We start from the raw sequence: 142,984 nt of genomic DNA, 5'->3' as shown, positions 1-142,984 counted from the left end.
GTCTTGGAAATTATCTCGAAAGCAGACTTGTCAGGATGTAAACTAGCTATTATACCAATCGAGTAGAATATCAAGTTGACAACACATGAATATGATATAGGGGATTCGTCACCTAAAGAAGATCCATTACTTAAAGATCCCTCAGGATATCAGCGACTCGTTGGAAAACTGATTTTTCTTACCATGACAAGACCTGATATATGTTATGTAGTGCAGATACTCAATCAATTCATGTATAATCCAAAACAGTCTCTTGAATGCAGCGCTAAAGGTGGTGAAATATTTAAAGGGGTGTCCAGGACTCGGTATACTTTTATCTCGAGATTGTGATATGAAGATGACAGCTTATTGTGATACGGATTATGCCACTTGTCCGATGACCAGAAGATCTATCACTGATTTTTGCATTAAAATAGGAAATTCATTGATTTCATGGAAGACAAAGAAACAATCAACTGTCTCTTTATCTTCTGCTTAATCAGAATATCGAGCTATGGCAAAAACTGTTTGCGAGATAGTTTGGTTACGAGGTCTACTCTCAGACCTTGGAGTATAAGTTAAAGGACCAAGTGAATTATTTTGTGATAATGATGCTGCACTCAAATTAGCAGTAAATCCTGTTTTTCACGAAAGAACGAAGCATATAGAGGTTGATTGTCACTTCATTCGAGATAAAATTCAAGAAGGGATAGTTGTCACAAGAGGAATTGGAACTATGGAACTACCTGCGGACATTTTCACCAAACCACTGTGTCAGAGACAACATTCATATCTATTGAGCAAGTTAGGTGTTTTTGACATATACAAACCGCCAACTTGAGGGGTAGTGTTGAAGATATGATTGAAGATTTGGAGGATATTGAGGATATTGATTACAATTAGATTACAGACTAATTGATTCAATCCTTGATTGTTTTTGTATTATAGGAAATTGTAATCTTACATATTTTCCTTCCTTTTTTTATCCTTCATCATTGTACTATAAATTGGAGAATATGTTTGTACAGAATACAATATAGAAGAAAATTCCTCCAATCTCTTCACTTTATTACAAAATCTTCCAGTTTCATCCCAAGTCTCTCTCTCCATTCATGGGTCACCGTCAGCGGTGGCAGCCCCCCTCTCCGGTCAACAGCAGAACCGATGATTTCACCACCCCCAAACGACGACCTAAAATGTACATATATCTGTATCTATATGTCTATGTACATGTTCTCAACCCCAAAGAAAAGCACAAAAAATCTTGTCATGGTCTCTTGAAGCCTTTTGTCATACCACATCCCATGATCTCCGAAGGCAACTTACCCACCTTTTCGACACCTTCTTCAAACACCACGCCCATGCCCAGATAAAAATGAGACTCTATATGGCAATGCAACGACCAAACGCCCGGATTATTTGCGACAAATCTGAGGGCGGTCCATCCATAAGGATGGATCGCCACTGTGTTCTTCATGATCGGGTTTGCCAAATTGTACTTCTTTGGGTCATTGTCGAGGTTGAATTTGCCCGTCCCATACCCAAGGACCCAGAAATCATGGCCGTGGAGGTGCCATGGGTGTGTCTCACTGTTGTTTGCGGTCATAGTGTTTGCATTTTGCAATATGATGTCCACTGTAGAGTTGAACTTTAGTCTATATATCGCGGTGCTGGAGGTGGAATTGGTGTTGTTTGCGATGCGGTAGATGTCATAGTTCGCAAAGTCGTGTAGACAGTCGGGAGGTGAGTGCTGATCGAACGTGTGGTGGAGATTCTCCTTTAGGGCAATCAGGTACGGCGTGTGCGGGAGTGTGAACGACATGTTGTTCACGGACCAACGGAAGTAACCGTCAATCTTGTTCTGTGTGTTGAGGAACACAATCACTCGGTCTGATTTGGGTGGTGGAGTATGGATGTATCCTTGGCGGGCTTTGATCGCCAAGCTTTGAGCCAATCGTGGCGTGACATCATTCCAAATCGGGCCGGCAGGCGGATCCGTGGGTGGGACCCGCTTCGGATGGTTTGGGTAATAATTAAGAACGGCTAGACCGGGAGGGGTCGTGGCCGTGGCGTTCCGGCCAACGATGTTGGTCATGATCCAGTAATTTCTTGACAGTTCTTGGTCGACTTTGATCAAGACGGAGTATGTCTCGCCCGAGTAGATGAACAGATTTCGGGCCACAATTGGCTCCACATAGTGCCCGTCTGCTTCAACTATAGTCATGTTGTGACCCTACAAAATAAAGTTTATTTAGTCATAAGATCCAAGTAGGAAATTCCAACGCACAAGCCGTTGCAAATGTTTTATATAAGAAGCATGTTACTTTGATTGTATATAGAAAGAAAATCAGATAATATCTAAAAAAAATGTGTATGTACGTAAATTGCGTTGAACGTTGTTCGACTTTTGTTGGTACAAGTGAATAATCTTATTTGCTCATCAAGTGGACACTTATTTAATAATTGGCCTACATCGAGATTGGCGTTTATGGCCTTTCCCTGTATCTGGACCAACTTCCTTCTGTTGACTCGAATCAATTTGCCGCCACGATTAAAAAATATTTCAACCGAAAAAATTAACTTATCAAGTGGAATCAAACTAACATCTGTGTAAGGTCATTTTAAGATTCTTGTATGCAACGTTCCAAGCTAAATTTAACACAATCTCTCGCATGTAATTCCGAAATGAAACGTCAAGTGAACATTTTTCATCTTTGAGACTTTGAAATCGGAATAGGTGATGAAAATTCACCTCAATTTGAAAGCTGAGAGCAGATAGAGCGGTCACACTTGAAATCCTAAGGCGATATGTTTTGTCGGGGATGACTGTTAGTACGTATGGCGAACATCCGGGATTAGTCGTGTTACAAGCCGTTGGATCTAAGGTCGGAGTGGCCAATTTGGAGCAATTGAACTTTCCCTTTCCTTGAATTAGCAGTGACTACAATTCAAGCAACAAAAGAGAATGAATAAAGTATGAGCAATGAGTGAAGATGGTCTTTTAAGTTTTGAAACTGGAAATCAAATTGACTTAAATCACCTGAGGCTCCCCAACCCAACCGAAGGGAATGGAGGATAAGCCAGCAGCTTGCTCAAAAGTGCTCTTGTGGTACCAGTCGTTGAGGATGATGCTCTTGTCGTAGTCGTGATCGAACGGCTCAGCCATGCCATCCGGCAACGAAACCCGGATCGACCCGTACAATCCAGCCTCTCTTTGCATCCCGTAATGCGCGTGGTACAAGTATGTTCCGGGCTACATAAGGAGAAAGTATAATGTCATCTAAAGCTGCCTTGCGAGATGAGAATTTAACCTGGCTAAATTTAAGTGACAAAGCATTGGGATTCACTCGATATATGTGAGTCTAATTCCCATGAACTATCAAATGAGGTGAATTCCACATCCAAAAGAACACGCAAGAAAGCATTTGATAATCTTTTTACTATATATATGGACTCACCCGGTCAACGACAAAACGATAGGTAAAAGTGTCTCCAGGTAAAACGGGACACTGAGTCACCCCCTCTGTTCCATCACTCCATGGACTTCCAATCTACAGTTTTAACCCAACCCAAAGTCATTGTCTCATAGTATTTGTATTACAATCTTCATCAAGCACTCGGTCAAGGCTTTCATGACATAGTTTCGATGTGTTTGCAATATACCTGCCGGATTCCGTGCCAATGGATCGCGAGATTCTCTGTCACCAACCCATTGGTAACTTCCACGATGACGATGTCTCCCTGTTGCGCAAGAATGGTCGGGCCCGGGGACCTTCCATTGATGGTGATGACCAGCTTCTTGAAACAGTCCGGCGACTTGAACTCATACTTCATGTCCCACTTGTAGTGACGAACTCTAGCCTCCGCCAATGCCAGCGCCATGAAAACACATAGAAAGAGTGCTATCAATTGAGTCATCTTTCGTGCTCACAAGAACCAAACAAACCACAACGTATTGAAAATTCGTTGAACGGACGGAGTTTGTGTGGCGACTGTCGACCACAACAACGAGGTCGAAAGAAGAAGAAGCAGTTGGTATCAGAATATGCCACAGTTTTAGGCATTTATAAGAAAAAAGATGGTCTTATTGGTATTTAAAATGTCCAAGGATACACAAGTTGATTATATTATATGTTATGTTACTTAGTCGTAAATTTTGAACATACTAGTCAACGCGTTTTGCTAGGGAATCTGGACCAGGGCCATATGCATGTGCATTTAATACTAAATATATATATCAGTCAACTAAAATACTTGGTAACTTCGACCGCCTTGAGAAATGAAATTGTTTAATCTTTCCAATGTTGATTTTTCTACTTGTTTTTTGTACTCAGAAAGGACGAATGTATTTACCAAATTGGCCTTGGTCAAACTGCAGAAGTTACGTCCTGTTCTGGTGCACGCTCCCAAATCTAGTAGAAGTGGAACTATTCATTGGACCCCAATTTAAAAAGACCTGGAGCAACGTCACTTCCAAAACAATAAAAATAAGAAAAAATCTCATGAAAATCCTAAACTTCGCGATACCTATACCTCAACATTTTCTTTCGTCTCACAAATATATCCCGGGACGTGTCATGGTGTTTCACAAATACTTTCCATCAAAATTCCGTGCATTATGATTGTTGAAAATCCGATGTGGCAATGATAAACCTATCAAAATGAGTCATAAACCCATTTCTTAACCTATATATTAGTAAATGGGTCATAAATAGGTATAAACATAATATGGATGTTAAACAGATCGTAAATAGATCATAAATGGGTTTACAACTTATTTAAACTCAACTCATCTCTCTCGCCTTACTCAATCTTGAGCTCACTCACTCCACACTCTCATCTCAATTTAGGTATGATTTTCTTAGATTGAGTTAAATATGTAAGTATTTTAGTACTATGGGTTAGGTCGGGTATGGGTCATTAGATTTTCATTACATGAAAATTGATCAAAACAGGTTTAATTGGTTTATTTGGGTCGGACCATTTTTGACCGGACCCAAACCCGACCCGACCAACTTGTTTGACAGGTCTAGGCAATGGGCATGCACAACGTCATGTCGGATTTTTAACAATCATGATGGACTAAAATCTAGTGAAAGATATTTTTGGGTCATTGGTACAAGTTTGGAGTATTGATGAGATGAAAAAAAGAGAGAAATTATCCAATCAGTCCTAAATCCATTATACGGGTCCCAAAACTTTTCAATTTTATCAATTTAATTTTAAATCTTTTTACGAAGTTTTAATATTGTCCTTTCGGCCAATTTTCATTGGAAATTGCTGTCGTGACAATTTTCCATGTAGGACGGCTGCCGATGACTATATAGCCGTGTTAGCGATTTTCAGCAAAAACTAGCCGGAAGGATTACATTGAAATTTCGTATAAATGTTTAGAACTAAATTGGTAAAATTGAAAAATTAGGTTTAGGACTGATTGGGTTATTTTTCCCGAAAAAAAGGTTTGGAGATATTGATGTCCAACAGGAAAAATATAGGAATTTTGACGAGACTATACCATAAAATAATTTGTCCTCCATATTTCCTCTCATCTTTTTAGTCTTCAACTTTATAAGGCATGTATTTATATTTCCTCTCATCTTTTTAGTCTAATTAATGACCTATGCTTTATCAGTTTGCTATCTTGTTTCAGTTCAAAGTTTTCCTTAATTCTTTCTTGAACCTAGCTTGAAGAGAACAACTTACATTTTTCTCTAAAAGAGCAAAAGCTTAACTCTTTAACAAGAAATTCAAATCCTCGAACAAAGAAGAAGAAGAAGAAGAATTTTATTATTGTTCAACTATGAAAAAAAGTTATCACTATGGCTATGAACCCTGTCCTCGAGGTTGTTTTTCTATGAATGAATATAAATTTGGATGTGAAGAAGTTGTGATTATGTTTTGACTTCCATCAAAATCATTTGAAACTTAGACAAAAAAGAATTAATGAATTTATCACATGGAAAGGAAAGATATTTTTCGACTTTGAAACATAGTTTTTTTTAGACTAAAGAAATCTTTTACTTTTAGTTAATTTCAAAACTATGCAAATAATAAGTTAACTACTTTATCTTTTGGAAACTTAGTACGAATAGGGTATGTGAACTAGAGAAACGATAAATAAATTTTATTGAGAGAGAGAGAGAGAGGGGGGGGGGGGGGGGCACTGCTAATTATAAATATTTAACCAAATTTTATGATTAAAGGGTAATTTGATCAGTTATTACAAAAAAAAGGTATGTATTATCCAAAAAAGTTGTGGAAATAGCGCCACCAAAAAAAAGAAAAAGAAGAAGAAGAAGCTATAACCGGGGCATAAGGAATCCTAGAAGTCTCCGTTGTTGGTCGATGCAAAAATAATATTGTGATACAAACAAAATTTTTATTAATGACCGTGCGTCTACGCCGCCCAGGCCTAAACTTTATTTGCCTAGCTCCCAATAAAAAATATGTGCTTCGACTAGTCTTCTTCCTTTTCTATTGCCAAGTCTTTTGCCCAAAAAAGTCAAGTCAACTCTGCTTGAAGTATGCCGAAATTGCCTCGCAAATCATGTCAAGATGAAATGTGAAAAAATTTATATTAAATCTAAGGCCATCCCAATAGTTGATCAAGCAAATAGAGCGATTTGCAGTTAGGAACCCGCAACAGTCAACTTTATTGATTATGGATAAGACATGTGCCGCAAAATTTTCGGCATGTCCGAACCATTTTGGCTCATTCTTGCATGATCCATTGGATTGTCTCATGATCTTGGAATGCATCCAAATAACTTAAATTGATTTCCTTTTTAAACGAAGAAAACCAAGAGATCAGCGATAATGATGATATAGATGTATGATTGAAACATTCAAATTTTGTCGATCGCGGTGAATCATGTCTAGATAAGAATTTTCCCCTTCAACACCGCCCCGAAGCTCTAAATTCGGGTAATTTGAGGTTATAGCCATTTTCCCCATTCTTTTCATGCCTTCAAATAACTTTCCACAACAATGTATACAATTAAATGATAATGAAGCATGTAGTGTGTGTTTATTTGATATCATGAGAAGAGAAAAGCATTGACCCAGTTTTCTTGTTTCTTCACCGTAAACTTCTTCCGTCTCGGGCTAGTCACGTCTCAGTCTCGAAGAGTCATGTTGACGTATATTTATGGATATTATAGAAATTCCTATAAGAGGATATTGTTAGATATATTATTAGATAGTAGAAATATTATTTGATATTTTGTTATTTTTTCATATAGTTAATTTTTTTATTATATTATTTCCTTTCATATGCATATTGTTCGGGTATAAATATGGTATGTGGTCAGTCGCCGGCCGTCGCCAAGGCCCAGCAACCGGTGGAGGAATAAGGAAAAAGAAAAGGAAAGAAAAGAAAGGAAAAGAAAAAATATAAAATTATTAAAAAAATTCGAAATTTTTTATGAAAAATTTGTTAAGATTATTGATGTCAGTGTCGGCTGTGTCACGTAGAATAGTCGACATTCAAGTCAACAATTTCTAGCCAAAAGTGGTTGGAATGGTTAAATTGGCAAATTGTCAAAAGTTTTAGGACTCAATTGGCACAATTTATGTTCAAAAAAATTGGCACAATTGAAAGGTTTATGACTGAATTGGTACGAATGCAATTGTTTAGGATAATTTTTAATTTATTTTTCCACCTCTTTTTTTTTTGTTTCTTTTTATTCCCTTCCATCACTCCTTAATAAAAATTTTATTAAATAATAAACTATACAATTATTATATACACACAAAATATATATTGTAGAGTAGAAAGAAATTCAAAAATATAAATAGAAATAGAAATAAATAAAAACGAAAATTTTTAATTTGATTTTTTAATTTTTATATTGGAATTTAAATATTATTCATATTATTTTAATTTTATTAATTTAATAAGTTTTTTATTTGAAAAAAATAGCTCTTACACCACAAATATAAGAAATCCTATCTATCTTTATGCCACCTCCCCATGGGATATATTTATTAGGGCTATATTCCATTATATCCGATTTTATCCTATCTTGGGCGAGAACCAAATAAGTTAGGATAAATTTTATCATATTATGACTTTTTATCGTGGCTACCAATCATAGTCAAAAAGTATATAGAACTTTCTAATTTAAAATCATGATAAGGAAATTAGTAAGAAAGATAACCTAATTTCTATCACGTAAGCTAATCAAATAACTTGTTTAAAATATAATTAAAAATCACCTGATTCGAAGATAATGTCCTAAAATTAACATATGAAAATGAAGAATCTCCTTCACAATTCTTTCACAATAGTTCAGTAAAGATTTTCTTATAGATTAAGCGAAACAAGTGATTAAACAAGACAATCACTCTCGCATCACACCCTCAAATTACACTCAACAAACTCACAGATTATCCCTCACAGGATTCTCATGAAACTAGGAACAGATCTCACAAAGGATCTTCCATAACTTTCTTTGCGGCTGATATGCTAATATCTTTATGAGGTAGAATCTAACACGTCCATCAAGAAGCCTAGAACACTCAAATATATGCCACGTTCAGCGAAATCCTATTTTGATCGTGTTCCAGGCGCCCACTTAAGATAAGAATCCGATGTGATCGCCAAAGCACATGGGATATGCGAGCCCAACTGGCCGAGCAACTCACCAGTGCATGGTCGAGCACCCAGCTTGATATGGGGTTGTTGCTAGGTATCCGTGGGGTGCCTGGATCCAATTTTCCTGATTCTCACTCAACGTCCTTACTTCGTATCTTACAATTCGACCGCCCATTTGAGTCGGATTTTCTTCAAATGATTTCAAATTCGAGACATATTTAAACTAAAAAGTGCCATCTTCAAGTAGTGTATATTTTCCTTATATGTTTCTCTCTAATATTATGGGTGGAGATATGTTGGGAGAGAAATCACGTTCACACTTAAGAGTGACGCATGATATGCCTCGAGTTGACTACTACTTCTTCCTAGCGCTAGGTGTTTGACCATTCAATGAACGAAAATTATTAGGATATAGGGTGTTTGCTTTCCCCTTCATTTGCATTAGTTCAAAACTCATAAGATTTTCCTATGGTACACGACTATGTGTTGGGTTTTTTATACAACCTATTTTCATCATCGTTGATTGGAAATTTTCTCGTCTTTTGTATTTCTCACTTTCTTAGCACTTCTTTTACGTAATTGTAGAGCACTTAATTAGATATACTTAGATATTCAAAATCCCGACACTATAGTATGATCACGCCATAGAAAATTATAAAACTAGGGTTTCTGTTAATCTTTTTTTCTCCGAAAGACATTTGTATTATGGACCACGCAATGAATTTTTCCAAGATGTCCCTGAAATGCTATTTAGAGGACAAGGCATAGCAGATTGTTGACTAGTTTTTTTAATGTTTCAATTGTATCGTTGATTCTTTCAAGAGAGCTTAATCCTACACACTAATGATCATGGAACTTGTTTTTCTCTTAGGGCATTGCAATATTCGGCATGATTTGACAACGGGGTTTCTACGCGCTATACATACAAGCGGTCTCTCTTTACCTATCGGTTTAAATTTTTGGGTTGAACATTTTAATAGTGAGCACGATTAACAACACTGGATCATGGGTACCCCCATCTCACCGCCTTTGAGTATGAGAGAGAGATATTTACTGCAACTAGTCATTTGATTAACAACTAATTAAAGCTCGTTGACAAAAAAATTTGCCATTCTTTTGAGTGCACATTGTAACTGGTTTGCTGACGACTTTCTCTCTGTCGCGTGCTTATATCCCACCTATTACCTGGACAAACAACGCAACTGCACATGCATGAGACCATGTCCAAAGCCAGGTCAAGACAACATTGTGAACATCATCTCCAATGACCACAATCATAAGGATGACGACTAAAGAAAGAACCAAATCAGCAAGGAGGCAACTCTTCCTTCCCACTCTCTGACCGATGGGTTACACGCTCCAATTACTTCTCATAGTGTGGTCAGCATAATTTAGAGTTAAGAAATGAAGAATGCTGACAACCTTCTTTATCCGTAAGTCCAAGATATGCAAAAAGATCGCTACATGATTATAACCAGGAACGAGAAGAAGTGACTCTATAATAGTAGTAACAAAAAGAAATAAACAGAAATTTATTCAAAGAAAGAGTGACTAGCCTTGGTACAATAAAGTGCATACATTTCTGTCCACAGAAAATTAATCAATTTACTGAATGTCAGAGTGTAAATCCAGTTCTGCGAAATCTTGTCCCACATCACCAATCTTTCATGCCGAGTAAAGTCAAGTTTGCTAGTATCTGCGTCTCAACTCGTCCGTGTCTTATCGATTTCGCAGATAAACGGAGGATCATCGTATGGATAATCTTGTTATGGTCTCTCGAAGCCTTTTGTCTCACCACAACCCATGATCTCCGAAGGCAACTTGCCCACCTTTTCGATACCTTCTTCAAACACCACGCCCATGCCCATATAAAAATGAGACTCTATATGGCAATGGAACAGCCAAGCGCCCGGATTATCCGCAATAAATCTGAGTGCGGTCCACCCGTAAGGATGGACCGGCACCGTGTTCTTCATGATCGGGTTTGCCAAATTGTACTTCTTTGGGTCGTTATCGATGTCAAATTTCCCCGTCCCATACCCAAGGACCCAGAAATCATGGCCGTGGAGGTGCCACGGGTGCGTCTCGCTGTTGTTCGCGTTCAAAGTGTTTGCATTTTGCAATATGATGTCCACTGTAGTGTTGAACTTTAGTCTATAGATTGCGTTGCTAGAGGTGGCATTGGTGTTGTTTGCGACGTGGTAGATATCGTAGTCTGCAAAGTTATATAGCTGGTCAGGCAGCGGGCGCTGATCAAACACGTGGTGGAGATTCTCCTTGAGGGCAATCAGGTATGGCGTGTGCGGGAGCGTGAGTGACACATTGTTCACGGACCAATGAACATATCCGTCGATCTCGTTCTGCATGTTGAGGAACACAATCACTCGGTCAGATTTGGGCGGTGGAGTGTGGATGTATCCTTGGCGGGCTTTGATAACCAAGCTTTGAGCCAATCGTGGCGTGACGTCATTCCAAATCGGGCCGGCAGGCGGATCCGTGGGTGGGACCCGCTTCGGATGGTTCGGGTAATAATTAAGGACAGCCAGACCAGGAGGGGTTGTGGCCGTGGCATCCCGGCCAACAATGTTGGTCGTGATCCAGTAATTTCTCGACGGTTCTTGGTCGATTTTGATCAAGATAGAGTACGTCTCGCCCGAGTAGATGAACAGATTTTGGACCACAATTGGCTCTACATAGTGCCCGTCTGCTTCAACTATAGTCATGTTGTGACCCTGCAAAATATAGTTATATTTGTCATATTATCCAAGTAGTTCATTCCAAAATACAAGTAGATACTTCACTTGATTCCAGAAAAAAAAAATCAAGTAATATCTCAAAATGTGGGTATGTAAAGTGCATAGAACGTTGTTTAACTTTTTTGGTACAAGTGGATATATATTTTTATTTGCTCAGCAAGTGGACACTATAACATTTCGTCACCGTTCCCCGACTTCTAAATTTGTGAAATTTCTTAAATATCCCAGCCAAAAAATTCAACTTATTAAGTGGAATGAAACTAAGGTGTGTATAAGGTCATTATAAAGATTCCTGTATGCAACATTACAAGATAATTTAACACATGATCTCATAATATGAAATGAAATGTTAATAGGGAAGGTCCTTCATCTTCTAGACTTTGAAATCGGTCTAGGAAGCGATGAAAAGGAAGAACCAAAAGAATAATTTATAAGTGATGAAAGTTTACCTCAATTTGAAAGCTGAGAGCAGATAGAGTGGTCAAACTTGAAATTCTGAGGCGATATGTTTTTCCGGGGACGACTGTTTGTATGTACGTTGAACATTCAGGATTGGTTGCATTACAAGCCGATGGATCTGAGCTTGGAGGGGCCAATTTGGAACAATCAAACTTTCCTTTCCCTTGGATTAGCAGTGACTACAATTCAAGCAACAAAAGAGAATGAAAAAGAATATGAGCAATGAGTGAAAATGGAGTTTTAAGTTTGGAATTGGGAATCAAAGAAACTTAATTACCTGAGGCTCCCCGACCCAAACAAAGTCAATGGAGGATAGACCAGAAGTTTGTTCATAAGTGCTCTGGTGGTACCAGTCGCTGAGGATGATGCTCTTGTCGTAGTCGTAAGTGAATGGTTTGACCATGCTGTCCGGCAGCGAAACTCGGATCGATCCATACAGTCCGGCCTCTCTTTGCATCCCATAATGAGCGTGGTACAAGTATGTTCCGGGCTACATAAGGTAAAAGTTTAATGTCATCTAGAGCCACCCTTGCAAGATGGGACTTTAATCATATGTGTGTTCATGCCCGTTGTGTGTTCATCTAGATATTCGATCTACATATGAACAAGTGTTGTTGGAAAAAATTTGGGTGACAACAACATTGAGCTGCACTTAACACATGAGAGCCCAATTTTCAAGAACTATCAATGAAGCTACATAGAAACCTCACATGATGTGACGGTTTAGAAAAGCTTGCGTGAATATGGGTGAACGATAATCTTTGTATTTTATATGGAAACTCACCCGATCAACAACAAAACGATAGGTAAAAGTGTCTCCTGGAAAAATGGGACACTGAGTCACACCCCCTGTTCCATCGCTCCATGGGGTTCCAATCTGCAATTTAGTCCAACTCGAAATCATCGTCTCATAAACTTCTTATCACAAATCTTCATCAAACACTTGACCGAGACCTTCTTAACATATTTTCAATTTGTTTGACTACATACTTGTCGGATTCCGTGCCAATGAATTGCGAGATTCTCTGTCACCAAGCCGTTGGTGACTTCCACAACGACGGTGTCTCCCTGTTGTGCCAGAATGGCCGGACCTGGGGTCTTTCCGTTGATGGTCATGGCCAGCTTCTTGTAGCAGTCCGGTGACTTGAACTCATACTTCACGTCCCACTTGTAGCGACGAACTCTAGCCTCCGCCAATGCCATCGTCGCGAAAACACATAGCAACAATGTCATTAATCGACTCATTTTTCGCGCTTACGGGAACCGAACTACACACAACGTATCGGAAATCAATCAACCGGACAGGGTCTGTGTGGCGACTGTCGACCACAACAACGAGGATGAAAGAAGAAGAAGAAGTGGTAGTAGTAGCTATTAAAATATGCCTAGGTTTTAGGCACTCTGTCGATGAGATAGAGGATGCTCTTCGTTGGTATTTATAACGTCAAGAGACACGAGTTGATTATGTTATATTATCATATGTTATGTTATTTAGTAGTAGGTATTGAATAATTTGAATATACTATTCAACGCGTTTTATGTGACGATTAACCCAAGATAAAAGTCAATCAATTAAAATGCTTGGCAACTTCGGTCACCTTGACGAACTAAATTGTCTAATGTTCTCTGGGGAAGAACAAAATTACATACGACTTGGCAAAAGATCAAAAACTGGGGGCGCCTCCATTAGAACTTTGTCGCGGTCCGACGTCTCGCCACTTTCTAATCTTGATTTTTATTTATTTATGTTTTTTGGAAAGAAGGAGTGCATTTACCGAATTGGCGTCGGTCAATGTGTAGAAGTCTAGAGGAGCGGAACGATTCATTGGACCTCAATTCAGTAAGGCTTGGAGCGCCGCAACTTATAAACGATAAAATAATTTTATCCACCATGTCCATTGCGCTTTTATTTTATTTTGGACTAATTTCCTCGCTAGAAATAAGGATGTTAAGGACAAGTAGTGGATATCTCGAAAAGATTATACATAGTATGGAATTGAAATTAATAGTATTATGATCATAAATTTCGAGTTGATTAACTGATCAAACACTTGGTTTTTTAGTCAAGTAGATTTTCCATTTAAAACCACTATATATCTCACTCAGAGTTGTTTTAGGGGCGGTGCTTGCCATACTATAGGAGAAGCTCACGATGTATCGATCGGGTCTGATGAAGGCACGGGAGTGATCGTCGGAGCCAAAATGCCTGGACTAGGAGTGACTCATGGCAGGTTTCTAATATGGCGAAGGGGGCAGAAACGAATTGAATTGTACACAGAACAAGGCGAGAGCATTCCAGGACTAAATGTGAAATTGGAATTAACTAACAAAATGCATCTTTTGACGTAACGGCGATGCTTAACATTGGAACTCCAATATTAAGTATGCTCTGGTGAGAGCACTACTAAAATGGGTGACAACCTGAGAAAATGCCTGCCTCTAGGCCGAAAGACAAAACCGCGAAACTCTCTATGAGACGAGCCAAAGCTAATAATATCTCAAATGAGTTAATTCAAGAATGTCATAATATCTATTAGAGTGGAATTTCCTCTAGTAAGTGTGTTATTCGGCGACGAGCCACGTGGAAGCTAGTGGGCCTATGATGATCCGATCTGATGAGAGCAGAAAGTGATCGCCAAGGTGAGAGGACCCGAACAAGGAGTGGATTCTAAAAAGCTTCTAGGATGGCATAGGGGCAAGAATAAATCGAATTGCACTCGGAATAGTGGGAGAGTGTTCTTTCGTCTATGCGAATAAGTTATGTAGCTACGACACTTATAACTAATATATAAAACGGGTCAGAGTTGTTGAGGTATCAATGGAGACACTAAACAAAGTAGAGGAACCTTGTTTGAAGTTAGTAACCCACAAAACGCAGTCGACTTTACCGATTATGGATTAGCATTTATGTTTTGCAAAATAATTTTTTTGGCAAATCTGAACCATGGACTACGTCTTGCATGATATAAGGAGATTAGTAGGCAATATCAAAATCTTGGAGCATATCTAAGGCTATATTTGTTTTGCGGAAAATGAATGATCCGGAAACTTTTCCTAAAAATGATCGTTTGTATTGATTGAAATAATTAGTTAATAGAAAATGTTCTCATTATCAATAATTATTATATAAACATTTTTGTGGATTTTGAAAATTTTTTCTGTTTATTCATTTTTATTGGTCGACCACCAAGCTTAATATAAGGTTGTTAGTAGGTATCCGTGGGGTGTATGGGTCCAATATTTCTTAGTCTCACTCCACGTCCTTACTTAGTATCTCACAATTCGACTGCCCATTTGAGTCGGGTTTTCTTCAAATGATTTCAATTTCGAGAGCTTATTTAAACAAGAAAGATCCATCTTTAAGACATGCATATTTTTCCTACACATTTCTCTCTAATATTATGAACCGATATATATAGGAGAGAAATCACGTTCACACTTTATAGTGACGCATGATATGCCTCGAGTTGACTATTACTTCTTCCTAGCGCTAGGCATTTGACCATTCAATGAACGAAAATTATTAGGATATAGGCTGTTCGTTTTTCTCCTTCATCTGCATTAGTTTGAAACTCATAAGATTTTCCTATGGTATGCAACTTATGTGCTCCGTTTATTATACGACCCATTTTCATCACTATCGATTGGAATTTTCTCATCTTTTGTATTTCTCACTTTCTTAGCACTTCTTTTACGTAATTATAGAGTAATTAATTAGATATACTCAAATATTGAAAATTCCGGACACTACAGTATGATCACGCCAATAGAAAATTATAAAACTAGGGATTTTGCTAATCTTCTCCCAGAAAGACGTATATGTTATGGATCACGCGGTGAAGTTTTCCAAGATGTCCATGTAATTCAATTTAGATGACAAAGCGGACTAGTTCTTTTTATGTTTGACTTGTGTAGTTGATTCTTACTAGAGCGCTTAATCTTACGCACTAATAATTACCAAACTTGTTTTTCTTTTAAGGTGCAGAAATATCTTATGTCGCTTAATAATGGGATTTATATGCTCTTTATATACATGTGATTTTCCTTTATCCGTTAGCTTAAACTTTTGCATTGAATTTTCTAATAGTATCGAGTATTCAGCCATCTCAGAGAGCATGATTGATGTCATTGGATCATGGGGTCACCGCCTTTTAAGTATGAGAGAGAGAGAGAGAGAGAGAGAGAGAGAGAGAGAGAGAGAGAGAGTAAAGAACTGGTCATTTGATTGACCACTCTTAAAGCTCGTTGAGTAATGAAATTTACCATTTCTTCGAGTGCACATTGTACGGGGTTTGCTGAGAACTTTCTCTCCGGTGCGTGCTCATATCCCACCTTTTACCTGGGCAAACCACGCAACTCACATGCACGAGACCATGACCAAAGCCAGGTCAAGACAACATTGTGAACATCATCTCCATTGACTTTAATCAGAAGATCACGGCTAAAGAAAGGACCGAATGAGCAATGAGGCAACTCCTATAGGTCGAACATGTATGTGAATTTAAATCCCATAATTTCTCTAGGGTGATCCCCTTGATTTTGAACTAGAGTGAATTAGCAAAATGCTGAAAACCTTCTTAATCCAGAAGTCCCAAGATACGCAAAGAGACTGTTGCATGATTATAAGCAGGAGCGAGGACCAGTGACTCCACTATAGCAGTAACCAAAAGAAGTAAAAGAGAAAATAATAATTAAAGAAAAGGGCAAAAACAATCAAAAACCCTAAATTATGCTCATTGTGACACATTTACTTTAAACCTTTTTCAGTGACACAAAAAATTCACAAACTCGTACCTTTTTGTGACACATTTACCTTTGATCAAAATTCTGTCAATGTAAACCGTTAGAAATCTCCTACATGGACACCATAAAGTAAACAATGTTGACATGGGCACAAGCAAAATAAAAACGACCTTATTTTAACTCAAAAATTATCTCAAAGAACCTTGACATATGGTAAATGTGTAACATAGGTAAAAGTATGGAGATTTTTATGTCACAAGAAAAAGTTTAGGGTAAATATGTTCCAGTAGACATAGTTTTGGGTTTTTAATGTCGCATAAAAAAGTTCAGAGTAGTTGTGTTACAGTGGGCATAATTTGAGGATTTTTTTGTGGCTTTTTCCTTATTAAAGATTACTCATGAAAAGCTGAGTGACTAGCCTCGGTAAGAATAAATTGCACGCATTTTCTAATTAATAAATCAATTTACTGAATTTCTAAATGTAAATCCAGTTTTGCAGCACAAGTAGAGGTTTATTTATTCATTTATTTTTTACTATAGTCAAACCCAAGTTTATTTTTTGCCAGGTTTTATCTTATCCTATTTCTATTTTACAAGCCAAAGTACCCTCACTCACGTGTCCCCATCCCCAGTCGCCCTAAAAAGTGGGGAATCGAACTCCCAACCTCCTCATTCTCAAGTGAGAAGGATGGCCAATGAGGCAACCCCCAGTAGTTGTCAAACCCAAGTTGACATTAACCATTTTACATTTTCTATTTACTAGTCTATGCCCTCATTGCTATCGTTCACACTACGAGATTATACACTCACATCACATGCATATTAGCTAATCAACAAACCTTTAACGTGGAAATAAATGGAGTTATGTCGGCAATGGTGAGTAAGAAAAAGTGGATGTACCCTGGGTCAATGCGGTTTATTGGGGCATCAAAATATTCTAGCTCAGGAATTGTAAGTCACTTATTTGAATCTCACAAACTGCATAAAAACTATTCTGGATAAGGCCCACATACACCGATCGAAGCCTGTGACTTGACCGGGTCATGGGACTCGCAGGAAATTCCATGAACCTCACCACCTCACCATGTCTTTGTGGTCGTGCCCCTGAGTTATAAAAAAAATCTACTTTGCATAAGATGAAAAATAGCAAAAATATTCTCATCCTGTCCTAGGCTCATATGAGAAACGGCTTCCTTTTGGAGATATCTCGGTTTTTAAAAAAAAAATCAAATTTTATCACTTAAACAGCCTTGGCCTCCATGGAATCTCTTCTTCTTTAACTAAGCAAATAGAAGATTATGTCAATATATCATACAAGTCATAGAGGGTAACATACAAGAATCACAAATTGGGGCCAAAGCAACTAAGCTTCAGCCCATGGGCCGAGGCTAGAACAGCAAAAATGATATAAAAAACGGCCCACAAAAAATTACGGAGAGAAAAATTGTCACAAGTATACCAGTTTGGAGTTTTTGGTGACTAAAAAATTAGTCTGTGGTAAATTTGTCACATGTATACCAATTTTGGATTTTTCATGATATTAACCCAAATTAAATAGATGAAGTCGTGTATTTTTTTTCTTTCTTTTCTGAAAATATAATCAATTTTCTCAAGGTCAAATGTGTTTGTCATCTATACATGTGCAAATGAAGACTTACACAAACTATGTCTTGTATCCAAATGGAAAAACTAGAGTTCATGCGTTGATTCTGCATTTCACGAGCTTACATGAAGCGGTGCAATAATAAGATCTATTGAATGTACGTTCATCAACAAGCTCTAACTTGTGATGGACACGAGATATTACACATAAAGTCCTTGATACAGGTAGAGTTCCTACGCTAAACTTTTAGTCTAGTGAAAATCTTGATATCCATGTATTGGCCTTTTCAAGACGTTGAAATCCTAAACCTTACAATTTATTCATGCGACTCATTAAATCGTTTGCTCTTAAGTAGCACGACTTTGTCAATTGCTATACAAGTTTCCAATGCCAATGCCAATGACCATACTACAAATTTCATTCTCATGCCTCAAGATTAGGCAGTTTTGGGGGTATCTCAAACTTGTATGGGTAGTCCACATTCTAGATCTAGTCCCAAGGAAATGTCACGTCACCAAATAGACGCCGAGAGTTGAGATCTTAAAAAAAGGGTCCGCTTCACCAGAAAACTGATGTATGAGCTTAGATTTGAAATGATTTCATAATTGGAAGCAAGAGACTAATGTCTAATTAAGAAGAACATAAAATATTCATATAGCTTTAGTACTCTTAAATATTCGTAAAACATATTCAGTTTTATTTTTTTAAAGTGATAACTTCTCCATTAAATTTACCATATAGAGCACACAAATCGTTATTTTGGATGATTGATATTTTTTTGGGATAAGTGTATTGAAAGTCCTAAAATTTGTCACAAAAGTACAATAAAGTCTTAAAACTTTTGAAAAGGGCAATAAAGTTCTAGAACTTATTACGAAAGCGCAATCGAGTCATAAAACTTTACAAATGTATAATCAACGGAATGACTTGATTGAATCAATTTGACAAGTTTTAGGACTTGATTGCACTTTTTGAAAGTTTTATGACTCAATTGCACTTTCGTAATAAGTCATAGGACTTAATTACTCTTTTTGAAAGTTTTATGATTTAATTATATTTTCATGACAAGTTTTAGAATTTCTAATGCACTTATCCATATTTTTTTGTCTAGTCCAATGGGCAAACTACTATTTGGAATAATCCATGTTTTTAATGTTTGGCCATTGGATAATCTTATCGAACCCATGCTCCGACTACTCGAAATATTGATAGACATGTATAATCATATATAATTTTTTTTAGAAATCTTAAAACTTAAATAGATGGAAGTCATAAATAGAAATAGCTAATAAGTACAGTCAAACATGTCCAATGACAATTATTTCACGCCGGTTAGCGAGAAAAATACAAAGCCAGCGAAGTTTACTAACTTGTCATTATGAACTGGAGATAAGTGCGACAACTCATACAGATTACTTTTCCAGCACATAAAATTAATTCATGATAAATTATGAAGTTGACTATTGTAACGTCCTTAAAAGACTTCCTAAGGTGATGATACGAGGTTTTGGACTCATTCACTCGCGGGATTGTCCGCTTTTATCCATGTCTCTTACTAGGCTTATAATTTTATTCTTTAGTATAATTAGATGAAGCTAGGTAAGCACTTTCTCACGAGAATTATCCACTTAAACGAATAAATTCAAGAAGTAATTTGCCATCATAAATTTAAAGCATTACTGCCCATTTTCGTGATTAATAAATAGACAAAATGCATGCTAAAAAATTATTATTTTTTATCCTTGTGGAAGGCCATACTTAATAAGGCTTAGGTGTTACCTTAATCTGAGGGCAAAATTCAGTGTATAAATATGAATGCAACCAAACAGGTTCGACATCTGTGTTTTCACTAGCTATAGCTTTGGGGAAAATTACCAAAAAAGTCCTAAACCTTTTGTAATTGTGTCAATTCAGTTCTAAACCTTTTTTTTTTGCCATTTCAGTCCTAAACCTTTTGCAATTGTGCCAATTCAGTCCATCCAGCCACTTTTGGCTTGTTGGCGCTGACGTGGACGCCGACCGGCTGACATAGCATTATTTTAATATTTTTTTTCTTTCTCTTTTTTTTATTTTATTTTTTTCTTTCCTTCTTCCCCCTGGCCGGACCGGCCAGGGGGAGGCTCGTTGGCGAGGCTGACCTCACCGGCCATGGGCAAGGTCGACTCGCCGTCGCTGGGTGAGCTCAACCTCGCCTAGCCAAGGCGAGGTCGAGCTCACCCAGCGACGGCGAGGCCTCGCCCAGATTTCGCGAGACCTCGCCGTCGCTAGGCGAGATCGACATCGCCCGGCGACGGCAAGCTCGACCTCGCCCGGTGACGGCGAGCTCGACCTCACCCATGGCTGGTGAGGTCTCACCAGATTTGGGCGAGGCCTCACCGTCGCTGGGCGAGGTCGAGCTCGCCGGCGATGGGCGAGGTCGAGCAAGCCCAGCGACGGCGAGGCCTCGCCCAGATCTGGCGAGACCTCGCTGTCGCCGGGCAAGGTTGAGCTCGCTTAGCAACGGTGAGCTCGACCTCGCCCATGGCTAGTGAGCTTGACCTCGCCATGGCCGGGCGAGGTTGAGCTCGCCCAGCGATGGCGAGGCCTCACCCATGGCCGGCGAGGTCCCCTCGCCGGCGAGCCTCCCCCTAGCCGGTCCGGCCAGGGGGAAGAAGGAAAGAAAAAAAAAAGAGAGAGAAAGGAAAAAAAGTTTAAAATAATGCCACGTCAGCTCACCGGCGCCAGTCGGCGTCCACGTCAGCGCCGGCCGGCCAAAAGTGGCCGGATGGACTGAATTGGCACAATTGAAAAAAGTTTAGGACTAAATTGGCAAAAAAAAAAAGATTTAGAACTGAATTGGCACAATTGCAAAAGGTTTAGGACTTTTTTGGTAATTTTTCCTATAGCTTTGTACACCCCATGTTTCATCTCTAAAGTGGAATATCATGTAAAGAAGTAGTAATTAGATTCGAGGGAGGGACACATTGGCGTAATAGTTCTATACCCCTATCACTCCAGCACGACATTAAAGGACAATCAAATACATTGTCACTGATACAGAAAATTTGATCTCATTCAAAGTCTTGACTCGAGAAACGAAATTGTTTAAACATAAAAAAAAAAAAAGCAAGATAATCTGATGGTTCATCATAGATAAGGGCTCAAAACATTGTTTTAAACTTGTCTGAGTTCAAATATTCTGCTAGGGCATAGCCATCCCATCCCCAACTGCTATCTTCTTGATTTTCTTCTTTGCTCAGCAGGTTGTCCGGTGCCATATTTTCCTTCTCCTGCTGCGAGTTCAAAGAAAGGCAGAAAACTTTAGTCAATATAAAGAAAGTTAGAACAAAATCACGCAAAAGTAGATAATTTCATACCTCAGAAGTAGGTTTATTCAATAAATACAAGTCTTCTTGCTTTTCTGGTGTTGGATTCTTATGATAAAAAGCAGCATCATGACCATCATTGTTTCCACCAACAAATGAGGGATATATATTGCTATGAGAGGGTCAGGAAACCAACAAAAAAAAATGTCAACATAATCAGTCTTGCAAATGAACATCCAAAATAATAATGAATTATTTCTTCTAGAATAGGAAGAGTGCTATTATGAATCATGATGTGGTGAGAGAACATACCTCTCAGGATTTAAAAGAGCATTGTAGTCCAAATTATCATCAGCACTGAAATTACCACCATGTAGCCAAAACAAGTTGTCAAGATCTGCCGAAACTTGAGACGTTGGTATTCCAAAGTTTTGCTCAACCTGTAATCAGAATGTTAGTTATACATTTTAAGCACAGACAAAAAGAGTTTACAATTCGGAAACATGCACTTACAGTTAAATAAAAACATACCGACGCAATGTTTTCATGGAAAATGTTATATTGCAAATCATTTTCGACGAAACCTAAGTAGTTTGATGATGTCTATTGCTTGTTACACCAGTTTGTTGATAAGAGGATGTTAGTCTCTTTTTGTTTCTTTAAGCTACGTTCTATGATGGTAAAGTTAGCCCTATTATCTTATATCCTTTATCTATAATACAAAGTACAATCGTAGATGATGTCATAAACTTTTTGGTCCACCAGTATATTGGCAAGCTATAACAAACATAGTCCGAGCGATTAGGCTGGACCAAGCTCAGAAAATGGAGCCCCACGGTTGATGCCTCTCACCTCATAGATATTTCTAGTCGGTCAGGCAAGATGATGGCCAAAACAAAGGGCAGGCCAGGTGGGCTCAGTCCGGTGATCAAGTATACATGTACCCACTTTTTTTTGGTCGGAATTCATGTACCGACTTGAATCCACTATATTTGACACCATATATGCTGTGTATTCAGACAGCTTTCTACAACTGAACCAGCTCTCCAATGCAAATTAAATGATCAACTTGAGAAAATAACATAGTATATGTAATATGACATGATATTCCTTGCGTTTACCGAAACTAAATTGTCTGTCTGGCCTGTTATACCACAGGGCATGAGTGCATCTCCTGTCATGCCTTGAAGCTGGACGTTGAACGATGGAGCATCACTTTGTGGACCTTGGGCATGGCCTTGTGGGATCAGAGCGCCAAAAGATGATTCTTGAGCAGATGGGAAGCCCAAAAAGAACATATCAGTGGGTTTGTCGACGATGCTCTCATTAGCAAATGATGTACTTCCCTTTGCTTGTACTTGCACATCTTGGGGAGCATTATCCCGTGGTTGTGGCGCTCTTCCGAAGCTATTGTCTCTGCATTTCAATTACGTCTATAAGCTTAACTAAGTCTAATCTATTAAGTCTGCAACAATGACACGAGCAATGCCAGGTATACGAAGTTTATTGTAATTGAAATTGGACCTGTATGGGTTGACCCATGCATCATGTTGCACCAAATTGTGGTTACTGGTTTGGTCATTCGTCCCAGAGTATAACTTCTCCTCATAATCATTTTCTTCGGGAAATGACTGCTGAAATTGGTTTTTCATTTCCATCTGAATCCAGATGCGAGAAAAAACACTCATAAATGATTGTACTACATACCTATATTTAATGTTTATCCAATTGGTCATGCTAATATTAGTAGTTTAGGATGAAGGACTTGCCTGAAACCTTGATGATTCAGGAAACGAAGATGGCAAATCATCGAGCAACATCCTCTGGCACATTTCAACAAAGAATAATGAGAATGAAGCAACATTAAATAAGAAACAAATAAAAGGATTTTCAAAATTTCTTTTTAATGTACATGATGACCTACTTTTCTATCCATCACTTGGTGCAAGCTTCTCTTCAGATGATTCTCACACCATTCTAATTCAACATGTGAAGGATCTTCTGTTGGATCTGGCTCATAATTCCTTCACATAAGATTAGGTTTACCATTAGAAACGAAAGAAAACTAGATTCGAGGTTTTCGATGTTGTGTAACGATCAAAGTAAAGATAAATCAATCATTATATGTGAAGTTCTATTACCTCAATTCTGCCTCTGATATTTCTAATTCAATTTTTGACTTCTTAACTTGTAACTCCATGTGCTGCGAGACAAATCACAAATCAAATTTTTCGATTGCAATTTATGACTCGAGGCACTTCTATCAAATTAGATTTGAAATTGATCAAAGACGTGATTTGGTGAATAAAAACTTACTTTTAACCTTGAAGTAGTGAGGTTTCATATGAATAAAGGCAGCATCAGTTCACATGAAAGGCCAATGTGATTAAGAAATGAATTCTACAGAAATAAAAAAATGTAAAAAATGTAAGGTAAGGGAGAGAGAGACTTATTGTTTAGGTAATGCAACTTGTTCTCATTACCCTTGATATAGCTAAGATGCCTTAGCTTCGTCACCTTCTCCTGCATCACTCATTTTTAACTCATTTGTAATTCATTTTTGGTAATAAGTCGATCCACAGGCCCTAGCCAGCCAACTATACAAAAATAAAAATTTACTATTAATCTAGAGAAATGTACCTCAACATGGTCTATGTGGCTGTTGGCTCTTGTGTTGCAAATCGCATGCATCAAGAACAAAAGGAAGATTTTTTATTAAAAAGGAGCTTCTATCAATTTAAAATGGTGAAAAAAATGATATTAAGTAAATGAGAGCATCATACTGATGTTTTTCCTCTGGGGGCAAAGTAAGATATCGTTGAAGCACATCTTCAATCCTAAAACCCATACAACGTAAAAAAAATCAGATTTTTAAAATAAAGAATAAACGAATTGCAAGTTAGATAATATCTTATTGGCTGAACAAATCACCACTCTATTCTTATACTTTGAATCAAATAGAACCTGTTTCGGCTGCAGAAGTTGCTGAGGCGACCCGAGGGTGAAAAGGCAACAAATGCAACATCTATGTCGCAACAGATTGCAGTCTCGTTGATCTTTTTTATGAGACTACTTCGACGCTTCGAGAACGTCACTTGACGCTTTGTTGCATTCTCAATCTTTTTTATATCCATGGTCAAAGAAGATCAAAGTTAAGAACAATTGAGAAAGAGAGAGATAAATAGATGCAGGCTTTGACTCGTGGGGATTTCGTGAATGTGGGTGTTAAAACCAAGGATTATTTATAAGGAATGATGGTGTTAAGCATTTAATTCCCTTCATGAAGGAATGGACACTTAGAGGAAAGAGGGGCATTTAGTGTGCATAACAATATTGTCTTTTATGGACTTTGAATCTCTCACTGTAATTGAATGGAGTTAAAGGCATAAGGACACAAAAAGTATCAAAAGTTTCGTACGGCATTCATTTTGCTGCCAAAAATTTCCACCGGATTACTTAAATGCTACTTTTAAAAAAATGATTACTTAAGTGCCAATTCTGATTTGGATTGCCAAAAATCCGACCTAGCAATATTTTATTAATTTCTCTGACGGACGTGGCTTGCCGTCATACCCAATCAGCATATATAACCCTAAACAACATTGTCTACTTGTTTTGTCCCAAATATAAACTCTAAATTGGACAATCAAGCATTTTCCCAGATTCCTTAAATATAAACCCTAATTCTCAAAAGCAATGACGGCAAAAGTGGATTCCAAATGTCGAAGGAAAACCTCAAAATTGTCGAACAAGGAAGGAAGATCCAAACACCATTTTTAATCTTGATCACCTTCAATCCGCCATCCACCATCTTCAATCGCCGTTCTCTATTGCCGGTCACCTCGGGCTCATTGCAGCCAAAACATAGCACAACAGAGCATACACACAGATCTCATGAAGGAATCCTCTCTCGAGGATTTTTGAATTTCAGTCATCGGTGATCCTTTTCCATCGTTTTCCAGACGTTGTCGCCACCATCGATTGACGCCGTTATTTGCTTCCAAATCTCACCGGCCGTGCCTCTCTTCGACCCTGTTTTTCTAATCCATGTTCGAAGTGCCTCACACTCGCTCGATCCTTCTTCGCTGGTGCCGATCACCGGCGCTTGATGTTTTGCTTCAAACCATAATATCTTTCCAACGTAACAAGGCCGCCCTTAAAACCACGACATCTTTGCTTCAAAATTGTCGAACAAGGCTTGAATGAGAGAGAGAGAGAGAGAGAGAGAGAGAGAGAGAGAGAGAGAGAGAGAGAGAGAGAGAGAGAGAGAGAGAGAGAGAGAGAGAGAGAGAGAGAGTAAATTGCTTTAGTGCAGCATTGTTTTGTGATTAAAGGCCACCTCATCGTCCACATGGACTTTTTTTTAAATGAAAAAACCATTTAGGCATTAACATTTAATTAAAAAAAGCCACATAATATTTTTTATCGAAATTTGTCACCAGAGGCACTAAAGTGATCAATTTTTCTTCGATTTGGCACTTAAATTAGTTGGCCAAAACTTTTGGCACTAAGTGAATGTCGTATGAAACTTTTGATACTTCTAGTGTCCTCATGCCGGAGTTAAAAGACTTTCACCTTGCAAAAGAAAGAGGGGTGAATGTTTTACGAAGTGTAATACTAGGTATGGAGATTACAATTGTTTATGAACTCTTCCATAGGTGTTGCATTAGTACTATTTATTCATTTATGTAGCATTAATCCTATCTGTCAAGACAAATGGAAAAACTCCGAAGATGGAGTAACTTCTATTTCTTTAACTTTTGACTTTTTCTAAATCTTGCTAAACCATAATTTGACTTCTATTTCATCTGAGATACTAAAAACCATTGAAAATATTCCATTAATGACCATATATTGAATCATAATTTTCTGAAACTCAAATTATATTTTTATTTATAAATTTAGAGAGAAAGCCAATGATGGAAATTACAAGAGATCGATAAGTACAGACAAACAGGTCAGTTCACAAAAATTTCATTTAAAGAAAGAACAAAAAGAGAAATTTACTAACATGACGACAAATTCCAGGTCTCTTCATATTATTTTTCCAATTGAGATAATAAATACATGATAAGTTCACTCTTGTAACCTCCTTACAAAACTTCGTACTGTGACCATGTACTCTTACTAGACTAACTCATTTGAAGGTATTATCCCTTCTGACCATATCTGTTATTGAAACCTTATGATTTTGTCTTAAGGTATAATTAATTGTAATCATATAAGCACTTTCTGTCATGTGGTCATTGATTTTGGTAGTACTATGACTAGAGCGCTCTTCATATTATAGTTTTACTGTTAACCAAAGCCGTTACGCTTAACTAGGCCTATTGTGAGGTGATTCTATTTTCACATGCCACCAGTGCTCACTCCCTGTTGGATGTATGTGTTACTCATTTCTCCTTTGCTATTGTAGAAGCCTGACAGGAGACAACTTGTCAAGGCATGACATATAGACAGAAGCTAGCTTTGACTTGTGGGGATTTCATGCATGTCTATGTTAAAACCAAGGAGTATTATAAGGAGTGATAGTGTTAAGCATTAGTTTGCATTCATGGACTCATGGCCACTTAGAGGCCATGAAAGAGGGGTATTTAGTGTGCATGACAGTGCTGTCATTGATGAAGTTTTGAATCATTAACTTTAATTGAATGGAGGTAAAGACTTCCATCATGCAAAAGTAAGAGGAGTGAATATTCTACAAAGAGTAATACCAGGTGAGCAGATTACAAGACTTAATGAAGTCTTCCATAGGTGTAGCGTTAGTACTCGTTAGTATTCATAGAATATTATGTATCATTAGTGTTATCTGTCAATATAATTGATAAAGCTCCTTTTCGGAATAACTTTTATTTTTGAAACTTTGTAAATCTTGCGGGATCCCTACTTTGACTACAAATAATATTTCAAAATATTGCAACATTAAAATAAAACATATATAATTTTTTTTATAATTTTCTGAAACTTATATATATTTTTATTTCAAATTTTCACTTGCAAAGCCATATATATAATTACAAGTAATAACAAGAAAAATTTACTAACTCGCTATCATGATGTGAAGACAAATTTTAGGTCTATTCCGATTATTGTTCCAACCGAGATAGTAAATACATAATAAACCTGGATGCACCTGATTTGGAGATGGAAAATTCGAAAGCAAGAAACTGGAAAAGGGGATCAGAATTCGGTCAAAGAAGAGAAAAACGGCAGAAATGGGAATTAGAATCGAGACAGAAAAGTCTTTATTAGCAAAATCCAAATTCAAAATTAATACGCATCACAAATCCGAATGCAATGACTGTTCACGTCTTGTGTATCCATGTGGCAAACAACTTGAAGAGGTACAATTGAAGCAAACGTACATCAATAAACATATCTAATGAAATATCCTCTCAATAACTTGCATAAATCCAAAGAATATTTGGAACAAAAAATAATATCAATATACAAATAAAGTTTATTGGAGTGGGTCGTGAAAATCTTGTCCTGGAGGTAGATAAGGGGACAAATGATTCAATTATGGTCTCTTGAGGGCTTTTGTTTCACCACATCCCATGATCTCCAAAGGCAACTTGCCCACCTTCTCGACGCCTTCTTCAAACACCACGCCCATGCCCATATAGAAATGAGACTCTATATGGCAATGGAACGCCCAAACGCCCGGGTTATCGGCCACGAATCTCAGGGCGGTCCACCCGTAAGGATGGACTGCTACCGTGTTCTTCATGATCGGGTTCGCCAAATTGTACTTTTTCGGGTCGTTGTTGACATCGAATTTGCCCGTCCCGTACCCAAGGACCCAGAAATCATGGCCATGGAGGTGCCACGGGTGCGTCTCGCTGTTGTTTTCGATCATAGTGTTTGCATTTTGCAATATGATGTCCACTGTGGAGTTGAACTTGATTCTATAGATCGAGTCGCTAGAGGTGGCATTGGTGTTGTTCACCTTTTGGTAGATGTCATAGTTTGCGAAGTCATATAACTGATCGGGCGGCGGGCGTTGATCGAACACATGGCGGAGATTCTCCTTGAGGGCGATCAGGTACGGCGTGTGTGGGTGCCTGAATGACACATTGTTCACGGACCAACGGTAATAACCGTCGATTGTGTTTTGTGTGTTGAGGAACACAATCACTCTGTCCGATTTTGGCGGCGGAGTGTGGACGTATCCTTGGCGGGCTTTGATCGCCTTGCCCTGTGCCAATCGCACCGCAATGTCATTCCAAATCGGGCCAGAGGGTGGATATGTGGGCGGGACCCGCTTAGGGTGGTTCGGGTAGTAATTGAGGACGGCCAGACCAGGAGGGGTCGTGGCCGTGGCGTTCCGGCCCACGATGTTGGTCGTGATCCAGTAATTTCTCGACGGTTCTTGGTCGATTTTGATCAAGACAGAGTATGTCTCGCCTGAGTAGATGAACAGATTTTGGGCCACAATCGGCTCTACATAGTGCCCATCCGATTCAACTATAGTCATGTTGTGACCCTGCAAAATAAAGTTCAATTCGTCATATGATCCAAGTGGTAAAATTCCAACGTACAAGCCTTGCAATGTTGTATCCAAGAAGCATGTTAATTTTAATCGTATATAAAAAGAAAATTTAATAAAATCACAAAAAATTTGTAGGTGCGTAAAGTACATAGAACGTTGTTTTAACTTTTTTTGGTACCCGTGGATATTCTTGTATGCTCAGCAAGTGGAAACTCATTTAATGATTTACCTACATCGAGATTGCCGTTTCCGACTTTTCCAATTTGACGCATCGATTAAAAAATAGAATAAGATATCATATGCCAAATTGTCAATTGAACATTTCGTTACCGTTCAACGACCTTTAGACTAATGAAAATTTCAAATATTCCAATTAAAATTTTTAACTTATTAAGCAGAATGAAACCAACATGTGTATGAGGTCACTGTAAATATTCTTGTATGCTACGTTCTCTCGTGTGTCATCCAAATTGAAATGCGAACAGTGAAAATTTTTCAAATTTGAAATCATTATAGGAGGCGATGAAAAAAATAAATAAAACCAGAGAGATAATTTGTAGGTGGCAAAAGTATACCTCAATTTGAAAGCTGAGAGCGGATAGAGCGATCACACTCGAAATTCTAAGACGGTATGTTTTACTCGGGACGACCGTCAATACGTACGGCGAACATTCAGGATTGGTCGCGTTACAAGCCGTTGGATCTGAGCTTGGGGGGGCCAATTTGGAACAATCGAACTTTCCCTTCCCTTGAATTAGCAGCGACTACAATTCAAACGAAAAAAAAAAAGAGTTAAAAAAAGAGGACCAATGAGTGAAAATGGTGTTTAAGTTTTTCGTAACAGAGGATGTGAGATTTTGCAGGACTACAGCCAACTATTTTAAAAGCTTAAGCTATTATATAAATATGTGGTTTAATATTTAATTATTATATCACTTTCCATCACGCTTAGTCTGGTCTTTTTGCATAGTATAAAGCGTGAACATATTTAACTGAAAAGACAATTTAGGCTCTTAAAAGATTTAAACTTAGGACCTCTTGTTTTAATATCATGTGAGATTTTGTGAGACTATTTGCAACTGTTCTAACAGCTTAAGCTAGTAGATGAACGTGTAATTTAATATTTAATTATTTTATCAGAGGAAATCAAATTAAGTTAATTACCTGAGGCTCCCCAACCCAACCGAAGGGAATGGAGGATAGACCCACAGCTTGTTCATGAGTGCTCTTGTGGTACCAGTCGTTCAGGATGATGCTCCTGTCGTAGTCGTAAGCGAAGGGCTCGGCCACGCCGTCCGGCAGCGAAACCCGGATCGAACCGTATAGTCCGGCCTCTCTTTGCATCCCGTAATGCGCGTGGTACAAGTATGTTCCGGGCTACGTAGGGTAAAAGTATAATGTCATCTAAAACTTCCCGTGATAATCTCTCGCGGATCTCATGTATGAACAAGTGTCGTTTGGTAAATTTGAGTGACAAAAATATTGGGTTGCACCGGCACATAGGAGACCAATTCCCAAAAATTATCGGATCCACGTGAAACTCGCATGATCTTTCGATTAAGAAGAGCTAAACATGAACATAGGTGAGGGAGAATCCTGGCACTGTGTATAGGGACTCACCCGATCAACGACAAAACGATAGGTAAAAGTTTCTCCAGGCAAAATGGGGCACTGAGTCACACCCTCTGTTCCATCGCTCCACGGACTTCCAATCTGCAATTTCAATCCCACCCAAAATCATCATCTCATAAACTTCTTATTACAATCTTCATCAATCTCTTGAACGAGACCGTCGTAACATAGTTTCGATGTCGTCGCTATATACCTGTCGGATTCCGTGCCAATGGATAGCGAGATTCTCCGTCGCCAACCCGTTGGTCACTTCCACGACGACGGTGTCTCCCTGTTGCGCCAGAACTGTCGGGCCCGGGGTCTTTCCGTTGATGGTGATGGCCAGCTTCCTGTAGCAGTCCGGCGACTTGAACTCGTACTTCACGTCCCACTTGTAACGACGGACTCTTGCCTCCGCTGACGCCAACGCCGCGAAAACACATAGCAACAATGCGATTAGTTGACTCATCTTTTGCGCTCACAGTAATCAAACCGCACACAACCCACAACGTATCGAAAATCAATCGAACAGACGGTATTTGTGCGGCGACCTTCGACCCCAACAATGAAGAGGAAGAAGAAGAAGAAGAAGAAGAAGTTGTTGCTGTTGCTATTAGAATATGCGGCGATTTCGTGGATATTTATAATGTCTAAAGAGACACATTTTCATCATGTCATATTATTATATATATGTTCTGTTCTTTTAGTCGTATATTTCTATTTTCTTTGGTCGAATAGTCGTATTTTCTTTAATGCACTAGTATGCAACGCGGAGTTCTGCTCTGGAGATTGGAGCGCGCGGAGCCATGCTTTCGGGACGATTGATCCAAGATATATATGTCAAACCGATGAAACTGCATGGTAACTTCGATCACCTTGAGAAGTCAAATAGCTTGACGTTCTCTAGGGAAGAACATAAACTTAGTAACTTACATACGACTTGGCAAACGGCCAAAAGCAGGAGGCGTGCAAAATCAGACTTTGTCGCGGTCTGACTTGTCGCGAATTTCGAATGTAGGTTTTGTTTTTTTGGAAAGGAAGAGCGCATTTAGCATATTGGCCTCGATCGAGCTCATTTGCCTTTTTTTTTTTTTGTTCAGTCAACTCTTGTACTTTCCACGAAAAGGAGGAGACGAAAAAAGAAATGGAAAAAGAGAGAGTAAAACATCGAATTCGAGTCAATGTATGGAATTTCATTAAGGGTTAATACCACGAAAAATTTCAAATTAGTACATTTATGACAAATTTACACCAAACTAATTTTTTTACCACAAAAAACCCTAAATTAGCACATCTCTGACAATTTTACCCTCCGTTAGTTTCCATAAGTCAAATTTCTGAGTTTGATAATACGTGATAGTTGATGAGTGTACCGATTTGAGGTTTTAATAAGTTATTAATTTGTGATATTTCGTGGTGTTAATTCAATTTTACGAAGGGTAAATTTGTTATAAGTGTACCAGTTTAGAGTTTTTTGTGATTAAAAAATTAGTTTATAGTAAATTTGTCACGGTGTTTCATTTTGAAGTTTTTGATGGTCAAAAACTTAGTTCGAGATAAATTTGTCATTAGTGTACCGATTTATGATTTTTTGTCATATTAAGCCCAAATTGGTGAGCTGTGAACCAAACGTTTACCAAACTGCCACGTGTACCAAATGTTTGTCGGTAAGGTGCCCACCCTAACCTTAAGAATAGATTTCTCCAATAATTTAGGTACTCGAATTTGAGACATATCTTGAACACTAATTGCCTATAAAGCAGCAAAAGACCCTAACGGAGAACTCTATTCATAAGGTTAGGGTGAGCACCTGACCGATAAACATTTGGTACAAGTAGTGGTGTGGTAAACGTTTGGTTCACGGCTCACCGGTTTGGGGTTACTATCACAAAAACCCATAAACTTGTACAATTATAATAAATTTACCCAAAACTAATCTTTTGACCACCAAAAACTCAAAACTGGTACACTTGCGAAAAATTTACCTTCATCTAGTTTCCACGAAATTGGATTAATATTAACTAATAAAACCTTAAACCGGTGCATCTATCAACTGTTTTTTTTTTTTTTTTGGTAACTCAGGAACCCCCCGCACGGCCGACAGCCGGGGAGGTAAACCCGGGATGACGCTAGCGCAGGACCCACCACCACGACGTCACGCTTAAGAATCCCTAACGCCAGGGCTGGGATTCGAACTCCTACCCTTCGTGGGGGGAGGGGAGCCCGAAGCCAACGCAGCCGCTGAGGGCGGTGGTTGCATCTATCAACTGTTACGTGTCATTCAACTTAGTAATTTGACGGTAAAATTTAATGAAACTAATAAAGGGTAAATTTATGATAGGTGTATCAATTTTAGATTTTTGGTTGTCAGAAATTTAATTTGGGATAAAATTTATCACAAGTTACCATTTCGGGGGAATTTTATAGAATTTACCCTAAAGAGTAAGTTTGTAAGATGGATGGAGGGAAATTGAGGCGGGTTTTACTTGGAAAGATCGAACGGTCAATACGACTCGGGTGATGACCAATTTCGAAGAGATCATGACATGTTTGACTATATATGCTGCTCTATAACGTCATGATTGGTTAATATAGGAAGAGAAACCACGTTCACGCTCGACGGTGACACATGATACGATTCGCGATGACTTCCAATCTTCCTAGGGCTAGGCGTTTGACCATTCAATGAACGAAAATTATTCGGATATAGGGTATGCCATTTCTCCTCAATTTACATGCGTTTGAAAATCGTACGATTTTCTTGTATCGCAGAAACGAAGCACGACGATCTAGGTTGGTCAATTTTGTCGTGCCTCTAGGTTGATTGATTTTTCCATCTATGAAATTTCCATAATGTTTCGTTTCTGCAATACAAGAAAATGGGCTTAGGGCGCGTTTGACAATCGGCCGAATAATAATTATTTCTATTCTTTTATTTCTAGAATCAGTTTTGGAACAGAAATTCGTTTGGTAAATTTTTGTTCTCGTGCACAAATTTGCAAAAAATTATTTCCAGAATCAGTTTTGCAACAGAAATAAGAAGCAATGGAAACAAGAATCAGAAATTGAAAAGAATTTGTTTTTTCTTCTTCTTCTTGGCCTGTGGTCGATCGTCGGCCGCCGGCCACCGGCGAGGGCGGCCCTCGCCGACGCCGGTGACCTGGCCATGGCCAAGGAAGGAGAAGAAGAAGAAAATAAAAGAAAAAAAAGAGAATGAAATATTAAAAAATTCAAAATATTATTAAAATATTATTAATAAAAAGAAATTTTGTGGATATACCAAATGCATTTTTGTTCTCTTTCTATTCCAAGAATATAAATTTTGGGTAGCTATCAAACACCTTCAAATGCTTAGAAATTATTCCCGGGCACATAATCAAATAGAATCATTTCTGAACAGAAATTATTTCTAGGAACATAATGGTTGCCAAATGCACCCTTAGTCGACATCTTTACGGTTGCCGCATGTACTTCATTTTTTTTTTTCCTTCACAACCTAGGTCATGTCCGTATTGAATAATTGACAAACTTTTAATAAGTAAATAAATGGAATGTCGCTTATTCAAATCTCACCAATTACTTAGAATTTTTTTAAAATTCTGAATTTTTTATTTTTTTCTTTCTTTTATTTTTTTCATTCCCAATTGTGGGCCAGCAAGGTTGCCGACGGACCCTCGCCCAGATACAAGAGAGGGCCGCAACCCTTGCTTATTGTCCAGCAAGGGCTGTAGACCCCTTTCCTGTGGCCAGCGAGGGCGTCGTGACCCTCACCTAGATTTGGGCAAGGGTGCGGAGGCCTTTGCCCGTGGCTAGTGAGGGCATAAGCAAGGGTTGTTGGCCCTTGCCGGCCCAAAGTTATAAAAAAACAATGAAATAAAAGAAAAAAAATAAAAATTCAAAAAAATATTAAAAAACTTTTTACGTTAATGCTAGCTGTCTACGTTAACACTGACAGTACCACGTAAGACAACTGGCAAGTGTCTACATCAGCAATTAAGTTTGTTATAGAGGGTAACATACAAGAACCTCAAGTTCAAATGTATCCATGTCATTTATACAGGTGAAAATAAAGACTTACACAAGGTATGTCTAGGATCCAAAAGGAAAAAAATACAGTTCAGGCATTGATTATGCATTTCACGAATTTGCATTTCACGAGAGTCTCTCAAGGAAAACGAAGACATTAATTTTTGCATTGCTTCTAGAACAGTAATGTTTAGATAACATGAAGACTGTGATCCGAAGGATCGAGGAGAATCGGGGTTCAAACTACAAAAACCAAGCACACATATGAACTAGATATGAAATCAAACTCCAGTTGCCCACTCTGATTCCAAACCAAACCCAAAACTCAGCTACAAAATGCCTCGCTCCGTTGTCGCGCACCTCTTAACTTCTAAAGCTTGTTCAATCTTCCTGCAAAATATGCTGAAGAGGAGAAAACAGGAGACTTTGCTGTAGTGACCATTAATCTGCATCAAAAGGACTCCTCAAACTCGCCATCTCAGGCATCTCCAGGTCACATAATATTACAAAAATCCGTAATATATACAACATAACATACGGTAAAAGTCGTAAGAGTGGCTCATCATTCCAAAATCTCGCCTTCCTCTAATTCATCCTCCACCGATGCTAAGTTGCACCCTCCAGGCAAGCCTGTTCTTTCTTCTAGACCTTTTCTGGCAAACTCATCATCCAATTCAAGAAAATCATCGGGATTCATTTGTGCAATGAGATTTGAATAGGCATCCAGAAGTCCCTGATCGAAGTCAATTTCCATGTCCTCAATAATCCCTGAATCCCCAACATTGGAGGGAAGTGGTTCGCTTAATCCAGATACATGTCCTGCCAAGGGCCAACTTGATGATTTTGTAATTTGATGGGAAAATTGAGATTCTCGACTTGAGTTCCGTTGCTGCATTAGGTCACACACCCGCGATTCCGAACAGCCATTATCCTCAATAATCTCCTCCCTGAAGCGGACACCATCCACATTCGAGTTATCACTTCCGACAGAGCACTGCAAATCAGATTTGGGAGTGATGGCTCTCCCGTCTTTAACAACTTCAAAATCACAACTGTGTGATGGAAGGAAGATGTGTATTACAGGATATTCTAAGATGACAACATTTGCCAATAGTTGCCTAAGAGGCGTCCTTATGTCCAACTCCTTGAAAGGTGATTTGGGACCCTGGATCGGCAAAATGTAGAAATGAACTCATTAGGCTGAATATTTAACTCCTGAGTAGTCTGATATGAAGCATGTAAAGATAGATGGTCAACTCCAAAGATTGACATCCAAAATTAATCTCACGCACCCCCTCCATTAAAGAGAAAGATTCATAGCATGAACAAGCAAAAGGAAAGACTAAACTTCATGAGCACGCTTGAAGAAGGGAAGATTACCTTTGGATATTTACGAATAAAAAATCTGAGATTGTCCAGCTGTTCATCACAAAATTGCTTTAGCTGATGGTTCCATGGACCGGGTTTCAGATGTTTCTCAATGACGGTACAAAGGGTCATGTCCTCGTGCATTCTGCAACAAAAACCATCTTCAACCACTGAACATGATATCATTGCTTTTTGGAATGGACAGTAGCACAAATTAATTCTCATCATTAAAGGTGAACATAGGTACTGCATATCAGCTTTCATCAAGATTAAACTACACATGACTTACCCATGGTCACAAAGAACCACATCTGTCGAGTGAAAGCGCCATTCAATTGTCCACGAAATAAATTTCTTCCTGAAACAATTAGAAGAGCATAGTTCACAGATGAGAAACTCAAAAATAATTCCAAAATCACATTCCTACTAGAAATCTTCAAATGAAAAAACATCTAAAAAAAGGAGGGCTGACAAAGGAGGAAAGCGTTAACCGAAAGCATGGGAATGCCAAGGTCAAGAAGACGAAAAAACTGCTTACAAAATTCAATGAAAATCATTTCTAGAAAAAAGCTGACATTTAAGTACACCTTAAATCTGTATATCCAAAGCGTGACCAAAAAGTCAACACCTGACAAGTCCTGCACTTCCTAATCTCACAGCAAGAAAATAACTCGCAAAGGAGATTAAAACCTAAATTAGCAGGCTAGAAAAGTTCAACCAAGCTTGTTTAAGAAAAATGTTCCTCATTAATGAATGTAAAAGCCAAGAAGGAATCACTTCCTGATAGCATTTTCTCAATAAATGATCTATTCCAAATATTCTTAGGAACTGCAACTGTGATCCAGATATAAACTAATATAACGAAGATTCAGAGACATTATAGAGATAGAAGGGCTGATCTTACCCTTCAAGAATACCTCTTCTATGATCAGATGGCTTGATTATTGACTTAAGGAGAAAAAAGATGGGAATGAGATCACATCATCACAGATAGAGTAAACACTGACAGTGTTATCACTAAACCCCTAGAGCAAAATCATAGTTTAAAGATAAATATTAAATGCCTTCAGAAAGACCCAGCTGATCTAATGTCGTATACCCCAGCCAAGAGAATGACCCCACTCAAAAAATTGAAGTAACTAAAAACAGGAGGAGGAGGCATAAAGCCTACCACAAAAATTATCTACACCTAATGTGCAGGACTTAGTATCTCATCTTACAAAATCAACAGCATAGTATATATAGTCCACTCTAAGGTCAAGATTCTGACGTCACACCTTTGCTCATATCGAGACTGATTTCTGCCCCTTTTTGCAAGTCCACTTGGAAGGAACAAGAGTTTTGTTCTCCTACTAGCAGCTGCACGCCGGAGGTTTTGGAGGGGAAACGGCAACTTAAAATAAGGATGCACACTTAATTTAGTTCTCGTTCTGTGAGCAGATTCAGTCACCCTCTTCACTTCCTCGAGCAAATTATAGTCTAATGTCCATCAAGAATCAAGAATATATAAAACTCAAGAATAAATGAAAGATTTCTTAAAAAGTAAACATGAAAACAGAAGTGAGCTTCAGGCTTAAGCCAATTTTCAAAGGAAAAGACACCATTCAGATAAAGCAGGGCAATTACAAACAGAAATTTATGCCTGAATAATCATACTCAAGACAGCAAAAAGGCTAGAATTTTGATGTGCATGCATGTGCAGTGGAGAGAGAGAGAGAGTATACCAGAGAGGAGAACATTGTCATTAAATTGAGAAAGAGGGACGAACTGAGTCTGATTCCTCTTGCCACTGCAGCCAGTGCGGTGTTTATGAGCATTTACGCATGGAAGGCTACATGAGCGGAATGAACATGCAGGACACTTGTATTTTGATGGGCTCTTTTCACACTCTTGACATAGTAGAGCTTGTTGCTTTGCATGTGGTGTGCCTACTTTTTCTTCCGCTTGATCTCCCATCTCAAGCAAATTTGAGAGAGCTGAAAAGAATGGTATTTGGAATAGTAAGAATAATGGGATTGCAAGAAGAATGGACAATGTGATGTATGATGATTTAAATTAAAGAGAAAATAAAATCTAGTCAAGAATGTAATTGGCAATCCTCCGATTATTTCATAGAGACAATCCTTAGACAGTAAGAATTAGATCAATGGGAAATTAGGTTATGTGCCAGAGAACGTTCTATCTTGACCAGTGGATATTGAGAGACTATGCACGTCAGCTGCATTTCCAAACCTTTTATGATAGGACAGGAATCTGAGCAATCTCTTATACCCCTACCTCATTACGTCCATCGCAAGATATATGGCAGTACATTGTCATATTCTATCCATTCTGTCGTTTGGGAAAACAACAAATAAATATTAACGACAAAATATACCTTAGTGTGCAGTCCATAAGAGTTATCTTATCATTATTAACCCTCCAAACCAGACCGCTTGCAAATTGCACACTAGCAATCACTAAACACTACATTTTTGTTACAAAGCACAAGCACAAAAATGAAAAGATACAATCACACATCCATGTGCAAGAACCATTTTTCTCTGATACGGGTGCCAAACATGGGTACCTATCATAGTATCATGACTTGTCCAAGTTTTTAATTCTCGAACAAGAGGTCTGAGGGAATGAGTGTCTAAAATTTGGATGCAAGTGCAGGGATATATTTGAAATAGACAATATGCACACCTGATAATAACTATTACTAAAGCATTGCTTTGATGTTAACTTCATCTCAGTTATTCCAATAGGTGCAGCATTTTGAGACAACATTATGGATCGAGGACCATAAGATTCTATAAATTTAACAAACCAAGGCCAAATTGTGAAGTTTTTATTCAGTTTTGCACAGTTACATACATATCAACATTAAAACAAAAGCAAAAGCCACCAAAAACCGTAAACTATGCCCATTACGACTTATTTAACCTAAACTTTTATCTGTGACACAAAAAATCCAAAACTTGTATCTGTGTGACACATTTACCCTCCGTCAAGTTTTTGTCAATGGAAACCATTAAAAGTCTGCTTACATAGATGCCAGAAAGCAAACAGAGTTGACATGGTACCCACATGTCTCAAGTGAAATAAAAACGACGTTGTTTTGGCTGAAAAATCATCTACCGGAACCTTGACGAAGGGTAAATGTGTCACATAGGTACAAGTTTAGGGTTTCTTATGTCACAAGAAAAAGTTTAGGGTAAATGTGTCACTGTGGGTATGGTTTGGGATTTTTGATGTAAAAAAAGAAAGTTCGGGATAAACATATCATAGTGGACATAATTTGGGGTTTTTTTGTGGCTTTTTCCCTTAAAACAAGGGAAAGAAGTTCAAACGTAGGAACATTGTGAATTCCTGCACTCCCACATCATACGTTTTCTCTGTTTTTCTTTGTGGACTCATCTGTTCGACTTTGGAGAAGGCCCAAAATTTTATCTTCTTAACATCCTCCAGCCCTTCCCAGCTTCTTTATAAAAAATTTCCACCGGCACAAGAAAAGTTGTTAGGATCAACATCCAACTTAGGATCGAATAGTGGATTTTAAGATCCTAAAAATTACACAAACAATACAAAAGTCTTCGATAACCATACATAATTTATTAATTATGAACATTATATGACATTAAAACTCCAAAATAGTGTAAATTTTAAGTTTATATGACATCTTCATACTATATGAGCTGGGCCACAGTCACATTGAACCTAACATCAGACAGATTCTGCTTAAGTGCCTTACTTCCACTAGGCTTTGATGTAGGAACAGGTGGTTAGGGGGGAGGAGACACTCCGCCAGCAGAAGTTGGCATAGGAGTTTGCATGCTCTCGTTTTGAGGGGCTCGAGAATGAGAATCAGGGGTTGAAGACATCTTAACACAACAATTAGGAACAGAAACAATGTAAAAAGAACGACAAGTTAAAGTAACTGAAATTGAAAGCCAGAACAATATCTCAGCTCAGCCCATGAACAACCAGTCATCAACATCAAAGTATCAAACCAAAGTCAGAAATTCCCATTCATCCAACTAATTTGACAGCCCATCCACCCACCAATCTTCAGTTCACAACATCTATAATACACTAAACAAACTCTTGTTTAAGATTTATACCCAGAATAATCACCCAAAAGAATCCTTCGGCACGGCTCCTCACTCGTTGTTTCTGTCGTCCAAGTTCGCCACAGTTCAATCTGTTCAGCATCCACAAACAACACGAGTAATTTGTTAGATATCATATTCATTAAATAAAGAACAGATATTTCGGCTAAAAAGAAGCAAAACCCTCACTGAACTAGAACCTGTGAGAGAGTGAGTCCGGCGGCGGCGCCGCGTCGGTGCGTCCGAGCTTATGGATGGCCTGGAGGCGCTAAGTCCTCGCCGGAGCTCGCGGAGGCCGATACAAGCAGAAGATACGAGCGAGACCGTCGTGCTTCGCTATCGTCACACTCGTGGAGATGTGCTTGCCCGTAACACACTAGACATGAGAGAGGAAGAGAGAGAGAGATACGGTGGGTCGCGCCGTCGCGGCGGGTCTCGCCGGCGGCGCGGCGGCGGTGTTCGACGGCGGACTATCTCGGAGGGGAGGCGCGGCGGCGAGAGAAAAGCGAAAGATAGGTACTGCGGCCGAAAGAGAGGAGGTTTTATAGTTTTGCAGGCCGGATGACCCGACCGACCCGAATTAAGACGGGCCGAATTCGAAATAGCCGGTCCATCGGATACCCGACCCGACCGGTTTTCCCCTCCTCCTTTTCTTCTCCTGCGCGTTGTAGTACACAGAGAGAGAACTCGAGAACTGCTCCCGAAGGAAGCCATGGAAGAAGGAGAAGCTCCGAGCTCGCCGCCGCCGCCCGTCGGCGATCGGCTGACCAACCCGCCGTCGTCCTCCTCCTCCTCCTCCTTCTCGTCCCTCGACGACCTCGCCTACGAGCTCTCGTCCCTCGAGGACCTCGCCAGCCGCGGCTCGTGGCGGTCCGTTCTCGACCGGGTCGCCCGCGCCCGGTCCCTCTCCCTCCTCCGCCACCCCCACGACCACCTCGCCTACCTCTCCTACAGTGCCCTCGCCCTCGCCAAGCTCCGCCGCTTCGCCGACGCCGCCGCCGAGCTCGACTCCCTCCAGGATCTCGAGTCCCCCGAGTACAGGTACGAGTCCTACCCCGAAGTCTACCCGGGCAGGTCTGGCTCGATGGTGCCCTTTTGCCTCCGGTGGCTGAACTGCGTGATCCCGATCAAGCTGGGCAGTCGCCAGGAGGGCTTGGATCGGTTCTATGCGCTTCTGGATTTCGTTAGGGGGAAATTGGAGGAGAGAAGAATCAAGGGTTTGCCCGAGGAGGACGAGTCGGTGAGGGCTTGGAGGAGGAGGGAGGTTTCGGTGATGAATAGCATTGTGGGTCATCATTTGAGTAATAAGGAGTTCAGTGTGTGCTTGGATTTGATCAGGGATATGTTGAGGAGGGGTTATTCGGAGGACCCGGTCCTGGTGTCGAGGTTGGGGTATATTCAGATGCAGATCGGGGATTTGGAGGGCGCGAAGAGCTCATTTAAGCAGATCGAGGGGATGGCAAGCGAAGGGAAGGATCGTGGGTCATTGAGTGAGGTTGAGTTGAAGAATCTTGTGAACAGAAATAAAGCCTTGGTGTATTTGGTGGGGAAGGATTATGTGTCAGCTGTGAGGGAGTATGAGGAGTGTATCGAAAGAGATGATTCGGATGTGGTGGCAATCAACAATAAGGCGCTTTGTTTAATGTATTTGAGGGACTTATCGGATTCGATCAAGGTGTTGGAGAATGCTCTTGAACGGGTTCCTACTGTTGCTTTGAATGAGTCTCTCGTGGTGAATCTGTGTAGTATGTACGAGTTGGCGTATGTTAATCATTCGGATATCAAGAAGACTTTGAGTAATTGGATTGCACGAGTGGCTCCGGATGATTTTGATTCTTCGTGTACCAGGATTTGATGGTACTTTCTCCTTTACTGTCATACGACATTTAGCTTACTCATGTCATCGATTCAGTAAATGATATCTGAATATGCTTACTTTTTTTTCCTGAGAAAAGAAAAGACTGGATTACCATAGTGTATCATCTATACGGGGTCTATGCTAATGATAATGTAGATATGATTGCCATATATATGGAACCAATAGAATGGATGTTTTGTTTCAACATCTTTAATCCCTTGGTAGAACTGCGATATGTTTTGGAGTACATTCTCACATCATCGGTTAGAATATGATTTCATGATGTCCTTGCTGACTTGAATATAGATGGAGTCCCACGTGTCTCTGTTTTGTGCTTCTCCCCTATGTATGATTCCATGTTGTCCAATCTGACTTAAATATAGATCAGGTCCCTTGTCATGTCTCCATGTTGCGCTTCTTCCTAGGGGTAATTGGTTCCATGGTGGGTCAGTTCCCATCTTGAAATTGGGAACCGGATTGGACAGGGTCGGTTTTTAGTTTGTGGAACGGGAACAGACCCTATCCACCTTGGAATTGGACCAGGGTCCGGTTCAGTTTTTTTTCTTTTTTTGGCTTTTGCTATAAATACTTTGTCTTCAATTTTCTTTTAAGGTGTCCGCGATAAAAAAATACAAAAAATTATATATATTTTGGATCATTTCCGTTGGTCGATATGGTTCCTCCCCAGGAATTGGTTCCTAATTTTTGGAACCGGGAACCGAATTGATTGCTGTGGGAACCACCAAGAACTGGTTAGTCTGGTCTGGTTCTCGGGTTGGACCTGGACTGATGCATACCCTTACTTCTCCCCAATGTTGAATTGCTTAAGGAATTGGTCAGGGTGTATAAAATAGGTAAATGAGTTATTAGTTGCTCCATATACTCTTAATGTTGTAGACTACATATTGATATTACTATGAAGTCTGGGCAAAAGAGTGACCTTATGTGACCTAGGTTATAAATGCATAGGGCTCCACAAGCTTGTTTGACCATAATAGACTACACGTGAATTCCTGTTACGTGATGGAGAGCTTGGACAAGAAATAAGGCTTGGTTTGTTAGGGTTCATATGGCTGACCCCACGTAGTGGGATAAGGCTTGGTTTCTTGTTGTTATAGTTGTAGAGTGGGTAAATGAGAGGCTTTTGTCATTCTTCAATCATAGATGACAATAGCCTTGAACAGCTTTGTCTTGCGAGAGAAACTTCATGTTGGTTACCAATGCATTAAGTTAGAAAATCAAGAAATGAAGCCTGCAGAGGCTGTTTTAATTATTCTCCCTTTTTTTGTTCTTGTAATCTTTTAGTCCTTTTAGTTGCACAGCAAACCTTTCAATTCTTTCCTTCACTCGGTCAGAGATTGGTAAAAGGAGTGATGCTTTTACAGAAAATCCAAACTCCATAGATTTTGAGTAGGGCATCTAGTTGCTGGTGTAGCTGACCCAAATTTATACTCTTTAATGTTGTCTATAAGTTTCTTGGAACTGCATTTGTGAGCATTTGTCCGGGTAATTGTTGAATGTATCTCCAGATTTCTTTAGCTCTAGCTTAGCTTTGTATCTCTGTCAGAGGAACTGAGTTTTTGCTGCTAATTGAACAGTCCCTGGACATCCGTTTTCTACATCAGCTGTTGCTTCAGAGTTTCAGTGTGAACAATTGCTTTGAAATGATCCCACCATTTTGACGAGTTTACAACTAGTATAACCTCTTTACAAAAACAAGAGTTCAGTCATTTATTGTCAATCTAGTCTCACTGTTTCATATTATGAAGGTGCTTTAGAGCACACTAATGTTGACACATTGTGAAGTTCTCCTTATTTGTCTGGAGGTGCAAGCCCATGGCTATCTTCGCCTTGAATTTTGTGATGAGAACAACTGCCAAATTCTTTTCCTACTAATTGTGGTGGATCGCTTCCATGGATTGTTTTGTGCTATTATGCTGTGTGAATACATTCCCTAGAAAGTGATGTCTATAAACTCAAAAGGTCCTTTTGTGTGGTTTGTGGTCTTGTTATGGGTCGTGAAATAACATTTTTTTATAAGAGCATCTTGCGAGTCTTTTTTACCTATTGTTTTTTCTTGTCTCGTCCTCTATCAGCGCCATGCGAAGTCAGATACACTAATTTCTAACTCAATCCTTTATTTGAATACCTATTGATCCACTGAACCAGCCTTGCCTAGGCTACACGCATATTATGTACATCGGGTGCATTTTTTTTTGGTCGAAATGTACATCGGGTGCATTTTTTTTGGTCGAAATGTACATTGGGTGCTTGACAGCTTTGCATTTTGGTGGATTCAGCAATAGAAGTCTCATCTGACAGAAGTTTCTCTCAAGCTTGATTATTAGCCTACTGTTGCGATATGTTCGCGTAAGACATGGGATGCACTTCTCCTTTTAATCTTGTCTCGCTTGCATTCTATGAGTGAGATCTCCTTGCACGTTGTCAGACTTACATTTTTGTCCTTCCCCTCCTTAGTTTTTGCTACTGCTTAATTCATACCTTGCCCTCTACTGAGACTGCATTTCATATGCCCTGCTGTTATATTTATTTTTCTAAATCCTCTCAAGTCCTAAGGCTTTCTTCAGGAGTTATTTCACGAACTCAGTTATTAGAACCTGTTCTGCAATTGCTTGTCATGTTCTGGGAAAGTGGAAGTTGATTCTTCCGGTACCCAATTTTGAAAAACTTTATGGTCATCCTAGAATGGCTAAATTTTGGCTTTAAAGGTTGCAAAAAGGACTGGTAAAAGTGAGTTGGTGTGTGACCACTAGCAGCTACTTAAAATGACTAATTTTCTATGTTTCAAGTGCTTCTGCAACTTGCCAAATGCACGTGCACCAATGCAATGTCGTGGGTGTTTGGTTGTTTCATCCCTTAACTGATAGGGTTTCGAGCTTCTTGTTCTATCTTTGATGGCTTTTCATCTATATTCTTCTGCTGTTCTTCTGTGTTACATATATGTTCAATATTTTGGTTTCAGGGAAAGGAGGAGAAAGAAAATCTTTTTGGGATTAGCAAAGCAACTCGATGGCTATTGAAAGAACTTAAAAAGACGATTTTTGAATGGATAGGCGTGGTGGAAAGGTGAAAAGTAAAGGGTGTCTTGCATTGGAATAGAAAGTTAACTCCCTGCATTCAGATGCTGACTCCAACTTTGAGGGAATGGTTTGATTTCCCCACGTCGTAAACCGTCTATATTGATGATGGTGAAGTTTCAAGGAATTATCCAAGGCTGAGTCGAGGAACATGTTGGTTGGATATTACTGGCATGGGATCAGCAAGTGCATCTGTGATATTGTTTGAGCTCATTTATCTTTTGTCGTGGACAAACTTTTCGATATTTTCCAGAACGAGGATTGTTGATGACAACATATAATGTGTAAAGCTTGCGAATGAATGATCATGAAAATGTCTTTTTCCCGTATGAATGTGCGACTAGACTGAAACTAGACTCAAGCAAAATTCCCGGTGAAGGCATTTTATGAGGATTTCAAGGAGACATATCACTGCAAAAGTAGCATTAGAGGGCTTGCTCAAACGAGGATTGCTCCTGCCTTATGCGTAGGCTTTTTTAAGATTTCATTTGAATGGAGGAACGACGATGAGTTTTCCTTTGGACCATGTTCTTCCACATTGATTTTATTTATCGATGGTCGTTCTTTCGGGTCTGAGTTTAAAAAGAAGAGCGGTCCCTCATGCATCTGTTTTGGATGACCCGACATGCGTTCCAGAGGTCGGATTGAATCTGATGTGGCATAAGCAATGAGCGAAGAACTAATTCAATCTGGTGTATGGAAAAAATGTGGTCAAAATGGTTGGTTGGAAAGTTAGAAACCTGGGTTTTCTAACAAAAAATTGATCTTTAAATCTATCTGTAGTTTAAATTAGTCACGGTTGAATGCGAGACGCTTCTGCAGGAATCTGGCGTTCAGACAATTCCCAAGCTGGCGAAGCAGTTGTTAGCAGAAAGTCCCATTTTAAAGTTCAACAGCTCTCGGTCACCAACTTAAAAAACGTAAGCGAACCGGTCAATCTCACCTACTCATCATCATCTTCTACTCTAATGAACCGGTCGTTACCGTGCAGGAACAGTCAGCAATGTCAGGTTACAGCATTCTCATTTCTCACATCTCTCTCTCTCTCTGAAAAATATAGACTAAAGGAAAGCCAAAAAAAGTGTTTCTCGGGTAAAATTCAAAATATTAACTAGAAGTTTCGGAAAATTATGGAATGGTATACTTGAACTCACGGGTCAACATTCGAGTGTTATGAAAAAGTATCGAGAGTTTTTGGGTTTTAAAGAACGATAAATATGCGTCGGCCGCAAGATGTAAAAGAAGTAGAAAGTTAAAGTTAATCTAGACCGTTCCTAAAATGCCTTTTTGGCCAAAATCGACGGAAAAAGGGTTGGCCTCCGAATCAACTCTCATTCTCTAGCTTGCTGCTCACGCCCGGCCATCTCGCCCGGAGTCTTACCTCAATTACGTCGCATGTCAATGAAATGCCGAAAGGTACACCCGTTATAAGTGAATGTTTTTTCAGAAGTAAATTAGACCTGGCTCGGTATCTAGGAGTGAGCATAGTTCGGGTGGACGATTCCCATCCTAGAACAGGAAACCGTTAACTAAGGACCAGTTCCGAAAAATTGGAATCGGGAACCGGACCGTCGCACCGGTCCGATTCCCTGGTGGATCCACGGAACTGGTCCCACTAGCCAAAGACGGAGACGGAGACATAGATGGAGAGTCGAAGACGATGAGGTGAGCATCGACCGAGAAGAGTGAGAGAGTGAGAGTGAGCGTGAGGCGAAAGCGAAAGAAGATGTGAGGCTGTGAACGTCGAGCAAGTTATGTTTAATTTAGGGATTTAGGATTTTTATTTTTTAAAAAATTAAAATTAAATAAATATATTATATTTATTATTATATTACCGGTCCGGTCCGGATGGGTGGGCTGGCGGTTCCACACCTAGAACCGGGAACCAGACCAGTACCCACTGATTCCCAAAAATTGAAACTGGGAACCGGACCGGTTCATGTCTGATTTTTTTGCACACTCCTATTAGTATCTATACAACGCGGGCAATGGAATAGACTTGTTAGATTGCGTGGGTCATTGACACGCGGAATATCCTTCCCAAGCACATCCCGCAAGCACCATTGAATACGAATGAACCCTTAGATCATGCAGGTCTCAAAGGAGTCTTACCAGATCTAATGCCAATCGTGCATAGGGGTGTGCAAAAAAATCGAGAACCCCTCAGATCGCCTAAAACCAGATTGGAACTGGTAGTTCCTAAGGGAGCCGATCTGATTCTCAGTTCCAATTTTTGGAAACTGCTGGGTACCGATTCGGTTCCCGGCTTTAGGTGTGGAACTGCCCACCTGGACCGGACCGGTAATATAATAATAAATATAATATACTTATTTAAATTAATTTTTTTAAAAAAAAATCTTAAATCCCTAAACTAAACATAACTCGCTTGACGCTCACAGCCTCATATTGAGCCGAGAAACACCATATTTTGCTTTCGTCTCACGCTTACTCTCACTCTCACACTCTTCTCGGTCGATGCTCATTTTACCGTCTCCGTCTCTCTAGCTTAGCCTCCGTTTTCGTCTTTCCGTCTCCGTCCTTAGCTAGCGGGACCAGTTCCATGGACCCACTCAGGAATCGGACCAGACCGGCGGTTCGATTTTCGGGTAGATCCATGGAACTAACGGGCAGTTCTCGGTTTCAATTTTTTAGAACCGGTCCTTAGTGGGTGGCTCTCGATTCTATGGTGGGAAACGCCCATTCGGATCATGCTCATCCCTAGCCATGCATTAGGTTCTCATTGGCCCGGATGATGACGTGGCGGCCGAGATGCACATCTCCTCCAATCCGAACCGTAGATTCCCAAGGACAGGATCCACGAGCCGATCTCATCTGCACGGTCAACGTAGTCGTCGACCACCGGAAGGGAAGTGTTCAAGACGATTTGGAAGACTGTCCCAGAAAAAAAAGGAAAAAAGACAAAAGGACTTTGGAGTTTTGAAGAGTGCTTCTCAACAAACCCCTTCTGCCTCAACTTTCCCACCAACCCCCCTCCTGCATATTCTTTATGGGCGAAGGCAATAAAGGGTGGCGCTTTGCCTTCCCATTTGCTGACGAACCCACCAACTGCACTAGCGAGCTCGAGCTGAACCCACCACCAACCTCCTCCCATGGCTGCTAGTGCTGGTGCTCCCTCTGGCATTGGCTGTTCACAGTTTCGCGCTCATCCCAAGCAGCAACGTCTTGGGTTTAGCCATTCGAGTTGGGGCGGCGCCTCCAAGCTTGTTTCCTTCCCTTCCGGTTTCTCTCTCAGGTACGTCAAGCTCGTTCCTTTGTTGTTGTTTTTGCTGGGAATTCGAGTTTTGATTCTGGGTTTGTGTGGAAACGCAATCAGCTTGTGTTGTGTGATTGTGGGTTGGTTCTGGATCTCCTCCTGGGAATATGAGAATGCGTTGATTGCTTAAAAAATTCAATTTTTTTTTAATGGGAATTGTATTGCATAGTGCCCAGCAGAGATGTCCAGATGTGGCTTTGAATTTTCAAATTGCAGTGGCGGATGAGTTTAAGTCATTCGCATATTAGTTTTGCCAGGTATTGGCCGCAATGACAATTAAATCGTGGTGGGGGAGATGGAAATTGGTGATATCATGTTAGTTATCGCTTATTCATGGTTGATCACCATGACCAGATGAAAAGGGAATTTGTAAGAAAAGAAAGAGCAGATGATAATCTATAATGTTTGTTTAACCAAAAGTTGTATGACCAGCACTTGACTGGTGTCAACATGATAATGTATGATATGCATTTTGTCGCGGTTTGCACAAGACGAAGGTTCTCTATTATTGCTATTTAAGCAGTGCATTGACTATTGAAAACCTTCGTCTAGCTGTAGTTTAGTCCTGGGTTGTTGGATTTCACTGCTGACGATCCTTGTTACTTGCCAGATCTGTAGATAATAGTAAGGAATTACAGTTGCCCAGAATAACCGCAGTGGTGAAAGCACAAGCTGGTCCAGGACAAATGGACGTTGACCCCACTCTGAGTCCAAGGGTGAATTCTGTGAAGCCTTCGAAAACGGTTGCTATAACTGACCAGGCGACTGCTCTTTTAAGAGCTGGTGTACCTGTTATCGCATTAGCAGCTGGAGAACCTGATTTTGATACACCTTCTGTCATAGCTGAGGTAAAATTTTTCAGGTCCCTTAACTATCTGATCTATACCATCAAATGAATTATTATTAGCTTCTTTCACTTCTGTTCCGCAGGCTGGAATTAATGCTATTCGGGAAGGTTATACAAGATATACACCAAATACAGGCACATTGGAACTCCGCACAGCAATCTGTCACAAGCTAAAAGGTTTTTCTCTCTGTTACTCACTCCGTTACCATCTAAAAGGACTGATCAATATATTGACATTTAAGTCCTGTGCAGGACATTTAGTTATGAAAATTACCAGTTATTGCTTTGCTTATTCATGCTTGCTATATCTGTTTTTAGAGGAGAATGGGATCTCATACACGCCAGATCAGATTGTTGTTAGTAATGGTGCCAAACAGAGCATTCATCAGGCAGTTCTGGCTGTTTGTTCTCCAGGAGATGAGGTCTGCCCATTGCTTAAGGATATCATGCTTGTGACATTTTTTTGGTTATGATACATGTTAAGTTATTTCCTTTTTGTAATTCCAATTCCATAAGTCATCAATGGTGGAGTGAAGCAATTTTGCCTATTGTTGGAATCTATGATAACATTTGAACTTTTGGAGTAAATTAGCAGTTGAAAGCAGCTTTAAGCCACTTCTTGTTTGAAATTTTTTTGATTTTGATACATGTTCAGTTATTTCCTTGTTTTAATTCCAATTGCACAAGTCATTAATGCTGGAGCGAGGCAATTTTGCCTATTGTTGGAATCTATGATAACATTTGAACTTTTGGAGTAAATTAGCAGTTGAAAGCAGCTTTAAGCCACTTCTTGTTTGAAATTTTTTTGATTTTGATACATATTCAGTTATTTCCTTGTTTTAATTCCAATTCCACAAGTCATTAATGCTGGAGTGAGGCAATTTTGCCTATTGTTGGAATCTATGATAATATTTGAACTTTTAGAGTAAATTAGCAGTTGAAAGCAGCTTTAAGCCACTTCTTGTTTGATGCAATGTCTTCTGATAGGTGACATAACTTTGCATCTGTGAAGTTGATGAGTGATGACATCTTGGCCATATAGTCTCGGTAGTTTGTTATGAATCTGGCTGAAGAAATAATTCCACACCCTTTTTATCAGAATTATAATTTCTTTGTCTTAAGTCTTGCTCCCGTCACCTGTTCATCCTGTTGTAGACACTTAATTTGATCGACCTATAATGGAGTATGTCATGAATGGCCGGGCATGGAAGACTACTGCATGCTTTTGGCAAGTGATTTGGCCTACTTTACTTCCAACATCTTTGCAGTTCTATGAAAAGTCTGACATACTGTTGGGTATTTATTTATTAATATAAACCAAAAGAATGTTAAATTGTGGCCTAGGCATAGTCTTGTTTGCTGTGGTGCAGCAAGTGATGAATTCATATGTAGTTTCATTTTGAAATTGCAATAAAAGGTAATGAAAAGGGATATTAGCAACGGGTATATGCTAATTACAAGACAAAGGTGTGTAAACCCTGAAGTTGAAAAGTTGAATACGGTGAATATGAAAGGATCAATCTTATTAATTTCTCTAATGAAGTTAGAGCAAGAGAATTTCCCCAATCTAGATGTAGCCATCTTACAGATACATATCTTGTATCACTCAGGCTTCAAAATCGTTCTTTTCAATCATCCAGTCTAGGCAGCTAGTCATTCAATTCTGATCCAATGTACATGCATTCTGTTACACTAATCCTTCTGCAACGCTCAGCTTTTTGCTTTCAAATTTTGCCTGTCACTTTTAGTCTTGCCACAATAAGTTTCCCTTATGAAGTTCCCATCGCTCTTGTCTTGGCCAATGTATTGGTTTCATTAGTCTCGCCCCTTAAATGATGTTGATCATTCTAGCCATTTGTTTCATCTTTGGGTCGCTATTTTTCTTTTCCTTAATTTAAGTCACCCGTACTTTCAACTTGCATAAAATTTCCCTGCATAATGTTTCTTGGAGGAACGTTTAGTGCTGTTCTTCTAATTATGGTTTTGTGTTTTTCCCTTGTGTATTTATGTATTAGAATTCTTGTCCCAGGTTATAATTCCAGCTCCCTTTTGGGTGAGTTACCCTGAAATAGCAAGGCTTGCTGATGCCACACCTGTTATTGTTCCAACAAGTATCTCTGACGATTTCTTGATGGACCCTAAGCTTCTTGAAGACTCGCTTACTGAGAAATCCAGGCTTCTCATTCTTTGTTCTCCGTCAAATCCAACAGGGTCCGTGTACCCCAAAAAATTGCTTGAAGAGATCGCTAAGATCGTCGCAAAGCATCCCAGGCTTCTGGTATTAGAAGCAGACTAAGATTTCCTTCCTGCTCCTTACTTTTGTTCGATTGAGTTGACAGATTATGGAAAAGTTTCATGCAAACTTTTCAGGTACTGTCCGATGAAATATATGAACACATTATGTATGCCCCAGCTACGCATACAAGTTTTGCATCTTTGCCAGGAATGTGGGAGAGGACATTCACCGTGAACGGGTTTTCTAAGGTAATTGGAAGCCTTTCCTTCTCGAGAACTATTCGCCTTCTAAATTTCAATCTCATAATAACTTTTATTTTTCATCTAGTTTTTGCTTCTATACTAGAATATATTCTACTGCATGCCCTTATAAAGTATCTAATTTTAAAATGTTGGAACATCTATAGGCCTTCGCAATGACTGGCTGGAGGCTTGGTTATATCGCTGGTCCGAAACACTTCATTTCAGCTTGTGCAAAGATTCAGAGCCAGGTATAGTGCAGTATCAAAAATCTAATTTTTCATAGAAAGAACACTGCAAATGATGAAGCTGTCAAGGGAGGTTGCCTAGGAGTTGATTAGAATTAAACTTGGTAGAGAGGAAATTTTGTGTCAATGAAGAACTTTATATCACAGAGAGAGACCATTGGTTTCTTACACCCAGTAAGTTGAAGTAGACTTAAACATTGGATGAAGCAAGTTGTTAAGGTGGTGGCCAATTTGTGTAACACAACCTTTTGAAGTGATTGTTTTCTGATTCAGTTCCCCGAGGTTTGTGTCTGACACTATCAGCATAGGGCGGATGGCTGAATATGTTTTGCATTCTTGCAGTTCACTTCAGGTGCCAGTAGCATATCTCAAAAGGCCGGACTTGCCGCTTTGTCAATGGGATATGCTGGAGGCGAAACTGTCGCGACTATGGTAAAAGCTTTTAGGGAACGGCGAGATTTCTTGGTTAAAAACTTTGGGGAACTGGAGGGTGTGAAGATTTCAGAACCTCAGGTACTAAATCAGAGAGTGACCCGGCATACAAACTAATCATTCTTTTTCGGTCTTCATCTGGCCTTCTCTGTTTTGCTGTTTCTCATCACTTTTCATTGCAATCTGATATCCCACTTGCTTTTATATGCAGGGAGCCTTCTATCTTTTCATCGACTTCAGCTGTTACTATGGAGCTAAAATTGAAGGCTTCGGAGAAATCGACAGCTCGGAGTCACTTTGCCGATACCTTCTTGACCGGGCCAAGGTATGCATCATTCAAGTGCTTGTTTATCTTCCTCTAGTTTCCGAAAAAAAAAGAAGAAAAACTCTTGCAGATGTGTTTGTACCGAATTCCTATCCAAAATGTATACATCTGAAATGCTGAGAAGATGTAACATCCGGGTGCCGCTTCTGATTAACTTTCGGGAAATTTTCCCAACGCTATTTTGTATAGGTTGCGTTGGTCCCGGGGGGTGCATTTGGGGATGACACTTGCACCCGCATCTCTTATGCCGCTTCCCTTGCGACTCTACAAGAGGCTTTCGCCAGGATTAAGGAAGCACTTGTCGCGCTGAGACCCGCTGTCCCGGTTTGATGATCACAGAGTTGCCGCAGCATTCGGGACACCTTACCCGAATTAGCTGCCGCTGTTGTATTCCTGTCATGATCATTCGATCAAATAGACTCCGTTGTCGTGATTTAATCGTTGTCAGTCTCCCTTGTTTTCTTAATCATAATTAGTGACGATAAGAGGAATGATTAGATGCAGATTTAAGATGTGCGTATAATCGCATTTCATTCCAAAAGAAAATGTCAATGTACATTGTTATTTCCAATTTATCATTCATAAGTGTGACATTTTACTGTTGAAGTTTTATTTACCTGTTGATACTTACAAATATGGATTTTTCAATGCAAAATCCGAAAAAAGAAAGAAGAAAACAGTGTCATGCCTCGTGTCCAATCCTAGCCTTTTTATCTATCTATACCATTATCACAGGCAAAGTGACTTTTCAATCCGTTTGCTTTGTGAAAAATGAATAATTTGAAAAATATTTTCTTAAAAATGATCGTTTATATTACTAAAAAAAAATAAATATATGACATTTTTTTTATTGTACACAAAATTTCTTCAATATAAATTATTGTCGACACTAAAAATATTTTTTTAATTAATTATTTCAAGCAATACAAGTGAAGATTTTTAAGAAAATATTATCCAAAATTTTCATTTTTTGTGAAATAAATGGAGCTTCTATCTTAGTTTGATTTCTAACAAAAAAATTTTGAGGTCTCTTTTTGTTTCATAATTTATGCGAGACTAAAAAGAAATATATTCAAATCATATAAATGACGGCCCAATTCCCTAAAAAACTCCCAACTTTAACCTTTGTCCCAATTATATCCCAAATTTTTTTTTGTCTCATAAAAAACCCCAAATTTTTACTTTTGTCCCAAATCTACCCAGTTAACTTTTCGTCCAATTTTTTAATATTATTTTTTATTTTTTCGATTTTTTTTTTATTTTCTTTTCTTTTCTTTTTCCTTTCCTTTTCTTTCTTTTTTTGTTTCACCTTCTGGCCGGTCCGGCGACCGGCCAGAGGAGGGGGCCGGCGAGGCTCGGCCCCGCCGGCCGCTGGCGAGGCTTGGCCCTGCCGGCTATTGGGGAGGTCGGCCTCGGCCAACGCCGGCGAGGCCGAGCCTCGCAATGGCGGCGTGGCCGAGTTCTCACCAGATCTGGCGAGGTCGGCCTCGCCTAGCAACGGCGAGATTCGGCCTCGGCCGACCTCGCCGGTGCGGCGGGCCGAGCCTCGCCGATCTGGGTGAGAACTCGGCCACGCCGCCGCCGGCGAGGCTCGACCTCACCGTTGCCGGGCGAGCCGAGCCTCGCCGCTTGCTTGGGCGATGCCGAGCCTCGCCCGACCGGCGGGGCCGAGCCTCGCCGCCACGGCGAGGCTCGGCCCGCCGGCTATTGGCGAGGTCGGCCTCGCCCAACGCCGGCGGGGCCGAGCCTCGCGGCCCTCTGGCCGGTCGCCGGACCGGCGACCGGCCAGAAGGTGAAACAAAAAGAAAAAAAGAAAAGGAAAGGAAAAAGAAAAGAAAAGAAAAAATAAAAAATTTCGAAAAAATAAAAAATAAAATTAAAAAATTGGACGAAAAGTTAACTTGGTAGATTTGGGACAAAAGTAAAAGTTTGGGGTTTTTATGAGACAAAAAAAAGTTTGGGATATAATTGGGACAAAGGCTAAAGTTTGCGGTTTTTTAGGGAATTGGGCCTATAAATGACAGTAATACAAATCCAACATATGGCAACACCCGGTTGCCATTGGAGTCCAAGACCGGCGATATATCTAAATTCAAACCCGTCCTACGCAAAGTAATCAAGATATCCCAAAAGACGGGGAATCGAACTTGGGACTCGACCAACCGCTAGGGGCCGAAGCAGTGATTAGCACATTTCATTGTGATGATTCTTAGGTAGCGCATGATAACCATTCTGGATAACCATTCTGGTTCTGTCCAGAACTGGTTTTCTGTTCCCAGAAATAGATTTGGACCAGAAACCCGTTTGGTAACGTAATTTCATTTTTCTATTTCTGGAACAACTTTTTGTTCCAGAACCGATTTTGAACCAGAAATCAGAACAAAAAAAAGTAGGTTTTCTATTTCTAGACCAAAAATGAGAATCATTTCTGAGAGAACTCTTTCTTCAAAACACATGTTCATCTGGAAGTCACGATCTTTGAGGTGGGAAAAAAAGCAAAAAATAAAAAATTTCAAAACTTCACAGAATGGTTTAGAATCTGTGGCTACCCATTTTGAGCGAAATTTAAATTTTTTTAGGTGCCGAAAAAAATAAAAAAAATCAAAAATTTCAAAATTTCACAAAATGGCTTAGAATACCTATGGCCACCCACTTTGAGCGAAATTTAATTTTTTTTTAGATGCCAAAAAAAAAAATAATCAAAAAATCTAATATTTAAAAACTTCATAGAATGTCTTAGAATACCCGTGGCCACCTAATTTGAACGAAATTTAATTTTTTTTTAGGTGCCGAAAAAAATTAAAAAAAGCAAAAAATAAAAAATTTCAAAACTTTACAGAATGGCTTAGAATACCTGTGGCCATCCACTTTGAGCGAAATTTAAATTTTTTTAGGTGCCGAAAAAAATAAAAAAATAAAAAACTTCAAAACTTCACAGAATGGCTTAGAATACCCGTGACCACCCACTTGAGCGAAATTTAATTTTTTTTAGATGCCAAAAAAAATAAAAATAAGCAAAAAAACAAAAATTTCAAAACTTCACAGAATGGCTTAAAATACTTGTGGCCACCCACTTTGAGAGAAATTTTATTTTTTTTAAGTGCCTAAAAAAATAAAATAAAAAACAAAAAATCAAAAATTTTAAAACTTCACAAAATTGCTTAAAATACCTGTGGCCATCCACTTTGAGCGAAATTTAATTTTTTTTAGGTGCCGAAAAAATAAAAAAAGAAAAAACTTCAAAACTTCACAGAATTGCTTAGAATACCCGTGGTCACCCACTTTGATCGAAATTTAATTTTTTTTAGGTGCCGAAAAAAAATAAAAATAAGCAAAAAAGCAAAAATTTCAAAACTTCACAGAATGGCTTAGAATACCTGTGACCACCAACTTTGAATGAAATTTTATTTTTTTTAGGTGCCGAAAAAAAGAAAAAAAAGCAAAAAATCAAAAATTTCAAAACTTCACAGAATGGCTTAGAATACATGTGGCCATCCACTTTGAGTGAAATTTAATTTTCTTTAGGTGCCGAAAAAAAATTAAAAAATCAAAAAAAATCAAAAATACCATTTGGGCACCTAAAAAAAATTAAATTTCACTCAAAGTGGGTGGCTAGAGGCATTCTAAGTCATTCTGTGAAGTTTTAAAATTTTTTTTTTTATTTTTTTTTCGGCACCTAAAAAAATTTAAATTTCACTCAAAGTGGGTGGCCACAGATATTCTAAGTCATTCTGTGAATTTTTGAAATTTTTGATTTTTTGCTTTTTTTTCACCTCAAAAAATTAAAATTTCACTCAAAGTGGGTGGCTACAGGTATTCTAAGCTATTCTGTGAAGTTTTGAAATTTTTGGGTACCTTAAAAAATTTTAAATTTCACTCAAAGTGGGTGATCACATGTATTCTAAACTATTCTGTGAAGTTTTGAAATTTTTGATTTTTTGATTTTTTTTGGGCACCTAAAAAAATTTAAATTTCACTAAAAGTGGGTGGCCACAGGTATTTTAAGCCATTCTATGAAGTTTTGATTTTTTTTGAAGAAATTCAACAAATTTCCTATTTTCCCGAAATCTGAATTTTTTTATTTTTTGGAAATTGTGATGAATTTTTCTAGAATTTTTCAATTTTTTTTGGATTTTTTGAATTTTTTTGAGATTTTTAGGAATTTTTTGGATTTTCTAATTATTTTTATTCCATTTCTAAAAAAATGGATTTTTGTTCATGGGAATAGAATTTTGTGTTGTTTATCAAGCAGGTTTTTGTTTCAGGAAATAGAAATTTTGTGCTGTTATCAAACGGATTTCTGCTCCAGAAATAGAAATTTTTTGTCGTTATCAAACGGGTTTCTTTTCTCAGAAACTCATCCTGAAATCAGAAATAGATTTTCTATTTATGTTTCAGGAACTCGTTCCGGAACAGAATGGTTATCCCGAATTATTACTTCAATTACAAGATATTCTCTTTGCCTCGTGAATTTTATGGACTTTCTAACGGTGAGAATCAGAAGCTAGCTCTGGCTTCCCAGGAGGGTGACTTGGCATTGCTTTGCCAACAGTGCTGGTGCTCCATGACGCTTGCTTTTCACCGTCTCACTCTCATCCGAAGCAGCGAGGATTTTGTCACACTCAGAGTTCGAGCAGTGCCTCCCAAGTCTGTTTCCTTCCCTCCCAGTTTCTCCCCTCAGGTGCGTAAAGTTCATTCTTTTGCTTGTAGTTTTCGCTGGGAAATTTCAAGTTCCGTTTCTGGGTTTGCGAGGAAACCCACCCGGCTTCTGTTCTGTCTCGAAGTTGGTTTGACGTTCGTGTTGTGTGATTTGGATAGTGCTGGATCTCTTTCTGTGAGAATGGGAATGCGTTGACTGCTTCAAAAGTTGAAAATTTTTTAGTGGGAATCGATGTCCTGATGTGGCTTTTGTATTTTGAAGTTGCAGTGGCAGATGTGTCAGTTCATTCCCATATTAGTTTGCTAGATATCGGATGCGATGGCGGTTAAGTCGTGGCCGGGAGGAGATGGAAATTGGTGATATCATGTGAGTTATTGCTTATCCATGGCGTTGGGTTGATCACTGTGATCCTACTAGTGAAAGAGGGAAGAACAGGGAATAGGGAATTTGTAGGAAAAGAAAGAGCAGTTTGTCATTTATGCTGTTTGTTCAAACAAAAGTTGCATGACCAGCATTCAATTGTTGTTGATGTGATAATGTATGTTATGCATTTTGTTGCGGTTTGTCCATGATGGAGGTTCTCTATTGCTGTTTAAGCAGTGTACTGACTCTCGAAAACTTTCGTCTCGCCTTATTTTAGTCAGGGGTTGTTATGTTTCACTGCTGATGATCCTTGTCACTTGCCAGATCTGTAGGTAATACTAAGAAAAAACAGTTGCCTAGAATAACTGCAGCGGTGCAAGCATAAGGCGGTCCAGGACAAATGGATGTTGACCTCACTCTCAGTCCAAGGGTGGATGCTGTGAAGCCTTGTAAAACATTGGCTATACTTGACCAGGCGACTGCTCTTTTAAAAGCTGGTGTACCTGTTATCATGTTAGCAGCTGGAGAACCTGATTTTGATACACCTTCTGTCAAAGCAGAGGTAAAATTTTTCAGGTGCCTTAATCATCTGATATTTATAAGACCGACTGATATTAGATTCTTCCACTTTCATTCCTAAGGCTGGAATTAATGCTATACGGGAAGGTTATACAAGATATACACCAAATGCCAGCACATTGGAACTCCGTACAGCGATCTGTCGGAAGCTAATAGGTTTTTCTCTTTGTTACTCAGTTCATTGCCATCTGAGAGGACTGATCTATGGGTTGACATTAAGTCCTGCGCAGGGCATTTAGTTATGACAATTACTGGTTATTGCTTTGCTTATTCATGCTTTCTATATATGTTTTCAGAGGAGAATGGCATCTCATATTCACCAGATCAGGTTGTTGTTAGTAATGGTGACAAACAAAGCATTCTTCAGGCAGTTCTGACCGTCTGTTCTCCGGGAGATGAGGTCTGCCCATTGCTTAAGGAAACCATGCTAGTGAAATTTTTTTTGATTATGATACATGTTCAGTTATTTCCTTGTTTTAATTCCAATTCCATAAGTTATAAACACTGAAGCAAGGTAATATTGCCTATTGTTGGAATCTATGATAAATTTGAACTTTTGGAGTAAATTAGCAGTTGAAGGCAGCTTTAAGCCACTTCTTGTTGGATGCAACTTTTTCTGATAGGTTACATAACTTTACATCTGTGAAGTTGTAATGAGTGATGACATCTTGGTCATATAGCTTAGTAGTTTGTTATGAATCTGGCTGAAGATATAATTCGACACTTTTGTTATCGCATGCTGTTATTGAATTATAAACTTTTTGTCTTAACTCTCGCTCAGGTCACCTATTCATCCTTTTGAAGACACTTAATTTGATCTCAACCTATGATAGAGTATGTCATTAATTGCTGGGTGTGGAAGTCTACTGCATGTTTTAGGCATGTGATTTGGCCTACTTTACTTCTAATATCCTTGCAGTTCTATGGAAAGTCTGGGATACTGTTGGGTTTTTGTTTATTAATATAAACAATATTCTATAAGGATGTGAACTTGTGGCCTTGGCATAGATCTCTTTTGTAGGTAATGAATTCATATATACTTTCTTTTTGAAATTGCAATAAAAGGCAATGAAAAAGGATATTGGCAATGGCTATATGTTCATAATAAATTCTGAAGTTCAAATATTGAGTATGGAGGGATCGATCTTATTACTTTCTCTAGGGAAGTTAGAGGAGGAGAATTTCCCCAATCCAGACGTAACCATCCTACGAATACATATCTTGTATCACTCAGGCATCAAAACCATTCGTTTCAATCATCCAGTCCAGGCAGCTACTCATTCAGTTTTGATCTAATGTACATTCATTTTGTTACTCTAGCCCTTCTGCAACACTCCGCTTTTTGCTTTGTAATTTTGCCTGTCAATTTCAGAGTTGCCACTGTTATTTTCCCTTATGAATACCCCACTGCTATTGTCTTGGCTGATGTATTGGTTTCCTTAACCTTTCTCCTTAAATCATGTTGATCATTCTGACCATTTCTTTCATCCTTCTCTATGGGTAAATCATTTATTGGCATCGTTATTTTTTCGTTTTTCTTAATTAAAGTCATCTGTAATTTCCCAGTTGCATGAAATTTCCTTGCACAATGCTTCTTGGAGGAACTTTAGTTGCTGTTCTTCTAATTATGGATTTGTGCTTTTCCCTTGTGTATTTACGGACCACAATCTTGTCCCAGGTTATAATTCCAGCTCCCTTTTGGGTGAGTTACCCAGAAATAGCACGGCTTGCTGACACCACACCTGTTATTGTTCCGACAAGCATGTCTGAGAATTTCTTGATGGACTGTAAGCTTCTCGAAGCCACGCCTACTGAGAAATCCAGGCTTCTCATTCTTTGTTCTCCGTCAAATCCAACAGGGTCCGTGTACCCCAAAAAATCATTTGAAGAGATTGCTAAGATTGTCGCAAAGCATCCCAGGCTTTGGTATTAGAAGCAGACTAAGATTTCTGTTGTGCTCCTTTTGTATGTTCGATTGAGTTGACAAGTTTTGGAAAAATTCCGTGGCAAACTTTTCAGGTACTGTCTGATGAAATATATGAACACATTATGTATGCCCCAGCTGCACATACAAGTTTTGCATCTTTGCCAGGCATGTGGGAGAGGACACACACTGTCAACGGGTTTTCTTAGGTAATTCGAAGCCTTTCCTTCTTGAGAACTATTCGCCTCCTACATTTCTTTTCATCTAGTTTTTGCTTCTATGCTAGAATATATTCTACTACATGCCCTTAAAAGTATCTGTTGGAATTTGTTATTTAGCTGTCATAGCTATTAATTAGCATGTTGGAATGTGTTATTTAGCTGTCATAGCTATTAATTAGCTATTAATTAGTGTTAGCTGTCATCCTACCAACTACCTATTAAATAGGTTTTCAAATAGGACTTATCTCTTACTAGTTCCTGTTGTGTATAAATAGAGACTTGTTGTAACTATTGTAAATATGAGAAATAGATACGTCAGTATTTTCTCCTTCAACATGGTATCAGAGCAGGTCTCTTTTGCATCATCACTTCTCTCCTAAGAAGAGCCACCAGCCTCTCCCAAAAAAAAAAAAAAAAATTTCTGGTCTCTCTCTTTGATCATTTGATCACTATGTCAGAAGAACCATCTCAGCGTGTGCCTCCTGCAGCTAACGAGGCCACCATATCCCCTTCAAGCAAAGAACAACTAGACCATCTTTTGCAACTACTTCAAGCTAGGTCTGTATCGGGTAATCCTACTGCTTCGATTGCCCACCAAGGTAGAAATTTTAAAGCCCTCTCCTGTTGTTCGCAATCTGTACCTTGGATCATCGATTCAGGGGCATCTGACCATATGACTAATATTCCATATTTATTCACATCTTATGTTCCTTGTCCCGGCAACAAAAAAATTCGGGTTGCCGATGGGAGTTTTTCGTCTATTGCAGGCAAAGGATCAATTCCACTTTCAGATTCTATTACACTTCATAATGTTCTGCATGTTCCTAAGTTAGCTTGTAACCTACTGTCTGTTAGTAAACTTTCCAAAGAGTCTAACTGTCGTGTTGTCTTTTTTGCTTCCCATTGTGAGTTTCAGGATCAGATCTCGGGGAAGGTGATTGGCAATGCTAGGATGAGGGATGGTCTCTACTATTTTGAAGAGTTTTTCTTTGATAAAAAAGCTCAGGCGTTTGGAACTTTCAGTTCTTCCTCTGTTTTCAGTTCTTCCTCTGTTCAAGAAAAAATAATGGTTTGGCACCAAAGATTAGGCCATCCTAGCTTTGGCTACTTGAAATATTTGTTTCCTCATTTGTTCAAAGGTGTGGATATTTCTTCGCTACATTGTGACAATTGTGTTTTTTCTAAAAGTCATCGTACTCATTATAGTCCAAAACAGTATCGTGCATCATCACCATTTTATTTAATCCATAGTGATGTTTGGGGTCCTTCACCCGTGCCAACAAAAACTGGGAAACGATGGTTTGTCACCTTTACAGATGATCATACCCGTTTATGTTGGACATACTTGATGAGTGCTAAGTCTGAAGTGGAGTCTCTGTTCAAATTTTTTTATCAAATGGTTGTGACTCAATTCAGCACTACTATTAAAATTCTTCGTACCGATAATGGTACTGAATACTATAACCAGTATTTGAGGAGTTTTTTGAGAGAAAAAGGCATTTTTCACCAGTCCACTTGCCGAATTTCACCCCAACAGAATGGCATTGCTGAACGCAAAAATCGCCATCTCCTTGAAGTATCTCGTGCCCTTAGGTTTTCAATGTTTGTGCCTAAATATTTATGGGGGGAAGCTGTGTTAACAGCATCTTATCTAATTAATAGGCTGCCTACTCGGGTATTAAATTACATTACTCCCTTAGATTGCTTAAAAAAAGTGTACCCCACAGCCCGTATTTTTTCTGATATTCCTCTAAGGGTGTTTGGTTGCACTGCATTTGTCCACCTCCCCAGTCATTGTCGATCTAAATTAGATCCTCGGGCTGAAAAGTGTGCGTTTATAGGATATGCACCTAACCAAAGAGGTTACAAGTGTTACAATCCACATACCGGCAAAACTCATGTCACTATGGATGTCACATTCTTAGAGTCGCAATCGTTTTTTTTCCAACACATCTCTTCAGGGGGAGAATGCTGAGGTTAGTGAAGAGATTTTGTGGCAATCAAACTCTCCTGTTCTTCCCACTCCTTTGTCTGAGTCTTCGGAAAAACCTTTGCCAGACCTTGATGTGTCAAAGACAGGGGGAGAAAAAGTTCAAAATGTGATCAACAAGCCCGAGCTTCAGGTTTATACTAGAAGAAAAACTCTTCAAAAGGTTGTTGATCAGAACTTTGTCTTGGAGCCTCATCTGTCTGCAACCCCGAGAGATGATTCCTTGCCTTCGTCATCAGGTGATCCTAGAAGTACTTTTTTTCCCTCCATTCCAGTCTCAAATTCTGATATTAATACTTCTAATCTTGATATGCCTATAGCTCTTAGAAAAGGGGTTAGATCATGTACTCAGCATCCTATATCAAAACATGTGTCGTACCAAAAATTGTCTCATCATCATAAAGCGTTTGTGTCAAACTTGTCTCACATATCCATTCCTAGAAATATCCATGACGCTTTGAAGGATCCAAAGTGGAAGATGGCAGTAGAGGATGAAATGCAGGCACTTACAAAGAATGGCACATGGGAATTGGTTGATACACCGGAAGAAAAAAAGATTGTTGGTTGTAAATGGGTATTTACTATAAAATGTAAACCTGATGGGAGTGTTGAGCGTTATAAAGCCAGGCTAGTGGCAAAGGGGTTCACTCAGACTTATGGAGTTGACTATCAAGAGACTTTTGCCCCAGTTGCCAAGATAAATTCTGTTCGGATTTTAATATCTTTGGCTGCTGTTTTTGATTGGCCCTTATACCAATTAGATGTGAAGAATGCGTTCTTGAATGGTGACTTGGAGGAGGAAGTGTTTATGAGTTTGCCACCAGGTTTTGCAGAAAATGAAGGAAAAGTCTGCAGATTGAAAAAGTCATTGTATGGACTTAAACAATCTCCAAGAGCGTGGTTTGAACGGTTCGGGAAAGTGATTAAAAGGTTCGGCTATCACCAAAGTCAAGGGGATCACACTCTATTCTATAAACACTCAAAGGAAGGTAAGCGTGCCATTCTAATTGTCTATGTTGATGATATAATACTGACCGGTGATGACAAAATTGAGTTGGAAAGCTTGCGAAAGAAGCTGGCTGAGGAGTTTGAAGTTAAGGATTTGGGTGTTTTGAAATATTTCCTTGGAATAGAATTTGCAAGATCCAAGAAAGGCATATTCGTAAACCAACGGAAATACACACTTGATTTGCTCAAAGAGACAGGTTTGTTAGGATGTAAAGCAGCGGATACACCCGTGGAGCCAAATCTGAAACTTGAACCAGCTAAGGCTGAAGAAGTGATAGACCGAGAAAGGTATCAAAAGCTTGTCGGTCGACTTATTTACTTATCTCACACTCGACCTGACATAGCGTTTTCCGTAAGTATGGTAAGTCAGTTCATGCACTCACCAGGGCCAAGGCATTTTGAAGCAGTATACAGAATTCTACGCTACCTGAAGGGAAGTCCTGGTAAGGGGCTAATGTTTGAGAAACATGGACATCTGGAAATTGAGGTGTTCACCGATGCAGATTGGGCTGGAAGCAGTATGGATAGGAGATCTACTTCAGGCTATTGCACGTTTGTTGGTGGAAATTTAGTCACTTGGAAGAGTAAAAAGCAGAGTGTGGTGGCAAGAAGTAGTGCTGAAGCTGAGTTTCGGTCCGTAGCACATGGTGTTTGCGAAGTTATGTGGATTAAAGGCATCTTGGATGAACTACAATTTTTGAGCTCCACACCAATGAAAGTGTATTGCGATAATAAGGCAGCAATTGCTATTGCTCATAATCCTGTGTTACATGAACGAACAAAGCATGTGGAAGTTGATAAACACTTCATCAAAGAAAAACTTGATAGAGGGCTAATTTGTATGCCGTATATTTCAAGTGATGAACAAGCTGCTGACATTCTGACCAAGGGACTGCACAGAAGACAATTTGACCATCTAGTGAGCAAGCTGTCTATGGAAGATATCTTCATGCCAGCTTGAGGGGGAGTGTTGGAATTTGTTATTTAGCTGTCATAGCTATTAATTAGCATGTTGGAATGTGTTATTTAGCTGTCATAGCTATTAATTAGCTATTAATTAGTGTTAGCTGTCATCCTACCAACTACCTATTAAATAGGTTTTCAAATAAGACTTATCTCTTACTAGTTCTTGTTGTGTATAAATAGAGACTTGTTGTAACTATTGTAAATATGAGAAATAGATACGTCAGTATTTTCTCCTTCAACAGTATCCAATTTTAAAATGTTGGAATATCTATAGGCCTTTGCAATGACTGGCTGGAGGCTTGGTTATATTGCTGGTCCGAAACACTTCATTTTGGCTTGTGCAAAGATCCAGAGCCAGGTATAGTGCAGCATCATTATCTAATTTTATAGAAAGAAACAAATGTGAACTGATGAAGCTGTCAATGGAGGTTGCCTAGGAGTTGATTAAAATTAAACTTGTAAAGAGGAAATTTTATGTCCGTGAAATCCATATCATAGTGAGAGCATTGGTTTCTATCACCCAGGGATAAAGAAACTACAAATGTCATAACTTTCGTATGACATTTACTTAAGTGCCATAACTTTTTTTTTATCACTTAAGTGCCAAATTGGTGAAAAATTTCTCATTTGAGTGACTATTCTGGGGATTCATCTTATGTGATTAAACTAAATTTTGGCTTTGATGTGGCTTTTGAAATGAAATTGAAGTCTAATGTTAAAAAATTTTCGTCCAACGTGGCATAAGTAACCAAATTGACGATTGTTTAATTTAAAGCTAGGGAAGGATATCTCTCTCTCCGATTTCAATTTCTTCAATCTTCGACCATGGCGGTGTGTTCGCATCCATTGTTGCACTTCCCATGGAGGAGCAATCATCTTCATGTGATGGGAAGGTGTGGAGGCAATGATCTGGAGGAAGACGTGGGACCAGCAGAGGGGCAATCGTATGGCTGATTGTAGAGGACTGAGGTTGGGAAGGGTTGGGGTAGGAGGGTCACGGTGAGGAAGCTAGATGGGGTCAAATTCAATTGATCAGATGGTGGAGGATTGACTATGATCTCTTAATTTGACTGCAATGGTCTGGGTTGAGAGATCGCAAGAGGTGATGAAGAAGAAGATGATGTCTTGAGGTAATGAAGTAGGAAGGAGGAGGAACAGACATATGGGCATTCTCAACCAAGAAGAGGAAGACAAGAAGCAGCTTCCACATATTTTCGGCAAAAAGCCAAACTGAGGGGTGAAGAATACTTCAGTTCCCTCGATTGTTGACCTGCAAATTGGGGTTTCGGCTTCAAGTGAAGCTATTAGCCCCAATTAGTCAAATTGGAGAAAAAACAAGGACCCAGCAACATTGTTTTTGCACTCTTTTGTTGATTGGATATCTCCGGCGAGCCACATAACTCGATTTATAATAAATTAATGCCACATTAGATTTTCCAGTGAGGGAAATCATCAATGGCACTTAAAGTGAACTATTTTTTAAAGTTAGGCATTCAAGTGATCGAAAAAAAAAAGTTATGGCACTCACTTGAGTGTTGTACAAAAGTTGTGGCGCTTCTGGTGTTCTCATCCCTATCATCCAATATGTTGAAGTAGACTTAACATGGGATGGTGCAAGTTGTTAAGGTGGTGGCCAATTTGTGTAACTCATCCTTTTGAAGCGATTGCTTTCTGATTCCATCCGTCCAGTTTTGTGTCTGGCACTATTAATCAGCATTGTGCAAATGGCTGAGTTTGTTTTACGTTGCAGTTTACTTCAAGTGCCAGTAGCATAGCTCAAAAGGCCGCACTTGCCGCTCTGTCGATGGGATATGCTGGAGGCGAAACTGTTGCAACTATGGTAAAACCTTTTAGGGAACGGCGAGATTTCTTGGTTAAAAGCTTTGGGGAACTGGAGGGTGTGAAGTTTTCAGAACCTCAGGTACTAAATCAGACATTGACCCGGCATACAAACTAATCATTCCTATTCGGTCTTCCTCTGGCCTTCTCTGTTTCTGCTGTTTCTCGTCACTTTTCATTGCAATTTTGTATTCCACGTGCTTCTGTATGCAGGGAGCCTTCTATCTTTTCATCGACTTAAGCTGTTACTATGGAGCTGAAGTTGAAGGCTTCGGTGTAATCAATGGCTCAGAGTCACTTTGCCGATACCTGCTTGACAAGGCCCAGGTATTAATTATCGAAGTGCTTGTTTATCTTCCTTAAGATGCAGGAAAAGAAGAAAACTCTTGCAGATACGTTTGTACCGAATTCCTATGTCGCCCCTCACCAAAATGTCAACATCTGAAATGCTGAGTAGATGTAACATCCTAGTGAATCATAGTGCCGCTTCCAATTGACTTAGGGAAATCTTCTCAATGCATATTTTGTATAGGTTGCGTTACTTCCGGGGGGTGCATGTGGGGATGACACTTGCATCCGCATCTCTTATGCCGCTTCCCTCGCGACTCTTCAAGAGGCTTTCGGGAGGATTAAGAAAGCACTTGTTGCGCTGAGACCTGCTGTCCTGGTTCGATGATCACAGAGTTGCTGCCGCATTTTGGGACACCGTACACCAGTTAGCTGCCGCCGTTGTACTTCCTATCAACATCATTTGATTGAATAGACTCTGTTGTCGTAATTTATTTGTTGTTGTCTCCCTTGTTTGTAAATTATAATTAGCTAATATAAGAGGGATGATTAGATGCAGATTTAGGATATATTCTCTCTCAAGTGTATGATCGAATTTCCTTACCAAAAAAAAAGTGTATAGTTTTTTAAAATAGACGGTTTACCGCTTAGCAGCACTAGTGTTACATGTCACTCTTCATGCGACATGGGACTTAGTCGTATTTAGATGAACTTAAATTGATGAATGAACAAACAAATGATTAACCAATGGGAGCTCCCGGATTTAGTTTCGTTGAGTTTCAAAACTAATTAGACAAGACAATCCTTGGGAAGCAGGATCATTTGTTAGAAGCCAACTATTTTAATAACAGCATCAAATCCATCATAGGTTACACTTCACTGTTGATCGTACAATTGCTTGCATCCATTAAGAGGAAGTTAAATGCAATAACCACTCCCTCCAACCCATGAATTACTACTTCAACTTCAAGGAAAGAGTCAGAGCAGAGGCTGAGACGGAGTCAATGCATTATGCGTATGACCCAATCATCTGACTCATACGAACTTTGCTTCGTAGATGGATTATAGAAACTATTTGATCTCTGTTGAGGTGTCGTAAGTTATGAGCGAAGAACTAACTAATCTATTGATTGAAAAAATGTGGTCAGAATGGTTAGTTAGAAACATGGAACTCCGTGTTTCTAACAAACATGTTCTTTTGAGTTACTTATAATAAATTATTCACAATTAAATGTGAAAAACTCCGGCAAGAATCTGGCATTTAGACAATTCCCAGGATGGCGAAGCAGTAGTTAGCAGAAAGTCTCGTGTAACTTCACCCGCTAGCTCACTAACTGCAACGCAAGCGAACCAGTCAACCTCATCAGTCATTATCTTCTATTTTGTGATCCGGTCGTCTAGCTTGCTGCTAATATCTGGCCATCTCCGAAGGAGCCTTACATCAATTACGTCACATGCCAATGACATACAGAATAGCGCACCCCTGAAAGATCAATGGTTTTCAAATCAAATGTAAACTCGGCTCAATACTTACTTACACGATCCAGGCAATGGGATTGGCTCGTTACATTGCGATGGCGATTGACACGTGGAGTGTATCCTTCGAGCACTTCCTGCTAGCACCCACCAAATGCGAATGGACCTCCAAATCATGCGGGTCTGAAATGAGTTCTACCAAACCAGCTATTCACACAAAAACTTTCCTCCAAAGAAAGAACTGCCCTGGTCCCATCAGCAGAATGGTTCGCTATGATGACATGGACGGCCGAGATGCACATCTACTAGTATCTGAACCGTAGATTTCCATGACCGAACCTAAAACCGGTCTTATCTGGACGGTCAAAGATAGTCGTTGGGATTTTGAAGAGTCTGCTTCTCAACAAACCCTGGGCTTCGCTTCCCGCCAACCCCTCCTCCAAATTCTTCATGAGAGTAGACTATAAAATGATGCTTTTCCTTCACATTTGCGGACAAATCCACCAACTGTACCAGCGAGCTCAAGCCGAACCCACCAATCTCCCATGGCTGCTAATGCTGGTGCTCCCTCTGGCATTGGCTTTTCACAGTCTCGTGCTCATCCGAAGCAGCGATCTCTTTTATTCAGCTATGCGAGTTCAAGCGGTACCTTCAAGTTTGCTTACTTTCCTTCCCGTTTCTCCCTTAGGTACGTCTAGTTCATGCTTTTCTTTTGTTGTTTTCGCTGGGAAATTTCAAGTTTTGATTCTGGGTTTGTGTAGAAACAAGATCAGCTTCTGTACTATTTCAAAGTGGATTTGATCCTTGTGTTGTATGATTGTGGATGGTTCTGGATCTCCTTCTGCGAATATAAGAATGTGTTGATAGCTTAAACAGTTCGGGAATTGTATTGCATAGTCCCCGTAGAGATGTCCAGACGTGGCTTTGTATTTTCAAATAGCAGAGGCAGATGTGTTAATTCATTCGCATATTAGTTTGGTAGATATCAGCCGCGCTGGCAGTTAAATCGTCACAAGGGGAGATGAATATTGGTGATATCATGTGAGTTATCGCTTATCCATGGCCTTAGGTTGTTCACTATGATCCTACTAGTGAAGGAGAGGAAGAAAAGGTGAAAAGGGAATTTGTAGGAAAAGAAAGAGCAAATGATAATTTATGCTGTTAGCTCAACCAAACTGCATTTAAATGGTGTCTGTGTGATAATGTATACATGCATTTTGTTGCGGTTTGTGCATGACAAAGGTTCTCTATTGCTGCTTAAGCAGTGTATGATTCTCGAGAACTTTCGACTTGCTATATTTTAGTGGGGGGTTGTTGGATTTCACCACTGACGATCCTTGTTACTTGCCAGATCTGTAGATAATAGTAAGGAATTACAGTTGCCCAGAATAACCGCAGTGGTGAAAGCACAAGCTGGTCCAGGACAAATGGACATTGACCCCACTCTGAGTCCAAGGGTGAATTCTGTGAAGCCTTCGAAAACGGTTGCTATAACTGACCAGGCGACTGCTCTTTTAAGAGCTGGTGTACCTGTTATTGCGTTAGCAGCTGGAGAACCTGATTTTGATACACCTTCTGTCATAGCTGAGGTAAAATTTTTCAGGTCCCTTAACTATCTGATCTATACGATCAAATGAATTATTATTAGCTTCTTTCACTTCTGTTCCGCAGGCTGGAATTAATGCTATTCGGGAAGGTTATACAAGATATACACCAAATACAGGCACATTGGAACTCCGCACAGCAATCTGTCGCAAGCTAAAAGGTTTTTCTCTCTGTTACTCACTCCGTTACCATCTAAAAGGACTGATCAATATATTGACATTTAAGTCCTGTGCAGGACATTTAGTTATGAAAATTACCAGTTATTGCTTTGCTTATTCATGCTTTCTATATCTGTTTTTAGAGGAGAATGGGATCTCATACACACCAGATCAGATTGTTGTTAGTAATGGTGCCAAACAGAGCATTCATCAGGCAGTTTTGGCTGTCTGTTCTCCGGGAGATGAGGTCTGCCCATTGCTTAAGGATATCATGCTTGTGACATTTTTTTGGTTATGATACATGTTAAGTTATTTCCTTTTTGTAATTCCAATTCCATAAGTCATCAATGGTGGAGTGAGGCAATTTTGCCTATTGTTGGAATCTATGATAACATTTGAACTTTTGGACTAAATTAGCAGTTGAAAGCAGCTTTAAGCCACTTCTTGTTTGAAATTTTTTTGATTTTGATACATGTTCAGTTATTTCCTTGTTTTAATTCCAATTCCACAAGTCATTAATGCTGGAGTGAGGCAATTTTGCCTACTGTTGGAATCTATGATAATATTTGAACTTTCAGAGTAAATTAGCAGTTGAAAGCAGCTTTAAGCCACTTCTTGTTTGTTGCAATGTCTTCTGATAGGTCACATAACTTTACATCTGTGAAGTTGATGAGTGATGACATCTTGGTCATATAGTCTCGGTAGTTTGTTATGAATCTGGCTGAAGAAATAATTCCACACCCTTTTTATCAGAATTATAATTTCTTTGTCTTAAGTCTTGCTCCTGTCACCTATTCATCCTGTTGTAGACACTTAATTTGATCGACCTATAATGGAGTATGTCATGAATGGCCGGGCATGGAAGACTACTGCATGCTTTTGGCAAGTGATTTGGCCTACTTTACTTCCAACATCTTTGCAGTTCTATGAAAAGTCTGACATACTGTTGGTATTTGTTTATTAATATAAACCAAAAGAATGTTAAATTGTGGCCTAGGCATAGTCTTGTTTGCTGTGGTGCAGCAAGTGATGAATTCATATGTAGTTTCATTTTGAAATTGCAATAAAAGGTAATGAAAAGGGATATTAGCAACGGGTATATGCTAATTACAAGAAAAAGGTGTGTAAACCCTGAAGTTGAAAAGTTGAATACGGTGAATATGAAACGATCAATCTTATTAATTTCTCTAATGAAGTTAGAGCAAGAGAATTTCCCCAATCTAGATGTAGCCATCTTACAGATACATATCTTGTATCGCTCAGGCTTCAAAATCGTTCTTTTCAATCATCCAGTCTAGGCAGCTAGCCATTCAATTCTGATCCAATGTACATGCATTCTGTTACACTAATCCTTCTGCAACGCTCAGCTTTTTGCTTTCAAATTTTGCCTGTCACTTTTAGTCTTGCCACAATAAGTTTCCCTTATGAAGTTCCCATCGCTCTTGTCTTGGCCAATGTATTGGTTTCATTAGTCTCGCCCCTTAAATGATGTTGATCATTCTAGCCATTTGTTTCATCTTTGGATCGCTATTTTTTCTTTTCCTTAATTTAAGTCACCTGTACTTTCAACTTGCATAAAATTTCCCTGCATAATGTTTCTTGGAGGAACGTTTAGTGCTGTTCTTCTAATTATGGTTTTGTGTTTTTCCCTTGCGTATTTATGTATTAGAATTCTTGTCCCAGGTTCTAATTCCAGCTCCCTTTTGGGTGAGTTACCCTGAAATAGCAAGGCTTGCTGATGCCACACCTGTTATTGTTCCAACAAGTATCTCTGACGATTTCTTGATGGACCCTAAGCTTCTTGAAGACTCGCTTACTGAGAAATCCAGGCTTTTGATTCTTTGTTCTCCGTCGGATCCAACAGGGTCCGTGTGCCCAAAAAAATTGCTTGAAGAGATTGCTAAGATCGTCGCAAAGCATCCCAGGCTCCTGGTATTAGAAGCAGACTAAGATTTCCTTCATGCTCCTTACATATGTTCAATTGAGTTGACAAGTTCTGGAAAAATTCCATGGCAAACTTTTCAGGTACTGTCTGATGAAATATATGAACACATTATATATGCCCCAGCTACGCATACAAGTTTTGCATCTCTGCCTGGAATGTCGGAGAGGACACTCACTGTGAACGGGTTTTCTAAGGTATTTGGAAGCCTTTCCTTCTTGAGAACTATTCGCTCCTAAATTTCAATCTCATGAAATTTATCTTTTTCATATTCGTTTTTGCTTCTATGATAGAATATATCCAACTACATGCCCTTATAAAAATATCTAATCTTGAAATGCTGTAACATCTATAGGCCTTCGCAATGACTGGCTGGAGACTTGGTTATATTGCTGGTCCAAAGCACTTCATTTCAGCCTGTGCAAAAATCCAGAGCCAGGTATGCTGCATCACAACCTAACTTGTCATAGAAAGAAACAATGTGCAAATGATGAAGCTGTCAATGGAGGTTGCCTAGGAGTTCATTGGAATTAAACTTGGTAGAGAGAGGAAATTTTATGTCAGTGGAGAAATTTATATCACAGAGAAAGAGCATTGGTTTTTGAGGCCGAATATGATGAAGTAGACTTGACGTTGGATGAAGCAAATTGTTAAGGTGGTGGCCAATTTGAGTAATACAACCTTCTGAACTAATAACTTTCTGATTCAATTCCCCAAATCTTGTGTCTGGCACTATCCATCAGCATGGCCGAATTTGCTTTGCTCTGTTGCAGTTTACTTCTGGTGCCAGCAGCATATCTCAAAAGGCAGGACTTGCTGCTCTGTCGATGGGATATGCTGGAGGCGAAACTGTCGCGACTATGGTACAAGCTTTTAAGGAACGGCGAAATTTCTTGGTTAAAAGCTTTGGGGAACTGAAGGGTGTCAAGATATCAGAACCTCAGGTACTAAATCAGAGATTGACCCAGCAAACAAACTAATCATTCTCATTTGGTCTTCCTCTGGCCTTCTGTCTTGCTGTTTCTCATCACTTTTCATTGCAATTTCGTATGCCACGTGCTTCCATATGCAGGGAGCCTTCTATCTTTTCATTGACTTGAGCTGTTACTATGGAGCTGAAGTTGAAGGCTTTGGCATAATTGATGGCTCGGAGTCACTTTGCCGATACCTGATTGACCGGGCCCAGGTATGTATCATTGAAGTGCTTGTCTATCTTCCTCTAGATGCAGGAAAAAAAGAATAGCTCTTGCAGATGTGTTTGCACCGAATTCCTTTGTTGCCCCTCACCCAAATGTTGACATCTGCAATGCTGAGAAGGTGTAACATCCTACTGAATCATAGTGCTGCTTCCAATTGACTTTGGGAATTTTCCTCAATGCTATTCTGTATAGGTTGCGTTGGTCCCCGGGGATGCATTTGGGGATGACAGCTGCATCCGCATCTCGTATGCTGCTTCTCTCAAGACTATACAAGAGGCTTTCATGAGGATTAAGAAAACACTTGCTGCGCTGAGACCCACTGTCCCGGTTTGATGATCACAACGTTGCCACAGCATTTGGGACACCTTATACCAATCAGCTGCCACCGTTGGACTTCCTATCATAGTTATTTGATAGAATAGACTTGGCTATCTTGATATATTTGTTTTCGTCTCCAGTGTTTTGTTAATCATAATTATCACAGATAAGAGGAATGATTAGATTCAGATTGAAGACATATTCTCTCTTAGGTGTATGATCGCATTTCATTCCAAAAGTAAATGTACATTGTTACTTCAAATGGAGTATAAACGGTCTCCCGCTCAGTGGAATTAGTGTTACATGTCTCTCTTCTTGCAACTTGGGACTTTGTCGCAGTTAGGTGAAGTTAAATTGATGAACAAACAAATGACTAAGTTAACCAGTGGGAACTCCCGTATTTTATTTTGTTGAGTTTCGAGACTAATTAGACAAGACAATTTTTAAGAAGCAGGTTCATCTGTTAGAAGCCAAATATTAATATCAGCATCAAATCCATCATTCATACGTAACATTTTACTATCTATCGTGCAATCGTTTGCATCCATTAAGAGGAAGTTAAATGCAATAACCACTCCCACCAACCCATGAATTACTACTTCAACTACAAGGACTGAGTCACTAGCAAAGGCTGAGATCGAGTGAATGCATTATGTACATGATCTGAATCAGAAACCACCTCTCCAAGAGGATGACTTCACTACCGGAATGGTCCCGTATCGCCCGAGCCTCCTCACTTTTTCAGGATCATAGTCTCCGACGCTCTCCAGAGTGGAAGGCTTGTAACCATCCCTGTGTGTGTTCTTCAAATATCTGTTCTGCTTTGTCCAACAATGGCTTGATGTATTTCTTGATAGAGTGAGTATTCTTTGACCCATCAAACAAGCTTCAATAGGAGATACCGACGAGGCTTCTGCAGAGACATGGGAGTGACCTCCCAGGCTCAGTGTTTCTCAAGGTTCCAAGCGGTTCAACAGTTTGGCCAGTGGAGTTGGAGTGGCGTGACGGCATGGCTTGGCTTGGCCAAGGATGGCAGAAGTTCACAGACTATTACTCCATCGGTTTTGGCAAACTAGTACTTTTCACGTACGAACCGAGCTCGGTCTTCCAGGTCGTGATCTTCGATACAAGCACTTCAGAGATATAATATCCCACAGAACCCATTATAACGGATAAATCAGAACCGGAATGTGAACTTCCTCTGCTCAAGAAGGAAGAAACTGATGATATCTTAGCTGAAATCTCGGAGGATAGTTGGCCTAGCCCAAAAATAAGGAAAAAAAATTAAAGTCGGCATTGGCTTCGGCTGCTCAAAAGGAGAAATCTGGTACGGTTAGTGAAAATGGTGATTATTCCTATGAAACCGGAATTCCTAGTAACATTTGAGTCTGTTCATTGGCTCATATCTCTTAGGAATTTCATCATCTTATTTTGGATTTTAAGATGAAATTATTATCTTTTTATAAACAATGTACAGGCATGATCAGAAAGTCTGCGAGCAGAGCAATCTCTGCTAGGCCAGTTGCTCGTAGATCTAATGTGACATGTCCTGCTGCAATCGAAAGGGCCCGGGATTTCAAATAAAAGCATCCTACGTTCATACCCGTGATGTACCCTAGTTATGTTAAAATTTGCACAGTGGTGAGATTCTCGGTTACCTAGTTTCAACACTAGCATCTTCGAAACTCTGAGACAGCGTCGTCTCCTTGGTTCGTGAAAACCTTGGAGAGTACATGTTTTGGGTTAATATTTTTCTTTATCCTCCTACTTAGAATGTTTATGCCTTGACATGATCATGACACCAATTTGTTTCGAGAAGGCTATTATGGAATATCGGTTTATAACACATTCATGCAAATGTATATCAAGAGAAGCGTGCAGATTGTGACACTAACGCACAAGAAGGATTCGAGGCCGGTGAAGTTAATCATGTTTCCAGGAGACCGCTGCTTTGGAAAGTTATCTCAAGGTTCATCTGCCTTCGCAAGAGGAACTTCTCGGTGTCAAGGAGATGTCTGCGTGCTCGAATTGACTAAGCGGAGTGGGGTCGTGCTCGAAGTCTCTATTTTCAGGAGTTCTGATTATACTTGGAAGTGGTATATTACCACCATAATGCCTGGCACCATTTTGGAGAATGATATTAGTAGTATTATCAGCTAGACATACTATTTTATGAGTTTCCTTTTGTCTCTTTTTGACATTCAATGGATCTGCAAACTGAAATGTGCTTAAGAACTGTGCTTTGGTGATGGGGAATGAAAGTGATTGTAAAGTTTCTAGTTACTCTATCTTCTTTAGTTGTACATTGTTTTTCTCTTTCTAAGCACAAACTCAAATTATTGGAATAGAGTATGAAGTGTAGAGCTTTTTGGGAGACAACCTTGTTTACCATGCACTATCCTCATATCAACGTTAAGTCTCCACAATCTCAAGTGGGATCTTCACTCCTGCCACTGAATAAGTCCGACGGAACGAGGACGGATTCGAATTCAGCATTGTAAGCACGAGATGGAAGCAACATCGCCTCTGGGGCTAAAATTTTTTCTCAAAACCCACACTGGTGGGAGCAAAACCAACCTAGGAATGGAGGAAAAGATATAATCCGGATGACTGAGTTCAGTTCACATTCATCTTTAAATGAATGAGCACGACTCTTTTAGTAAAAATTAAGGATGATCAATTTCAGGCAGGGTAGTTTCAGAGCACGTACTTATAACCTATCCCCTTAGAACTGATTTCCAGTTTTTAGAGCCTGGAACTTACAATTTTTGCCTTGCAATCGACATTGGAACCTATTTTATTTTTCGGTTCAGTTTTAGAGTCTACTGGACAATCTGTTTTTCTTTTGTTCCTTTTTATGATTTCATTTTTTATAGCAAAAGCAATAAAAGGGTTCAAAATAAAAGATAAACAAGGGCAAGCAAGCGAAGGTGAGTCAGGAACAAGTGAGAATTGCGAGGCTCAAACAGGTGAAGACGAGCCGCAAGCGAGCGAGGAGGAGCGTGAGTCGAGAGCAAGAGAGAACGGAGAGAGAAAATGCCATTTTAGGTTTTATGGAACTTGTTACTAATTTGGACCAATCGGTCCGGTTCCCGGGCAGTCGTACCCGACCGGTTCCAATGAAATTGGAATGGAACTAGTTTTCAAGGCGGTCTGGTTCCCAAGTAAAATTGGTCCGGTTGAACGGCCCTAGGACAAACTGCTCCAACGCGACGGTTTGGTTGCTCTGACCGATTAAAACGCTAATAACCTGCTTAGCGGTGGACGACACGACTCCTTAAGCAGGAGAGACAAAGGCGAATTCATGGCCTTGAAAGGAGCTTCTTTCACAAGGATGACTTCGCGTCGTCCGTAGGGTTTTGAACCGCTCGAGTCTCCTCATTTTTTCAAGATCATACTCTCCTCCGATACCCTTCCGAGCGGAAAGCTTGTGAGCAAGCCCTCTCTCTCTCTCTCTCTCTCTCTTCCCCAGTGATTCTTGATTTTCGTTTTTTATTCTTCTTTGCCCACCAGCCGCCTGATTTGTTTCTTGATCGTGGATGGTCCTCCTTTCTGGCTAATTGTGTGACTGAGTTAACAGTTGTATGTGACCAAGTGAGCAAAAGACATCCATGCAAGGTGTTTCACTTGCAGGGAAATTGTTCTGTTCTTCAGTGTCCAGTCTCTGGACCAGTCCTTGGCTTGAAACCCGCATGACTTTGACCCATTAGAATATGTTCCTGGATTTTTTTCTTTTTCCTAATTGTGTTGAATTTGGTTCAGGAGATGACATTAGTTTACCAGAACCAATGTTCAACTGAGGAGAATTTTCTTGTGAAGGCAAATAGAATTCATGCTATGGCGAATCGTATGCTGAAGCTTCTTCTATTGTGATTGTGAATTTGAGCAAAATGTAGGGCCGGAATATGGAGGTATATCAGTGTCTCTTTGTAATTCATTTACCCCCTTAGAATAATACCGGTATCCAAGCCTTTCGCGTGACTAATTCCCTGGATGCAGGCAACCAAATTCACTCTAATTGGGTGATGTAGGTACTTCTTATCACAATCTAGTTCCCTTGAGTCACACTGAGAATTACTGAACATGGTAATTGCATTCGCATGTCTGATTCAAAAAGTTGCTGATGGAGTTGCAGATTTTTTTGCGGGGGGCCTGAAAAGAATTTGTAAAACTTACTTGTTCACTATCTGAATCCCAAAATTTCTTGTGAGAATGTTAACAAAGGTTCTTCAGTGGTTCACTATTTTATGGACTCGCTTGGTGGCAATTCCTTATTTTCGAAGTGTTTTGAGGAAATGAGGAGTTTCCATTATGTTGTTATGGGAATACCGAGCCTCAGATTATTTCTTGCCTTTCATTATGTATTACAGAGGTATGTGCGCGTGCCTCTCACTATGAAATGGAGTCTACTTGCTCTGGACAAGAACCTAAATATCATAAATTTAAGCGAAAAAATGATTTAACTATTTTATTGAATCTTCTTTTCTTTCTTTTTCTTAATAGGAGATACCAAAGAGATTTCTGCAGAGACATGGTCGTAACCTCCCTGACTCAGTGTATCTCAAGGTTCCGAGCAGTACAACAGTTTGGCCAGTGGAGTTGGAGTGGAGTGATGGAATGGCTCGGCTTGCCCAAGGTTGGCAGAAGTTCACAGACTATTACTCCATCGATTTTGGCCAAGTCCTAGTTTTCAGATACGAACCGAGCTCGGTCTTCCATGTCGTGATCTTTGACACGAGTGCTTCAGAGATTGAATATCCTACCGGTCCTGTGATCATGGGCAAATCAGAACCGGAATGTGAACTTCCTCTGCTCAAGAAGGAAGAAACTGATGATATCTCAGCCAAAATCTTGGAGGATTGTCGGCCTAGCCCAAATATTAGGAAAAAATCAAAGTCAGCATTGGCTTCTCGAAAGGTGAACTCTGGTACGGGTAGTGAAGATGATGATTATTCCTATGAACACCAATTTCCTAGTAACATTTGAGTCAGTTCATTGGCTCATATCCTTTCGGAATTTTATCATCTAATTTTGGATTTTAAGATGAAATATTTTTCTTTTTATAAACTATGTACAGGCATGATCAGAAAGTCTGCAAGCAGAGCAAGCCCTGCTACGCCGGTTGCTCGTAGATGTAATGTGCCATGTCCTGCTGCTCTTGAAATGGCGCGAGACTTCAAATCGAAGCATCCTACGTTCATACTCGTGGTGTACCCTAGTTATATTAAAAATTCCACTGTGGTGAGATTCTCAGTGACCTAGTTTCATCATTGGCATCTCCGGAACTTTAAGACGGCATCGTTTCCTTAGTTCATGAAAACCTTGGAGAGTACATGTTTTGGGTTATTATTTTTCCTTATCCTCCTACTTAGAATGTTTATGCCTTGACATGATTCATGACACCGATTTATTTTGAGAAGGGTAATATCGAATGTCAATTTATAAAACATTTATGCAGAGTGTACCGGCCGAATTTATGCGGACTCATATCAAGAGAAGTGTGCAGGTCGTGACACTTAAGCACGAGAAGTATTCGTGGCCGGTGAAGTTAACCAAGTTTCCGAGAGACCATGGAAAGTTATCTCAAGGTTGGTCTGCATTTGCAAGGGCAACTTCTCTGTGCGAAGGAGACGTCTGCGTGTTCGAACTGACTAAGCAGAGTCCCGCTGTGCTCTTAGTCTCAATATTCAGGAGTTCTGATTACACTTAGGAGTAGTTTATTGCCACCGTTATGCTTGGCATCATTTTGGAGAAGGGTATCAGTAGTGTTATCAGCTAGACATACAATGTTACCAAGGTTTTTTTTTTGTTGTCCTTTTGACGACCGATGGATCTGTAAATTGAAATGTCTTAAGAACTGTGCTTTCGCGATGGCGAATGAAGGTGATTGTAACAATTTCTAGTTACTCTTATTTGCTTTAGTTGTTTCTTGTTGTTCTCTTTCTAAGTTTTGATCATAGTTTAATTACAAAAACACAATTATAATGCTTTAGGGATACAACCCTCATATCATATAAGACCGTGTATTGAAAGTTATAAGATTTTCCCAATTCATCACATAACAAATGCGGGAAAAGTGCCAAAAAAGACATAAACCTTTTGCATTAGTGCCAATTTAGTCCTAAACCTTTTTTTGGTGTCAATTCAGTCATAAACCTTTTGCATTAGTGCCAATTTAGTCCTAAACCTTTTTTTGGTGCCAATTCAGTTATAAACCTTTTAAATTGGTGTCAATTCAGTCCTAAACTTTTTATTTTTGTGTCAATTTAGTCCTTCCGGCCAATTTTGATCAGAATTTGCCGATGTGGACGCCTGCCAGCCGGCGGCCAGTCACCGGTGCCGACGTGGACAACTTTAATAATATTTTAATATTTATTTTTTTTCCTTTTTTCTTTTTTCACTTTTTTTTTGTCCCTCCCTCCTTCCTCTGGCCGGTCCGGCGATCGGCCAGAGGCCAGAGGCCGGCGAGGGCGTGCCTCGCCTTGGTCGGGTGAGGCTCGAGCCCTCGCCGGAGGCCGCGGCGAGGGCGAGCCTCACCCAGCGATCTCGCCGGATCCGGCGAGGTCGGGCCTCGCCCGACCATGGCGAGGCTCGCCTCGCCGCGGCCTCCGGCGAGGGCTCGAGCCTCGCCATGGTCGGGCGAGGCCCGACCTCGCCGGATCGGCAAGGTCGAGCTCGCCTAGCGACCTCGCCAGATCCGGCGAGGTCGAGCCTCACCCGACCATGGTGAGGCTCGCCCTCGCCGCGGCCTTCGACGAGGGCTCGAGCCTCGCCTAGTTTGGGCAAGGCCGCCCTCGCCAGTGGCCGGCGAGGTCGAGCTCGCCGGCCTCTGGCCAGTCGCCGGACCAGCGACCGGCTAGAGGAAAGAGGGAGAGAACAAAAAAAAAAAGTGGAAGAAAAAAAGAAAAAAAATTCAAAAAACTATTAAAATATTATTAAAGTTGTCCACGTCGGCGCCGGTGACCGGCTGCCAGCCGGCAGGCGTCCACGTCGGCAAATTCCAATCAAAATTGACCGGAAGGACTAAATTGGCACAAAAACAAAAGGTTTAGGACTGAATTGGCACCAATTTAAAAGGCTTAGGACTTAATTGGCACCAAAAAAAGGTTTAGGACTAAATTGGCATCAATGCAAAAGGTTTAGGACTGAATTGGCACAAAAAAAGGTTTAAGATTAAATTGGCACTAATGCAAAAGGTTTAGGACTTCTTTGGCACTTTTCCCTAACAAATGCCTTAGGATGACTAATGGACCTATTTATTATACCACAACAATTAGTTAATCATAATCTATAATATTTATTTTCTCATTTCTTTATGGTTTGTGAGATGAATCCATGCCGTCCTTGTCCCCAGGTCTAGTCAGGTGACCTATGTCCAACGGGAGAATAGCAAAAAATTCCACTATAAATCAAGCGATATAATAAAAATTACAATTACACTTGAGTTATTCAAATGCTCTCAGTTTTTGTCAAACCCTAATTACACCTAATAACTTGCATGGTGTTTAGCCCCACAATTCCTTACAAATAATCTCTCAATCTCACAAAGGAATTAACAATCTTATTACAAGATTTAATCGGTTTCAACACTTGAATTCTTGGTGTAATTCTACAAACAAAACCCACTACCAAGCACTTGTGAAAACGGGGCTTCAAGATTATGTCAACAACCGTGTGCTTTCTTGCGGCAAAAGAACATCCCATATGTATGAGGATAATTGTCCAAAAAGTCTTAAACTTATTATACCGACGGCTAATTCATTCATAAACCCTCCAGTTGTGCCAATTTGGTCATAACCTTTCAACTGTTCCAATTTAGTCCTAAACCTTTTGATAATTTATCAATTCAGTCCTAAACTTTTTGACGATTTGCCAAAGCAATCCTTCGGCGATTTCCAGCTAAAATTACCTAGAATGACAATGTTGACAAATCATTAAAATGTTTAGGACTAAAAGTTGATGACTAAATTGATCACCATACAATAATTTTAGGACTGAACTAGCACAATTGAAAAGTTTATGACTGAATTAGTCGCTATACAGTAGGTTTAGGACTTTGGAGAATATATATATATATAAACAAGATCAGATTAACCCTTCTTGAAGCCGAGTCCAACACGGAAAAGGAAAGTTGAGAAAAAGTCCACGGTCAACTTTCTTCTTATGTTTTTTTCCTTGCTGAATTCAACGTGGAAGCTAATTTGTGAGCCCTCTTTTCAATTTTTCACGATCAAGAATCCATATACTTCACTTCACATCGCAGATTAATTTAACCACTTCACTTCAAGCTGGATTTTATTTGATAGACTTAGACTTGAGACATATTTTAACGGAAAGGAAGTCAAAAGTTCGTAAATTATTACTCTATTGTTCCGGGCCAATTGATACTCTCTTTAGATACGAACAGATATCCATCTTCCAAGCTGTAATTTTCTATACGAATTCTTCGGAGATTGAATATCCCATGAATCCTATTGTAGGTGAAAAATCAAAAGCTGGATGTGAATTTCCCCTGCCCAAGAAGGAAGAAACTGATGATATCTCGGTTCAAATCTTGGAGGATCGTTGGCCAAGCCGAGTAAGGGGTGAAAACCGAAATGGGCTTCTGGGAAGGCGAGTTCTGGTCTGGTTAGTGAAGATACTAACAATTCCCATGAACACATAATATTTATGCCCTCTCGATCAGGAGGCAGAGAGTTCTCAAGTTCAAAGAAGAACAAACCTCTGATTTGTTCTTAAAAAAGCTGTGAAGGTATTGATTGTAATCAAGAATGATCAGTTTCACTAAGGGTTAATACCACAAAAAACCTCAACTGGTACACCTATAACAAATTTACTCCAAACTAATTTTTTGACCACAAAAAACCCCAAACTAGTACACATGTGATAAATTTATCATTCGTTAAATTATACCGTCAAATTGTTGAGTTGGATGACATGTGACAGTTGACGAGTGTACCAGTTTGGGATTTTACTCTTCTGTTCTTCATAAGTTTGCCAGTTTGGAATTTTTTGTGGTATTAATTCAATTTAACGTAGGCTAAATTTGTCACAAGTATACCGGTTTGAAATTTTTGGTGATTTAAAATATTAGTTTAGGGTAAATTTGTCACGGGTGTACCGATTTGGGGTTATTGGTGGTCAAAAAATTAATTTTAGATAAATTTATCACAGATATACCAATTTTGGGTTTTGCGTGATATTAACCCATTTCACTAATGTCATTTTCTTCTCACGAGTTCTATTTTTGCAACCTTCTGAAATTCTACTTCTTGCCTAGTTTGTTCTTTGGTTCTAATACAGTGTCCTCAAGAAGAGATCTTGTAATTGAAAGGCGGATGTGTGGAGCTCTTATCAATCAGTTCATGTGCTCATTCATCTCCGAAGGCATACAGTCTGTCATTTCAGAATACGATGGATGTTTACCATTTCACATGACCCCAGCGAGATCTGGCTTGGGGTCTCACTACCCCGGCTAGTGGTGGCCTAGGCTCACACCACCCTTTGTCTCACCTGGGCCAGGTACTTATTTGCACCGTTGTCGAGCACTAGGCAGACCTTATCGTCGTCGCCGTTGCCGTTGCCTTTGCCACCTCTCTCTCTCTCTAGTGGTTTAAAGTGTTTTCTTAATTTTCTAATATTTCAATCCAATCAGTGCAAATGATCCGATCCAGCAGTGACGTAGCGCTGATGTAATGGTCCATTTCAACATTTTCATTTGCAAATTGTAAAGAAGGATTAAGTCGAGCCAAAGAACATATAATTTAGGGATCACATTAGCATAAATAAGTATACGGAGATGAAACTGAAAAAATTGAAAAAGTATAAGATTTAATGATGTCTTTATTTCATGATTTTTTTAAAGGGTTGAGGTTAAAATTGCTGTTGAATGCTAATCTGGCATCCCACATGGCGTTTCAAAATTTCAAAATATAAAAAGAATACGTGTGTCAAAGGTGCAAAAAGCATAAAATAAGAGAAACAAAATGAAAAAGCAATAGAGGTCTCGTCGACACCAATTATAGTGCTTGGGAGCGAGCAATAGGCGGACCAATCTCTCTCTCTCTCTCCTCCCGCTAGTGGTTTCTAAGGCCCTTTGTATCCTCATTTTGCAAACTATATGAGATTTTCGAGGGTGGACTGTGTGTCAATTGCTACTATCTTACTTTATGCCAGCCCGTACATTTTATGAATATTCATGCATATGCGGATAGAGAGAGACACAATCCTACCCAAAAACTGGTGCGCAAGAAGCGGATGAGTAAGGTGCAGTTGTGCAGACCATTCCAAAGAACATATTATAAACGAAAAGAAGAACAGAATTTGAGAAGCCCACCCGTTTGCTTCGAAAAATCGACATTCCAACGGACAGAACAAAAGGAATGGGAAGGTCAAGGTACACCCATAAACATCGTTAGTTCAGGCACTTGCCCCTTCCGAGAAGCAACTCCAAATATCCACGTGATCGTTGACTCCGAAAACTCATATGAAAAGGCTGCGGGTCCCTAAGGTGAGATCGACCCACGATCAAATTTGCATATTAAACCATATTGACGGAGACCCTGGGTCCATTTAAACGGCCCAGAGGAACTTCTACTTGCCAACATCCGAAGAGAGAAGCCAATCTGGTACGTTCATCGCTGATATATCTCTCACTTTGTTCATGGTATTCCTACATTTGACAACACATTGTGAAGCTGCAATAATACTTGCCTCTTGTAAAGGAAACTCTCCATCTAACGATTTTGCTTAACTTTCAAACCCCTTTTCTTTTCTAAGCAAGAGAGCGGGATATAGAGTTCCGGACATCTCCCATGGAGGCCTTCAACACCATTGCCAGCAATGTCCTAACGGTAGAAAGATCCGTCCCTGATGCGGTCCTACCGGAACAAGACACGCCTGGGGGTTCCATTTTCTTAAGTAGCATGGATAATGTGGCTTTGGCCATCATGTTGACTGTATATTCTTTCGATAGGAGCGATGCGAACGTGGCGGGCGTGATTAAGCAACCTTTGTCCAAAGTTTTGGTTTATTACTATCCGCCTGCAGGGAGGTTAGCCAAAAACTCTCGAGGGAAGTTGTCTGTCGATTGCCAAAAGAAGTTTGGAGTCCCATTTGTGGAGGCATCGGCCAATTGCAACATCGAAAATCTGGGCGATGTCCAAATCATGGATTCTGATATTTTAGGAAAGCTTGTTTACAGAGACCCTACTGAAAATATGCCGGAAGATGGACCCCTTCTAACAGCACAGGTGAACAATTTCTTTCTCCTTTTGGTGGTAATGATTGACAGCAGTTTACATTCTATTTTCTTGCGCTTTCTCATCTATTATAATGGTGAATTTGTTTTGGTAGTCTTAAATTCACATGGGACTAGATAATGTCACGTTCCACATGCATCGTTGATGAAGTTCGTCACTTCCCTTAAGATAGAGTGACCATTTGTATGTATAATTAATGAGTTAACTTTTTCCAATGCTGTTGTTGAATTTTCATTTGGGAAAATTCATCTTACTATAAACTAGAAATTTTTTCATAACTTCCTATAATCGAAAAGTAAATTTGTCCCGTCAGTTTTTACAATTAGCAACTTCTCTCTAGTATATATAGCAACCTTTTATATATCAAATCTTAGTATCTGCATATCAGTATAGTAAGTAGTATATTTCGATGCGGTATGAAACTTCTTTTCTGTAGAATAATAACTACCAATATACTTACAATTAAGATACAATTTGTAACAATATTTCAAATTTGCCATGGTAACTGTCAAGTCTTACAACAGGTTTGTGACAATATTCCCTAGACTTAATACCTTTCCATTAAAGATGGTAACAATCGATTGTCAACTTATCACCAATAAATTACTCCATGGATGTTGTCCCTCCCGTAAGAAATCTCATTACTCTCATCTCGCTAGGGTCTGGTCAGTGAAAATGTTGTGATGTTATTATATAGATAAGGTGCATTTACTTTGGGCCCATCTCCAACATTTCTGAATGCGGAAACATTAGACTCATCAGATTCAATGTTTATTTGGATGTTTTAACAGACCGGCCACACCAAATGAAAACATCATCGGTTTGATTTAAGCTCTTTTATATGCTGTCCACACTATGAGTCTTTCCCTAGTTCCTACGTATGAACAATGTAACTAAGGTTTTGGAGAGTATGAACGTTATAATTGTTGTGTGGTGTTAGATTTAGGTTCACATTTCATAATTATAAACTGATTTGCTTTATCATTTTGTTTCCGAGTTCTTGATACCAAATGCCAACCTTTCCTAGGTAATGCAAATAATTTGACTCGACGTGCATGTCTCTCCGTTGACCTTCCTCACTGCACGTAATAAACCAATTTAATCGAACACATGTTGCTAATTTATACATTTTTATTTATATATATCATATCCTAACTTCTATATAAAGAAGTAGAACATTATATATCTGCTAGCTTTGTGGATAAAACTGTAGGCATTTGGCAAAACTCTAAAATGGGGCGCGTGGTTCGCCAATGGCTCCCTTGCTTGATGACTCATTGGCTACTTCTACTCCCAATGTTCAATGGGCACAGCCTCTCCTAGAGAAGCTCCTTCTAGAAAGAGTTTCCTTCGCCGGTTCATATGAGCTCAAGCAGCCGTGATCAGGGTCATCGTGAGGTCGCTGCCATTGCCACCTCCGCCTATGGTTAGTCCTACCAATAAATCAAGAATCTTACGTATTCATCATTGCCACGATCACTTTAAGCTGATGGCCTTGCAACGCATTGTCATCGAAACTGCTTATCCAATCAATTAAGACTATGTCAAATTGTCCCCCTCATGTGTGTTCGTGTGTGTGGTGTGGAACTCTTCCGAATGAATTAGTGAGCCAACAGACAAAATAGACCCGATATTACATCAACGTGGCATCAGGTTCGGTCGAATCGATCCATTTGTGATATCTTCACCTGTGGCCATGATTCGTGAATGTTCTGTCATATGTCTAATTCGATGTTAATTTCATCTTCCTTATATGCTATGTTGTCTTCTCTAACTTATTTATCTTTGAGCATGTTGACGAGGAACACGGAGGTAATTTATGCGAAAAAAGAATGACGTTAGTGGACTAAACAGTGCTTTCACAATACTAATTTCTGTATCAAGTTCTATGGCGTACACAGATTCTATATCTGTGAAAGATTATTCAAACGCGTTGGTGGAATTTTTTACAGGAGTGCACTCTTCAATTTTGATGACTAAGTCACGCGCATGTCTGTTAAGAGATCGATCATCTGATGTGTGTAATTGATTTTTAAACAATTTGGCCATTGTAGAAAAAAACTCAACCTCATCATTTTGACATAACTTCGATTAGCTAACTCCTCGCGAATGAGTTATTATGTATCATCTATAGATTACTTACCCATTTTAGGTACTTTGGACATATCAATTCCAAACGTTTTTGGTCATAGTAAGATGCGAAAAGTGTTGTATGAATTGTTTATATGCCTTGTGTCCATCTAAACTATTCAATTTGGTAGGTCTCACGTGAAATTCATTGTGATTCACAAGTTTTAATGGTGCATATGGATCTAGAGTGCAGGCACCGAGGTCAAGCGGTAATCTTGAATGCCTTTGCACTGCAATATATGTGAAATTTCTCCAATTTCCCAAGGTATGGGCAGACTTAAATTGGTCACTTGGGCCTATTAATTACCTAAACCATATTGGATGAAAATATGATATTTAATTACTTAGGAGGAGATATGTGGCACAAATCAAGCACCCACGACAAAAAAGATCTGGCACATAAATCTGTTCAAATACTTCTTCAAATAGGACAACCCAACAAGTTAAATGGAATTGGGTCAGATGAGTAGGACTCGTACTTTATCCCTTTCTCATCTGAGATTACCCTTCCTCCATGCTTCGGCAAACCATGATTATGCTGATTGGAGTACCTAGGCGAAGCACGGCAGCAAGGGTTCACGGGTCGCTCACCATGCCACTTAAGCAATTTGACAATTTAGTCGACGGCCAATAACGGAAGGACTTGATTCAATTTCAGTAAGTGAGAGAACATAACGGCACAAAAGGTGAGAGTTAGAGGGTTAAATCAGTACTCATTTGCAAGAAGTGCTTGTCCTTATTTTCCTTTAAAATAACCATGGTTAAGACAACTACCAATTTGTGAGAGGTTACTACCACAACCCTATGCTCTAAAATTTACCTTGTTAGTTTTGTTTATTTTATTGTGTGCACATAATTAGTATAAATGGTCATAAGCATGACCTTAAAAGGCTTCATCCGGACTTTAGAATGTAAAATATGAGGGTATTCCGATCCTCCTCTTGAAAGATAAATATTAATCGAGGAGGAATAGGGGGTTGGAGGGTAGACTGGCTATCAGGTCGTTAAACAAGGTGTTATAGCCATTATTAGGTTTTTTTTTATATGCATATAGTTTTTGTTTGGGTAATGTTTTTGTATGCATATAGTTAGTATAAGAAATATTTAAAAATATTTTAAGATTTTGATTTTGGTCTTGCTCAATCTTAGTTTGTGTCGCCCGCGTCCACTGCTCAATCTCACTGCTGACTCGATTGTGACTTGACCAGTCCACACGAGGAACAAATTGCCAAGTCCATGAAGGACAAATGCTGTTGTCGGCTGGAATCATCAATGGAATAGTGCAATATAAGATGCTGCCTCTGGGGTCCAATGAAATGCTTTACTTGGGAGTTTGCTTAGCTATCGGAATCATTGTTGTGCGATCAGGTATGGAATAACCATATTGGATGCGTCAAATGGACGCAGAATATATGAGCTCAAGCCTATTTGTATGTTCATTCAAGGGAGTCTTTCTTATGGTTTCAGACGGTACTAGCAAACTGCTATACCCTATTTCCTTTGTGACATCCCCAATTTGGACCAAGATGACTAAGGAAAATAGCCATGGAATTGGCGAGCGGTCCAATCTGAAGGTCGGTAATGGAACGAATGGTATGGTCGGAACGAGTGTATTGAGGATTGGTCATGGTTTGATCAAAGGATCGTCCATGTATTGGCCAAGGATCAACAATGAAATGACTCCCCAGTCACGCAAGTTGATTAGAGTGATTTGACCATGGATCGACCTTTTGACCATAAGGGTCTCTAGTGGAAAGGTCTGGGACGACCATGGAATCGGTACCATGCGGGCATGTGTCAGTCGCGGGTGATTCCGCTAGACCATGCTCCGATCGCGAGCGACCATGGATCAATCCTGTGATACTCGATTCCATGTGGCTACATGACAACCGAGGGTCGATCATGGATCGTTGAAGCTCGAATATGGACTGGTCGCGAATCGGTCATGGATCATTGCGTTGAGTCCGGTAGGCCATGGACGAGCCATGTGCCAGGCCAAGAGCCTTATGGCTTGATCGCGGACCAGGCTTTGTACTGCCCGTGCAAGCCATGCCTTGTGCCCGGTCATGGACTAGCCCTTGTGCCCGTCAGTCAGGCCACGGACCGGCAGTGTGCCAATCATTGTGCCTGACATTTGTGCCAGGCCTTGTGCCCGGTCATGGACTAGCCCTTGTGCTCGTCAGTCAGGTCATGGACCAGCCGTGTGCCAATCATTGTGCCTGACACTTGTGCCAGGCCTTGTGCCCATTAGTTCTGGTCCAGACCTAGTTCCGTGCCAATCAGACTTGGCCATGGGCCATGCATTGTGCCGACCGTGAGCCAATGCGTGTGTTCAGCCCAAGTACCGGCTCCTCGCTCGTGTGGCCCAGCTATGCGCTCGGCGCACCGACCGTGCGGCCTGGCACCGCGCTCGTGCATTCAGCCCTACGCCCATGTAGCCGGCCTGGCGCCTATATGGCTTGGCAATGTACCCAGCCCTGCGCCCGTGTAGCCCGACCGTGTGCTAGGCCCTGTGCCCGGTCAGGGCTGACCAAACAGGCCATGTGCCAAGAAATTCTAGCTGGTTCGGCCTTGTACCGTTCTGCTCGGTCTTTGGCTCGGTTGTTTCCAACCATACTTGGACATATTTTTACACCGAACCTCGGTTTCAAATGGGATGGTCGATCGTTTATGGCACTTGAAACCCCTAATTACCTTAGTTCCTTATTAAGTCGAGTTTTAGTGAAAATTGGGCGTTCCAAGAAAGATGTGCCATTAGAACTATCAAGGACCCCAATTATTGAATGTTTCTTGATAAGGCCACATGGTCACGCCTAGAATGCTTCTTGGAACAAAAAGACAAGTTGACTTGACTAAGTTGCCAATAATTGAACTTAGACACCAATAATGGACACCAAGCCAATAAGTGAGGTATCTTGAGGAAGACACCAATAATTTGTGTCTTGGAGACTAAGACAATGATGTACACGCCCAAGCTAAGAAGAGAGAGGGACCAAAGACATATCTTGAAGTTATCATGAGGATCTTAGACTTAATAGATTTCTTGACAATTTAGAGACCAAGTTAGGCAATAAATGGCCTTAAATGACTTAGTAGGGTATAATGACCCTAGAGTGGAGCTTGGAAGCCAAGTTTGGGAATGAATGGCCTTAACTGAAAGTTTGAAGAGGAAGACTAATGATGGCCAAAGACTTTCAAGACCATCCTCATGGTTGCTTTAATTCTTGGAAAATGACAAAATAGAATACTCTAGAAGAAGAAAGCTTGTCTTGGTGAGCAAGTATTGGATAGGATCAAATCCAAAGCCCATGATTACACAAAATCTAGACATTAAATGAAGGAGGTGAGTCACCTAACTTAGGTGTCTTATACATCATTACATTTCATTAATGCTAGGATGATCAATGCATTAGGTGGTCCAATGTGAATAAGGCAAATGTTCACCTAAGGCTTTGCCTTCTCCCTCACGCCTTCACTCTCTTGGCCGCCCCTTCTCCTCTCAGCCGCGCCCTTGCCAGCACCCGTGCCCGTGCCGCATCGTGTCGCTCAGTTCGCTACTAGGCCACCACCGGCCATCAACCTTAGAGGGTTGTAAGTAGACTTATTAAACCTTGACGAGAGTGTCGTGTTATGTTGTTGGACGAGTTATGTTCTTGTTGTGCTTGTGTGAATTACATTGATTGTGAATGCTTGATTTAACTTGCCACGCATGTGTATGCATTTGCAAGGTTTGCTCATGTATTTAGTATGATGTGTGAAAGCACGTTTGGGTCATGAACAAGTTTCACTTGGCATCGAGGCATGTTGTAACGAGCCTTACTTGGAGGATCGGTATTGAGACGTACCGATCCAAGCCTTGCTTGGTATAGGTCGACGCCATGGCCGGTCGATTGGACCACGAACTTGGTTCCAAGCCTAGCATGACATAAGATCCTAGAGGTTGTATTACATGACATACACTTTGCTTGAAGTACTCATGGTGATATGATGCTTGTTGCCATAGTCACACGAGGAAAAAGAATAGCCGTCACCCTTGATTGAGGAAGTTGCCAATTAAGTTCGGATGTGTAGCCGTCGCCCTTGATTGGGGACGTTGGCTGATTAAGTTCGGATGAATAGCCGTCGCCCTTGATTGGGGACGTTGGCTGATTAAGTTCGGATGATTAGCCGTCGCCCTTGATTAGGGAATGTTGCTTGGAGAATTTCTAAAAGAACTGTACCAACGGTTGAGAGAAGTAATAAACCCCTCGTACGCATGCTTTTGGTTGAGATGTTGTTCGAATACGCATGCTTTTGGTTGAGATGTTGTTGTTCGAATAGAAAGGCAAGTTGAGATCATCTTATGGACAAAAATGAGTGTGTTTGAAGCATCTTTGCTATTGATCTGTTATCAATTGATGAGGCTATGACATGTGCTTTGTTCGATGACGAGACATCCTCCTATCCGGAGTTTAGTGAGTTTTACTTACTGAGTCCTCGACTCACTCTGTCATTTTTTAGATTTGTAGGTATGGAAGTTTCACACCAGTTTTGGGAGACATAGTCACGCTAGAGGAGATAGGAATTTCCACGATCTACGCGGATACGTGTAGTGTGTTGAAAAGGGAAAAAGGCCCGTAGAAAGGGGCTTGTAAAATACACTCATGAAATATATATATGCCATCCAGTAAATATAAGATTTACTCATGGTGCTTGTCTTAACTCCGTTGTTTATTTGATTGTTCCGAGTTTATGCTTCTGCTTGTTTGTAACGATAATATGAAATTGAACGGGTCGTCATGCTCTTAATGAGAAGATAAAGGAAATGGGATGGCAGCGCGCCTAGAATGTCGCATTAATAACCCCGAGGTGAGGATGTTACATCCTTCCTGACCAAGTCTTGATCCCATGTGATCAGTAAGCAAGAGAAATATGGCAGAATCTGCAGTGTCCATTTTGGTTAGGAAGCTTCCTACGTTTGTTGAGAAAGAGGTGAAACTATTGAAAAGAGTACGTGGAGACATTGAACTCATTAGAGATGAATTTGAGAGCATGAAGGTCTTCTTAGAACATGCCGAGTCGTGGCAAGAAGATGACCCTGAGTTGTAGGTATGGGTGAAACAAGTCAGAGAGAGCATACGATACGGAGGATGTTCTGGATGAATATATGCTCAAGTTGGCAAGAGATCACGGATATGGGCTCATGAGGTACTTTCACAAGATCAAGTCATCCTTACAAAACTTGAAAGCACGCCATCATATCTCCTCCAAAATAGCTGATATCAAGTCAAGAGTCTGCAGCATTGGCGAAGGGCATCAGCAATACTATTTCAAGTCGTATTGCACATAGCAAAGTGCCAGCGCATCCACCAGAGGCACCTCATGGCACGATCTCAAGGAGGATGCTTTTCTAGTCGAGGAAGGTGAATTGGTGGGGATTGACAAGCCGAGAGAAGAGCTTATTAAGTGGCTTGTTGACGGAGAATCCGGACTTGAAATTGTATCGATCTTAGGGATGGGGGGTTCAGGGAAGACTACTCTAGCAAGAAGAGTCTACGACAATCAGCAAGTAAAAGTCTACTTCCAAAGCCATGCATGGATCAATGTCTCTCAATCTTATAAGATTGAGGACATTTTGAAGGACATGATTGCACAACTTCATGGAGAAATTAAGCAACCAGTCCCTCAAGGAATAGAATTCATGAAAAGCACGAGTCTCAAGTAGATAGTGAAAGACTTTCTACACCAAAAGAGGTAGATGATACATGGAAATTAGAAGCACTAGAAGATATAAAAAATGCAATGCCTAATAGCAATTTCTGTGGCCGAATAAGAATCACTACTCGCATGGCTGACATTGCTAATGACTCATCGAACCAATCCAAAGTTTATGCCATTAAGCCTTTGTCTCCAGAAGAATCATAGTTGTTATTCTGCAAGAAAGCCTTCCATGGGAAACCCTGTCCTCTTCACCTAGAAAACCTTTCTCAACAGATTTTGAAAAAATGTGAGGGTTTGCCAATTGCCATAGTGACAATTGGTGGTCTTCTCTTTGCAAAAGATGTTCAGGAATGGCAAAGGGTTTCTCGCAGCCTTGCTGTAGAACTAGAAAGCAATAACATGATGCAAAAATTCAGGAAAATTCTCAGCTTGAGCTATAATGATGTGCATTATAACTTGAAAAGCTGTTTTTTATACTTGGGAGTATTTCCAGAGGATCATGTGATTGAGTGTACGAGACTCATCCGTCTGTGGATAGCAGAAGGATTTGTTGAGGAAAGAGAAGGGATAACACGGGAGGAGGTTGCTGAAAGATACCTGAAGGAGCTTACAAACAGAAGTTTCGTGCAAATTGTAGATACAATTTCACACGGAAGGCTAAGACGTTGTAGGGTACATGACCTAATGCGTGAAAGTATCCTTTCTAAACTAAGGGATGAAAACTTTGTTTCGTTCGCATCCAAGCAGAAAAAAGAATTGGACGAAAGGGTCCGGCGTCTGTCAGTCCAATACACCCGCAACAACGTACTGAACCAGCTAAATCTCCCCCACCTACACTCTCTGCTCATTTTTCAGTTAGGAACATCATCCACCTCAGACGAGCAATTCTTCCCAAGTGGCTCTAAGCTGCTGAGGGTGTTAGATCTGAGAGGTTCATCCCTTCACAAGTTCCCTTTACAAATTCCAGTTCTGTTCCACTTGAAGTATCTTAGTTTGAGAAGGACCGACGTGCGCATCATTTTTAGGTCAATTGGGAAACTCCAAAATCTGGAGACTCTGGATCTTAAACACACGTTGGTCTCTGAGCTGCCTATGGAGATAACCAAGCTCAAGAAACTACGGCATCTGTTGGTGTACCGTGAGGCAGAAATCATAGCTTCTTTACCCTTTGGTGCTAGAAAGGGATTTTCAGCTCCCTAGGGCATTGGAGCACTAACATCACTACAGAAATTGTATTGCATAAATGTTGGAGGTAGTTGGAGCAAGAATACAATGCAAGAGCTGGGAGAGTTAGGTCAACTGAGGAGGCTAGGTGTAACAGATCTGAAGAAAGATGTTGCGAAGGAACTATGCCACTCCCTCGAGAAGACCAACCTTTGATCACTAAATGTGGCTATAAAAAGTGAGTCTGAAGTTTTTGATTTGGATTTTCTATCTTCACCTCCTCCGCCCCTTCAAGGTCTATCTATCAAAGGATGTCTAAAGAAGCTGCCTCAATGGCTTCCTCTACTGAGCAATCTGGCCAATGTGGCTTTGGCATGGACCAGATTGAAAACTGACCCCTAATTGCTCTCCAGAATTTGCCCAATCTAGTGGTGCTTCTCTTGATTAATGCCTTTGATGGTGATGCAAAATTTATTAGTGGTGCGTTTCTAGACCGATTGGACAAACAGAAGTCCAAACGGAAAGCGAAATGGTGATGCGATTAGATGGTTTTTTTTTCCATTATTTTAGTATTTTTTATGAGTTAATTTTGAGGGTTGTTTTTGTAATTTTGCTATTTGATGCTTATTAACTTTCCTATTATGATTAGGTTTCCAATTCAGATTAGGTAACTTTCCTATTATGATTAGGTTTTCTATTGTAATTAGGTTTAACCCCTATAAAAGGGTGTTTAGGGTTTGTTTTGAAGGGAAAACATTATTATCATCAATATTGAATTTCGAGATTTTTCTCTCTAAGCGAGGTTTTGCTTGAATTATTCGCTGAACGCTGCGTCAGGTGGTATCAAAGCCTATGGCAACTGGCGGTGGTCTTCGTGACGATGCTCAGGAGTCTGGAGCCCCAACCCTTGGGGACAACGCGCTGCAATGTTTGGAGCAGCGTTTAATGGAACGCTTGGATCAACGATTCGATCAAAGTCTTCGTCGTTTCGAAAAACGATTTGACGAGTTAACATAACGATTCGAAGGTCTCGGCGTTGATGTGAACCGGAATCGGCGGAACGACATACGGCCGGGTGCAGATCTTGCTCGCGGTGATCCTGTTGATAGACCTATTCCTGTCCGCAGGTAGAATAACCCTCTGTTTTCAGAGAGTTCGGAAGAAGAAGAGACTGAAAATTTTGATGAGGAACGTGCTGATTATGGTGGCAGAAATCGTCAGGGAGGACTTCAGAGAAGGCATGATAAGATAGATGGACGACGACGCTATGACGATCGTGAAGGTAACGACTTTAAATTGAAAGTCGATATCCCTTATTTTAATGGTAGTCTGGGTATAGAAGAATTTCTGGATTGGCTTGCTGATATAGATAGATTTTTCGATTATATAGAGACCCCTGGTGAGAAAAGGGTGCGATTAGTAGCCTGTAGATTAAAGGGGGGTGCGTTTGCATGGTGAGAGAGATTGCAGGATAAGAGGGAACGAGAAGGGAAAGATAGAGTTCGAACTCGGACTAGAATGAAGAGGCTATTGAAGCAGGAATTCCTTCCACCCGATTATGAACAGATTATATTCCAGCAGTACCAACATTGCCAGCAGGGCAATCGAACTGTGCATGAGTATACGGCCGAATTTATGAGATTGGCAGAGCGGAATAATTTATCAGAGACGGAGGGATAGCAAGTGACCAGATATCTTGATGGTTTGAAACCCTTCATTCGAGATAAAATTGAAGTACAGTTTCTGCGAAATTTAACTCAAGCCAAGAATATGGAGATGAAGGCAGAATTGATGTAGCAAGACAGGGGAAGAAAAGGCTACGAAAATTATCGAGGTAGCAGTTCGAGCAGTTCGGTAGAAAAGAGCAGTTTCAATAATCGCTTTAACGCAGGGCGAAATCAGGAAGATAAGGTGGTAGAAAAGCGCCCTATGAACGAGTCAAGGGATAAGGGAACGCAAACACAGAAAACTGCGAACCCTAACTCTTATACTAAACCAGTCGCGATAAAGTGTTACGGGTGTAATCAGCCTGGGCACCGTTCTAATGAATGCCCTCAGAGAAAGACCGTAAACGTAGCAGCGAGAGAAGAGGAGGAAGATGGATATTGCTGTGCACCGGATGGTGAGGACGATAATTTTGAAGATGAAGAAGAGGAGCAAGTAAACTGTGTGGTGCGTAGGATGATGTTGGACCCAAAACAGGAAGATGATTCACAGCGCCATCAGTTATTCCGAACCAGGTGCACCATTCTGGGAAAGATCTTTACTGTGGTTATTGATAGTGGAAGCATGGAGAATATCATTGGGAAGGAGGTAGTGAAGAAGTTGGGAATACCCGTGGAGAAGCATCCTAATCCCTATACATTAGGATGGATTAAATATGGAGCGGAAAGTATTCAGGTAACTGAGCGATGTAAAATTCCATTCTCCATCGGTAAGTATCATGATGAGCTGTATTGTGATGTAGTAGACATGGATGTATGTCATGTGTTATTTGGGAGACCGTGGCAATTTGATGTAGATGCTCAGCATTCAGGAAGAAGCAATTAGTATAACCTTGTGAAGGATGGAGTGAAGTATACGTTGCTGCCACTGAAGAATAAAGGAAAACAAGCTGCTGAAAATAATTTCCTTACCCTTACGAGGAAATTTGAATCTGAGGTTAAGGAGACTCGACAGATTCACGTGCTGGTCGTGAAACAAACAATTGAGACTAAGGCTGAATTACAAGTGGAGGAGCAGCCTGAAGCAGTCAAGCTTTTATTGAAGGAATTTAGCGAACTGATGCCTGAAGAGATTCCAGATGGGTTGCCGCCTATGCGCGATATTCAGCACCATATAGACTTAATTCCTAGTGCTAGTCTGCCAAATTTACTGCACTACAGGATGAGTCCTAAGGAGAGTGAGATTCTGAAAGAAAAGGTGGAGGAGTTATTGCGAAAAGGGCACATTCAGAATAGCATGAGCCCATGTGCTGTTCCGGCCTTGTTGACTCCTAAGAAAGATGGGAGTTGGCGGATGTGTGTAGATAGCAGGGCCATTAATAAGATAACCGTGGGCTACAAGTTTCCAATTTCGAGATTGGATGACATGCTGGATAGGTTGCACGGTGCTAAGTGGTTTTCGAAGCTGGATTTGAAGAATGGATACCATCAGATTCGGATTCGGCCCGGAGATGAATGGAAGACATCTTTCAAAACAAAGGAAGGGTTGTACGAATGGTTGTTGATGATCGTGCTGGTCGACAGATTCACATGTTGGTCGTGAAACAAACAATTGAGACTAAGGCTGAATTACAAGTGGAGGAGCAGCCTGAAGCAGTCAAGCTTTTATTGAAGGAATTTAGCGAATTGATGCCTGAAGTGATTCCATATGAGTTGCCGCCTATGCGCGATATTCAGCACCATATAGACTTAATTCCTGGTGCTAGTCTGCCAAATTTATTGCACTATAGGATAAGTCCTAAGGAGAGTGAGATTCTAAAAGAAAAGGTGGAGGAGTTATTGCGAAAGGGGCACATTCAGAATAGCATGAGCCCATGTGCTGTTCCGGCCTTGTTAACTCCTAAGAAAGATGGGAGTTGGCGGATGTGTGTAGATAGCAGGGCCATTAATAAGATAACCGTGGGTTACAAATTTCCAATTCCGAGATTGGATGACATGCTAGATAGGTTGCACGGTGCTAAGTGATTTTCGAAGCTGGATTTGAAGAATGGATACCATCAGATTCGGATTCGGCCCGGAGATGAATGGAAAACAGCTTTCAAAACAAAGGAGGGGTTGTACGAATGGTTGGTGATGCCTTTCGGACTTTCCAATGCTACAAGCACTTTCATGAGGCTTATGAATCAGGTTCTGAAATCTTTTATTGGCAAATTCGTTGTAGTTTATTTTGATGATATCCTGATTTATAGTAAGACTGAGGAGAATCATCTGATGCATTTAAGGGAGGTGTTGACAGCCTTACAGATTAATAAGCTATATATTAATCTTAAGAAGTGCAGTTTTTTAACTAATAAGCTATTATTCTTGAGGTTTATTATTACTGCTAAAGGAATAGAGCTAGATGAGGCAAAGGTAAGAGCAATCAGAGAGTGGCCGACTCCTAAAACAGTTTCTGACGTTAGGAGTTTTCATGGGTTGGCTACTTTCTATCGGCGATTTATTAAGAATTTTAGTACTATCGCAGCCCCAATTACTGAATGTATGAAGAAAGGCAAATTTCTATGGGGAGAGGAAGCTGATAATAGTTTTGCTATTTTTAAGGAGAAGTTATGTACTGCACCTGTTCTTGCTTTAATTGATTTTGATAAACTGTTTGAAGTGGACTGTGATACTAGTGGAGTGGGTATAGAAGCTGTTTTATCTCAAGAGCGCAGACCAGTTTGCTATTTTAGTGAGAAGCCCAGTGACGCAAGGCAGAAGTGGTGCACTTATATTAAAGAATTCTATTCTGTCGTAAGAGCTTTGAAGACCTGGAAGCATTATCTGATTGGGAAAGAATTCGTCCTTTATTCTGATCATGAAGCTTTGAAGTTTCTGAATAGTAAGAAGAGTATTAGCAAAGATATGCATGCGCGATGGTGTCAATTTTTACAAAAATTTCCTTTCAGATTACAGCACAAGCCAGGTGTGCATAATGTCGTAGCAGATGCATTGAGTAGGAGAGCTGGCTTGTTGATTACATTAAACCAATCTTGGGGTTCAAGCAGCTGAAAGACTGTCATGCAGATAATGATGACTTTGGAAAAATTTGGGAGTCATGTGCTGCTGGTCAACCTGTACAAGAATTTTATGTGCAGGATGGTTATCTGATGCGTGGCAATCAGCTTTGCCTTCCTCAGACATCATTACGAGAGAAGGTAATTCGCGATTTACATGATGGTGGATTAGCTGCACATCTAGGTCGTGATAAAACTATTGCTGCAGTCCAAGAGCAATTTTACTGGCCCCAGTTGCGTAGAGATATCAGTAGGTACGTACAAAAGTGTTATGTTTGCCAGACTGCTAAGGGGAAATCTAATAATACAGGTTTGTATATGCCTTTACCTGTTCCTAACAATATATGGGAAGATCTGTCCATGGATTTTGTGCTTGGTTTACCACGGACACAAAGAGACGTGGATTCTGTTTTCGTTGTGGTTGACAGATTTTCCAAGATGGCGCACTTCATTCCTTGTAGGAAGACTTCTGATGCAGTAGGTGTGGCCAGATTATTCTTTAAGGAAGTGGTTCGTTTGCATGGTGTGCCCAAGTCTATTACCTCAGATAGGGATAGTAAATTTCTAGGACATTTTTTGCGGACTTTATGGAAGCTGTTTGATTCATCTTTGAATTTAAGTAGCACTGCTCACCCGCAGACTGATGGGCAAACAGAGGTGATTAATAGAACTCTGGGTAACTTGATTCGAAGCATTTGTGGAGATAAGCCGAAGCAATGGGATGTTGCTTTATCACAAGCAGAGTTTGCTTATAATAATGCAGTTCATAGTTCTATTGGCAGGTCGCCTTTTTCTGTTGTTTATACAAAGGCACCTCAGCATACTCTGGATTTGGTACAGTTGCCTAAGCAAGCAGATAAAAGTGTAGCAGCGGATCATATGGCTAAACAGATTGTGGAAGTGCATCATGAAGTCAAACAGAAGCTAGAGGAAGCTAATCAGAAGTATAAAGCTGGAGCAGATAAGCACAGACGAAAGCAGGTGTTTGCGGTAGGTGATCAAGTCATGGTTTTTCTTCGTAAAGAGCAATTACCAGCTGGATCTTATAGTAAATTATAGCCAAAGAAGTATGGACCTTACGCTGTCAGCAAGAAGATCAACGATAATGCTTATGTTATAGACCTTCCACATAGCATGGGCATGTCCAACACTTTTAATGTTGCTGATTTGTCACCGTTTCATGAGTCCACAGAGCTGTTATATCCAGATCCTGATTTTAACTCGAGGACGAGTTCTTTTCAAGTGGAGGAGAATGATGCGGAATTTATTAGTGGTGCGTTTCTGGACCGATTGGACAAACAGAAGTCCAAACGGAAAGCGAAACTGTGATGCGATTAGATGGTTTTTTTTCTATTATTTTAGTATTTTTTTATGAGTTAATTTTAAGGGTCGTTTTTGTAATTTTGCTATTTGATGCTTATTAACTTTCCTATTATGATTAGGTTTCCAATTCAGATTAGGTAACTTTCGTATTATGATTAGGTTTCCAATTCAGATTAGGTAACTTTCCTATTATGATTAGGTTTCCTATTGTAATTAGGTTTAACCCCTATAAAATGGTGTTTAGGGTTTGTTTTGAAGGGAGAACATTATTATCATCAATATTGAATTTCGAGATTTTCCTCTCTAAGCAAGGTTTTGCTTGAATTATTCGCTGAATGCTGCGTCAGATGGGGAAACATTGGTTTTTGGAGATGGAGCATTCCCAAAGCTCGATGAGTTATTCCTCTACGATTTGCAAAATCTGAGATTTATGTTGATGAAAGGTCAGGCAATGCCTTGCCTTCAAAGTCTTAACATTGGGCGATACAGGCACTTGGATTGGCAATCATTACTGGTTGTCGTCCGCGGCCTCACCCTTGCAAACCTCAAGCATCTCCAATTCAATGAGATGCTAGAAGAATTTGCTCTAGCGTTCTATCCGTACAGTAATAGTGGAATGAGGGTGGGTACTCTGCAAGAGTACTATGAGGAGGTGATGGGACGTGACCTAGAAGTTCAGTTCGGCTGGTGGAAAGAGGATCACTTGGAACTACATGATCTCAACCTCGATTCCTATAATGTCATTAAGGGTAGGGTGATGAGCCGCGTTGAGGTTCTTCCCGAAGCTTTGTAGATCAGAGTGATGTATTGGCCCCTGCCAGTCCCCTTGGTCCGTCATTGATCGTAGACCACCATTATCATGAGAAAGAAGGTCCTCTTGTGCTTTTATGATTTCTTCCATTATCAATATTTTTATCTAGACCTTTCAACACTTTTATCTTGGAAGAAGGACATTAAAAGTGCCAAAAATTGTGTACGGCGCTCACTTTAATGTCAAAAGTTTTTTTTTTCGGATTACTTAAGTGCTAACTCCGATTTGAGTCGCCAGAAATCCGACGTGGCCATATTTCATTAATTTCTCAGTCCTATGTGGCTCGCCGACGTGCCTAGTCAGCATGTAACCCCTAAACGATGTCGTCTAAAAGTTGTATACAGTGATCATTTGAGTGCCAAATTTTTCTTAAAGCGATCACTTCAGTACCAGTCGTTATTAAAAAGTGATCATTTCAATGCCAGTGGTTATTAAAAAGTGTTTATTTCAGTGACAAGCGAGCACCAGCACTTGTGCTAGTGCAAGCGACAGAGTCAACACAGAGAGCTGGCAGAGGAGGATTGAAAGAAGATCAGTTCAAATATCACATTAATATCGCCTCACTCTTGATCCGTCACCCTGGCTTGTAATTGTTCTTTTCATTTTTTTCTATCAGGTTCATTCATGGAACGGGGGTTCAAAATTGTTGAATCAAAACAAATACATTAAGTGCTTGTCTCTTGTGCAAGTAAAATTGCATTACGAATGTCATGATGGTAGCATTCAGATACTGGTTTTTTTTTTTGCTCCGTAGCTCTAACACAAGTGTTTTTGCATACATATAAATCCGTCAGTCGCTTTGTGGCTATATTCTTTGCTCTTGTTGGAGCACTGACCGTCAGTATTCCATTGAAACCAGGAAATCAATTTGGTATCAGGGACACTCAACAGCATTCAGAGTGTTCTCGAAAATTAGTCGGAAAAGGAAATCCGATCCATGCAGTGGATTGATATATTCTCTTCCTTGGATGGAGCAATCGTGAAGGTATCCATAATAAGGAAGAAGAAGATATATCTTTTGCTGCCATAATTATAAGATACATCTCAAGTTCACTCATCACCTCCACGATTTCATAGCTAGCTCATTCCATGAGCATTAAATTCTTGATTCTTTCCCTTAATTTCTCTCTTTCCAACCCCGCTCAATCACTTGACGATCTTGCCTCTTGCCTGCCACATTTTCGAGTAAAAATATCCCATTGATTTCTCCTCTTAGCCAGCCGTGATCTCTTTCACGATTTTGCCTCCTCAAATCTCCGAAATTTTCTCTTTATAGAGTTCAAATAAAATCTCTTAAGTTGACACTGAAGATAAACAGGGCAGAACAGAGCCCTCCTCTGTTGCTCCGAGATGACGAATGGCGACGGTTAGCATTGGCTCCAGCGGCTTAAAAAAAGTGAGGAAAGTCGTTACTGGCAGTTGATGCAGTGAACAAGCTTCAGGCGAACTCTAAACTCTTCAAGCCTCTTTTGCTGAAAAACAGAGCAGAAACGGGACAAACTGACTGCGGCTTTGCCGGCGACTAGCGAGGGCTGTGAATGGCAAGTGGATTCAAACTATGGCCGGCCTGAGATATTGGCGACTGGTGTGGGTTAATAGTGGCCGCCCATATCTCTTCTTGTGCTTGGTTGGGTGATGCCTTCGGGAAAATGGCTGAGGTGGTGTGATGATTGATGGTGGCCAAGCATGAGACGACGATTGTTGTGCGTAGGTTGGCTGTGGTTGGGAGTTTTTTCTCTGTGGAGGGGGTGATGGATGGCGGGTAGCGAACGGCGGATGGTGGTGTCTTTCGGTGGCGAGGGAGCAACGGCAACAGTAAGAATCGAACGTCAGCGTTTTTCGCCTGGGAGTAGTGCGGAGAGAGTCGGAATAGGATCAACTCGATGTGAAGAGAGCCGACTAAGAAGACTGAGTTGCTCGGGACACCAAATTCAACATCCGTGAGCCCAAATCTAACCTTGTTTTCGGAAGACCCTAGATCTTGGGTCGTTCGAGCCCTCGACACCCTCACGATGACAATGAGTTGAGGTCGTAGAGGGGTTGTCGAAGGTTGGGGCACAACTCGTAGGTCTGGGTGGTGATGGGGAGTGTCGGTGAAAATAGTCCATCTCATGAAGCGTGGAGGAGCAGGATGCATAAGGGAGAAAAGAGAAGAAAAACAAAGAAAAAATGACGTGGAGGAAGATGAGGGAGAAATATACACATGGAAATGCCACAAGGATCGATTTTTTTTTTAAAAAGCAACTCATATTAAAATTTTAATTATAAAAGCCATGTAATCAATTTGACCTGAATTTCTCGCCGTTGGCACTTAAGTGATCGTTAAGTGAGCCGGCGAAAATTTTTGGCACTAAAGTGAGCGCCGTATATAATTTTTGGCACTTCTAGTGTCCTTCCCTTTTATCTTTGAACTTACTACCCTCAGATCCCCCGATGCTATCTTCTTGTTCTTGTTATTATCGTCTTCATCGTCTTTTTAGTGATCATTACAATTATTTCTTATTTTTCTGCATTGATTGTATGAATTTTGATTTGTTTTAGCCTATATGGAGGCAAAGGAGTGATTTGACCAAAAACAATGAGAAGAAATACAATTTTTCTCTTGAAAAATCACATTTAGGCATGTGCGAACCAAACATTAGACGAAGGATTGACAAATGTAGTAAAATGAAAGTTCAACATGGTTTTGACTAACAGTCAAAGGTTCGCTGCCAAACGTGCACGGTTTTGTGTTACTTTTCCTATACTCATATGCATTACTTTTTGGGTTAATAATACGAAAATTTCCAAACTGATATACTTGTGATAAATTTACCTCAAATTAATTTTTTGACCACGAAAAATCCCAAACTAGTATACTTGCGATAAATTTACCCCAAACTAACATTTTGATCCAAAAAAACCCTAAACTGGTACATTTGTGACAAATATACCCTACGTTAAATTGAATTAATACTACAAAAGATCACAAACTGGTACACCTTTGACAAACGGAGGGTAAAACTCTAAACTGGTATACCCGTCAATTGCCACGTGTCATACAACTTAGAAATTTAAAGGTAAAATTTAACGAAAAATAACTTGGGGTAAAATTATCACAAGTGTACCAGTTTGAGATTTTTGGTGGTCAAAAAATTGGTTTGGGTAAATTTGCCACAGGTGTACTAGTTTAGGGTTTTTCATGATATTAACCCTTACTTTTTTAATCTTTCTAATACTTAGATAGAATTGATATATGACACAAATTACAGATTGATTCTTCATTAATCAAAATAATATATATACCCAAAAGTTTGGTACGGGATAAATCTGTGAAACATATTGCTGGACTTGCAAAATACAGACATGCGAAGGATTGATACAAAACACATTACAAGAAATCTTCAGATTAGGCAAATCTAAAAGTTCAGATTAGAAAAGTTGCAATTATTCAAATGAAGGGAATGCTGATTGCCACAAAAGCTAAATTCAAATTTATTAGTTATCTTTGCAATGAAGAGTAAAAGGGTTGTTTTAATCTTGTGCATCGCAAAGGTCTTCTATTGTTTTGGATCATTCAATTTTGAGTCGTCTCTTCCCGTGGATTTCAATTACAACACTCAATCATGCAAATTCATTGCGTGTTCTTTCAATTCATGCTTTGTTTCACACAACATATATCAAGATTGGGATTTCTCTTTCTTTTTCTCTTTCTTTTTTTTTTTTTATAGTTTTTGCCATATTTCAGTGTGAATATATGTTCTTCTACAAAATTGAATAGAGGACATTTTATGAAAGACAGAACCGGCAGGAGGGGAAATAATTGCTGGCGAGACGCGGCGAAACTGAGACGCAATCGTGGGGAGGAATTTCAAGGCTTTTATTTTTTTGGGTGATTGTCGTGTTCATGGTGGGCATCAGATTGGATGATGATGAATCGATGATGTGCTTCTTTCTTCATCTTTAAATAAGATGTACATTGATTTTGGTTCTTTCAAAACTGACTGGCAGCAGCTCGTGCACCAGCTATGGCGGCACTGAGACTCGATGATTTCCGCGGTTCACTTTGTTTAGATTCAGACACATCTAGTAATAGGGAACCTAGCTTCAATGAAAAATGATCGCGTGGATTTGGAAGCGGAAACTTCACTAGCAGTGGACTTTCCACTTTAGTAAGCCCCCTGACTGCAGCTTCGTATATCTGTGAAAAGTTCTTTTTTCAGCATATGTGCAATGTCCTGCATAAGATGATAATTTATGTAGCCAAATCCTCTACCTTCTTTTCCAAGTTGTAGATCTTCTGGTACCCTCGCATCTCAAATGGAATGACTACTTCCTGTATTACTTAAAAATATATCAACAAAGTCGAATCAGGGTGGGAAATTACATAAATGGTGAACAAACATATGTGAGAACAACGTACCGATTACGTATAAGAAAGATTTACACATCTGTGGCTGTTCAGAAAGCCAGCAATAATCTTTTCGTGCTTCCAGCCTCACCTGTAAATTACAAATGTTTACAATCAGATAGGTAATCAAGAAACAAAGCAAGCAAAAGATCAGCGTATCCCACCCCTTCAGGTACCCCATTCCAGCAAGCTAGTTCTTCAGCTCGGACACAGCCAACCACTTCGACACACCCTTTTTCATAGGCAAAACATTCCAATTATCAATACATTTGTCCGAAAAAGACGACCACCCGTTCTATGATGCAGAATCTACGGTTAGAAACTTTGCCCAACAAAGAGCTTAGATAAAACAGAAATTCATACGGGTAAAATGGAGCAATAAAAGCAAACCATATCTACACTTTTTTCTATCAAGACATACATAAAACTACTATTTATCTAGGAAATCCATCAGAAGATGATTTAAATTTTCAAGAACTTGTAAATAGGAGGCTTAAGTGCTCTTTCAAAAAAAAAAAAAAGAAAGTCCAAGTATGCTAGTTGCAGCATGGATAGCTCTCCCAATGAATACCTAGTAGTCTTGAGACGGGATAGTGCTCAGGGAACTTAATTTCAGTAATCCCATTCACCGCATAAATCTCCCTGTAGAACTCCTCCATGGCTTTGATCGTGGATTCATCTGGAACTTTACTGGCGGCATGGATCCAAAGGCGGCCTTCACAAATGATGTGCTATATAGTCAGAGATCCTCGAAAAGGAAAAGGAGAAGGAAAGGTAAAAAAGCTATTCAAAACTTCTTCAACAAAATGTCAACGGTATTTGCTAGATCCCAGCTTTGCCCATAGACTTTCTGAACTTCGATCCTCAAAGTTTAACATAATGTTTGTCAACAAAGATTTAATTATATGTGCTGAGAGTAACATTCTAACTTTCCCAAGACTATCTTAATGCACGTGCAAAATGTTTGTACTCTTTACTTCCCCGGACAGTATGTGCTAGCTAAAAAAGTTGAGCCACATCATTCCATTCAGTTACACAAATTTTCAGAAACAGTAAGTCATCCCTCATCAACTTCTAACACAGTTGATGTGCACTTGCTTGTGATGAGAACTTTTATGTTCCAACATTTTCAATAAATACACGACCTCGTTCGCATCAGTCCACATATTGGTTTCAAATTTGTTCTTGCTGTTATTTCTCCGCAATCCAACCAGGCAGTTTTCTATAAACTTGTGAAGCCTAATGAAAACATCGGTGCCGCACAAACTGGTCAGCGAAGTCAAGCACAGATTTTGCGCCCCAACAAAATGCCCTCCTCTCTTTCTCAAGTGCTATGAGCAAACAATGTTCGATTTCAGTAGTTAACCGTTTCTCCCTTCCATTCTCTGCAGGTTCTCTCACCATTCACTTAATCCTTTGAACTCCACAATCCACGAACAGAACTTGGTCATAGAAAACGAAACAATCACTGAAAACTTCAAGAACCCAGATAGGAAAACACCGCGAACAGATCAAATCAGTAGCTCAAAGGGCTCCACGAACAAATTCACTCCTTTCTCGTTTCAGACCACGCAACACCAGAAAAAACAAAAAAGTTGGAACTTGGGCGCGAAATTAGAAGTATGAAAGGGAGTCCCAGAACCGAACCTCGAATTGGGGCCGGCCAAGACCTGCCCTCGATGCGCTTGATCCCGTGCACGAGCAAAGAAGCCCAGGGCTGGTGCATCGTCAGGCCCGGGTTCCGGTAATTCCCCTGGTTCCGACGCTGCATAGCTGTTCTGCTTCGTCTTTCGACAAAACAAAATTCTGGGTTTTTCTCGGGGCTGCGCGATTTTCTCGAGAATCCCAAGGAAAGATTTCTGGGCGAACTTTCTGCGACGAGCCGCTAAATTGTACGTTCGGTGTTTTGGTTTTTTTTCTCCTTGTCTTAATTGGTGAATCTCTGTTTGCCTCCCAATCGCAAAAAAATATTAAAAATTAAATAAAAGACCCCGACGTTGAAGAATCAATGAACACAGAATAGATGGTAAAATCGCCTAAGCACCCATTTCATGTCTTATTTCTTGAAATTCAAGACTTCAAGTTTCGACCCACTTAATCATTCTCAAATTTACTCTTGATAGTGTGGCAAAATGAAAAAACAATCCTAGAAGCAATTGGGCCACACAGTAAAATTTAACATACCTACATAAATGTGGTTTATTTTACTGCGAAGTGGATGATCTTGCGCTCTACAAATATAGTATAAGCTAAATTATTCAGAGAGTCCATTTCATCTAAATTGTCCTAAATTTCCTATCTCGAAGCTCCTTAATAGCCCCACAAGATTTGGGTTTGAAAAGGGCATACAACTCCTCAATTCTACTCCAAGCTTGTTGAGAAATTTTACTAGGAAAGACTACCATGGTGGTTGGTTTGGTGATATAGGGCTTATTCTCAAATAGCTTGGAGTCATTATAGATACGAGTTCGAATTCTTTGGTCGCTCCTCAACTTCGGAAAGCCTAAACAATCCTAGAAGCAGTTGGGCGACACAGTAAAATTTAACATTCCTGCAGAAAATGTGGTTTATTTTACTGTAAAGTGGATGATCTCGCGCTCTACAAATATAGTATAAGCTAAATTATTCAGCGAGTCGATTTCACCGAAATTGTCCTAAATTTCCTATCTCGAAGCTCCTTAATAGCCCCACAAGATTTGGGTTTGAAAAGGGCATACAACTCCATAATTCTACTCCAAGCTCGTTGAGAAATTTTATTAGGAAAGACTACCATGGTGGTTGGTTTGGTGATATAGGGCTTATTCTCAAATAGTTTGGAGTCATTATAGATACGGGTTCGAAATCTTTGGTCGCTCCTCAACTTCGGAAAGCCTTAGTTCGCTTGCAATGTAGGTCCAACCATGCTATGACATAAGATAATGTTGGGTGTTACTGCTATTAGCACCGTGGTGAATCGACGGTAATGGACCTGCTCAAATGAGCAATAGCTATGGCTTCGTTGCGAATGTAGAACTCCTATTATAAATCAGCTATATAGATCAGCATGATGAATGGCTATGATCATGCTTATTAATATTTATGATTACATTGATCTACATAGATCGAGTCTATTTAAGAACTTTCGGGTTATGCAATATTGGAAGAGTGTGCCTGGTGTAGAGGTGGGACCACCAAACTATCTTGTCTCAGCAAAATCAGCTTTACTATTTGTTTGGTAAAGAAGAAAAAAAAATGCACCTCCCATTTTTTATGTTCGAAAGTTTAAACAACTGATTTACTAAGAAATGTGTTCCAAGGACCTTTGGCGGTCTAAAAAATCACTGAATAGACCAATTTTGTGAACCGGTCTCAGTACATTTAAGTATTTCTTCAGTCAAATTTATGGTAATTAAGGGAAACGAAACTTGTTTAGATAACATAAACTTTGACATTATATTCGAATGATATCTTGATTTAATTTCTGCAAGGTCGAACGAAATCCTAAATGACCCGACCAAGACAAAATTAAGTTTATGGACCGGGCACACTAAATAAAAACATCATTGGCTTGATTTAAGCTCTTTTATATGTTGTCAACACTACTAGTCTTTCCTAGTTCCTATGTATCAACGATACAACTTTGATTTTGGTGAGTATCGAACGTTAGAATTGTTGCGTGGTGTAAGATTTAGGTTCCCATTCGACCCCCCAACATAAACCGATTTGCTTTTCATTTTTTTCCCGAGTTCTTGATACCAAATGCCAACCTCTCATAGGTAATGCAAATAATTTGACTCAATCAAGTACTTCCGATCAACCTTTTCGAAGAAATTTACCAAAAAGTCCTAAATTTATTATACAGATGTTCATTCAGTTCTAAATCTTTCAATTTCGTCAACTTAGTTCAAAACTTTTTCATAATTTGCCAATATAGTCTTTCCCATCAAAATTGATCAGAAATCGCTAACGTGGATGCCAGCCGTTCCACGTGGCACTACTAGTAGTTGACGTGGACAATTTTTTTATCATTTTTTTGAATTATTTTTCTTTATCTTTTTTCTTTTTTTCCTTCTTCCTCCACTGATCGCTGGGCTTCGGCTATGGTGAGATCCGACGAGGGCGAGCCTCGCCAGCCCTCGTTTGTGGTTAGTCGCCGGTTTATCATCAAGCTGTAGCGACCGCCGAAGGAAGATGGAAAAAAAAAAGAATGTCATGTCAATAACAACTGTGCCACGTAGGACGGCTAGCCGACTAGTGTCCATATTAGCAATTTTGGGCTAAAATTGGTCGCAATGACTATATTGATAAATCGTCAAAAGGTTTATGACTAAATTAGTCAAATTGAATTGACATCTATACAGTAGGTTTAGGATTTTTTTTTGGTAATTGTCCCCCCTCCTCGTGCATGTCTCTCCGTTGATCTTCCCTCCTTACATGAAATAAACTCAGTTAATCGAACACATATTGCTAATTTGCATTTTTTATTTATATATATCCTATCCTAACTACTATTTAAAGAAGTGGAACATTATATCTGCTAGCTATATGCATAAAAGTACAGGCAACACTCTAAAATGGGTCACATGGTTCGTTAGTGGCTCGCTTGATGATTCATGGGCTACTTCTACTTGCCATGTTCATGGGCAGAGCCTCTCCAAGAGAAGCTCCTGCTGGGGACATCAATGCAATTTGCAGAAAGAGTTTCCTTTGTGGGTTTATACGTGCTCAGGCATGCCATGATAAGGGTCACTGGAAGGTAGTCACCGCCTCCGCCGATGGTCAGCCCTACCAATAGATACAAGAACATCACGTATTCGCCACCACCATCGTCACTTTAAGCAAATGGCTCGCACCACTGTCTTGAAAACTACTCATTCAATCAATTAAGACTATGACCAATTGTCTTCCTCGTGTGTGTTTGGGTGTGTGGCGTGGAACTCTTCCAAATTAATTGGCGAGCCAATACAAAAAATAGACCCGACCACATATCACAATGGCATCGGGTTCTGTTGAATCGATCCATTTGCGATATCTCCACCTACCGCCATTATGAGCAGGTGTTTTGTAATACGTCTAAGTCAGTAGGTCGTGTGAAATTCATTGTGATCCACAAGTTCTTGTGGTGCAGATCTCAGAAAATAGTACCTCAGTGGGATGGGCATTATAATGAGCTCGAATAGTCATCGTAAACTAGAATGCCTCTGTGGTTCTCTTTATTTTGGTTGGAACTCCTACGGCGATCAGGAGAATTACCAATTACCAATCCGTACGAGATCACTACCGCGGCTCTATGCTCATAAATTTTCCTTGTAAGATATTTTGTGTAGTGTCCATTGGTGACTGGGTTGTGAGTTGACCAGTCACGAGTAGCAAATTGCCAAGTCCATGAATGACCAATTGCTGTTGTCGGCAGGAATCATCAATGCTGCAGTGCATTCATAGCCACGGGGGCCGAACGAAATGCAGCCGGCTTTACTTGGCCGTTGGCTTAGGTAGCGAATTTATTGTTGTACCATCAGAGTGGAGAAGTCATACGAAGACGTCGCCGAATAGATAAGCTCAACGCTCATTTGGATGTTCATTCAAAGGACCGTTGGCTTAGGTAGCGAATTTATTGTTGTATCATCAGAGTGGAGAAGTCATACAAAGACTTCGCCGAACAGATGAGCTCAACGCTCATTTGGATGTTCATTCAATGGACCGTTGGTTTAGGTAGCGAATTTATTGTTGTACCATCAGAGTGGAGAAGTCATACGAAGACTTCGCCAAATAGATGAGCTCAACGTCCATTTGGATGTTCATTCAAAGGATTCTATCTTTTGGTCTCAGATGGTGGCAGCAAACTGCTATACCCTATTTCCTTCTGGGCCTGAGTTTTGATCTCTTGAGATTAGTGAGCCAGAGGAATGGCAGAATCCGCAGTGTCCTTTCTTCAAGGTCGAACTAAATCCTAAATGACCTGACTAAGACAAAATTAAGTTTACGGACCGGCCACGCCAAATGAAAACATCATCGGTTTGATTTAAGACCTTTTATGTGTTGTCCCCACTATTAGTCTTTCCTAGTTCCTACGTATGAACAAATACAACTTTGGTTTTGGTGAGTATTGAAAGTTGAAATTATTGTTTGGTGTTATATTTAGGTTCCAATTCGAGCCCCCATCATAAACCGATTTGGTTTTTTCATTTTTTTCCGTAGTTCTTGATACCAAATGCCAACCTCTCATGGGTAATGTAAAAAATTTTACTCGATCAAGTACTCTCTATCAACCCTTTCGAAAAAAATTACCGAAATAAAAAAAGAATAGAAATCTATTTAGTAACATCAGTTAGTTTTTTTTGTTCCCCGGAGCAGAAAAGTGGTCAGGGAATAGATTTGTAACAGAAATAAGAAGTAAAAAAAATCTACTTTTCTGTTTTTGGAATAAAAAGAGAAACAATAGAGAAACAATATCAACTCTTTCTCTTTCACAAGATATTCTCATACTAAACCCTAAACCCTAAAATCCTAAACCCTAACCCCAAAACCTTAAACCTCAATACCCAAACCCTAAAACCCATAGCACTAAAATCAAAAGCCCGAAACTCTAAACCCTAAAATACCAAACTCAAACCCTAAACCTTCTAAATCTCAAATCCTAAACCCTAAAATCCCAACCGAAATCCCGAAACACTAAACCCTAAACCCCAAAACTACAAACCCGAAACCGTAAAACTTAAACCCTAAAATTGTAATTCCAAACCCTGAATCCTAAAATGCAAAATCGCAAAGCCCTGAACCCTAAACCATAAACCCCAAACCCTATACCCTAAATCCAAAACCCCAATATCCAAAACCCGAATACTTAAAACCCTAAACCCCAAACTCGAAACTCAAAATCCGAAACTCTAAAACCTAAACCCCAAAATCCAAAACCTAAAACTCAAAACCCAAAACCTCAAAATTGAAATCATAAAACCCTAACCCCTAACCACAAATCCTAAAATCCTAAAATCCTACATCCTAAATTGTAATTTCTTCAACTACCACTCAGTATTTGCTTTGTCTATAAGGAGTAATTTTCTTTATGATTGTATTAAGGTCATCCAATTCTATATCATAATATATTCTTATTTTATTTCTAATCCAATTTTATCCAAACATGAATCGTTAAGTCTCCACCGACAATTTTATAATTAAATGAAAAAATTAGGAGTAGAAATTTTTAGTGTCCTACCAAACACATTTTTGCTCTTTTTTCTACTCTAGGAATAGAAATTTTGAGCAGTTACTAAACGTGTTTTTTTGCTCAAAAACTCATCTAGGGAATAGCAATAAAAAAACTATTTCTGAACAGAAATTGTTTCTGGGAGCAAAAACTTTACTAAAGAAACCCTAATTCAGTCCTCAACCTTTCAATTTGTCTAATTTAGTCTTAAATCTTTTAACAATTTGCCAATATAGTCTTTTCCATCAAAATTGATCAGAGATCGCTAACGTGGATGTTGGCCGTCCTACATAACACTGCCGTTAGTCTATGTGGACCATTTTTTTACATTTTTTTATAATTTTTTGCTTTCTTTTTCTTTTTTTTCTTTCTTTTTTATTTTTTATCCTTCTTCCTCCGCCGACCGCTCGGCTTTGGCGATGGTGAGATCCGACAAGGTCGAGCCTCGCCAACCCTTGCCTGTGGCTGGTCGCCGGTTTATCATCAAGCCTTAGCCACCGTCGAAGGAAGATGGAAAAAAAGAAAAATAGAATGTCACGTCAATAACAACTGTGCCACATAGGACGACTAGTTAGCTAGTGTCCACATTACCAATTTTCGGCTAAAATTGGTCAGAAGGACTATTAGCAAATTGTCATAAGGTTTATGATTAAATTAACCAAATTGAAAGATTTAGAATTAAATTGACATATGTGCAATAGGTTTAGGATTTTTTGGTAACTGTCCCACCTCCTTGTTTATGTCTCTCCGTTGATCTTCCCTCCTTACGTGTAATAAACTAAATTAATCGAACACATATTGCTAATTTGCCATTTTATTTACTGCTATATAAAGAAGTGGAACATTATATCTGCTAGCTCTATTCATAAAACTGTGGGCAACGGTCTAAAATGGATCACATGGTTCGTCAATGGCTCGCTTGATGATTCATGGGCTACTTCTACTTCCCATGTTCATGGGAAAAGCCTCTCCAAGAGAAGCTCCGGGTGGGGCATCAATGCAATCTGCAGAAAGAGTTTCCTTTGCGGGTTTATACGAGCTCAAGCGTGCCGTGATCAGGGTCACTACGAGGTAGCCACCGTCTTCGCCAATGGTCAGCCCTACCAATAGATACAAGAACATCACGTATTCGCCACCACCACCTTCACTTTAAGCAGATGGCTCGCACTGTGGTCATGAAAACTACTCATTCAATCAATTAAGACAATGTCCAATTGTCTTCCTCGTGTGTGTGGCATGGAACTCTTCCAAATTAATTAGCGGGCCAACTGAAAAAACAGACCCGACCACATATCACAGTGGCATTAGGTTTGGTCGAATCGATCCATTTGCGATATCTCCACCTATAGCCATTATGTACAGGTGTTTTGTAATGCGTCTAATTTAGTAGGTCTTGTGTGAAACTCATTGCAATCCGCAAGTTCTTGTGGTGCATATTTCATAAAATAGTACCTCAGTGGGATGGGCATCATAATGAGCAGAAATAGTCCTCCCTATAAACTAGAATGCCTCAGCGTTTCTCCTTATTTTTGTTGGAACTCCTACGATTACTAGGAGAATTACCACTTACCAATCCGTACGAGGTTACTACCACGGCTGTATGCTCATAAATTTACCTTGTGAGATATTTTGTGTCGAACCACTGGGGTTTGCTCCAATGGCCACCCTTCCTACATGAGAAGGGGGAGGTAGGGAGTTCGAATCTCCACCTTCTCAAGGGGGGCTAGGGGTGGGGACGTGTAGTTTCAGATATGGGTTTCGACTCTCACGTACTGTAAGAGGCAGAGCAAAAGTCAGAGAGTGAGTTGAGAGTTAGAATAGGACAGATAAAAAAAAAAAGATATTTTGTGTCGCGTCCATTGTTGACTGGGTTGTGAGTTGACCAGTCACGAGTAGCAAATTGCCAAGTCCATGAATGACCAATTGCTGTTGTCGGCAGGAATCATAAATGCTGCAGTGCGGTCATAGCCTCGGGGCCGCATGAAATGCAGCCGGCTTTACTTGGCCGTTGGCTTAGGTAGCGAATTTATTGTTGTACCATCAGAGTGGAGAAGTCATACGAAGACTTCGTCGAATAGATGAGCTCAACGCTCATTTGGATGTTCATTCAAAGGACCGTTGGCTTAGGTAGCGAATTTATTATTGTACCATCAGAGTAGAGAAGTCATACGAAGACTTCGCCAAATAGATGAGCTCAACGCCCATTTGAATGTTCATTCAAAGGATTCTTTCTTTTGGTCTCAGATGGTGGCAGCAAACTGCTATACCTTATTTCCTTCTAGGCCTGAGTTTTGATCTCTTGAGATTAGTGAGCCAGAGGAATGGCAGAATCCGCAGTGTCCTTTCTGCAAGGTCGAACTAAATCCTAAATGACCTGACTAAGACAAAATTGAAATAAACTCAGTTAATCGAACACATATTGCTAATTTGCATTTTTTATTTATATATATCCTATCCTAACTACTATTTAAAGAAGTGGAACATTATATCTGCTAGCTATATGCATACAAGTACAGGCAACACTCTAAAATGGGTCACATGGTTCGTTAGTGGCTCGCTTGATGATTCATGGGCTACTTCTACTTGCCATGTTCATGGGCAAAGCCTCTCCAAGAGAAGCTCCTGCTGGGGACATCAATGCAATCTGTAGAAAGAGTTTCCTTTGTGGGTTTATACGTGCTCAGGCATGCCATGATAAGGGTCACTGGAAGGTAGTCACCGCCTCCGCCGATGGTCAGCCCTACCAATAGATACAAGAACATCGCGTATTCGCCACCACCATCGTCACTTTAAGCAGATGGCTCGCACCACTGTCTTGAAAACTACTCATTCAATCAATTAAGACTATGACCAATTGTCTTCCTCGTGTGTGTTTGGGTGTGTGGCGTGGAACTCTTCCAAATTAATTGGCGAGCCAATACAAAAATAGACCCGACCACATATCACAATGGCATCGGGTTCTGTTGAATCGATCCATTTGCGATATCTCCACCTACCGCCATTATGAGCAGGTGTTTTGTAATACGTCTAAGTCAGTAGGTCGTGTGAAATTCATTGTGATCCACAAGTTCTTGTGGTGCAGATCTCAGAAAATAGTACCTCAGTGGGATGGGCATTATAATGAGCTCGAATAGTCATCGTAAACTAGAATGCCTCAGTGGTTCTCTTTATTTTGGTTGGAACTCCTACGGCGATCAGGAGAATTACCAATTACCAATCCGTACGAGATCACTACCGCGGCTCTATGCTCATAAATTTTCCTTGTAAGATATTTTGTGTAGTGTCCATTGGTGACTGGGTTGTGAGTTGACCAGTCACGAGTAGCAAATTGCCAAGTCCATGAATGACCAATTGCTGTTGTCGGCAGGAATCATCAATGCTGCAGTGCATTCATAGCCACGGGGGCCGAACGAAATGCAGCCGGCTTTACTTGGCCATTGGCTTAGGTAGCGAATTTATTGTTGTACCATCAGAGTGGAGAAGTCATACGAAGACGTCGCCGAATAGATAAGCTCAACGCTCATTTGGATGTTCATTCAAAGGACCGTTGGCTTAGGTAGCGAATTTATTGTTGTACCATCAGAGTGGAGAAGTCATACAAAGACTTCGCCGAATCTGCTAGCTCTATTCATAAAACTGTGGGCAACGGTCTAAAATGGATCACATAGTTCGTCAATGGCTCGCTTGATGATTCATGGGCTACTTCTACTTCCCATGTTCATGGGAAAAGCCTCTCCAAGAGAAGCTCCGGGTGGGGCATCAATGCAATCTGCAAAAAGAGTTTCCTTTGCGGGTTTATACGAGCTCAAGCGTGCCGTGATCAGGGTCACTGGAAGGTAGTCACCGCCTCCGCCGATGGTCAGCCCTACCAATAGATACAAGAACATCACGTATTCGCCACCACCACCTTCACTTTAAGCAGATGGCTCGCGCCATGGTCATGAAAACTACTCATTCAATCAATTAAGACAATGTCCAATTGTCTTCCTCGTGTGTGTGGCATGGAACTCTTTCAAATTAATTAGCGGGCCAACTGAAAAAATAGACCCGACCACATATCACAGTGGCATTAGGTTTGGTCGAATCGATCCATTTGCGATATCTCCACCTATAGCCATTATGTACAGGTGTTTTGTAATGCGTCTAATTCAGTAGGTCTTGTGTGAAACTCATTGCAATCCACAAGTTCTTGTGGTGCAGATTTCATAAAATAGTACCTCAGTGGGATGGGCATCATAATGAGCAGAAATAGTCCTCCCCGTAAGCTAGAATGCCTCAGCGTTTCTCCTTATTTTTGTTGGAACTCCTATGATTACTAGGAGAATTACCACTTACCAATCCGTACGTGGTTACTGCCACGGCTGTATGCTCATAAATTTACCTTGTGAGATATTTTGTGTCAAACCACTGGGGTTTGCTCCAATGGCCACCCTTCCTACATGGGAATGGGGAGGTAAGGAGTTCGAATCCCCACCTTCTCAAGGGGGGGCTAGGGGTGGGGACGTGTAGTTTCAGATATGGGTTTCGACTCCCACGCAATGCAAGAGGCAGGGCAAAAGTCAGAGAGTGAGTTGAGAGTTAGAATAGGACAGATAAAAAAAAAGATATTTTGTGTCGCGGCCATTGTTGACTGGGTTGTGAGTTGACCAGTCACGAGTAGCAAATTGCCAAGTCCATGAATGGCCAATTGCTGTTGTCAGTAGGAATCATCAATGCAACGGTGCAGTCGCTGCCACTGGGGCCGAACGAAATGCAGCCGGCTTTACTTGGCTGTTGGCTTAGGTAGCGAATTTATTGTTGTACCATCAGAGTGGAGAATTTATACGAAGACTTCGCCGAATACATGAGCTCAATGCCCATTTGGATGTTAATTCAAAGGATTCTTTCTTTTGGTCTCAGACGGTGCTAGCAAACTGCTATACCCTATTTCCTTCTGGGCCTGAGTTTTGATCTCTGGAGATCAGTGAGCTAGAGGAATGGCAGAATCCGCAGTGTCCTTTTTGGTTGAGAAGCTTGGTACGTTAGCTGAGAAAGAGGTGAAACTGTTGAAAGGGGTACGTGGAGAAATTGAACTCATCAGAGTTGAATTTGAGAGCATGAAGGCCTTTCTAGAACGTGCCGAGTTGTCGCAAGAAGATGACCTTGAGTTGAAGGTGTGGGTGAAACAGGTCAGAGAGGTTGCATACGATATGGAGGATATTCTGGATGAATTCATGCTCAACTTGGCAAGAGATCACGGACGTGGGTTCATGAGGTACTTTCACAAGATCAAGTCATCCATACATAACTTGAAAGCACGCCATCATATCTCCTCCAAGATAGCTGATATCAAGTCAAGAGTCAACAAGATCGCCGAAGTGCATCAGCGATACAATTTCAAGTCATATTGCACAGAACAAAGTGCGAGTGCATCCACCAGAGGCACCTCATGGCACGATCTCAGGGAGGATGCTTTTCTACTCGAGGAAGGTGAACTGGTGGGGATTGACGAGCCGAGAGAAGAGCTCGTTAAGTGGCTTGTTGACAGAGAACCCGGACTTGAAGTTTTATCAATCTTTGGGATGGGGGGTTTGGGGAAGACCACTTTGGCAAAAAGAGTCTACGACAATCACCAAGTAAAAGCATACTTCCAAAGCCATGCATGGATCACTGTCTCACAGTCTTATGAGATTGAGGATATTTTGAGGGACATGGTTGAACAACTTCATGAAGAAATTAAGCAACCGGTCCCTCAAGGAATGGAATCCATGAATAGAATGAGGCTCATGCAAATAGTGAAAAACTTTCTACAGCAAAAGAGGTACGTCATTATTCTAGATGATGTATGGAACTCGAAAGCACTAGAAGGTATAAAAAATGCAATGCCTAATAGCAGTTTCTGTAGCCGAATAATAATCACCACCCGCATGGCTGACGTTGCTACTGTATTCAACCAATCAAAAGTTTATAAACTCAAGCCCCTGTCTGCAGAAGAATCATGGTCTTTATTTTGCAAGAAAGCCTTCCGTGGGAATCCCTGTCCTCCTTACCTAGAACACCTTTCTCAACAGATTTTGAAAAAATGTGAAGGTTTGCCACTTGCCATAGTGGCAATTGGCGGTCTTCTCTTCGCAAAAGATGTTCAAGAATGGGAGATGATTTCTCGCAGCCTTGCTGCAGAACTAGAAAGCAATGACAAGATGCACAATTTCAGGAAAATTCTCAGCTTGAGCTACAATGATTTGCATTATAACTTGAAAAGCTGCTTTTTGTACTTGGGAGTATTTCCAGAGGATCACGTGATTGAGTGTATGAGACTCATCCGTCTGTGGATTGCAGAAGGATTTGTTGAGAAAAGAGAAGGGATGTCACAAGAGGAGGTTGCTGAAAGATACCTGAAGGAGCTTATAAACAGAAGTTTGGTGCAAATCGCAGAAACAATTTCACGCGGAAGGCTAAGACGTTGTAGGGTACATGACCTAATGCGGGAAACTATCCTTTCTAAGTTAAGGGATGAAAACTTTGTTTCGTTCGCATCTGAGCAGAAAAAAGAATTGGACGAAAGGGTCCGGCGTTTGTCAGTCCAAAACACCTGCAACAACGCATTGAACCAGCTAAATCTCCCTCGCCTACGCTCTCTGCTCATTTTTGGGTTACGAAAATTGTCAACCTCAGATGAGCAATTCTTCCCAAGTGGCTCTAAGCTGCTCAGGGTGTTAGATCTGAGAGGTTCATCCCTTCACAAGTTCCCCCAACAAATACTAGTTATGTTCCACTTGAAGTATCTAAGTTTGAGAGGGACCCACGTGTGCATCATTCCTAGGTCAATTGGGAAACTACAAAATCTGGAGACTCTGGATCTTAAACAGACATTAGTCTCTAAGCTGCCTGTGGAGATAACCAAGCTCAAGAAATTACAGTATCTTCTGGTGTACAGGTATACAAAAATGACAAACTTAGGTTTTGTTAAGGGATTTTCAGCTCCCCGGGGCATTGGAGTGCTGGCATCACTGCAAAAATTGACCTGTGTAAAAGCTGGAGGTGGTCGGAGCAAGAATACAATGCAAGAGCTGGGAGAGTTAAGTCAACTAACGAGGCTGGGTGTAATGGACCTGAAGGGAGATGATTCAAAGGAACTATGCCACTCCCTCGTGAAGATGACCATCCTTCGAACACTTAGTGTGACAGCAAAAAGTGAGTCTGAAGTTATTGATTTAGATTTTCTATCTTCACCTCCCTCACTCCTTCGGACTCTAAATATCCAAGGATGTCTAAAGAAGCTGCCTCATTGGCTTCCTCTGTTGAACAATCTGGCCAAAATGAGTTTGTCATGGACCAGATTGGAATCTAGCCCCCTAATTGCTCTCCAGAATTTGCCCAATCTCGTGGTGCTTCATCTGAGTAGTGCCTTTAATGGGGAAACATTGGTTTTTGGAGATAGAGGGTTCCCAAAGCTCAAGACCTTGTACCTCTCCGATCTAGAAAATCTGAGACTTCTGTTGATGAATGATCATGCAATGCTTTGCCTTCAGAGTCTCTTTATTGGCGGATGCAGGCACTTGGACTGGAAATCATTAATGGTTGTCATCCGTGGCCTTGTGAACCTCAAGCATCTCCAATTCAGTGACATGCCAGAAGAATTTGCTCTTGCGTTCTATCCGGACAACAGTAGCAGAATGACGGAGGGTATTCTGCAAGAGTGCTTTGAGGAGTTGATGGAACGCAACCCAGAAGTTTACTTCATCTGGAGGAAAGAGAATCACTGGGAGCGGCATGATCTTAGCCTCGATTCCTATAATATCATCCAGGGTAGGGTGATGAGCCGCGTCGAGGTTCATCCTCAAGTTTCGTAGATCATAGTGATATATTGGCCCCAGCCAGTCCCCCCTTGGTCCATCATTGATCATCACAAGAAAGAAGATCCTCCGGTGTTTTTATAATTCTTCTATAATCAATAGTTTTATCTGGACCTATCAATACTTTTATCTTCGAATTTACTACCCTCAGATCCCCGAGTGCTATCTTCTTGTGGTCCTTGTCATCGTCGTCTTTTTAGTGATCATTACATGTATTTCTTATTTATGTGCAGTTATTGTATTAATTTTGATCTGTTTTAGTCAATATGGAGGTAAAAGAGTGATTTGACTATAAAAATTGAGAAGAATTACAATTTTCCCCTTGAAAAATCGCATGTTGGGCACGTGCAAACGGAACAATAGACGGACGATTGACAGATGTAACAAAATGAAAGTTCAGCATGGTTTTGACTAACAGTCAAAAGTTCGCTGCCAAACGTGTGGGATTTTGTGTTATTTCTCCTAAACTCATATGCATTACTTCTCATTCTTTCTAATACTTAGATAAAATTGATCTATGCCACACATTACAGATTAATGAATATCAAAATAATAAATGTACCCAAAAGTTTGGTACGGGATAAATCTGTGAAACATATTGTTGGACTTGCAAAATACAGACATGCCAAGTAGAGGTGAGCAAGACGGAACGACCAAACCGGGAACCGCCCGGACTAGACTGAACCAGATGGTTGGGTCGAGTTCCTAATTCCTCTTGCTCTCCTCTTATTTAGTTATTTATTTATTTTTTAAATGTAAACCTAATAATCTAAAACCCCTCACGCATGCCTCCTCTTGCTCTCCTGTTTCGGTCTATCCAAATTCGCCCATGACGTTCATGCCTCCTCTTTAGCTGAACTCACATTGAGGCACATTTGACCAAATTATGCATTCAATTAGATTAAATTTATTTATTAGAATGTAGTTCATATACAAGTGATGTAGGAAAGATACTTGTTTATGAGGGAAATCTATTTGGGTAACGTGAGATTTCGTTTTATACCATTTTCAAAGTATTAATAGTGAGATGAGAATATGGTGGTTATGTAATGGACAGCCTTGTTTACTTCAGGTGTGAAATTTCACTACAAAAAAAAAAAAAGACCGGTTCCAACGAACCGCCAGGGAACCGGACCAGACCGTTCTAGTCCAGTCCAATTCCGAAAACTGAGAATCGGTCCCTTTGGTCCGGTTCCCAGTTCTTGGGTGGGATCGGACCTGACCGGGAACCGATCACCCTTAATGCCAAGGATTGATATAAAACACATTACACAAAATCTTCACATTAGGCAATCTAAAAGTTCAGATTAGAAAAGTTACAATTATTCAAATGAAGGGAATGCTGATAGCCACGGGCAGTGGACTTTCCACTTTAGTAAGCCCTTTCTGGCTGCAGCTTCGTATATCTGTGAAAAGTTCATTTGTCAGCATATGTGCAATGTCGTGCATAAGATGATAATTTACGTAGCCAAATCCTTTACCTTATTTTCTAAGTTGTAAATCTTCTGGTACCCTCGCATCTCAAAAGGAATGACTAATTTCTGTATTACTTAAAATATATCAGCAAAGTCGAATCAGTGTGGGAAAAACATAAATCGTGAACAAACATATGTGAGAGCAAAGTACCGATTGCGTATAGGACAGATTTACACACCTGTGGCTGTTCCCAGAGCCAGCAGAAATCTGTTAGTGCTTCCAGCCTTACCTGTAATTACAAAAGTTTACATGTTCAACTTAATTTGTGAAATCAGATAGGTATTCAAGAAACAAAGCAAGCAAAAGATCAGTGTATCCCACCTCTTCAGGCAGCCCATCCCAGCTAGCTAGTTCTTCACCTCGGACACAGCCAACCACTTCGACACACCCTTTTGCACAGGCAAAACATTCCAATTGTCAATACATTTGTCTGAAAAAGACGAACACCCGTTATATGACGCAAAATCTACCGTTAGAAACTTTGCCCAACAAAGAGCTTAGATAAAACGAAATTCATGCAGGTGAAAAGGAGTGATCCGTGCACCCATATATCTACACTTTTTTCTATCAAGACATACATAAGCTGCTATTTCTTTGGGAAATCCATCAGAAGATGATGTGAATTTTCTAGAACTTGTAAATAGGAGGCTCAAGTGCTCTTTCATAAAAAAGAAAGTCCAAGTATGCTAGTTGCAGCATGGATAGCTCTCCCTTTCAATACCTAGTAGTCTTGAGACGGGATAGTGCTCAGGAACTTAATTTCAGTAATCCCATTCACCGCATAAATCTCCCTGTAGAACTCCTCCATGGCTTTGATCGTGGATTCATCTGGAACTTTGCTGGTGGCGTGGATCCAAAGGCGCCCTTCATAAATGATGTGCTTTACAGTCAGAGATCCTCGAAAAGGAAAAGGAAAGGAAATGGAAAAGGATATTGAAAACTTTTTCAACAAGACATCGACAAGACACGCTGGATCCCAGCTTTGTGCATAGACTTTCTGAACTTCCATACTCAAAAGTTTTACACGATGTTTGTCAACAAAGATTGATTATATGAGCTGAGAGTAGTATTCTCATTTCCCATGGCTATCTTAGTGCACGTGCAAAATGTTTGTACTCTTTACTTCCCCGGACAGTATGTGCTAGGTATTGAAGTTGCGCCACATCATTCCATTCTCAGTTACACAAACATTCAGCAACAGTATGTCATCCCTTATCAACTTCTAACACAGTCAATGTGCACTTGCTTGTGATATAAACTTTTATGTTCCAACATTTTCAATAAATACACAACCTCGTTCGGATCGGTCCACACGTTGGTTTTCAATTTTGTTCTCGCTGTTATTTCTCTGCAATCCAATCGGACAGTTTTCGATAAACTTGTGAGGCATGAAAACACGGGTGCTGCACAAACTGGTCAGCGAAAGCCAAACACGGATTTTGCACCGAAGAAAAGGCTCTCCTCTCTTTCTCAAGTGCTATGAGCAAACAATGTTCAATTTCAGTAGTTAACCTGTTCTCCCTTCCAGTCTCTGCAGGTTCTCTCACCATTCCCTTCATCCTTTGAACTCCACAATCCACATGCAGAACATGGTCATAGAAAACGAAACAATCACTGAAGACTTCAAGAACCCAGATAGGAAAACACCGCGAACAGATCAAATAAGTAGCTGAAAGGGCTCCACGAACAAATTCACTCCTTTCTCGTTTCAGACTATGTAACACCAAAAAAACAAAAAAGTTGGAACTTGGGCGCGAAATTAGAAGTATGAAAAAGAGTCCCAAAACCGAACCTCGAATTGGGGCAGGCCAAGACCTGCCCTGGATGCGCTTGATCCCGAACACGAGCAAAGAAGCCCATGGCTGGTGCATCGTCAGGCCCGGGTTCCGGTAATTCCCCTGGTTCCGACGCTGCATGTCGTCTTTCGACAGAACAAGATTCTGGGTTTTTCTCGGGGCTGCGCGATTTTCTCGAGAATCCGAAGGAAAGATTTCTGGCCGCCGGGAAAGAAGCCGGGCGAACTTTCTGCGACGAGCTGCTGATTTCTACGTTCGGTGTTTTGGTTTTCTTTCTCCTTGTCTTAATTGGTGAATCTCTGTTTGCTTCCCAATCGCCAAGATATATTAAAAATTTAAAAAAATTCCGACGCTGAAGAAACCATGGATCCAGAACAGATGGTAAAATCGCCTAAGCACCCATTTCATGTCTCGTTTCTTGAAATTCTAGACTTAAAGTTTCGACCCACTTAATCATTCTCAAATTTAGTCTGGATAGCGTGACAAAATGAAGAGATAATCTTAAAAGCAAGTAGACAACATGGCGAATTTAACATTCATATAGAAATGCGGCATATTTTACTGCGAAATTGATGATCTCGAGCTTGACAAATATAATATAAGATAAATTATTCAGAGTCAATTTCACCAAAACTATCCTAAAGTTCCTATCTCGATGCTCCTTGATAGCCCAATAAAATTTGGGTTTTAGAAGGCCATACAACTCCACAATTTTCCTCCAAGCTTGTTGAGAAATTTGACGAGGAAAGACTACCACGACGGTTGGTTCAGTGACGAGGTGCTTATTATTCTAGATCCGAGTTCAAATTCCTCGGTCGCTCCTCGACTTTAGAAAGTCTTAGTATATTCACCTGGAACATAAGTCCAGCCATGCAGTGGCATAAGATAATGCTGAGTGTTACTCCTATTAGCACCGTGGTGAATTGATAGTAATGGACTGGCTTAAATGAGGAGTAGCCATGCCTCCGTTGTGGGTGTAGAACTCCTATAATAAGTCAGCTATATAGATCAATATGATGAATGGCCAAGATCATGTCGGTGAATGGTTATAATCATATTGATCTACATAAATTGAGTCTATTTAAGAACCTTTTCGTTATACAATAATGGAAACAAATCTAAAGTGTGCCCGGTGTAAAGGTTGGACCACCAAACTATCTTTTCTTAGCAAAATCAGGATACTGTTTGTTTGGTAAAGAAGGAAAAAAATGCACCTCCCATTTTCTATGCTCGGATGCTTAAAAACTGATTTATTAAGAAATGTGTTTCAAGGACCTTTAGCAGTCTAAAAAATCGCTGAACAGATCAATTGTATAGATCAATCTTAATAAATCTAGCATTTTTCAGACCATAATATGGTAATTAAGGGAAAACGAAACCGATCTTCACAACATAAACTTTGGTGTTGTATTCGGTTGATATATTGATTTAAATTTTGCAAGGTCAAACTAAATTTTAAATGACCCGACTAAGACAAAATTTAACAGGCCGGACAGACACACCAAATAAAAACATCATCATTAAGCTCTTTTATATGTTGTCCACACAATTAGCCTTTTCCTTGTTACTCTGTATCAACAATATAACGTTGGTTTTGGAGAGTATGAACGTTATAATTGTTGTGAGGTGTTAGATTAATGTTCACATTGCAAACCCTAGACATGAGCTGATTTCATTTTTCATATTTTTATTTTTATTTCCGAGTAATTGATACCAAATGCCGACCATTCCGAGGTAATGCAATTAATTTTACTCAATAAAGTACTCTCGATCAAATAAAATTAAAGCTGCTCTAGAGACCGAGTCTAACTGTAAGGGACATCACTTCCTTCGGAGGTTATTGTTGCGATGTCCCAGGCTCATCGCCGTCCCGTTTCTTTTATCTCGTTAACATGCACATGCGGAAAACGTGTACAAACAAACTTTCAGACAACACAACAAACAAGCAGCTATGTAAACACCATACTGAACACACTACTTTCATATTGACTCACTACATTTACAAGCCCCTTTTTTCTACGGGCACTTCTTGTTTACATTATTTTCCTATCCAAAAACGTAGGCCAGGGGATTCCTATCTCTTTTAGCAAGGCTACAACTCCAAAGTTGGTACACCATCACGAAGAGGAGGTGAGACGTCCATACCTACAAGTTTGAAAGACAACAGAGTGAGTCGGAAACTCAGTAAGTAAAATCACTTATCCTGAGTTGGGAGGACGTCTCGTCGTCAAATCCAGCATGCGAACATCACTTGCACCATAGCATCGATGGCAGATCAATAGTAATACTATTGCTGTACCTCAACTATATGCATGTGATCAATTCCGGCTTACCATCAAAGCACGATTTACCTTCAGCTTATCAACAATCTTAACAACGACACACATCAATATGCATCAAAGGTTCATTAATCGTCTCACACAGTTCTTCCCATACTTTCAGGGGCTTCTAGCCTTAGGCTAGGCATCCGGAATCTACCGAGCATCCCATACTCTTAGGGGCTTGTAGCTTCAAGCTGGTCATCTAGAATTCACCAGGCATCCCATACTCTCAGGGGCTTCCAGCTTCAAGCTGAGCATCCGAAATCCATCGGGCAACATCCCCAAAATTCATTGGCGACGGCTATTTCCTTTATGTGACCACACAACAAGCATTCATGCAAATCGGATTCTTATCTTTGTTTCTTAGCCAATGCAAACAAAGGCCGAAGGCGTGCTCATACGAGGGTGTGTGTGTCATGGCCCTCACTATTTAGTATGCTGGGAATAATCCTTGATTCATGACTCGAACCGAACGCCTAGCGCCGATCCCCGCACCGAGCAAGACTTGGAACCGGCATGCCTCAATGCCAACCAAGGCCTTACGGCTTGGTTATCTTGCCTTAATGTTGATTCCAAGCCGAGCGAACCTCGACCTTGTCCCGGGGCGTGAACACACTCAAACATGCAAGACATGAACAAACCATAGCAAATCAATCACGTTCATGGCTTTCACGGGTGAGCACATAACTAAACTCGACGACGTAACCTATCGCCCTAGCCAAGAGTTAGGAATTCTACTTACCTAGAGATGAATTAGAGAAGCTTTGTCAAGAAATGGCCTAAAAGGAGGAGGTGGCGTGCAAGGAAGGTGAAGGTGAAAAAGTGAGCCAAAGTGTGGAATTGAAAGACGGGGTGCTTTTATTTATAGGCTCTATCCTCATCATTCCTTGTCCGAGTGGTACAATAGGTTTTCTTGAAGTGGCAAGCCTACTAGAATGAGATAGCTAGTCTATTGGATGAGTGGCAAGCCTACTAAGGAGTGGTGACATGTCTATTGGGATGGTGTGGCATGCCTAAGTCTTTGGGGGAATGATGGAAGCCGATATGTGCCATTCTAATTGGTATACTTAGGTCATGAGTCACTTACTTCTTCTCCAAGCCAAATCTTAGGCCATCATAACCAAATCTTTATAAGGCCACCTAAGCCATGAATCACTTGTTTCTCCTTCAAGCCAAATCTTAGGCCATCATTATCAAATTTTCATAAGGCAACCTAAGCCATGAATCACTTACTTCTCCTTCAAGCCAAATCTTAGACCATCATTACCAAATCTTCATAATGCCACATAAGATGATAATTCATCCCTTACATTTATTGGCCAATGTTCTAGAGTCTTCTATTATGTCTCTTTTCAAAGGTTATAGCAAACATGAAAATTAGGCCATTGGAAGCGCTAACTTAGTCGGATATGAGTTTCTCATGTTTATCCATGATCGATCGTGCCAACCAAACGGAGGTTAGTAGCCTAATCACCCTCGGATGAGGCGGGTCAGGGTCAAACTTTCCTAACAAGGCTCAGTCGGTGGCCCATCATGTGGGCTTCGTGGCCGACACTGGCGGGGCGCAGGGCTGGGCTGACCAGGCACATGGCCCATGCCTGTCCTAGCTCGTGGCCCTACAACAGTGTCCACGGGCTGGCCAGGCACATGGCTGGTGTGACATCCTCAAATTTCGACCCTATTCAAGATTTAATGAAGTGATTATTCATCGATGTACTGTTAGTAAATCTCGCTCTGAATTGATCACTCATGAGAGACTAATCATTAGGGAAAGGCTATTAAGGAATTAAGTACGCATGACTTGAGAACTCGATCACAGATTGACAATTCGACCATAAGGATTGACGAGGGACAATTTTGAGCCATTATAGACCGATCAAGGAACGGTTATAGAATGTTTCGCCAATAATATACAATCGGATCGTGGATGATTCTACCTGACCATTGTATGGATTGCAAACGACCCAAAACCAATTCCTAACGATTGTGTACTTCGGAACTAGTGATTGACCCCTTGCAATTACATGACAACCGAGATTATCCATGGTTCGAGAAAACTTAAACGTGGATTGATATTAAGTCAACCACGGGTCGAATACGCGTAACTCTTAAAAGCCGCCCGTTAGTTTGAAATATACTAAAATCGCAATCGATCGATTTTGACCATGAAATAGAGTCCGAAATTGGGTGTTGATCTTTCGAGGATTTCAAGACTAAACTATTGGACGTCGCCTCGTTAATCCTCCGATTTATCAGTTTGCTCGGAATTCTCGGAAAAGGATTAACGGGCAGAAAATTTGGAGCCCACGAGGAGTGGGCCAGACAAAGGCATATTGGGCCTCAAGCCCAATGTGGTTCGGCCATTTGGGCGCAGGACAAGCCCAAGTGGGCCCAATGAAGCCCACTAAGCCCATTTTCTATTTTCAAGCCCAAGTTTGAGCCCGATAGCATTTTCAATCCATTCCTTATCCGTTTGAGCCCAAACTTGATTTATACGAGCCCGTACAAAATTATAGCTCGTATACATATATAGTATTTTTATACCTTGGTGAAATTACCAAAATGCCCTTCTAGCACTTATGGTCTTGAGACAAAAGAATTTAATGAGAGAAGACTTTAGGGAAAGTTGCATGATGATGAAGACTTTGGGGGATGGCATTGATGAAGAGAAATATCTCTCTTGTCTCTCATTCTCTCACTCTCTCATTCTATCTCTCTCTCTTCTCTCTCTCCTTCATCAATTGGCTTTTCTCTCTCCCTCTACTCTCCCTCACGCCATCACCATTTCCAGCCACCACCAAGCCACCGTCCAGCCCCTTTGGCTGTTGTTTTGCTGGCCAGAACCACCAGCAGTGACGCCATGGCCTCCCGCCACCGTGAGCCACCCGTCCGAGCCATTTTCACCGTTCAACCGAGCCCCGCCGAGCCGCAACAGCCGCCCACAGCTGCAGTCCAGCTGCTGTTGTTCAACCGAGACCCAGCTGCCGTCATTGTTCCGTGTCATTTTCGGACCGTGTCACGCATAGCCCACGCCACCGCCATCGCGTCCCTGTGGTCGGAATCATTTCCGGGTGAGTTATCGCCCTAATCCCTTGATTAGTAGGTTAAACTTGATTAGGATGAGTTAGTTTAAGTTAATTATGTTTAGTACTAATTAATTAGGGATTAGTCGATAAGTTATCGCGATGAGTGATAAGTGGACTTAATAAGTTTCGAGAAAATGCGATAAGCTATTGAATTTTTAGTGATAAGCTATCGCCGATATTGCGAAAAGCTATCAAGGATATTGTGATAAGCTATCGAGGATTTAACGATAAGCTATCGGATTATTTTATTATTAATATTTTATTATTAAATAAATTAATTTTCGGAATTTAAATATTAATATTTTTGTGTAGAGTTTAATAATAAATTGTGATTGTTTTAGGCTTGAATTGTGATGCTTATGTTGGAAATTGCCATAAAAATTAGCTTGTATAACTAAATGAATTGTATTGTTATTTTTAAGGATAGAATTATGGGCATATGAACAGTAAATCCCGAGGTGTCGGCTTGTATGTCAATTTTTATGAGTGGAATAGGACGAGGATATTTAAATATGGAACCATGCCAAGTTTGATGGTTTAATTACATGTACGTTATCACGTGTGATTATTCTAGTGCATTTTTACGTGTGAAAGTTGCAATATTTTGACGTATTAGCACGGATCCTGTCTACATTGGCTAATTGAGAAATATAACAATAGGACTTGAGTGATTGCTATGTGGGCATGATCACCTAAAGGTTCCTTTTGTGCTCGGTTATACCGGATGACCGCCAACCTAGGGTTTGGCCGTGGCCTTAACAGGTGTCCCCAATTTGGTAATTGGATGCCGTCGCAGGGGCAGGGGAGACGAAGTCGTTCGCGAATTGGATTCGGAACGAACCCATTTATGGGATGTCGTCATTGAGGTAGGTGAGACGATGCCGTGCCCGACGGGGCGGGACGATGCCCGGTTATGCTGGAAGACTGCCAACCTGATGCTAATAACGCGGGTTGTGCCGTGGCCTGTGTGGCCGTAGTAATCGGAATATGCATGAAAGATTGTGGTGGCATTGCGCTTGATTATGGGATGAAATTTTGAGGCACGGTATGGGACGGGCCGAAGCGGTTTCACCTTATAATCGGGACACGTGTGGATGCATTTTGCATGGGAAAGTTGCTGTGTATTCTGATTGCATTATATGCTTGTTGTATGATGATTATATGTGGAGATTGATAATGTACAGGGCGTGTGCCATGGCAAGGTAAGGTTACCTATGATTGTGTGATGGCATCTTGCGTACGTTGGGCTGAGTTGCATGTTTTAGGTGCATCCGAGATGAGTTGATATTCTAACCGAGGCTTAGGTCGTTAACTTGATGAAATTTATATCTCACTCGTTGTTGTTAACCATCTTTCAGGTGCTTAGGTATGAGTACGTGTTGCGTTCCATGGGAATCGGCTGTTTTGAGGGAAACACCTTTTCAGGTTGTCCTCGTGGATAGAGGAGCTAGATTAACCCCCTTACTTTGTGGTTGTAATCGGGAAGGTCCGCATGGCGGACTTGTACTATGTTAACCCGATGTTTTGTTGATGAAGTTGTTTTTATTGAGGTGTGTTTTCCTGACTATCCCTGTTGTTGTGATTGGGTGGATTATGATTGCTTCCGCATGCATTTATCGTAAGTCAGTTTGATTGGGTCGGCGACGTGTCCTGGGACGTCGCATTATAACGACCATTGGCGGGATGTTATCGCGTTCGTGGGTTTGGGGCATGACATCCCCGTCTAAATTGGTATCAGAGCAAGGTTAGCTCGATCCAAGTTTGGTCAATACCTGGAGTGATAAGGTGCGATGGGTTTTGGGACAGTTAGCTAGGAAAACCTCTTGTGCCTGTGCTTGACAATATGATTCTATTGTTTTAAGCAGGTTGGCAACTAGTCCTAGGAAGTTGCACACTTAACGACCAAGCGGGATGTTGCGAGCTCGTAGGGTGCGGGGCGTGACAACCATGACTCAAACAACTGATGTAATTCAATTAGAGGGGCATTTATCCTGTATCCGTGAATCTGACAATGGCAACATTTTTGAACATGTCGAATGCAATCGCTTTCTAGGGAAAGCCAATAATAACCCAATCTTGTTATTTTCCTGGCCAACATGTGTCCATTCATGTGTGGACCGCATACCTCTTCATGCAATTCTTGCGTAATTCGCGTTGCTTCGGTCGCGTCCACACATCTCAGCAAAATTGAATCATAGGACCTCTTGTACAAGTTCTCACCACTGACGATAAACTTTGTTACCATCTTCATTATGTACCTTCTATCTACAGCGGTACTACCTTCAGGGAACTGCTACTCCTTGATGTAGTTCATAATATCGTAATACCATGGTTTTCCATCAGGTTCCTCGGTCACAGCTATGCAATGGGCCGGTCTGGTCAGGACTTCAATCTTCAGAAGTTCTATTTCCAGGCCATTGGTGACCTGTAACATGGATGATAGCGTAGCCAGTGCATCAGCGAATTGGTTATGAGATCTTGATAAATAGTCAAACGAAATCTCATCAAATTCTCTCACCTATTCTTCCAAATAATCATGATAGGGTACAAGCTTAGCATCCCTAGTCTTCCATTCACCTACAGTATGGAGGATGATTAAGGTAGAATCACCAAACACTTTTAACTTGGTTATTTTCATGTCAACTGCTGCTTGTAGATCGAGAATACATGCCTCATACTCGATCATATTGTTGGTGCAAGGAAATACTAATTTTATGGCTACAGGATAATGCTGCCCATATGGGGATATCAAGACTACCCCAATGCCAGAGCCAGACAGGTTTACTACTCCATCGAAGAACATAGTCTACGTATGTTCTTCTGCCAATAAAATGTGATCATCTGGGAAATCATCTTCATGTGTTTCCCCAAGGCATTCAGCCAGCATATCAGCGATCACTCGACCTTTCACTAATTTCTGCGACGATGTTTAGATGTCGAATTCCGAAATTAGAATCTGCCATTTGGCCAATTTTCCCACCAATGCCGGCCGGTTAAGCAAATACTGGATGGGGTCGTTTTCAGTTACGAGAAACATTTGGTGGTGCAAAGCATATTGCCAGAGCCTATGCAACACCCACACCAATGCGACACACGTTTTTTCTGATTCGGAATAATTCTGTTTCGAAATGGTGAATTTCTTACTCAAATAATAGATGGCCCGTTCTTTTCCATCGTCGGGGTTGCTCTGAGTCAATAGGGCTCCCAACGATTAACTGTGGATCGTTAGATAGAGAGTTAGAGAATGTCCTGGGACTGACGGAACTAGTACCGGGGGATTCATCAAATATATTTCAGTTTTTCAAACACTTCTCAACAGTCTTTATCCCAACTGATCTGAGCGTCTTTCCTGAGAAGTTTGAAGAAAGGCCGTGCAGTCTCTGAGAGTTGGGAGATGAACCGTGCGATGTAGTTCAACCTTCCCAAAAGGTTTCTGACCTCCCTTACTGTGGATGGGGGCTGCAGTTTAGATATTGCTTTGATTTTCGTGGGGTCGACCTCGATCCCTTTGCAGCTCACACTGAACTCGAGTAACTTACCAGAGGTCGCCTCGAACATGCACTTAGCAAGGTTCAGGTGTAATTTGAACTTGCGTAGCCGGCTGAACAACTTTTTCAAGGCTTCAACATGGTCCTCTCCACATTTGGTCTTGGCGATCATGTCATCGACATAGACTTCAATTTCTTTGTGCATCATGTTATGGAAAAGAGTAACCATAGCATGTTGATATGTTGCCCCGGCATTCTTCAAACCAAAAGGCATGACCCTGTAGTGAAAGGTCCCCCATGGAGTGATGAACATCATCTTCTCCTTGTCTTTGTCGTTCATCCTTATCTGGTTGTACCCGGAGAATCCATCCATGAAAGAAAATAATTCGAATCGAGCAGTGCTATCCACAAGGATATCTATGTGGGGGAGTGGAAAGTCGTCTTTCAGATTAACCTTGTTCAAGTCGCGGTAATCAACACAAACTCGAAGTCGACCATCTTTTTTCTTCACTGGCACGATGTTTGCTACCCAATCAAGGTATTGCGAAACCTTGATGAACGCTACTTTCAAGAGCTTCATCACTTCTTCTTCGATTTTTTTCGACTGCTTGGGTTTGGTCCTTCGTAACCTTTGCTTCTTAGGAGGCATGTCGGGATTGGTAGGCAAACTGTGCTCGACAATCTAAGGTTCTAGACCCAGCATATCAGCATAAGACCATGCGAAGACGTCTTGATAATCTTTGAAGAGAGCTATCAAACATGTGGCCTTCTCTTCGGGAAGGTTGGCCCCGATCTTTACTTCTTTTGGATCTTCAGTACCACCCAAATTAATGGTAATAATGTTCTCCATTGTAAGGGGCTTGATTTGTTTATATTGCTCCCAATTTCTTCGGATTTCAGTAGGATCATCACTTGAATCGTCAGAATCGCTGTTGTCGGCATCTGGCTGGATCGTACTAACTCCCTCACAAGTCGTGAGATTATGCCTGGAACACATAGTAAGTTGATCAGAAAAACAAATGGGGTTATGAGCATATAGATTTTTCCATTGTTCTTTCTCTTATAATATTTTTGGAAGAAATAGTGAAATGCTTTTGATTTTCAAAAAGCTTAGAAACGAGGAAGCATGAGGTAGCCCGGGCCTCAGAATACTTTCCTTTGCGTGGCTGGATATCATCAACGGGCCGGTTTGGGATACTACCTCATGTCCTCAAAACATTATTTATTTACAACATATGGATTTACAATCCTCAGGAGAGGGAGAGTTCAAAAAGACATTTCTTCTAACAGAAATGACGATAAAAAACAAAATACAAAGATAGCCCATTTTCCAGGGATTCATGCAAAAGGATTATAGGAATTCTACTCAAGTGGGGCTTACACCCATTCCTTTCATCGGTCCTTCATCTATCGCGTTGACGAAGAAACTTTCGAAAGTATTGTTCCAAGAGTCCAGTTCATTGTCTCCTCCCCTCATTGCTGTCAACAGGTCCATGCCACCCCATCCATCCACGATGCTATTTTGCTGCTCGTCAAAAAAGTTTGACGATATTTGGTAGTTGATGTAGAAGTCATACCCACCACTGAGCTCATTCAGAGTATCTATGATTGCCTTCCCTTTACATGCCCTCTCAGCAAATTCAGGAGTGGTGACACGAATACTGGGCACCACTAAGAGGTCGTTCCTATCGTAGCACAACCAGGGAGCACGGAAAGTAAATGCCCCGGCATCCAATAGGTCTTGTACTCTGTTTTTCAAGGTGTTGTAATCACTCAATGAGTGACCAACTTCTCCTGAGTGATAATCGCAGGACATGGTGGAATCATAATTGACGAAGTACTCGGGAGTAGCATGTTTTGGCTCCCTTGTGACCATCTTCTTCTGCAGAAGGACATGGAATATCACGTCCACGGATTGAGGGACTGGTGAGTACTGTCGCACATCGCCCTGCCATTGTAAAAGTTGGATATCTTGCCATGTTGCATCGGGAAAGACTCCCGATGGTGGGCTTTCTTCGGGAATATTCACTTGGGTCAACTCTTCTTGATCGGAAGGCGGCAGTGACATGTCCGGGATTTGGCCAATGATATCCATTAAGGATGTGAGCAAATTTCGTAGTTCGCCCATCTGATACTGCAAATGTGCAAACAATCAATTGGGTTTACACTCGTTTATGGGGTCGAGTCTTCGTGTATGGCACCTACGAAGATATCGTCAAATAGGGTGACCACGCTATCCAGCGTTTCTTCTTGTCCACAATCTTTCTCAATCACTAATTCGTCTGGGTTATGATGTCGGTCGCTAGCAACATTCTCGGGAAGTGTTGAGGTGCTATGGCAACTTGAGCATTCAACAGGATGCCCAAACTTATCGCCGGATTGTCCTGAGACATTGATACAATCTTCCTCATCCTGCAACAACCTAGCATGTAGCGGGAAAGTCTCCCGGATATGGGGAAACAGCAAGCCAGCTCGACCCCTCCCGCGCCCCTTATTGGCCTGTGGGTTTCCTCTGCAATATCCTAAACCAGAGGTACGCTAGTTCCTGGCGGCTTGAATAGGTTCTATAATACCCCAGCCTCCTCTGTCGAGTCCTTGACCTGGGGCAAAGCCATTCCCTACCATAACCTTTCCTACCATGTTGTGGTTTTTGATATATTGGGGACAGGAGGAGAAACTCCTCGATATCTGTGCACGATTGACACGAGCTCGATAGACTGATAACTGGATTCCACCTTGCCATTTGGTTCGACATATGGGATGGCAGTTTCCTGATAAATTCGGTGGTCTTCTTCACCGAGAACTGTGACTAGCTTTCCTTGAGTTACAAACTTCACACTTTGGTGAAGGCTTAAAGGCACGGCTCCAGCAGAGTGAATCCAAGGACGACCTAGCAAAAAGTTAAACGCGGTGGGGATATCCATTACCTGAAACAGAATGCTGAACACGATTGGGCCAATCTGGACATCGAGTTCGATCTCACCAGCGGTGTCTTTTTTTATCCCGTCAAACGCTCGAACGGATGTTTTGGAGGCGCGGAGCTTAGACGGGTCTATATTGAGACAGCGCAAGGTTGCCAACGGACAAATATTCAAAGCAGACCCATTATCGATCAAGACTCGAGCCACATGGGAGTTTTTACATTTAACAGAGATGTAGAGACCCTTGGTATGCTCTCTACCCTTGGCAGGGAATTCATCGTCCGAGAATGCTATTTGGTCTTTCAACAAGATAGATCCCACGAATTCCTCTAGCTTATCATGCTCAATCGTTTCGGGGACGTTTACTTCGCTGAGCACTTTCATAAGAGATTTTTAATGCTTCGAGAATGTTTTAAGTAGTTCTAGCAAAGAATTCTGGGCGGGTAACTTGCACAGTTTATCCACCACGTTGTATTCATTGGCTTTGATGATGGCCAAAAATTCCTTGGCTTTTTCGTCGGTAACAGGCGTCAAAGGCTGCGCATCGGCTTGGGCATATGTTCGCCCTAACCTTGTGACTAGGTCAACATCCAGTTCGTAGGACCATGGGATTGCCTTGTCATTCTCATACTGATAAGGCTGAAGTATCTCGATCACTATATGCTCCTCAGTTTGGGGCACTTCAATCGTCAGTTCCTCCTCGTCATTTGGGTTGTTAGCTAAAGGCACGCTCACAAGTGTGGGGATGGATTCGCTGGTTTCGGCATTCAATGCTGAAAGTTCTTCATCCCAGTTAATGATAACCTGAGAGATAGTGGCCACTATGCCGGTATGGTCGACATATGCAATCAGGCCTGCTTGTGCCATTTTGGCAACTCTTTCCTTCATCCGGGCCAAGGGCAGTACCTCGTCGGCAGGATAGTATCTTGCTTTCACCAGACCCTTATAAACGTCAGTGGTGTATACCCTTACGTTCTTGATTCGACCAGCGTCGAAACTGAATATGGCATTAATTTTATTTTCATGCTCTGGTAACGGATTATTCTGGACATCTAGCTTGGACGTCTGAAACGAGAAGGCCTTGGTGTCCAGCAGATTCTGTACTCGGTGCTTGAGGGTATAGCAATCGTTCGTTGAATGTCCTACCTCGCCCATGTGATAGTCGCATTTCTTAGACAGATCATAGTTCGAGAAGCTCTCTGAGTTTGGCCGCTTTGGCTCAGTGGACAACAAATTTTTCTTGCGAAGTATGGTCAGGACCTGGGAAAGGGATCCAGGTAGTGGAGTGAATTGCCTTTTCTTATATTGCCTTAAGGGCTGGCGGCTTGAAGCCGGCTGCTGCTCACCACTTACTTGAACTATCGGGGGAGGATGAATGGTCTGGGTGTATGCAATATTCCCCTCTATCAGGGGCTCCTTCTCCTTCCTTGTGCTGAGTCTCTTAGTTGTGGAGGTAGGGTCCGTGAACCAACCATCGTGTAATCCCATCTCAATTCGTTCGCCTACTGGAACAAGTCGATTAAGGGACTCAGCAGTGACACCAACCAGGCGATGTCTGTATTCATATGGAAGAAACTTAATGAACAGCTTCATTTGCTCGTAGTCAGTAAGCTTTGGGTGACCTGGGCGGCCAAATTCCTCCATCGGGTGACATATTCTTTGAATGACTCATTCTTCTTCTTCTCAGTGCGTTCGAGGTCGTCACGAGAAAATGTGACGTCGAGATTGAATTGATACTGTTTGAGGAATGCGTCCGCGATATCATCCCAGGATTTGAAGGCATCTACATCTTTCGACATATACCATGTCAAAGCTAGCTCTATCAAGCTTGCTTGAAAGGTCTGGATCATGAGAAGCTCATTATCGACATACTGGGTCATTCGCACATGATACATGTGCAAATGGTGCCTGAGGCACGAAGTGCCATTATATTTTTCGAATTCTGACATTTTGAATTTTTCTGGCACCTTGACCCTTTTGTACACGGACAGGTCAAGTGGGATAGCATATTGTGGGCCCTGTAATTGCTTCAACATCTCCTCGACCTTCACGAGGCGCTTGTCATGCTTTGTCATAGGCGCGTTTACAGGTTCAGTCTTCTTGATGGCAAGTGGAAGCGGATCGTCCTCTAGCAGGGGCATCTTGCTGTCGCTGGTAGAGGCTTTTTCTTTTCCAATAGATGGTGGCGGTAACATCACCTCAATTGCTGCAGGGGTAGGGGTGAGCTTGCCATTGATAGATTCTATCTACTTGGTGAGATTTTCAAGTGCATTGAAAACCATCTTTATTTCGTTTTCCATATTATTGAGACGGATCGGCACGTTTTCTTCAGCCATTTAATTCGTAATTACCTGGGAAGACGTTGAAATGAATGAGTATAAGGCCTAATAAAGAATTAGTTCATGATTTAGTCTAGTATTATAATTATTTATCACATATTTTCTTTATTTGCAAAAAAATAAAAAAAAATAAAAAAAATAAAAAGAGAAGCAAAAAGGTTTTTATTATATTCATTACAATGGCGTCCCTAGGGTTCGAACCCCGGTCGCCTCAGACCGCTCATTACCCGGATACCACTAGGTTAAGGCCATAGTGATGTCATTAGAGCGCAAATTCTTTTATTTATATATCAAAAAGTGGTCCGACTTATATTGACATTAATATAAACCCTAAACATTGAATACTAGAAAACAAAAACTCCAAAGACAAATACTAGGAATTTATACAAAACAGGGGCTTTTAACAAAAAGGGTGTCTTTCCCGGACACTGAAGCCACAGTCTCTCAGAGTCGCTTATTTTCACGGGCAAGTTCCATGATAAGCGTATCCCTCATCCCCACAGTCCTTTCAAGATGATCGATCCGTGCTTAACGATTGAGCTACTCAGCCACATCTGGGACCTTTGGCTATAGAGCTGCTGGGATTTGATGATGAAGAATATAGAACAGAGAGGCATGGTTCAGTCTACTATGTACAATGATATTCTCCGGCTCACATTCGATCCATGCATTCTGGATGACACGAATTTCGCTGATGTAGTTATAGTTTGAGCAAGTCTCAAAACAGGTCTATCTTGAGAGGTGGTGGGATCTCCTGAAGGGCCCTGTATTGGCGAGCTACCTGGTAGGGGTAGTAAAAAGTGGCGCCAGATAAGCCGAGCAATGGAACAGGGTTGTGAAACCTGTGAGCATAACGAACCTGACCCTCATGGAATCATTTAGCGTGCCATAAGAATGCTTCGGGATCGGGATTTTTTAAATAGTTTATCCAGCAAGAGTAATCCTTATTAGGGAAGTTGCTTTTTAAGACCTCAAATCTTTATATCGGATGCATAAAGCCATCAATTTTAAAAAGCTGCATGAGGTGCCCGAATCCTCTTAAGTGGGATAAAAACCAAATTTGCAAAATTTCCGGGGCGGCTCGCATGACTTTCTCCTCATTTTGTTTAAAACGGTTAAGGGACAAGAATGTTTCTGCCAAAACCGAATTAACATAACCCATACCGATGCAAATTTGTTTGGGCACATATGCAATTGAGGGGTTTATAGAATTTTTGCGATGAGGGAAAATAACAAACCCGATGAAAGCTAGGAGAAAGATTTTATTTTTCTAACTCATGGGCTGATTTTCAAAACATTCATTTGAGAAAAACAAGGGGCATGAATTATAGTGGACTTTAATAACCCTTTTCACCGCATTGATCTCGACTCGCAAAAACTGAGACAATTCGAGTATAGGGGGAACGCCCAAAAGTGGTTTGATGAGCTCAGATCCCAAAGGCATTCCGATGGCAACACTATACTCTTCTAGAGTTGGGGTCATTTCAAACTTACCAAATACAAAGGTGGATGTCTGAGGGAACCAGAAATGTGCCAGTGCCTGCATCATGCCAGAATGGACATTGATCTTGAGCAATGGAAGTAGGCGACCAATTCTTGCTTTGACATATCCTTGGCCATTCTGATCAAGCCGGTCCCACTATGCCAAGAGCTCTCTCTTGGGAGTGGGGACGAATTGGACATCATCTCTTCCCATCGTATATAGAATGAAATCAATGGGTAACCTAACAGTCACGAATCAAAGGAATAAGTAGGTTGCATAATGAAATAAGAAAAGATAGAAGATATACCTTACCTTGAACTATGGCAATCACAAAGACATGCACATGAGGAGTGAGGTTCGATTTCTATCTAGACTGATTCAGCAAAGTGAAATTAAAAGGGTGCCTGACCGTCGCAGTCTCGCGTTGGTGTCAAGTCCTTTTAACCTCGGCCAAATCGAAAGGAATATCTTATAGTCATGCGAATAGCGGCTAAAGATAGACACTTTACGATTTTTTAGAAAGAAATTTCGGGCAAAAGAAAGGCAACCTCTAAATCGTGGGCTCACATTCGAGGTCGTATCTTTCTTAACACCATCCTAAAATGCCCTATCACGGCCCAGGTCCGACGGCATGGTTGTGTGTGCAACAGTGTAGTGCTAAATCATTAAAGCATGCCTAACAATTCGTAAGCAATCATGATTTGAAACCTGTAAGAACATTTAACACCCTAATGTCAGGGCCATACCTGGAATCCTCGCTGCCAAATAGAAATATTTTTGAACAGGATAAATTTTTTTTTTTTGGCTTAAGTCCACTTTTTTTCAAAAAAATGCAAGTCCCTAACGGAGTCGCTAGTCTGTCGCGACCGACCTCCAGTTTTTATTTTTTTTAAAAATGAGGGTCTCACTTGGTACGTGCTAAGTCTAAGTTCGAGACTTAACTCAGGCTCTCCCAAGCCCATATCATATCGAGACTTAGGGTTTAGGTTTTTAACCTGCATGTGATTTTTATCTAGGAGTCACCACTAATCGGTTTGCGGTGGGTCGACTAGACACCCAAGCAAGACAATAGGAGAATTGCTTACTTTTACGAACCAGAGATTAAATGAGTTCGGGGACTTGGTTACACTAGTTAAATAATTAATGCCCTTTCGGTACCTTTTTATCCTATTCATTTCAGAAAATATTTGTCAGGCAATTCGGATTGATTTTAGGATCTTTCTCCTAACATGCGAAGTGATCAAGCGAGTACACAATCATTATTGATTAGCAGTCAAGATAGATATGCAGTCTAGGGTTCTAACCTTAACTAAGGCGAAAACATTCAAAACATAACAATTTATGCAATTATATTCTAATTAAAAACATGCATAATAATAACATAACAGTAGTAAAAATAACATGCAAAATACTACCGTATAGCCCTATAGATTTATCTGATTTAAATATGACAATTTATGCAATTATATTTTAATTAAAAACAACATGTACAATAATAATACAATAACAATTTAAAACATTCAAATATATCACATAATTTAGAAAATTATTAGACAAAACTTATATCTGAATTATATCCCAAATTTAAAAAAAATCGAATTTTTTTAATTTTTTTTAAAATAAAATAATAATATAATATTAAAACCGGGTCGGGTCGGCGGATCCGGGTCGGTTAGACCCGAAGTCGGGGGTCAACCCAGGTCATTGACCCGAGTATGGACCAGATCGGGCCCGATCGGGGCCCGGTCGAACCGGCCCTATTTGGCTTGCAGACCGATCCAACCGGACTGCAGTCCAGTCCAGGGACGGCTCCCACGTGTTTGGACACGCGGGAGCCTCGGCCGGCAAGATTCGGCGGTCTCACCGGACGATCCAGACCACCTATGGCCTGGGTCTCCACCTTATGAGCTTCACCTACCTTTTCCAACGATCGGGCCCGCCGTCTGACTAACCACTCGCCAGCCGGCGAGCAAAAAACAAACCCAGCCTCTTTGAGGCATTTCATCAAATAGTTGGTCCGCGTAACAAAAACCGAGGAATCTCGACCTCCTCCGATGACCTAGTCGGCTCTGATGACCGAGGTTCGTCCCCAACAGCAAGTGGGGATCGGGACCAGAGACGGTATGGGCCGGGATTCTCGTGAAATGGCCGGCGCAAGTCCCGGCCAAACCGTGCCAAAAAACAGGGGGTGAAATAGGGGGTGCCGAGGCCGAGAGAGCTCACCGGTATGTGCCGCTCTCTAAGGGATCTTTGGCCTTCCTGTTGGCCACAGCGAGGCTGCTACTGCTCCTCAACGACCTGAAACTCTCAATTTGCTCTCCTTCTCTCTATTTCTCTCTCGGTTCCGATGCTCTATTTTTTTTGCCCGAGAAAGACCCGCGTCTCTCTCTCTTTTCTCCGGCCTTTATAGGCGACGTTGGCCACCTGCCCCGGCTCAGAAGTCGCGGCCTTAATGGCCCTACGCTGGCCTGCTCTGCGCCACGACTTCGGTGGCCATCTAGGGCGATGCAGGGGAGGAAAAACGTGTACCTCTGCCCCTTGACTTCCATGGCCGCAGAGGGGAAGAGGAGAAAGAGAGAGACCGGGAAAGGGGGAGAGATGGGACTGGCCATCAATACCCTCCCCCTGCTGCTCCTTACCTACTTGGATGGGGACGCCGAGGCCGCTCGGCCGTCCGCCGATTGACGGCCAGACGCAGGGCATAACAGAGGAGGAGGACTGGCGTCGGGGGGGAGAAGGAAGAGAAGAAAAGGAAAGCTGGGCCGAGCTAGGCCTAGCTCGCGCGGAGGGGAGAAGAAAAAGGAAAGTGGGTCGAGCCCGCGCAGGGAAAAAAAGAAAGGGCCGGGTCGACCCGGTCCACTCCGATTTTTTTTTTTGAAAGTTAATTAAGAAAATATGCTCGAATAGGCCCTATTAATGCAAATGTGCCTAATGTCTATATGCAATGCAATTAGATAAAAATAATGTATTTTTTGTTTTAGGAATTGATAAAGAAATTAACTCCTAAATTTGCATAATTAATTTTGGGCAAAAATTAGAAAATAGGTGTCAGCACAATGCCAACTTGGATCGCCTTATGAACAATTACCTCTAAACCCATTTGAGAGGGCGGACCCTCGAGGGCTGGTCGCGACATCAAACAACTCGTATAGAGTTTCTAAAAATATTTCGGAGGTAATGTCTTTAAAACAATTGCATAGTTTCTTTTTCGCTAAGCGGAGGTGTCACTTGCGACGCCATGGTTCTCCATCTTTGGGCAAAGGCCTTAAAGGATTCATTTCTTCTTTTCTCCACTGGCACCAACTCTTCGTTAGTAGGGGCAATTTCAAAATTGAACTTATATTGTTGAAGGAATTCTTTAGTCAAATCTTCCCATTCATGAAATTTCTCGGTGTCCAATGCGATAAACCAGGACAAAGTGGGACCTATCAAACTATCTTGAAAGGGTTTGACGAGGAGTGGAACATTGTCAGAATAGAGAGCCATTTTCCTTCAGTAATGCTTCAGATGAGTCTTCGGGCATCCAGTGTTGTCATATCTCCCCACAAATTCGGGTTCTTTGAAGACCTCATGAACCTTCACTTTAGAATAAGGTGACAATTTGTCTAGCTCTTGTATCTCATTGCCTTGAAGTGCAAAAAAACGTTCTAAAATCTTGGCCAATTTTTCCAGCGCTTTCCTCATCCTTAGGAAATGCGGTTTTTTCCTTCGGAGTAGATTCAAGATCAATCATAACAGGTGTGACCATAGGGACATCTCCAATTACTCCCTTATCAGTGTGATCGACAGTTTGCGGGTCAAGATAGCATGTTAGTCCTCAAGAAAAATGACTTGTTATACGTATTATTAATAACTTATCACCGTAACTTCCATGCATGTAACATGTATTCATTTTTCTTTTAGAAACCTCTAAATGATATGTATTTGGACCCTTGTGTACTATAAACCAAGTATACAAAGACCCAATAAAAATCTCTTGTCTTCTACTAAACTTCTTTATTTATTTTTATGTATTTTTTTCTACGGTTTCAATGCGTAGAAGTATGAGTCTATATGCTTTCGTAGTCTGTCCTGAAAATGCAAATATCACCAACTTATCTATTAAGCAAGGACTTTCAAGTGCACCTGGTTCATACGAGCCTTGTGCATCAGTGTCTCTTGTGGGACTGATATGATCTAATGATAGGGTACGATGCAGCCTGGTGTAGGCTGCTCAAACGTTAGGATCGGGAGAGTGACTTGCACACGCGGAACAGGACGAACAGTAATTACAGTCCTGCGCAAGCTCGGGAAAATAGAAGTAACTTCGTCGATACAGATCAGAATGACCTGATTCCAAAGCCAAATGAACAAAGACTTCTAGATTGACAATTTCTCTGTTTTGAGTTTTCTCAAATAAGCGCTGTAAGAATGACGAAATCGGGGTGGA

The 142,984-nt window shown here is 40.5% G+C and overlaps 10 protein-coding genes and 4 pseudogenes across 12 annotated transcripts; 8 read left to right on the top strand and 6 right to left on the bottom strand.

The window, feature by feature from the left end:
• Window positions 1-1,246: 1,246 nt before the first annotated feature.
• On the bottom strand, window positions 1,247-3,897 carry LOC115687292 (L-ascorbate oxidase-like). The gene is made up of 5 exons (XM_030612799.2): window positions 3,643-3,897; window positions 3,438-3,530; window positions 3,020-3,232; window positions 2,732-2,920; window positions 1,247-2,212 (listed from the first exon to the last, which is right to left on the bottom strand). The coding sequence occupies exons 1-5, from the start codon at window positions 3,895-3,897 to the stop codon at window positions 1,247-1,249; spliced, it is 1,716 nt and encodes a 571-aa protein (XP_030468659.2).
• A 6,186-nt stretch (window positions 3,898-10,083) lies between these two features.
• Window positions 10,084-13,178, bottom strand: LOC115687294 (L-ascorbate oxidase-like). The gene is made up of 5 exons (XM_030612800.2): window positions 12,781-13,178; window positions 12,575-12,667; window positions 12,068-12,280; window positions 11,781-11,969; window positions 10,084-11,307 (listed from the first exon to the last, which is right to left on the bottom strand). Exons 1-5 carry the CDS (start codon window positions 13,033-13,035, stop codon window positions 10,342-10,344), a joined length of 1,716 nt encoding a protein of 571 aa, XP_030468660.2. The 5' UTR covers window positions 13,036-13,178; the 3' UTR covers window positions 10,084-10,341.
• Window positions 13,179-27,957: 14,779 nt separating this feature from the next.
• LOC115687297 (L-ascorbate oxidase-like) lies at window positions 27,958-31,130 on the bottom strand. The gene is made up of 5 exons (XM_030612804.2): window positions 30,759-31,130; window positions 30,554-30,646; window positions 30,098-30,310; window positions 29,509-29,697; window positions 27,958-28,927 (listed from the first exon to the last, which is right to left on the bottom strand). Exons 1-5 carry the CDS (start codon window positions 31,011-31,013, stop codon window positions 27,962-27,964), a joined length of 1,716 nt encoding a protein of 571 aa, XP_030468664.2. The 5' UTR covers window positions 31,014-31,130; the 3' UTR covers window positions 27,958-27,961.
• A 3,579-nt stretch (window positions 31,131-34,709) lies between these two features.
• On the bottom strand, window positions 34,710-40,112 carry LOC115687298 (uncharacterized). The gene is made up of 6 exons (XM_030612805.2): window positions 40,045-40,112; window positions 37,663-37,914; window positions 37,216-37,417; window positions 36,228-36,296; window positions 35,951-36,083; window positions 34,710-35,735 (listed from the first exon to the last, which is right to left on the bottom strand). Exons 2-6 carry the CDS (start codon window positions 37,892-37,894, stop codon window positions 35,133-35,135), a joined length of 1,239 nt encoding a protein of 412 aa, XP_030468665.1. The 5' UTR covers window positions 37,895-37,914; window positions 40,045-40,112; the 3' UTR covers window positions 34,710-35,132.
• Window positions 40,113-40,738: 626 nt separating this feature from the next.
• On the top strand, window positions 40,739-45,317 carry LOC115687299 (uncharacterized). The gene is made up of 2 exons (XM_030612808.2): window positions 40,739-41,889; window positions 44,874-45,317. The coding sequence occupies exon 1, from the start codon at window positions 40,745-40,747 to the stop codon at window positions 41,885-41,887; it is 1,143 nt and encodes a 380-aa protein (XP_030468668.1). The 5' UTR covers window positions 40,739-40,744; the 3' UTR covers window positions 41,888-41,889; window positions 44,874-45,317.
• Window positions 45,318-47,894: 2,577 nt separating this feature from the next.
• LOC115687335 (bifunctional aspartate aminotransferase and glutamate/aspartate-prephenate aminotransferase-like) lies at window positions 47,895-53,195 on the top strand. The gene is made up of 10 exons (XM_030612851.2): window positions 47,895-48,241; window positions 48,873-49,110; window positions 49,193-49,286; window positions 49,428-49,531; window positions 51,139-51,387; window positions 51,480-51,593; window positions 51,752-51,835; window positions 52,175-52,345; window positions 52,476-52,589; window positions 52,779-53,195. Exons 1-10 carry the CDS (start codon window positions 48,099-48,101, stop codon window positions 52,917-52,919), a joined length of 1,452 nt encoding a protein of 483 aa, XP_030468711.2. The 5' UTR covers window positions 47,895-48,098; the 3' UTR covers window positions 52,920-53,195.
• A 3,892-nt stretch (window positions 53,196-57,087) lies between these two features.
• Window positions 57,088-67,023, top strand: LOC115663822 (bifunctional aspartate aminotransferase and glutamate/aspartate-prephenate aminotransferase-like; annotated as a pseudogene).
• Window positions 67,024-68,414: 1,391 nt separating this feature from the next.
• LOC115663821 (bifunctional aspartate aminotransferase and glutamate/aspartate-prephenate aminotransferase-like) lies at window positions 68,415-73,264 on the top strand. The gene is made up of 10 exons (XM_056307649.1): window positions 68,415-68,591; window positions 69,255-69,492; window positions 69,575-69,668; window positions 69,810-69,913; window positions 71,350-71,598; window positions 71,692-71,805; window positions 71,964-72,047; window positions 72,382-72,552; window positions 72,681-72,794; window positions 73,000-73,264. Exons 1-10 carry the CDS (start codon window positions 68,449-68,451, stop codon window positions 73,138-73,140), a joined length of 1,452 nt encoding a protein of 483 aa, XP_056163624.1. The 5' UTR covers window positions 68,415-68,448; the 3' UTR covers window positions 73,141-73,264.
• A 103-nt stretch (window positions 73,265-73,367) lies between these two features.
• LOC130136985 (B3 domain-containing transcription factor VRN1-like) lies at window positions 73,368-75,308 on the top strand (annotated as a pseudogene).
• Window positions 75,309-76,286: 978 nt separating this feature from the next.
• On the top strand, window positions 76,287-79,031 carry LOC115687295 (B3 domain-containing transcription factor VRN1-like). 3 transcript variants are annotated; one of them, XM_056307650.1, is made up of 5 exons: window positions 76,650-77,036; window positions 77,125-77,211; window positions 77,629-78,052; window positions 78,203-78,366; window positions 78,584-79,031. In XM_056307650.1, exons 2-5 carry the CDS (start codon window positions 77,209-77,211, stop codon window positions 78,833-78,835), a joined length of 843 nt encoding a protein of 280 aa, XP_056163625.1. In that variant the 5' UTR covers window positions 76,650-77,036; window positions 77,125-77,208; the 3' UTR covers window positions 78,836-79,031. The 3 variants fall into 3 exon arrangements, with proteins under 3 accessions (XP_056163627.1, XP_056163626.1, XP_056163625.1); XM_056307652.1 differs by lacking the exons at window positions 76,650-77,036; window positions 77,125-77,211 and adding an exon at window positions 76,287-76,555; XM_056307651.1 differs by having other exon boundaries at window positions 76,645-77,211; window positions 78,632-79,031.
• A 12,396-nt stretch (window positions 79,032-91,427) lies between these two features.
• LOC115687320 (disease resistance protein RPM1-like) lies at window positions 91,428-100,216 on the top strand (annotated as a pseudogene).
• A 3,965-nt stretch (window positions 100,217-104,181) lies between these two features.
• LOC115687318 (uncharacterized) lies at window positions 104,182-123,037 on the bottom strand (annotated as a pseudogene).
• LOC115664389 (disease resistance protein RPM1-like) lies at window positions 116,653-119,744 on the top strand. Its single transcript, XM_030586326.2, has one exon. It carries the CDS (start codon window positions 116,787-116,789, stop codon window positions 119,640-119,642), a length of 2,856 nt encoding a protein of 951 aa, XP_030442186.2. The 5' UTR covers window positions 116,653-116,786; the 3' UTR covers window positions 119,643-119,744.
• A 12,089-nt stretch (window positions 123,038-135,126) lies between the features above and the next one.
• On the bottom strand, window positions 135,127-136,326 carry LOC115687317 (uncharacterized). The gene has a single exon (XM_056307654.1). It carries the CDS (start codon window positions 136,324-136,326, stop codon window positions 135,127-135,129), a length of 1,200 nt encoding a protein of 399 aa, XP_056163629.1.
• Window positions 136,327-142,984: the final 6,658 nt, after the last annotated feature.

Source organism: Syzygium oleosum, unplaced genomic scaffold, assembly GCF_021117445.2.
Source record: "Syzygium oleosum isolate NSW1041296 unplaced genomic scaffold, Sole_v2.1 Sole_v2.57, whole genome shotgun sequence".
Taxonomy (NCBI): Eukaryota; Viridiplantae; Streptophyta; class Magnoliopsida; order Myrtales; family Myrtaceae; genus Syzygium; species Syzygium oleosum.
The sequence above is the reverse complement of the archived record's forward strand: the minus strand, read 5'-3'. Positions and strand labels throughout refer to the sequence as shown.

Coding starts and splice junctions, on each gene's coding strand:
- LOC115687292 (XM_030612799.2), bottom strand. CDS start 3,897: ATGACTCAATTGATAGCACTCTTTCTATGTGTTTTCATGGCGCTGGCA. Junction 3,233..3,437: donor ATCGTTTTGTCGTTGACCGG/GTGAGTCCATAT, acceptor CTCCTTATGTAG/CCCGGAACATACTTGTACCA. Junction 2,921..3,019: donor GTTGGGTTGGGGAGCCTCAG/GTGATTTAAGTC, acceptor CTTGAATTGTAG/TCACTGCTAATTCAAGGAAA.
- LOC115687294 (XM_030612800.2), bottom strand. CDS start 13,035: ATGAGTCGATTAATGACATTGTTGCTATGTGTTTTCGCGACGATGGCA. Junction 11,970..12,067: donor TTTGGGTCGGGGAGCCTCAG/GTAATTAAGTTT, acceptor CTTGAATTGTAG/TCACTGCTAATCCAAGGGAA. Junction 11,308..11,780: donor CTCTCAGCTTTCAAATTGAG/GTAAACTTTCAT, acceptor TATATTTTGCAG/GGTCACAACATGACTATAGT.
- LOC115687297 (XM_030612804.2), bottom strand. CDS start 31,013: ATGAGTCAACTAATCGCATTGTTGCTATGTGTTTTCGCGGCGTTGGCG. Junction 30,311..30,553: donor ATCGTTTTGTCGTTGATCGG/GTGAGTCCCTAT, acceptor TACCCTACGTAG/CCCGGAACATACTTGTACCA. Junction 29,698..30,097: donor GTTGGGTTGGGGAGCCTCAG/GTAATTAACTTA, acceptor TTTGAATTGTAG/TCGCTGCTAATTCAAGGGAA.
- LOC115687298 (XM_030612805.2), bottom strand. CDS start 37,894: ATGGGAGATCAAGCGGAAGAAAAAGTAGGCACACCACATGCAAAGCAA. Junction 36,084..36,227: donor GTGGTTCTTTGTGACCATGG/GTAAGTCATGTG, acceptor TTTTTGTTGCAG/AATGCACGAGGACATGACCC. Junction 35,736..35,950: donor TTATTCGTAAATATCCAAAG/GTAATCTTCCCT, acceptor TTGCCGATCCAG/GGTCCCAAATCACCTTTCAA.
- LOC115687299 (XM_030612808.2), top strand. CDS start 40,745: ATGGAAGAAGGAGAAGCTCCGAGCTCGCCGCCGCCGCCCGTCGGCGAT.
- LOC115687335 (XM_030612851.2), top strand. CDS start 48,099: ATGGCTGCTAGTGCTGGTGCTCCCTCTGGCATTGGCTGTTCACAGTTT. Junction 49,287..49,427: donor AATCTGTCACAAGCTAAAAG/GTTTTTCTCTCT, acceptor ATCTGTTTTTAG/AGGAGAATGGGATCTCATAC. Junction 52,346..52,475: donor TGAAGATTTCAGAACCTCAG/GTACTAAATCAG, acceptor TTTTATATGCAG/GGAGCCTTCTATCTTTTCAT.
- LOC115663821 (XM_056307649.1), top strand. CDS start 68,449: ATGGCTGCTAATGCTGGTGCTCCCTCTGGCATTGGCTTTTCACAGTCT. Junction 69,914..71,349: donor TCTGTTCTCCGGGAGATGAG/GTCTGCCCATTG, acceptor TTCTTGTCCCAG/GTTCTAATTCCAGCTCCCTT. Junction 72,048..72,381: donor GTGCAAAAATCCAGAGCCAG/GTATGCTGCATC, acceptor GCTCTGTTGCAG/TTTACTTCTGGTGCCAGCAG.
- LOC115687295 (XM_056307650.1), top strand. Junction 78,053..78,202: donor TTCTCGAAAGGTGAACTCTG/GTACGGGTAGTG, acceptor AACTATGTACAG/GCATGATCAGAAAGTCTGCA. Junction 78,367..78,583: donor ATATTAAAAATTCCACTGTG/GTGAGATTCTCA, acceptor ACATTTATGCAG/AGTGTACCGGCCGAATTTAT.
- LOC115664389 (XM_030586326.2), top strand. CDS start 116,787: ATGGCAGAATCCGCAGTGTCCTTTTTGGTTGAGAAGCTTGGTACGTTA.
- LOC115687317 (XM_056307654.1), bottom strand. CDS start 136,326: ATGAAGCTGTTCATTAAGTTTCTTCCATATGAATACAGACATCGCCTG.